General features: G+C 44.8%; 1 protein-coding gene across 5 annotated transcripts; it reads left to right on the forward strand.

Moving 5' to 3' along the window:
* Positions 1–5867: 5867 nt before the first annotated feature.
* On the forward strand, positions 5868–94111 carry ATF7IP (activating transcription factor 7 interacting protein). Of its 5 annotated transcripts, none has more exons than XM_075321905.1 (16): positions 5868–6165; positions 38799–40189; positions 41319–41414; positions 45730–45875; positions 53529–53663; positions 55835–55900; positions 56379–56461; positions 67203–67300; positions 67410–67550; positions 68408–69010; positions 69261–69358; positions 77516–77579; positions 81048–81206; positions 83336–83527; positions 91140–91243; positions 91944–94111. In XM_075321905.1, exons 2-16 carry the CDS (start codon positions 38806–38808, stop codon positions 92358–92360), a joined length of 3786 nt encoding a protein of 1261 aa, XP_075178020.1. In that variant the 5' UTR covers positions 5868–6165; positions 38799–38805; the 3' UTR covers positions 92361–94111. The 5 variants fall into 5 exon arrangements, with proteins under 5 accessions (XP_075178020.1, XP_075178024.1, XP_075178021.1 ...); XM_075321909.1 differs by having other exon boundaries at positions 56382–56461; XM_075321906.1 differs by lacking the exon at positions 5868–6165 and adding an exon at positions 22933–23230.
* The last annotated feature ends 50068 nt before the right edge of the window (positions 94112–144179 follow it).

Consider the following 144179-nt stretch of genomic DNA (forward strand, 5'->3'; position numbering starts at 1 on the left):
TTGTTTGTTTTTTTATTTTTGTGGCTCAACGTTATAAAATTCTGTGAATCACCTTTGGGTTTAAAGTGCTCACCACACATCTAAATAAATTCTTTGAAGAGTGTAGTTTCCAAAATGGGGTCAATTTAGGCACATCATTTTGTTTAGGCACACCAAGGGCTCTCCAAAAGCAACACAGTGTCCACTATCTATCTCAGCCCATTTTGCGCTCCGGAAGTCTAATGAACATTCTTCCCTTCTGAGGTATTGGTGTATGCAGGAGAAATTGCACAACAAAATTATATGGGCCATTTGCTCCTGCTACCCTTGAGAAAATTTAAAATTTGGGGTTAAAGGAACTTTGTGGAAATGATTAAAATTTTCATTTTTTCATTCCACATTGCTTTAATTCCATTGAAGCATGTAAAAGGTTAATAAACTTGTTGTATGTGGTTTTGAGCAGTTTGAGGGTTGCAGTTTTTAGAATGATGTCACTTAGGGGCATTTTCTGTCACCTTGGCCTCTCAAAGTCACTTCAAATGTGATATGTTCACTAGGAAAATAATTTTGTACATTTTTTTGGAAAAGTTAGAAATGACTGAAACCTTTAACTCCTCTTAAGGAAAAAAATACGTTTCGAAAATTATGCTGATGTAAAGTAGACATGTGGCAAATATGATTTATTAATGATTTTGCGTGATATAACTCTCTGGTATAGAGGTATATAAATTCAAAGTTTGAAAATTGCAAAATGTTTAATTTTTTTTTTCAAATTTTCAATATTTTCCTAAATAAATGCAAATCATATCAACCAAAATTTACAACATAAAGTACAATATGTCATAACCCCCCCCCCCCCCCCCACCACAATATTGGAACCACTGGGATCAGTTGAAGTGTATCAGTTATTACATCATAAAAGTGGCACTGGTCAAAATTGAAAAAGTGGCCTGGTCAGGAAGGTGAAAACAGGCTGGGGGTGAAGGGGCTAAATGAAGCTGTCAGCTTCTGATAGAGGCAGAAGTCAGCGATACAATATAGCCAGCGTCTGCCCCGTATGGAGCTTTGCCTCTCATCCTGCTCTAAAGTCCCAAATATGCTCCAAGATAGATACAGTGCCTTACGAAAGTATTTGACCCCCTTGAATTTTTCAACCTTTTCCCACATTTCAGGCTTCAAACATAAAGGTAAAAATGTTAATATTATGGTGAACAAACAACAACAAGTGGGACACAATTGTGAAGTTGAACGAAATTTATTGCTTATTTTAAACCTTTTTTAAAAAATAAATAACTGAAAGTTGGGGCATACAATATTATTCGGCCCCTGTAAGTTAATACTATGAGGCACCATTTTTTGCTGCGATTACAGCTGCAAGTCGCTTGGGGTATGTCTCTATCAGTTTTGCACATCGAGAGACTGAAATTCTTGCCCATTCTTCCTTTGCAACAGCTCGAGCTGAGTGAGGTTGGATGGAGAGCGTTTGTGAACAGCAACTTTCAGCTCTTTCCACAGATTCTCGATTGGATTCAGGTCTGGACTTTGACTTGGCCATTCTAACACCTGGATACGTTTATTTGTGAACCATTCCATTGTAGATTTTGCTTTATGTTTGGGATCATTGTCTTAATCGAAGACAAATCTACGTCCCAGTCTCGGGTCTTTTGCAGACTCCAACAGGTTTTCTTCAAGAATGGTCCTGTATTTTGCTCCATCCATCTTCCCATCAATTTTAACCATCTTCCCTGTCCCTGCTGAAGAAAAGCAGGCCCAAACCATGATGCTGCCACCACCATGTTTGACACTGGGGATGGTGTGTTCAGGGTGATGAGCTGTGTTGCTTTTATGCCAAACATATCGTTTGGCATTGTGCCCAAATAGTTCGATTTTGTTTTCATCTGACCAGAGCACCTTCCTCCACATGTTTGGTGTGTCTCCCAGGTGGCTTGTGGCAAACTTTGAACAACACTTTTTATTGTATGTTTGAGAAATGGCTTTCTTCTTGCCACTCTTCCATAAAGGCCAGATTTGTGCAGTGTGCGACTGATTGTTGTCCTATGGACAGACTCTCCCACCTCAGCTGTAGATCTCTGCAGTTCATCCACAGTGATCATGGGCCTCTTGGCTGCATCTCTAATCAGTCTTCTCCTTGTTTGAGATGAAAGTTTGGATGGACGGCCAGGTCTTGATAGATTTGCAGTGGTATGATACTCCTTCCATTTCAATATGATCGCTAGCACAGTGCTCCTTGGGATGTTTAAAGTTTTGGAAATCTTTTTGTAACCAAATTCAGCTTTAAACTTCTCCACAACAATATCACGAACCTGCCTGTTTTGTTCCTTGGTCTTCATGATGGTATCTGAGCTTTAAACAGAACACTAAGGCTCTGTGCCCACGTGGCGTATTTTCATGCAGTTACGCTGCAATCTGCACTGCAGCGTAACTGCATGCGTCCTGCGTCCCCAGAACAATCTATTAAGATTGTGCCTAATCCATGCCCACGTGGCATATTAGAACGCAGTGCTTCGGCTGCTGCCGAAGCGCTGCATTCTAAGAAGTGACATGTCACTTCTTTCGTGCGCTTTGCATGCAGCCCCCGCTCTGTCTATGGGAGGGGCTGCATCCAGAGTGCATGAAATCGGCTTTTCAGTATGGACTGTTTCTGCAGCGATTTGAAACGCACATGTGCTGTTCAAATTGCTGCAGAAATTTCTGCAGGGACAGAACGCAACGTGGGCACATAGCCTTAGACTATCACAGAGCAGGTGCATTATACAGAGACTTTATTACACACAGGTGGATTATATTTATCATCATCAGTCATTTAGGACAACATTGAATCATTCAGAGATCCTCAATGAACTTCTGGAGTGAGTTTGCTGCACTGAAAGTAAAGGGGATGAATAATATTGCACGCCCCACTTTTCAGTTATTTATTTTTTAAAAAAGTTTAAAATAAGCAATAAATGTCATTCAACTTCACAATTGTATCCCACTTGTTGATCTTCACCATAACATTAACATTTTTATCTTTATGTTTGAAGCCTGAAATGTGGGAAAAGGTTGAAAAATGCAAGGGGGCTGAATACTTTCGCTAGGCACTGTTTGTGCAAAATGGGCATTACGAGGGTAAAACATTTTTTTTACAATGTAATAAACATGGCTAAAATCTTATGGAAAAAAACTAGGTTTATTTTGTCCAAAATTCTATTTACATTTTACCATTATGAACCTTAATGAATGATAAGAATAACCCAGAAAGAGCAGACCTCAATTATCAAAAACATCCATAAGTGGAAAAAAAAAGGTTTTTGATGCGCATATCAACCAATCAGAGCTTGGTTTTCATTTCTGAAAGGGGTTCTCTGAGAATAAAAAAAAATAAAAGAAAATATTATAAGTGTCTAAATACATTTAATTAGCAAATGACAATTATTTCATCTGGAGAGGTATCAGTATATAATTAAAATGTCTATTGTCTGGTTATATTGAAAGAAACCTATTCTAAAATGGTAGGGGCCCATGAATATGTGCAGCATGAAGTGGTGCTGCTGTAACCTGGGGATAACCCCTACCATTTCCCGACATTCAGAGTCACAGGGTGGGCAGCAGTATGAGTAGCCTCTTCTTAAAGGAATTTTTCCATGAACAAAGTTCATTTAAATCAATAGATCTTGGATAAATAATAAGATCCACAATTGGATAAGATTATTATTTTTTTCCTGTGTGGAGATAATCTTATATATGTGCCCCTGCTGTGTACCGTGTAATGGCCGTGTCTGACCGTACAGGGACATGGTCTGATTATACCCCATCTCATGGGCCAGGGAGGGAGTAAAAGAGTATACAGACATTACAGCATGGGATCATAGCTGTTTCTTTTTGTGAGGTGAAACATTATCTTGCCTGTTTTAAAAAAATGTTTTACCTCAAGGAAAGAGTAATTTGTGATTCCATGCTGTAATGTCTGTAGACGTTACTTCCTCTACTGCCCAGGAGCTGTGGTATGATCAGACCATGCCCCAGTACAAAACAGTGACAAAAATCCAAGGGAAAGCCTCACCGTGAAATTATCCAGCAGACCAAGCGTATATCAATTAATGCTCCAGCCAAAAACCCGGACTGTGTTAGCAAAATACAATTAGTAGGCGAATCTCCATAAACGCATACCTTTATTTGTCAAATTAAAAATCCATAATGGTGGTAACAGATTTTCTACGCGTTTCTGGCGCCATACTCCATGACTAAGGGCGCATAGCGCCAGAAATGTGTAGAAAATCTATTACCACCATTATGGACTTTTAATGTGACAAAGGTATGAGTTTATGGAGATCCGCCTACTAATTCTATCATGTCCCTGTACGGTCAGACACGGCCATTACACAGCACATAGCAGGGACACATTTCTAAGATCTCAGCAAAGGAACACTTTTTTTTAAACACATCCAACTTATTATTTCACTCCTGGTATCTCCAGCACTAGATCAGACAGAATGGACAGCAGTATGAGCAGCCTCTTACCTAGGCATCCCTGCTATGTCCAGTATAGTGACTCAGTGGCTAGCAATGCAGTTTTGCAGCGCTGGGGTCCAGGGTCGAAATCCCACCAAGGACAACATTTGCAGGCAGTTTGTATGTTTGTGTGGGTTTTCTCTGTGTACACCGGTTTCCACTCAAACTCGAAAAACATAGGAAATTTAGATTTTGAGCCCCAATGGGGACAGTGAGGATGTAAAGCACTGCAGAATATATATATATATATATATATATGTATGTGTGTGCTATATAAGCAATGTATATTAATGAAAAAAAATCAGGTCAGAAAGACAGCAGTGTGAGCAGCCTCTTACCTCAGAACTCTTGGTATCTACATTGCTAGATCAGATTAACACATGAAGGCAGGTATGGATGCACGTGTGCACAAGTTTGTATCAGTGTAAAAAGAAGACAACCATTTCAAAAAGGGATTGTTCAGACTCAGAACAAAAGTCTGCAATCACTCTGACTGTAGACCTCTTCCTCATGACTCCATTTTATCCAGCTTGTTAGTACTCTTCTACTTAGAAGCAGGACGTGTCTAGTTGTCAAATCCCATATACCCATCTGCATGTGGATAGTATGCGTGTGTCTCGGGGGGCAGGGTACGATTTGGCAGGTTGGGGTCACATACAATGACTGCAGACTTCTCATTACAGCCCCAAAAGCCCTTCTAACACAGTGAGGAGGGATGAGGTGGCTATACTGACTAGTCATGGAGGCGGGCCCCAGCTTGCGTCGCCCCCACCACAGCTGGACAAGGTTTTTGAGTGGCTGGGGTGGGATTAAGGAGGATGGGTGGTAGTGCTAAGTAAATACCATTTTTTTTAAAAAACGTCTATTAGGGTGTATGTGTATTACAGGGGAGTACAGTATACAGCGCTACAGAATATGCTGGAGCTATATGTAAAATGTGCAGTCTTTTGACCGATTTCTGAGTTCACATATAAGCAATGGTCCATTAGAGAAACAAGCAACATGAGCATGCATTATTTACACACACTTATATGTATACAGTGTAATTATATATATATATATATATATATATATATATATATATATATATATATATATATAAAATACAGAAGCCTGAGGCGTGCAGCCTTCTATGCGTCCATGCACAGCAAAGAATTCATTACTATAGAAACAGGACAATATCTGGCAAGTTCCTAAGTGACCAGAATGTTGGTGACACCAATAACTGTAGGTTTCCCCAGCAGAGCTGCCTCCTGGCCCGTTACCACTAGTCTGTGGTGCCAGCAGCACAGCACCGTCTTCTCTGTGGCGCATCCTGCCATCTGCTGGTGGGCGGGGCCACCTACCTTGCTGCCCCTTCAGGTCCGCTGCGCCCGTCGGCACACACATACACTCGGCGCCCGATTGGCCGGACACAGAAGTCGGCGGCTTGTTTACTGCCAATTGGCAGCGAGTTTTTCAGCAGCTCATTTGCATAACGAAGGATCACGTGACGTTGAGTTTAGAAGTGGGCGGAGCGATCGGCGTTAGAGTTTGAATGTCGGAGCTAGAGGCACCGAGGGAGAAGGAAGCCTTGCGGGAAGGCGGCTCTGTGACCGTGCAGCGAGGAGACCGCGCCGTCCAATTACCGCCCGCTGCCCCACATAACTGCGCCCGGAACATCTTCTGACCAAGGTATTCCTTCTTTTCAGGTAGCCGTTTGTGTCACGATATGTCGCGATAGAAGAGCTCTGCTGTCGGGTTTTCTCGCAGGAACTCAAAATGGCGCTGTTGAGTTGAAGAAAATGGAGCGCAGCGCCCCCTCCCTTTCACAGGAGGTGGGCGGAGCTTCCCTGGGATAGCACATGCTCCGGCGCCGCTCCGTGTCCGCAGCAGCACAGTGCAGAGCGCCGAGCTCACAGCCGACTGCCGCCTCCCCTCAGCCCGAGCTCACAGCTCAGCCCGAGCTCACAGCCGACTGCCGCCTCCCCTCAGCCCGAGCAGCTACTTCTGTCCTCATGGAGTCACGGCTGAGCAGTCATACTCCTGGAAGTCCGTTATTTCTGACATTCTAGATACATTTGTATTTTTGCCAAAACATTAGAAATAATAATTTTATATTAGCAAATAGATTTTTTACAAGTTTCCTAATGGTCTGATCCTTACCTGGCGCGTGTACAGCGCTATGGCACATGTATGTTTCTCATGTAGCTTACCAACTTTTTTTTTTTTTTTTTATTTTTTTTTTTTTTAGCCCTTTTTTTTTTTTCCTTCCCCTCCACAAATAATAAAAGCATAATGTGCTCTACTGTGGTTTGTGCTCCATTGCTGGTGGTAATTTAATTAATGGTGCTACCATTACCTGCCAAATATTAAACTCTAAAATGTCAGCGCTTTCTAGACTGAACGGCCTCTGAGCGTTACTGGGACCTGTGTGGAGCGTACATGCTTCGTGTGTGTGTGTGTGTGGGCGGGCGCTTGTGTTGGGGGGAGTTTGTGGCGGGTGCATGCTTTGTGTATGTGTGTAGGGGGAGTACATGCTTCGTGTGTGTGTGTGTGGGCGGGCGCTTGTGTTGGGGGGAGTTTGTGGCGGGTGCATGCTTTGTGTATGTGTGTAGGGGGAGTACATGCTTCGTATGTGTGTGTGGGTGCTTGTGTTGGGGGGAGTTTGTGGCGGGTGCATGCTTTGTGTATGTGTGTAGGGGGAGTACATGCTTCATGTGTGTGTGGGCGGGCGCTTATGTTGGGGGGAGTTTGTGGCGGGTGCATGCTTTGTGTATGTGTGTAGGGGGAGTACATGCTTCGTATGTGTGTGTGTGGGTGGGTGCTTGTGTTGGGGGGAGTTTGTGGCGGGTGCATGCTTTGTGTATGTGTGTAGGGGGGTACATGCTTCGTGTGTGGGCAGGCGCTTGTGTTGGGGGTGCTTATGTGGAGGCTGCATGTTCGTGCGTGGGGGTGTGTGTATGCCTTGTGTGTGTGGGCAGGCACTTGTGTCGGGGGGCTTATGTGGCTGATGCTGTGTGTGTGTGAGGGGGAGGGTCATGCATGCTTTCTGTGTGTGGTGCATGCTTCGTGTACATGCACATGTGCATGGGACTACTTGACCGCTACTCCTTTGTTCTTATCCTCCACAAATTGTTTTCCAAGATGCAATTCTTCCGGTTAAATGAAATTTCATATATTTATTTTTTTAAGTCCTGTATGTATAAATGGGGAACATAATTTAAAAGTGCTGCTGAATATGAATTAAAGTAACAGCGCTGGGCGTTTCTGCCCGGATTGAGGGCCTTCCTCTGCTTCAGTGCTGAAACGCATTGCCTGATAAATTTTCTGAATAAAGTTTTTCCCTAGGTGTAAAAATGTATTGTTCAGATTTATCGCTTTCAAAGATTTTTCCCTCCTGTCCCCCTATTTTATTTGTACTTTGATTTATTTTTACCTATGGGGTTTGTGTATGTGACTTTTTTTTTCCTTTTTCCTCTGAAGTCGCCATTTTTGGGGCGGCTCCACCACTGCCGTCTTTTCCCCTAAAGACTAGGGATGAGTGAGTAGGGAAATACTTGGACTCGCTATACTCGTAACGAGTAGGTCCTAAAACGCGGGTACTCGTTACGAATAGCAAGTCCAATGTAAGTCCATGGAAAATGCGAGTAATTGTCTGCTGGACCCTACAAAGTGATCTGGGGCTGAATAAAAGGCTCAAATGGATGCATGATCGTTTAAAATTCGTGGTAAAGAGGCGGAAGGCACTCACCAAAAATGCTCAATACAAAAGTTGTTTATTCGCCCATCAGGTCAGGGGGTAAGGTGTGGGGGAGGGAGAACACACAATCTATCGGACGACGGCCGTTTCGCGTTTTTACAACTGACGCTTCCACGAGTCCATCGATGGCCCTCACGCCTTTCCCTCTGACCTGATGGTCGAATAAACAGCTTTTGTATTGAGCATTTTTGGTGAGTGCCTTCCTCCCTCTTTACCACGAATTTTAAACTTACATGCATCCATTTGAGCCTTTTATTCAGCCCCAGACCGCTTTGTATGGTCCAGCAGACAATTACTGACATTTCCCATTGACTTACATTGGACTTGCTACTCCCATCGAGTAATTACAAGGATACTCGCGGAGTAGCGAGTATCCCGAATACCGTACTACTCGACGAGTACCGAGTAGTAACGAGTATACTCTCTCATCCACATTAAAGACTAAAAGGGTAAAGCTGCTTCTAGGGGAATCCACCTGATGGATCCGCCTTCTGCTACTTCTAACTACAATGCGGTTTCCACACCCTGAAGTGGTTAAATGAGGGGACAGAAGACTGAGCATGTGCACAGCGGTGTTCTTACATTGCTGTGCACTATGCACTCAATTTTTAGCATTGGGTTTGCGTGTTTGAAAAAGGCGTTGTGTGCACATTGTCTTAGGGTGGTTTCAAACACCAGCTGTAAAGGGGAAATGGCAGCATCTGACTGAGCCTCAATGGATGAACCTGGAACTAACCATTCCCAGAACAAGGTGAGCTCATTACTTCTTACCTATTCCTGCTCTACACCAGTGTAGGCTCCGCACTATAAAGCGGGCCCCGTAATAGTTTTCTTCTAGTGTTATAACTTGCACTATGAGGTCTGATGTACTGGGAGACAACGCTCCTCACAGGAAAATACGAGTAGGGCGGTCCTACAATCTGCAGGCATGACTAGAACCTCTGTAGGCTACAATGGTGGAGATCAGCACCTTTTAGGGAGTTCAGTTTCTTACTTTGATGCTTGTGCACACATTGAGTATTTAGTGAGGGTTTTTTAAGCCTAAACCTGGAGTGGGTAAAATATACAGCAGTGGTGCCGTGATTCTATTTTACTTCTCTCCTCTGATTGTTCCACTCCTGGTTTTGGCTACAAATACTTAAGTACATTATTGAATGTGTGAACGTGGTTTCATATGTTTATTTACCTGTGTAGGTTTGGAAACGCCCAAGGAGTAGCATCGCCTCTACAAATCTGCTCTCTACCCCTGGAAATTGGAGCCATTCTCCTACATAGTCCTCCAAAAACAGAAATAAGGATGCATACATGACCACCAAAGATTATATAAGGATAACCATACAGGACTACCCAGTTGAACATATTGGCCACGAGCACACTTATGCAAGGCTGACCAGCTAGTCAGGTGCCCACATGACCACAGGTTGGGGCCACACGCTGACTTTCTGTAGCACATGCCTAGTACAGAAACATTTTTTTTTTGCTTAGTCTGCGGGGAGGCTGGAAAGCAGAGGTAATGCTTGGTAAATTTTGCCCTGTACACCTTTTAGACTATTCTCCACCAAGCGTTTTGTGATGGGCAGTTCGTAAATGAAGACGTACAGCATATCCTGGAACTGTGTATCACAAGTTATCTTTTAACATATTGAAAAACCCTATGGGTCTGCACGTTTCTCTACAATGGCATCCTGTACACACTGAAGGTGTATAAGGGAAGAAAGAAATGATGGGATCTGAAGAGACCAGATCTGTACCTGCATCATTAGTATTACTTTTGATTAGATTTATTTACCCTACATGGTATATTGAGGAGGTGCAGCCAGGGATAGGCTTCCCCTAAATGCTACACAACCGCGGCATGGTGAGGCCACAAGAAGTAATGAATAGGTGGTTGGGGGAGGGGTGCTGCGGCAGGATCAGGGCACTCCTCTTTCCTGGTTTGGTAAACGGATTATAATTTCCAATATAGAAAGAACCAGGTCACCTGTGCCTGGGCTTCACCTCCACGGAGACACCCTGTCCGGTGCAGTCAGCAAAAAAGGAAAAGATCCAGCTCCATATTCTCAGTAAAAATTCATTGGCTTTATTACAGGAGTAGTTATGAAAATCCAATAGGCAAATTGCAAAGGTATAAAAATCACCCCAAGAGGGCATTTGACCATAGAAAAACAGCAACGCGTTTCAGACACTCTCTAACAAAGGGTGTCGGAACGCGTTGTTTTTAATAACTATTTCAATAATAAAGCCATTGAATGTTTACGGAGAATATGGAGCTGGATCTTTTTCCTTTTTTGCTGTTTGTAATTTCACCAGCCGTTTCCATTGAACTGGGAAATACCAGCTGCATCCTATACTTGGTACAACTACGCTTTTAAATGCACTAATCTGGTTACCTGACAGAATTTTCTTACTTTAAAATGGAGAAACGCATGATATCAACACAGTTGTTCATGCCGTGAATGTACAACTTCAAGCTTTTGGGTCTGCAAGACCTGCAAATAGCCTGTGTATTTTCAAGGGAACCTGTCACTTGATTTTGGATTACTAATCCACCTGTATAGCGGGGGCTTAGAGTTCCAACTGTTCCCATGTCAGAACTTTGCATTCATTGTTACGGCATAAAACCACTCTTAGTGTACTTGCCCACGATCAGGACCCGCTGCCTCTCGCGTTTCCTCCGCAGGAGACCACAGCTGCTCATACTCACTATCAGGGTTTGGAGCGCTGCAGACTCTCTCGCTTGTGTTCTCCCTACGGAGGACGCTTGCAACTCTGCAGCAAAAAATTGACATGCTTGTGGCGCAGAAAGGCCACCCTGCAGGTCAGTTTTCGCTGCGGGCCATACACACAGTGGACATGGGATTTCTATAACTCCCATCCTCTGTGTTTGTACTGTACAACACAGCGTTTTGGAAGCAGCGAAAACATGCTGCATCCAAAACACTGCAAACACTGATTGTGGGCACACACCCTTAAAAGGATTCTGTCAGCATAGAAAGACTGTTCAAACCAAGTACAGGTGCTCTGTGCATCATGGTGGGGCTAATCCTTTAAATCCATCTGCTTGTTTTCCCTCTATCTCTGCCCTTCTCTATGAAGCCAGAACCGTCGGTCAAAGAGTGGGCTGGGCAAGTGGTGATGGAGGGACGCCTGTACTTGGTTTGAACAGTCATTCTCTGCTGACAGTACCTTGGTTTCCTGAGCTGAGTTTGGAACGTCCTTCCCGCAGCATTGTACATGGTCACTGCATGTTTGTGGCTTATGGCCCAAAACTTCATTACAGGGTCTACTTGATAAATGGTCGCAATTGATCTTCATAAATACGGTAGGTCACAAATAACAAACTGCTGTTGTGAAGTCCTGTGACCAGAACATGGGGAAGTAAATGGGAGAATCGTTAGGGGACTGATGGTCATTTAAGAGCAGATTCTAAAAATGGTGGGCCCAGCGTTCGGCACGTACACCTCTTTGGTACAGTTGGGTAGACTATAGTTTTAAGTATGGGTCGAATGGAAGTCTTGAAGACCGAAACCAGTACCAGTGACTACAGCTATTGCTGGGACATGGCTACAAGTGCAATGCTAGATTTTAACTAGAATAACCCAGTAGGCAGGCACCACTTTAATTAACGGGATTACCAATAGTACATACAGTATATGCTAGGCAAACAAACAAGAAAAGAGTACTATATTATGGGATAACCACACTGTAAATAGGTCATGTCAAAAATCTTTATTAAATACATATTGAAAATCTGCAAAAGTCAAGCACCCATTAAAAACACAAAACAGTGTATGTTGGCACCGGCGTTCCTCCCTATACTGGACACAACCTTTAGCAAGGAATAACAGTATGGGTGAAATTCCGGTCAGATGACAACCATGATTAACAAAAAGTATCACCATATACAAGGTTTCACACCAAAAAAATATATACAGGTTGAGGTCACTGCGGAGTCCACAAAAGATAGGAATTATCAATACTGTGAGGAAAATTGCAAGATGTAGTTTGCTGCAAGTCAGTGTTGTTAATCATGGTTCTCATCTGACCGGAATTTTTTCACCCATACTGTTATGGCAAGATTATAATTGTGCACATGTTGAGCATTTGCAAAAGATTTTTCTGCAACAAAATCCACACTTTTGGCTGGAAAACCGCTGCTTAAAATACGCAGATTTCTACTTGCAAATTTTTATTTTTTTTTTCATTTGAATGGGGGAAAAATTCTACAAAGTCACCAAAAGGTTTCACATGTTTCAGACTTTGGTTGCTCAAATCCCAAAGCCAAAATAAGCCGCATGTGGATGAAATTTCACAAATCGTTTTGCTGCTCCTGTAATATTCTGTGTTTTTTCCGCAGGAGTGGGTGCAGTGTGTGAACAAGCCCTTAATAATAATATTATTATACTAATAGCCTATTATTATTATTACGCCATTCCATGGTGCTTTTACATTTGAAAAGGGGTTTACATAATGGGGACAAGTACAATAATTATGAACAATGCAAGGCACAGAATGGTACAGGAGGAGAGAAGACCCTGCCCGCGAGGGCTCAGTCTACAAGGGAGTGAGTGAGGGTACAGTAGGTGAGGGTGGAGGTGGTCGTGCGGCGCTACAGCAGACTGCAGGTTGTAAGCTTGTTGGAAGAGGTGGGGCTTCGGGTACGTTTTGAAGGCTTTCCAAGGTAGGCAAGAGTATGTTGGGAAGAGAGTTCCAGAGTATGGGGGATGCACATGAGAAGTCTTGTATTTGTTTGAGGGAGGATCAGATGCGAGGAGAGTAAAGGAGGAGATCTTGTGAGGATCGGAGGTTACGTGCAGGTAAGTACCGGGAGACTTAGGTCACAGATGTAGGGAGGAGACAGGTTGTGGTTGGCTTTGAATGTCATGGTTAAGGTTTTGAATTAGTCGTTGGGCAATGGGAAGCCAGTAAAGGGATTGGGAGAGAGGAGAGGTCACGGAAAAGCGGGGGGACAGGTGGATTAGTTGAGCAGTATAGTTTAGAGTAGATTGTAGTATTGTGTGTTCGTTTGAAGGGAGTTCATAGAGCAGGGGGTTGTGGTAGGAGGTCTCCTCCTGTGGTCCAGGCAGGAGATAATGAGGGCATGCACTAGTGTTTTTGCTGTTTCTTGGTTAAGGAATGTACAAACCTGGGAAATATTTTTGACTTTTAGTTGGCAGGAGGTGAAGAGGACTTGGATATGTGGCTTGAAAGAGAGAACAGAGTTGAGAATTACTCTCGGGCAATGAACGTGCGGGACTAGGAAGCGTGAGCAGCAATCAACTTTGATGGATAGATCTGTTGGGGGGGGTTGAATGAGGAGGAGGAAAGATAATGAATTCTGGTTTTGTGCATGTTCAGTTTTAGAAATTCAGCAGAGAAAAAGGATAAGATGGCAAACCGACATTGTAGGATTCTAGTTAGTAATGAGGTGACATTAGGTCCAGAGAGGTAGATCTGTGTTTCGTCACCATAGATATGATACTGAAAACCGTGGGACTCAATGAGCTGTCCCAGGCCGAAGGTGTAGATGGAGAAGAGCCAGTGGTCCAAGAACTGAACTTTGGGGGACACCAACGGCTAGAGGGTGGGATAAGGAGGTGGTGTGAGAGTGGGAGATGCTGAAAGTTTTATCTGTTATGTATGAGGAGATCCAAGATGGGGCCTAGTCTGTGATGCCCAGAGATGAGGGAATCTATAGTCGAATGGAATGGTCCACTGTGCTGAAGGCAAGAGGACAGTCCAGGTGGAGGACAGAGTAGTGTCTCTTGCTATGGCAGTTAGTAGGTCATTGGTGACTTTTGTTAGGGAAGTTTGTGGAATGGTGCGGTCAGAAGCCAGATTGTAACCGGTCAAAGAGGGAGCAGGAGGAGAGGTGGGAGGATAGTTCAAGATGGACATGCTGCTCCAGTAGTTTAGAGGTATAGGGGAGAAGGGATATGGGGCGATAGAGCGACACAGAGGATAGGTCAAGGGATGACTTTGTGAGGATGGGTCTAATCGAGACATTAAAGCATGATGGGAATACACCAGTTGTTAGTGATAAGTTGAAGAGATGAGTTAGGGTGGAAACGAAGACTGGCGAGGTTGGGGAAGAGGTGGGATCAGAGCGGGCCAAGTGCACACGTATTGAGATGTGATCTGAAGACTAGAGAGGAAAGAAAGCTGATCTTCTGTCATGGTGGAGAAGCTGGTTATCAGTTTGCACTGGGACATTTAGCAGCCTGATATAAACATTGCAGGATTTGTGGAGAATCTGGGTAAGGTGAGGGTAATGGCTGCAGATTAACTGTGCTATAAATTGCTTGTAGTTTACTTTGGGTAAGACCTTAGGGAAAGCCTGCGGCCCTGCTGTGAGGACTTGATTTTGTGAGGAAACTACTGTTTCACCCGGATCGCTGTGGCCAATGTACTGGCTGCACAGGTCTGTGGTTGAAACAACTATTCTCCTGCAATAACAAATACATTGTTAATTAATCTGAAAAGTGCAGAAGCTTTTCCGCATTCCCCTTATGTAGGTTTGTGTTTTTCATTAGGCCAGATTAAAACTAGAGTATTACAGCTCCAAATCCAGGCCTGAATATCAGACAAACTGCGTGGACTAGAAGCACCATTCTCCCACATGGCTGGCAGACTTGCTGAACGTTGACTTATACATATTACAGAGCGGTGTGTGAAGAAATGTGTGAGTCCTTTGCAATTATTTCAAAACACAGCCTAATTTAGCGTCTTTTCTTTTTTTTTTTTTTTTTTTTTTGCCACTATCCTGTAGAGTTCTCTATGGAAGCGAAAAATGCATAGAAAAAATCCCATCAGATGGGAGGGGGACGCCTGTGAAAATTGTTTTTTGCCAATTAATGACACTATGTTTATGAATTTTATTTTTCCTGTCAATAGTCAAAGGGTGTCAAATATTGCCGTGCCTTTTTCTTGTTTTAATTTTTATCAGTTAATAGTCAAAGCTTCTATAGTTGTCGTTTGCAGTCCCTTTCTGCACCTAATTTTGTGGTTTACATTAGATTGCTGCTTCAGTTTCTACTCTCCAGAAGCACTTTACTCTCCACTCTTCTTTGTTCCTTTGCTGTGACCTTGAAATAATCCCTGGCCTTGCTGCAGCCATGCCTCTTTATGCATGCTGTCAGATCTGCTGCAAGAACAGCACTGCAAGGGTGTATGGGATCCTGGGAAGCCAAGCTCCTGCTAATGAAAAACATTGGGGGAAGGGTGGAAGGAATGCAGGAGGTGGAGCTGTAATTTTCCAGTGAGTCACCTCACAAGGCACAAAAGAGCTGCTGTTCGCAAGCACCAGATCCTCAGTCACAACCAGTAGAATTCCGCTGCAATAGATTCAGAGGCTTTTATTCATTTCCATAATCAGTCTTCTACTGCAAATAACTTGACATTTACATGTCTTCATACAAATCTTGCCCTAGATGTCACAATTTCTTTTCTTTGGGTTGCCCATGCAAGAAAATATTATAAATATAAAGTCATTGAGGTTTTTGCTTTGGTAAAATTCTGTAACTCGATTACTTGTCCATTTGTTTTTCTAAATCTATGGTTGTGAAGCTGGCCAGATGTGAAGATTTTGTACACTAAGTAATAAAACCACAGTTTTTTCAAGGAATCGTTTAGATCGGGTTTTCCAGATTGGGTTATTTAGGATATGCAGCTGTAGGTCCCCTGCAAATTGTCAATTTAAAAACAAACCGCAATAGCTTACAGCCGCTCCGTCTGGCCATAGAGGCTTTAGAAACCTGAGGGCCTTTTACACGGGATGATTATCTAGAAAGTTTGCACTCATCAGAGAAAATTTGCTCATCTGTGGTTAATGGAATCTTTAATAATAGTGTGAAATCCCCTTGTGTGAACAAGCATCTGCAAGTCATTAGCCGAGAAAGTGGGAAGGGAAACCGATCGCAAAAAGATCGAAATGATAAAACGTTTTATTGTTGCAATGTGCATCCTTCCAATGGTAACGGCTCACTGTGGAATGCTGATCAACTTTGGCGGAACAGGACTTTGAGCTTTTGTTTATTTTTACATAGGTGTGTTTAGATTTTGTTTCATAAATGGCAGATTTGTTGTAGATATTTCTTTAACTTCTAAATCCATACATTTGTTGTTGTTGTGTGTTTTTTTTTTTTTTTGTTTTTTTTTTTTCTTTTTTCTCCCCCTTACATTTTATTTGGAGGTTAACCACAGTTTAATGTGTAATTCCCAAACTTATCGATGCTATTTTTCTTCAAAGATTTTTTTTTCTTTTGTTAGTCTAATATTGTGAACATTAAGTAAGAAATTTAGTTAAATTAAATCGAATTAGAATTAAAAGAATACGTTTGTTTTGGTTTTTTTTTTTTTTTCCTCTCCAACTGCATTGTACGAACATTCCTGTTCACCACACCACTCACTGTTTCAGCCCCATCCATTTGCATTCTCCGTGCAGGCAATCACCATGTGCCCCTTACATCACTGGGGGGTGCCATTTAATCTGTGACCTATAGAAGCTTGCGTTTCTTCCTAGCTTACTCTTGGGTTCTGACTGTTACACGCTACCACACTTGGATTCTTCAGCAAAGCAATAGTTAAACTGCCAAAGAAAAACCTCCTCTGAACATCCTGTCCGCTACAGAAACACAGTACAGAAATAGTGCAGGATAAGATGGCGATAACATATCAAGATTGCCTTTATTACAAAAAACATTAAAAATTCACAGGGGTGGGAGTAAGAGACAATGGGAGGTGGCCTGATCAGAACAAGGAGTAAACTACATATATAATAAACAGTGCTTTGCAAAAGTATTCACCCTCTTTAAATATTTTGTAATCCAATTTCTGTGTGCGATTTCTGTGTGCTGTATCAGCACTAATAGTCTAAATTGTGGAAGGGAAAAAGTCAATTTATGGGATAAAATAAATTAAAAAAAAATTTGCCATGTGCCTATGTATTCACTCTTCTAAAACATAAATTCTGGTGCAATTAATTACCTTCACAAGTCACATGCTTTGTGAAATTAAGTCCTCCTGTGTGTAAGCTAAATGTCCTGTGGTATGTCAGTATATAGAACCCTTTTGTGAAAGGCCATAGAGACTGCAACACCATTAAGCAAGAGGCAACACTAACCAAACAATACCATTAAGAACAAAGTTGTTGAAGTACAAGTCAGCGTTGGGTGCTAAAAAGATATCACAATCTTTGATGATCTGCCGGAACAGTGTCCAATTCATTATCTATTAATGGGGAGTAGCTCATACCACAACAAACCTGCCAAGAGAGGGCTGTACACCAAAAGTCTTAGCAAGAAGTGCATTCATCAGAGAGGCAGCACAGAGACCAAAGGTAACCTTAAGGGTATGTGCGCACGTTGCTTTTTACCTGCTTTTTTGCTGCTTTTTCTTCTGCGCTGTTTAATGCCAAAATGGATGTGTTCTTCTATTCAAGCAAAGTCTATGGGAATTTGGGTTTCTTGTTCACACTATGTTGTTCAAAATGCTGCCTTTTTGTGGCAGAACTTTGGTCAAAAACTCAGCTTTGCAGTGCAAAACCCAAATGGCAAAAACAATTGACATGTTGCTTCTTTGAAAAGCTGAGTTTTTGACCAAAGTTCTGCCACAAAAAGGCAGCATTTTGAACAACATAGTGTGAACAAGAAACCCAAATTCCCATAGACTTTGCTTGAATAGAAGAACACATCCATTTTGGCATTAAACAGCGCAGAAGAAAAAGCAGCAAAACAGGTAAAAAGCAGGTAAAAAGCAACGTGCGCACATACCCTAAAGGAGCTGCAGCATTCCCAAGCAGATAGGGGAGTATCTGTCCATACGACCACAAAAGGCCATACACTTAATAGATCTGGCCTCCACCAAGGAAAACTGGTGCCAAACCAACACGGCTCATCATCCAAAGAGCACCATCCCCACAGTGAAACGTGGTGGCAGCATCGTGCTGTGGGGACATGTTTTGGCAGCAGGGACATTGATCTGAGTCTAGGGGAAGATGGATAGTGTGAAAAACAGGGATATTCTTTATCAAAACCTGTTTATCAGTGATTTGAGACTGGGACAGAGGTTCACTTTCCAACTAGACAATGACCCAAAACATACTGGTAAAGCAACAATTAGGTGTAAGGGGAAACATTGAAATGTATTGGAGTGTCCCTAGTCAAGGCCCAGACCTTAATCCAATTGCCAATTTGTGGTCCGACATGAAGATTGTGTTGAACAGAGGAAACCATTTAACTTGAAGGAGCTGAAAGAGTTTTGCCTTGAGCAATGGGTAAAAATCCCAGTGGCAAGATGTAGAAACCTCAGACTTTTCCAAAGTGACTTGCATCTGTAATTGCCGCAATAGGCTGTACTACTTTTAGGTACTACCTTTAGGGGTTGAATAGTTATGAACACTGAAGTTTTCAGTTGTTTGCTTCACAGTAAAAAGAAAACCAAATGGTCACAGTTGTAGGCATATTTACGTGAACTGATGGAAATCCTCAAAAAAACCCCCCAAAAAACCGTGAAATTCAGTTTTGGGGTGCAAAACACGAAAAATGCAAATATGTAAGCACTTTATGTACAAAGCATATAAGGGTTAGGGAATTTTTAGTAATGTTTTTTTTTTTTTTTGTTTTTAATTCATGAAAGGCTGCATACTATTTTTTTTTTATTTATTTTTTTTTTTAATACTGCTTTCATTGTATATGTATGTACACTGACCACTTTAGGTTTATATAGTGTTATAAGTCTCCAATGAATGAACTTGTATATGTCATTTGCTCCTTGCTCTGATCATTCCGTCACCTATTCTTTCTTGTTCCCACCCTTATGCCTTTCTATAATAGCAATTTAATGGTTAATTCTTCCTGGTTCTGTTGCTATATAGCTATTTTGGTACAGCAGACCTTGATGAGCTCATATCGGTCTGTACTCCAGAAAACAGTACCTAATGTTTCTGTCCACCCTCTGTTTTTGTGGACCCTGCCTCTAGCTGCATGGTTCTTGGTGGAGTTGTTCCCAGTGCCTGAGTGTCATCTACCACACAACTCTTCATAGTGTTCCATCCTCCCGCTGTTCTTTGGATGCTGCTGAAGATTTCTGTTACTTATGTAACTACAGCGGAACCTGCTTCCTCATTTGTTTTGGCTAGGTTTCATACTATGCCTGGTACTAGTCCTGGTTCTGATCAGACACGGACTACTCTTCTGTCCTTTAACCACGGTCCAGCTCGTCTTGTAGCTATGGCCCTGTTACATCATCCTGTTTTCTGTTCACAGTCCCATTTTATGCTCCACATCCAGTTTTTGGCCCAATCCTGTTATCTTTGCTGTGTTCATCTACCAGCTGCTGGTGGTTCTGTAGTCTGTGACCAGGGGAGCTCTCTTCAGCATAGCCCACAACCCCTTCTAAGGACTAAAGCGGGCTTTACACGCTATGATATATCTAACGAGATGTCGGCGGGGTCACGTCGTAAGTGACGCACATCCGGCATCCTTAGTGATATCGTAGCATGTGCAACTATCAACGAGCTGAAATACTCACCTTCTCGTTCATCGCTGACACGTCGCTCATTTTCCAAAAATCGAACATCCTGTTGTTCATTGTTCCCGAGGCAGCACACATCGCTCCGTGTGACACCCTGGGAACCGATTAACTGCAGCTTACCTTCGTCCCGCCGGCAATGCGGAAGGAAGGAGGTGGGCGGGATGTTTGTCCCGCTCATCTCCGCCCCTCTGCTTCTATTGGCTGGCCGCTGTGTGACGTCGCTGTAACGCCGAACGGCCCTCCCCCTTCAGGAAGTGTATGTTCGCCGCCCACAGCGAGGTTGTTTGGAAGGTAAGTACGTGTGACGGGGTTACAGCATTGTGCGACACGGGCAACAATTGCTGCACAAACTATGGGGGCAGGTGAGATCGCAAATGCGATCGCACAATTAATTGAAGCATGTAAAGCAGCCTTAAGAGTAGCAGGAGAGCTGTGATATTCCATTTTCAGACAAAACTGGTTGTAACCACAAGGGTCCATTATCTGGGTCACAAAGAATCTCCCCATCCTTTCTGTTGTCCCATGTGCATTAGACTGTTGGTCAAACCACCAACATTGACTGGTTCCCCCTGACACTCCACTCTGTATGGTGGCCCAGGACAATTGGTTGTTGGAGAAGTTAAGGATATTGCATGTCCAATTCTAGACTGGTGATCCTTTTGTTTTCCTAGATATAATCTGCTGCCTGACGTGTCTGGAGGCAGCTCTCACATAAAGAACACAGGACAGCTGCTATTGTGTATAGGAGAGCTGGCCAAAATGGCTACCAGTTAAGCCATGATTTGGCCAATAACTCATCTAATATGTATGGCGGCCTTACATCCTCTGAGGTGTGAAGTTCAAACAATCTCTAAGGAGGCCCAGAATTTATCTAAGAAGCTGCTGTGTTAAATTTTGTTTGAAGTATCGTGAAAAGACTAACTTTGTATTGTTTAAAACTTTCACTGAATCAGCTCCATTTTCTTTCAAGTCCAATAAATATCTCTCTAAAATCCATTAGAAATCACCAGTAAATCTAAAACCTAGAGATGTCTTCTGCAGTTTGATGAAGGGGGAATTCCATTTCTCAGGCCAGTTTATCACATTTGTTTTTTCTTTTCTGACACGCTAACACCTGTCCTGTTAGGCTATATGTGCACGCTGCAGTTTTTTTCTGCACACAAACTGCAAGCAAAACTGTACCTTGCCACAGAGAACCTGGAAATGTTAAAAAAAAAATAAATAAATAAAAGCTTTTTTTTTTTTTTTTTTTTGTGCATTTTTGTTAATGCGCATTTTAAAGGAGAAACAAAAGGTTAGGATAGGATAATTGATAGCTATAATAGATGGATAGAAAAAACCCAACATAGAATAGATAAAAAGAAATCACAGAATATCTTGATAGAAGAATAGCTACACCTGTAGCTGCGGCTAACATGAGTGACGTCAGCGCTGATAGCGCCACTCACTTCAGTTGCTGCGTGGAGCTCACAGCGGACAGTCTTGTGCTATGGCGTTTTCTGTAAGCATCAGATATAGCAGTGCTGGAAGCGTTGTGGGACCTAGTGTGGATTAAGTCAGACCTGGAGGGCAGTTTGGGGGGGTTAATAATGTGGTGAAAGAGGAGGCTTTTTTGTCTTTCATCTCAAATAAAGGACTTTTTGGGTGTTTGTGTTTTATTTACTTTCCCTTACAGATTAGTAATGAGGGGTGTCCCCTAGACGTCTGCCATGACTAATTTAGGACTTAGCTATGGGCTGCTGTTAAATCCTTATTACCCCGATTGCCACAGCACCACAGCAATCGGGATAAGCCTGGTGAAGTCCCGGGACTGTTGCATACAATGGATGTGGCAATTCCAGGTGGTGCTGGCTGATATTTTTAGGCTGGGGGCTCCCAATAACGTGGGTCTCCCAAGCCTGAGAACACCAGCCCTCAGCTGTGAGGCTGTATCTTGGCGGAGTATCAAAATTTGACAACCGCACAATTTTTTTTTTTTTTTTTTTTCTTATTGTACTGTGTGATAGACCCGTCTACCAGTGGCTGTGATTGGTTGCAGACAGACGCCCCCCCTGCTGAGTGACAGCTGACTGCAACCAATCCCAGACTGGAGAAGCGGTGAATATGTATGAGCCTAATGAGCGGGTGCAGTGAATATGTAATGAGGGTAATGAGTGGGTAGGGAAGAAGAATGAGAGGCTGCAGGAGCAGTGTGACAGCTGCGTTGGTGATTAGTGAGTATGAAGCGCTTGGAGAGAGAGACACTGACCACCCAAAATCACTCCAGCATTGATTTTGTCATTCTGGAACGAAGTTTGTGAGCTGAGTTTTTGTTGCCAAAACCACTGGTAAAACGTATGCAAAATGCAAACCATTTGCAACCATGCATTTTTCATCCCCTCATTGATTTCACTTTGTGACAAAAGTTGACAAAAACCCATGAAGAATGAACATGCTTCTTTATTTTTGTCACAAAATTGTAAAAGAAAAAACCCACAAAAAACCCCCAAACTGCTGATAAACTGCAACGTGCGCACAGCAAATCTGACTTCTCATAGACTTTGCTGGGAAGTCAAAAGTGAGAAAGTTCTGACAACAAAACTGCACCAAAAAACACAGCGTGTGCATCTAGCCTTACACTTCAGGACCACTGATACAGATCTCTGGGGAGGTGTTTGGGTAGTGGAATTGAATGTCATCCAGCAGAAATTGATATGGCTAAGTGTTTCTAAGTTGTTTTAGTTTAAGCTTTTTTTTAAAGGAAAAACCTCTTGGAATGTATATTTGTTTAAGCTTTTTTTGTTGTTACTCCTTTTTAGTGTACTGTCACATCAGGATTTGCTAATATAAATGCTTGCGTTTTCTTTCCAGGTGCAGCAGTACTATTCCATATTTACCTAATCTTCCACAGTCCTCAGAAAATCAGCATTTCCTAAAACCTAGGATTTGTAGAATTTGAGGAGTTGCTCTCTAATTTGCCTGAGGTTTGTCAGGTCTGTGATGGAGCTTTTATTGGCCAGTGTGAGGAGCAGTGCTTCCTCCTGCCTGGATCATGTCCTGTGTGTCTTTCTCTGTGAGAGATTAGTTGAGTCTGCTGGTGCTGCTGTGTGTGGTGTAGGAGGGGCCTCGCTGCACACATTTGCTGCAGTACTCTTAGTTGGCAAGCACAGAAAAGCAGTACAAAGAGTCCAGACCATAGTAACTACACGATCAGTGTCCCTCTTCTACAGCCTTTTCTCTGCTATGCTTTTTTTTTTATTTTTGCTTTTGCTTTTGCACTCTGTGTAGAGGATTCTTACATGGCAATGTGGATCAGTCTTTTTATTTATGTTAAATATAACATGACTGTATTTGTTTCTTGATATGTATTTGATACATATATATATTTTTTGCAAGTTAACGTGTAGTGTATGTAAAAGTACATGTGGCTTAGCAACTGGCGGTGTCCAAAAAGTGAAGATTGCTTCGCGGGCATTGTTTTTCCAGGTAAGTCACTTTATTTTGGTCTTTTATTGTGAAATTCTGGAAGTGCACATCTTAATGATGAAGCTGCTAAAACTAATGACACATTTTCTTAAAGCTGCAAGGTTGATGTCCAGACTGAGACTGAAGGTGATTAATGTATTTGTGGGAGTGGCAAACCTTTTTGCATGAGGAGTAATTCTGCTAAAGCGCCACCCACAGGGGACTGGTGTCACTGTGGATGAGTATATCTAAATATGTACACCGGCACACATTATATAGAACGTTACAGTATGTATGTACTTGTTATACGAAGATTAATTTTGGCATCTGGTGGTTTTATATCTTGTTTAATCATGCAAACAGTTTTCTATCTCTTCATATTAAAGATGTAAGACTCTTATGGTATAGAGCTATTGCTGCCTTTTACCCAAATAACCGGTTTAAGGCTACGTTTTTCTAATGTAGTGATTTACGTATAGTGTCTGTAATATTTTCAGCAATCGTGGCAATAACTTTCTATTTGTTTACTCTTAATGGTTCTGTACTTATTATCTGTTGCTGTTGTAGCACACTCTAGTGTTTATGTTATGTATTGTTCCTTTTTTTTTTTTTTTCTGGGTATAGAAATCTAGGTTTATCTTAAACTGATAACTATCTTTTTTTTCCTCATTGCTCTAATATATATATATATATATATATATATATATATATATATATATATATATATATATATATATATATATATATATATATATATATATATATATATATATATATTTTTTTTTTTTTTTTTTCGATTCTACATTTTGTTTTTTGTTTTATTCTCCTTTGCTTGCTCACTTTGATTTTTGGAGCATAATCTTATTTAGGTATGATAGATAGATATACTTTAATTTAAAGTGATGGCATGGCAGTAAAAGGGGTGGTGTTGATAGTAAATTTCATTTCTCTTAATCCCTAAGCCACTTTTTGTAACAGATGTCTGTATTAGTTACTATACCTCACTGTCCAATATTTTAGTTGCTGAGGGCATCATGGGGACACTGGCTACTCAGTGATTTTATTTACAACCTTCAAGGGTTGCATTTGATTAACCTTTCTGAGATTCCGACTTCATGGGGCAGGTGATCATTCCCTGTCTTAAAAAAAAAAAAAAAAAAAAAAACCCCAGAAGGATGGTATTGTACTAATGGTATTTACTATCTGTGCTTATTGATCCTGAAGGCTCATATAATGCCTGAACTTACCATAGACATTAGATTTTGGATTTCTGATCTCCTTTGGGAAAGTCCTAGATGAATTGGGCATAAAAATGAAGCCGATAAGGACGTTGGCAGCCAGTAGAACAGTCAGGTGTAGGTATTTGCTAGCCATAAAAATGTTTTTGTTTTTATAATGCCAATATGTTTTGCAGCACTTTACAATTTAGAGTGTGTATAAACAATATCCGACATCAGAGTAACCCAATTTACAATACAGTAACAAAAAAAGAGCATCTTTAGTGATATAGGGGTTACCCAAAAAGTAAAATGTGCCATCTTTATAATATTTGATTATACAAGTGGAGCCTCATAAGCCAGTATCTGTAGGATTACAGATGTAAAGTGCTATGGTGCAATCAATAAACCATCTACTCTGTCCTTCCCCTAAGGCTATGTGCCCACGCTGCGGAAAATGCGCGGATTTTGCCGCGGATTTCCCGAAAATCTGCAGCTCAGGCACTTCCCAGCCATTTCTATGGCAATTTGGAAATGCTGTGCCCACGCTGAGGATTTTTCTGCAGCGGATTTCGTGTGGATTTTGATCCGGAAAAATCTGCAACATGTCAATTATTGTTGCGGATTTTCATCCGGATTTTGGCTTTAAAATTGGGAAAAAAAAATATAAAAAATCCGCACCAAAATCCGCAGCAATTCCGGTGTAAATCCGCGGCAAATCCGCACCTTTGAAAAGGTGCGGATTTTGCGGGAAAGCTGCGGATTTTGATGCAGAAAAATCCGCAGCTATATTCTCCCGTGGACACATGGCCTAAAGTGTGCCTGTCGTTTAAGGTGAACTCACTGAATGTAATCTGTATCTTCATCTATGCCTCTAGCTCCTCCCCTCTCCATAGAATCTTATAATAAGCTCCTACCATATACTGTCTCAGAAATGAAAGTGTCTTGCCTTAAGGCAGATTTTTATTGATTGTGAAGTTCAATCCAGGAACATGAATAAGGATATATTTCTGATAAGACATATTTTAAAGTTTATTTTCATGTGTTCAATTGATTTCTGAGAACATTAAAATGGCAGTAAGGATATGTGCTCACAGTGGGTTTTTTCTTTTTTTGTTTTTGGGTGCAGTTTTTACATACCTATCCTTAGACTTTGCTGGCATATCCGAATTCTGAAGTGTTGTGCACACGTTGCTTTTTTTTACCTTTTGTAGGTTTGGTGCAGAAAATAATAAACTGCAGTATGTCAGTTCTTTCAGGGTTTTTCCACCCCCAAATGCATGAAAAGTGCATGCAAAAACCACTGCAAACAAATGTGTAAATACTCAGCATGCGCACCTTGCCTTACGTTTTAAATTGAATCTGTTTGCTGGCTTTTGCCATGTAATCTGAAGGCAGCAAGAGAGAGGGGCTAAAACATTGATTTCAGTGGTCACTGTCTAGCTCCATCATACAGCCTGTGTCCAGCCAGGCCCCCAGCACTGATAAGCAGCTCCCTGTCAATAGACCATGTACACTGAAAGCTGTGATGTGGGTGGGGTTAGCTTTCTGAGCTCAGCTACATGTGAAAACTGATTGCAGGAAAAACTGTAAGGAAACAAAAGCGCAAATACCCTTCTGGGTGTAAGGAAATTAAAAGTAAAATGCTCACCTGAACAGGTTGTTGGCAGGCACACCTATGCACGCCTGAATAGATCAGCTACTGCTGCCACATGACTGGGGGGTGATCTCCAGAATAGTTGATCAATTTGGACAATATCACAATTTTAGGCTGCACTGCTGTAATGAAAAAGAACCTTAGAACCAAAATTAAGTCAACCATTTTTATTTCCACAATACGTTTCCACACTGGACTAGGATTCTCAGGATTTGTTTTAAATCAGGTTTTTGTTGCATATATTAAAATAATAATTTTAAAAATAAAAAAATTAATTGTATCTAACAAGCCTATGCAAAGTTCAGTGTGAGTATTTTAATGTGGTGTGTGTGTGTGTGTGTGTGTGTGTGTGTGTGTGTGTGTGTGTGTGTGTGTGTGTGTGTGTGTGTGTGTGTGTGTGTGTGTATATAATATAATAAATATATAATAATATAATATAATGCACAGGCTTGTTAGATTCTTCAATTCAAAAGATGGTGTCTGATAATCGTGGCTATGTACATGTGTTGTTTCCTAATGTAGGAGGTTAGTCTAAAAAAATGGGCAGTGACTTCTATTTTACAGATTAATATGAAAATAAAACCTCTTGCCCCACCCACGCAAAACACAAAATACTTATTTAAATAACCATTTTTGGATGTTGGTCACCCCTTAACATGGCATGCCTGGCTCTGCTGAGCATGTAAATCTGTTACATTGGAGCAAAAGGTCCCTGACCGCATCAAATCTTTTGCTTTTTCAGCCATGTTTTTTATTTCTCATGTAGGCCGATTCTATTTTGCTGAGCTGTACCATTGATGTGGATACGTTCTGGGCAATTTACATAATGTGTGCCCTGGACATGAGATTGGTGGCATGTTTTCCGCAAGCTGCTAAGAAACTATTTACTCTTGCAGAAAGTTATGGCCGTTGATAAATTGCATTTTTTTTCTCCATTGCCACAGATTTGAGAACCATAATGTGTTTATTACTACATCAAAGTAACTATATGAAGGTTTTGCATATTTTTTTTTTTTTTTTCTTTCTCCCTGGATTATTTAGATTTTATTCATATTTAAGATGCAATTGCAGAACCGCTTGTATAACGCGCTGGAATCTATCAAGTTGCATTGTGTGATGTTCTGCTTGCATTCTGGCTGGACTTAATACACTTCAGATTGCTGTCTGCCGCACAGCTACTATATGGACAGAAGTATTGGGATGCTACCACATTACCCCTACTGGACCATTTTCTATAACTTTGCCATTTTAAATCCAGAGAGAGAGGGGAGCCAGCACGATCTGAAAATGGCATGCATCATATAAAAAGTGCAAATTCACAGATTTATTCCAACTGTACTGTAATGTAAATGAGATTTTTAGCAAATAATTGATCAATTCTTTGAGCCACCCCTGCCAACGTCACGGCAAATCTCAATAGGGGGGTCCTACTCTATATTCTATATTTCATGTGCCATGCAGCCTCCTAGATAAAGTTAAAAGCAGAACCATAATGGAGCACACATACCTGTAACCTGTATATATAACCGCTTCTATGTTGCAAAAGAGGCAATTGTGGATAGAGGCCAGCCCAGGTCCCAGCATGTGGAGCAAGCTCTATACATACCAGGACTATATCAGAACTGACCCTCCCAGTACCAGAGAGCAACCATTGATAAAGGCGGACCAGATCCAAGTATGGTGCTTAACTAGCAATGCCTGTGGAAAGGGTGAGGCAACTGAATGTGTACAGCTACCAACAGGAGGAATATATTGCAAACCAAGATCAGGCGTGCATAGCATGGTGGTGACCAGCCACCAGACATTTGTAGCATAACTACAACCAAACAGAGAGAGAGGGGAGCCAGCACGATCTGAAAATGGCATGCATCATATAAAAAGTGCAAATTCACAGATTTATTCCAACTGTACTGTAATGTAAATGAGATTTTTAGCAAATAATTGATCAATTCTTTGAGCCACCCCTGCCAACGTCACGGCAAATCTCAATAGGGGGGTCCTACTCTATATTCTATTCTATAATTTACATAATGTGTGCCCTGGACATGAGATTGGTGGCATGTTTTCCGCAAGCTGCTAAGAAACTATTTACTCTTGCAGAAAGTTATGGCCGTTGATAAATTGCATTTTTTTTTCTCCATTGCCACAGATTTGAGAACCATAATGTGTTTATTACTACATCAAAGTAACTATATGAAGGTTTTGCATATTTTTTTTTTCTCCCTGGATTATTTAGATTTTATTCATATTTAAGATGCAATTGCAGAACCGCTTGTATAACGCGCGCTGGAATCTATCAAGTTGCATTGTGTGATGTTCTGCTTGCATTCTGGCTGGACTTAATACACTTCAGATTGCTGTCTGCCGCACAGCTACTATATGGACAGAAGTATTGGGATGCTACCACATTACCCCTACTGGACCATTTTCTATAACTTTGCCATTTTAAATCCATAGGTATTAATAGTATTATATTTGGCACAATGCAAGCAGGCAATGTTACCCTTTTATTGTTTAAACCCAGACTCGTCCATTAGATGTCAGAAGAGGCGTGATCCATCACTCTCCAGAACACATTTTTACGCCTGCAGAGTCCAATGGCGGCGTCTGACACTTGGCATCTGTGCTTGGTGATGTAAGGCTTGTATGCAGCTGCTCGGCCATAAAGACCTGGTGCACAAGTTATTGTTCTAATATTGATCCCAGAGGAAGTTTATACCATGCTAAAATTCACTGAACTCTTTAGAAGAAATCCTTCATTCTCAAATATTTCTAAAGACAGACTGCATAGCTATAGGCTGGATTTAAGGTGTGGCAATGGGACTAAATGCAAATCATGAATTCAATGATTGAGGTGTGTGCCTATACTTTTCTCTAGATAGTGTTCATGCTACTTTATTATAGTTGGTGTCAGACATGTGAAACTGTCTTTTGGAAGAACAAGAGTTCTGGCGATTAAAATTGTTAACTTCAATAAACCAAGCGCAAAGCCCCATAGGCTTAGACTGTTGCCAAATCTCTTCATTAAGACCCCATTAGGTTTTGGGTAGGTATGCGTGGATCCCTGGATGTTCGGGTTCTGCCAAACTTCAGTTAAACGTTTGATTCGGTACCCGAACATGACCCCCGAATCCCACATAATTCAATGGAGACTCGAACTTTGGAGCTGTAAAATGGGCGTAGTAAGGGCTAGGGGGCGGCTTTAAGGAAGCAAAATGGGCGGAGGAGTAGGAAAATTGCCCTACAAACAAATCATTCACCAATTTATTAATTTTAAAAAAAAATAAATCCTCAAAGTTCCTGTGTAATGTCTCGTCGTCCATAGAATCGTATGTAGTCTTCTCAGAATGAGGCTCCATAGGTTCCCACGCGGTCAGCGGCAGACCCAGAATTTTCTCATGAGTGTAACCTTTTCAGGCGATAAGATCAGCTGTCTGCTTTACCTCCACTAGTTATAAATAGGGGGGAACCCATGTCAGTTTATTTGTTTCCAGCAGCATCCAGGCATTTATCCCATGCTGAAAGCTTCTTGATTGGCTGCGCTGTGGACTTTCAACAAACTTTATTCATTATTCGAACTCCGCCACGAACTTCTGTGAAAACTTTACCGTTCATGTTCGCTCATCCCTAGTCATGGGCTCCATTTATCTGAAGTTTAAACCAAAAAAAATGGTTACCACATTTAACCTCTGATTACTAAGATTAATCGAATCTTCCATACAATTGGCTTAAGGATTAAAAAAGTTCAGATAAATGTGCAGAATTCCTACACCCACTTACATTTGTGCTTTTATCCTCTAGTATTTCTAAAATCATCAGAACTGGAAAAATCTGTGCAACGTGGATGCTGGCGAACTGTCTGAGGCGCGTAGGGTGTTTAATTGTGGAATTGGGCAACTGTTCGTGGGGAGGAAACAGACCGGCAGCACCCCTGGACTATGACTGTTACTTCTTAAATGACTGAGAATCTTTTAAATAGCAGGTGATTGTCTGACAACACATTCCGTTTTAGCCGGAGTTTTGTGGGGTTTTCTGGAAATTTCTTTTCATATAACACTACAATCTTTGTAAAAAAAAGCAATTTTCGCAGTGACCACAGCGGCCATCATAGACAAACATTTGTCGTTTTTGTTAGATTTTACTAGTCCCCTTAGGGGACGTTATTCCTGCACTACCCAATCGCTTCTGATCAGAGAGAGGGTTCAGCATCGCTCTGATCAGCAGAAATTGTGTTCTCCCGTGATTGCTGGCACTCTGCCAACATTCACAAGAAGCGAGTCGTGACAGCGAGTGGTCGTCATCTGACCCTGCGCTGTAATATCAACCCACTGGTTGTGTAGTGGGGCCGCCGATGGTGGCAGGGAATCGTGCGGTCCTTACTGGAGCGGGTTAGATTGTGCTGTAAAACTCCATGGGGAGATCCACCTGTGCCTGTTGGCTACACATGTCTGCTGATCTGATCATCAGGCATGTGCGGGGAATAATGCGGGCTCACATTAAAGGGATGCAGGGGACCTAGGACGTATACATACGTCCTAGGTCGTAAAGGGGTTATATCCTGTGTAAGGACTATTGCTGTGTCCGATGAGCAGAGATCCGGAGACCAGTGGCATGCCTGCTGCTCAGTTTCCATCTGACCATGCCGGTCTCGGCCTTCTGCAGTTATTCAGCACAGTGCCATCACTTTCCAGCTTATTACAGTGGGATCTTTGCAGCAGATGCTCCCTTTTATCAGCACTATGATGCTGCAGTTTGTGAATGGGTATGCTGCAGGCTTGTCCTAGTGATCCGTGGGGGTCTGTGCACCTATAGCCCCCCAGTACTTGTTCTAATGTGTCGGTGCTATAAGCAGATTGAATCAAGTGCAACATTAACTTAAAGGCATTTTCCTCTGACTCTTTACTGACATAAGCAATAATTCTAATTTTGATTCGCTTTGCATCTGTGAATGGTTAAATGATGGTAAACCATGTAAAATGTGTGGCAAATGTTCTCTAATTTCCCCAAGTTCTGCCCTGTTCTGCTTCCATTTCCTCATCCTGCATCTCCCGGCTGTTACTAGGCAGACTCGTCCATCCCCTCCCTCTCTGTGCAGTCAGCTGTCTGCGTGTGTCCTGATTGGTTTGCATAATGTGAAGCAGAACACCCAATGGTGGCTCCTATGCAAATCGTGCTCTGATTCAGCTGACATCAGACAGGGCTGGTGCAGTTATTTGCCGGGAGAGCTGATCTTAGACGGCACCATGGCTGCAGGGGGCTCCCTTTCCGGTATGGGTATGCTGCTTTTTGTTTTTTGGTATTCTATACTTTTGAAACCTTTTTAATCCTTTTCTGCTGTTTTTATTTCTTTATTTTTTTTCTCCATTAGGGGACCGAAATGTTTATGGACTAGATCAGGCTCCTGTCGTAGCACATTAGAAGGCCTTATTGGAGAATTGCTTCAAGGTACACAAACGTGTACACAATCTGTAGCTGGTGGAAGCAGATAAATGTTTGTGTCTAAGGGGTGCTTCACACACAGCAAGATCGCTTCTGAGTCACGGTTTTGGTGACCTCATTAGCGATCTCGCTGTGTGTGTGACACTGAGCAGCGATCTGGCCCCTGCTGTGAGATCGCTGCTCGTTACACACAGCCCTGGTTCGTTTTTTTTATTGTTGCTCTCCCGCTGTGACGCACAGATCGCTGTGTGTGACAGCGAGAGAGCGACGAAATGAAGCGAGCAGGGAGCAGGAGCCGGCGTCTGGCAGCTGCGGTAAGCTGTAACCAGGGTAAACATCGGGTAACAAAGGTGGTTACCCGATATTTACCTTCATTACCAGCCTCCACCGCTCTCACGCTGCCAGTGCCGGCTCCGGCACATGTAGCTGCAGTACACATCCGGTAATTAACCCAATGTGTACTGTAGCTAGGAGAGCAGGGAGCCAGCGCTAAGCAGTGTGCGCGGCTCTCTGCACATGTAGCGTCGTTATGATCGCTGCTTAGCTGTCAAACACAGCGACGCAGCAGCGATCATAACAGCGACTTACAAGGTCGCTGCTACGTCACAGAAAATGGTGACGTAACAGCGACGTCGCTATGTGTGAACCCAGCCTTAGGAAGCAAATGCCATAACGCCATGAGCCAAATACATCGTGAGCATGTATGTAAAGGTTTTGGTGTAGGGTTACAATGTGACACACCTTCACACTAGTTTTCCAGGACAGGAGAAACCGCTTTCACATTTCCAATGATACCACAGACCTGAGCAATGTGGCTAGTAAGCGAAAATACAGGGAAATGCATAACATAAACTGACTTATTGCTGGACATTACACAACTGTGCTGTGAAGAACGATTCTGTAGGAATCCATTCTTTGACCCTTCTCCATTTTTGCGTGACGAAATCCTAAATGGATTTATGAAAACCTTTACAATAAAGCTGCAAGTGCAGGAATGTGTAGGTTTTCTTGGCTGATGAGCAGCAAGACCTGTTACTGGCCCAGGTATCATTTCAGATGCTTGTAAGCAGTCTAGAAGTACACCCCAAATTAGACAACCCCTCCTACGCATCCACGGTCCAAATCCAGTATTTTTACTTGTTACATTGGCGAACACCCAAGTTCATTGGTTACATGACAAATCTACAAATGAAACAGAAGTAGGTGTTGGTTAAGGCATTTTCAAGCTTTTTTTGGCCTTTTAAAATGTGTGTGTGTGTGGCCACATGCGTGACATACGGTTGCTTATGCCATGGGCCAAATATCTGTACTTCGGCAAAATCTGTACAAACTCCATAAAATTCAGTTTTTAATGGTATCATGTGGTGAAAGGTAGGCCTGTTCTGAGTAATCAGAACCACATGGGCCTCTTCCATGGCTGGGTATCCATTCTCTTTCCATCTTTAGAAAAAAAAAGGGGGGGATTAGAGCTTCGTGGATAGTGGGAATATTAGGCGATCCCTCGCTTAGGTGCCTCTCGCTGGTTTGACTAACCTTAATCTAATGTGAATGGGGATCTTTTAATCCTATAAGGATAAAGAACTTTTTGGTTTTGGATTTGATCCCCCCCCCTTCTTAAAAGCACAATAGCGCTTGTTTTCACATAGACATAGGAGAGCCTGTTTTTAGTTTAGAGTACCACTTATTTTACCATATGGTCTTTGGAGACCAGGTCAATATGATTGCTGTGGTACTTAATATGTATAGTTTTTGTTTGTTTGTTTTCCTCACTTCACATTTTAACAACTTGGGAAAAGGTGGGTGATTTATTTATTGTGTATATATATAATATTTTACTATTTTACTCTCCAGTATTCCTAGGAGACTTGATTTTGTGATCATTGGACTTCACAGGCTTAACTAACATGGCAACGATGGAGCCTTCAGCTGGCGCCATGGTAGCTCATCGGGACACTGACAGTTCTTATTGCAGGGGGCTGATGTTGATATGAAAAAATGCCAGGGCCAGGTTTAGGCGCTTAGATTCCACTGTTAATGATTAACAGCGGCATTTAAGGGGTTAACAGGTCATTTCTGCTGTTTAGAGGCAGATGTCGGCTATGGAACACAGCCCAACTGGCATCTGCCATGTGTTGTGCAGGCACAGCTCTGCTACAAACGCCCGGAATCTCTCCATGACTTATGTCGGTGATGAAGCGCGAAGGCATTAAAGAACCCACAAACAAATAATGTAACCAGTAACATAACTTTCTCCCACTGTTTGTATAAGGCCATGTGCGCACGTAGCGGAATTACATGTAGTTACGCTGCGCTTTGTAGCGCAGCGTAACTGCATGCGTCCTGCGTCCCCTACATAATCTATGGAGATTGTGCAGGAGCCGTGCGCACGTGGCCTATTAGAGCGCAGCGCTTCGGCTGCTGCCCGAAGCGCGCGTTCTAAGTAGTGACATGTCACTTCTTCCGTGCGCTTTCCCGGCAGCTCCTGCCCTGTCTACGGCAGGAGCTGCAGGCAGAGCGCATGGAATCGGCTTTTTTTTTTTTTTTTTTCTACGGACATTTTCTGCAGCGATTTGAAGCGCACGTGTGCTCTTCAGATCGCTGCAGAAATTTCTGCAGGACTAGTACGCAATGTGCGCACATAGCCTTAGGGTCGTAAATTGCCACTTGAGCCTAATACAGAGTTATTCAAATCTTACAAAGGACGTGTTTTTCTGATTTTTCTCTGACCTTGTAGAGATGATAGGACCATATGACAAAGTGGTAGTGAAGGGACCCAAACTGGGTATAGAGATGTGGGCCCAACCAGAAGTCATTGACACAGGATATTCCTGTCTGTGCCACATATACAGTAATCCTAATTATCTTTAATTTGGGGACTTGCACACTGCAAATAGCTTTATTGTAAGTGCTTCTGAACTTCAGTATAGTATATCTTGGTTGGGAATTTATATAAAAAAAAAAACAATCCACCTCCCTATGCAGTTGGAATAGCTTTCCTATTTTTTTTTACTCTTTGTGGAATATGTGCTCTCCTTTTTTTCTTTCTGTTGAAAGTTAAAGATCTAATCCACGCCATTATCTGTATGTAACACATGCTAACGTGCAATGAAATTAGCGATGGAATAAGTCTGTCACTTGTGGACTTAACTTTACAATGTAAATTATAAAGTTAGCTCACGAAAAGTCATTATGTAATACATTCTCACACTCCTTTTTATTTAAAGACTAACAATGTTGGCTTAGTTGAATGTAATGCTTGGCCAATTGGATGTGGTGTTGCTGTGTTTGTGTTTGTGTGGTGTTTGTTTTGTTTTTTTGTTTCCCATTCTGGTGGTTGGAATGAAACGACTGTGCTAGACCCCTGCAGTTTGTTGGGAGAAAGGGGATTGAGGCCAAGGAGCAGGCAGGTAAAATCCAACATGCTCCATCTCTCAGGAGGGATTCGGGAATAAATATGCTGTCCCCAAACTCATTTTATTGAAATCATGTGAACAGAAATCTTCATTGATTTGCAGTTTTAGCTATAGGACTCGGCTTTAACAATGAAATTGTTTTAAGCTGCTATTTATGCAGATTTTGCATTTGTGTGGCTGCAGCTGCCACATCGAAGATTTAGACTGGCCTAAATAGGGAAAAATTTACTTTTATGCTGACCGAATACTTTTCAGCAAGAATTGGATTTATGTCATTGCAGCCGTGTACATTTTTCACTTTAAGGCCAGGGTTAGACTGGCGTATATTCTCTCATCAAAGAGAATCGGGTCGGTTATGATAATCACACTTTGATTAAACTCTGATCTGAGTGATTTTGTACCGTGATGTGACTTTCTTGGATAAGATGAAGCTGGAGAAAATATCCTCATTCTTTCTGTTTAGGAAAATCTGACTGCACTCAGGTGTCATCCAAGTGCAGTTCATTGTTTTCTACAGACTCGTTGACTTGTATGGCCAAGAGAAATCGATAATCTGATTTAATTTATTTATTTTTGGACTATGTGCATGGGCTCCATAATAACATTGGTCTGAGTGTGATCCAATGGTTCATCTGTTCGCTCTTTGACTTTAAATACGGTGATGTGCACAAACCTGAACACTGAGGCTTTTCAGTGAAAACTTGCATAGTCTCCAGCCAGCTTTTCTATTTCTAATGACTAGTCCTGGACTGACAGGTCTTTTCCTATATACACAGGCATAAGGAGAAACCTGTCAGTCTAGGGAAGTGGAGTAGCAAAAATCTGCTGGGCAGCTTCCTTGGGATAGTCATCTGAGGCATAGCCCTTGGCTGGACTTTCACAGTACATTTACTCTAAAACTTCTCAGAGTTTAAGCAGCACATAGACTGCTAGAGTAACTGAGCCACTGTGTAATTCATGCTGCACAATCCACGGGCAGCATGAATTGGCTGACAGGTTCCCTTGTTAAGAGATGTTCTGTTAGTCTCCAATCAGTATTGTCCTTTGTTGCAATTTTTATTCCTGAAATGACATAATTGGACAAGTTCTATCGTAGCTACTGCATTTGTTTTTTTTTTTTTTTTTTTTGTTTTGGTTTTATAATCTTGCCAAATAATTCTAGACCATGGAAGACCTTTAAAAATATTCCTTTTTGGACTAACTTGTAAAATTTGTGTGTGTATACAGTCATGGCTAAACATGTTGGCACCCTTGAAATTGTTCCAGAAAAGGAATAATATATCTTTGTACCGTGTTAGCCAGTAGAGATAAAAAAATTGTTTAAAAGAACAGAGAGTCCTCAGTGGTTGATACCTTTTAATGGCTAACTGAAAAGATGGTAATAATTGCAAGCTTTCGAGACTACTCAGGTCTCTTCATCAGGCATGGTATAACACAAAATCTGAAGAGTCACGTATTTATACACAACAGGACTTAGAATAGTGCAGTAAAAAGAAAAAAAAAAAAAAAAAAAAAAAAAAAAAAAACAAGTTATATGAAACAGAACTAATGCTAATAGTTCTGTTTCATATAACTTGTTCTTTTTTTTTTTTTTTTTTTTTCTTTTTACTGCACTATTCTAAGTCCTGTTGTGTATAAATACGTGACTCTTCAGATTTTGTGTTATACCATGCCTGATGAAGAGACCTGAGTAGTCTCGAAAGCTTGCAATTATTACCATCTTTTCAGTTAGCCATTAAAAGGTATCAACCACTGAGGACTCTCTGTTCTTTTAAACAATTTTTTTATCCAGAAAAGGAAGTATTTTCTCGCAGAAAATTATTGCAATCACAAATGCTTTGTTTTGCACTTATTTATTTCCTTTATGTATTGAAACAGAAAAAAATAAATTCACCCACAACCTCACAAATGGGATGGACAAAATTGTTAGTACTTTATCAAAATTATTTGGTAAACAACTTTTGTTTTAAGCATGTGATGCTTGTTCAAACTCACCTGTGGCAAGATCACACCTGCAACCAGATATAAAGGGGAGAAGTTTACACAATCTTATGTCTGTGCCACTCTAAGCATGAAGACTAGAAAGAGAGAAGTGAGGACTTGGGAACCAAAATATCAACAGTTTCAGGGTTACAAGTCATCTCCAGAGATCTTGATGTTCCTTTATCCATGGTGCCCAATATAAGTTTACAACCCATGGCACTGTTGCGATTCTCCCAGAACGTGGACGACAGAGAAAAATTGATGAAAGGTTGCAACAGAGTCTGGAGGTGGATAAGTAGTCTCAATCAAATTCCAAGGTGTCCTGCAGGCTCAAGGTGCAGCAGTTTCTCATCCACATTTGAATGAAATGAAACGCTTGTTAGAGCCGGGCTCTCTTTCCTCTCAGGTAGCTGTGGTGGATCGGCCAATTCTGAGTGTGACGCTTCAACAAACTAAGACAGACGTCTGTAATTTGCTAAAAATCAATCTAACACACTGTTTATTAATTGTTCTTTCGGGCTTTTTATACCCTTTAAGTTGGTTACATAATATGAGACGTGATATAATTGCACAATTTTAGGTGGTTACCAAATATCATAGGTCAAAGTTAATCTTTGTTATACTTCTGGGAGATAAAGAACTATCCAAAACTAGGTTCCCAGAATATGTCAGAAATATATGTGAGGAAGTACAGGTTCCAACGATACAGAGGCAGGAGAACCCCACTGCTGACAGATATATAAAAAAGCTAGACGTCAGTTTGCCAAAATGTGCGTAAACCAAAATCCTTCTGGAAAAGCGTCTTGTGAACAGATGAGACCAAGATGGAGCTTTCTGGTAAAAAAAAAAAAAAAAAAAAATGGAATGAGGCCTACAAAGAAAAGAACACAGTACCTGTAGTCAAATATGGGGAGGTTCAAAGATCCTTGGGGTGTGTGTTTTTTTTTTTTTGTTTGTTTTTTTTTTCAGGGGTGGGCTTGTGCTTTAACTGTGTGCAAGTCATCATGAAATCTGAAGATTACCAAAGGAGTTTTGGTCGAAGTGTCAAAGCTGAGTTTGCGTTCTGGGGTCATAGGTCTTCCAGCAAGTCAATGACCCATTCTTTCAAAAGCCCCCAGAAATGGATGGAAACGCTGGAGAGTTCTGAAGGGACAGCAATGAAGGGGGAGCATCTAAATCCCATTTAACACAGGTGAAGAGATCTTAAAATTGCTGTCTGGAGATGACACCCTTCAAATGGAGAGATCTGGAGCAGTTCGCTAACGAGTCCAAAATTCCAGTTGAGATGTGTAAGAAGCTGTTCATGGTTATACAAAGCGATTGATTGCAGTTATTTATTCCAAAGGGTTTGAGCCAAATGAGGGTGCCAACAATTTTGTCCAGCCCAAATATGATTGATTTGATTTATTTATTTAATTTATTTATTTTTTGTAGTAGTTTTGAGGGAAATTTATGTCTAATTTTTTATACTTGTGTTATGGGCTGGCAATTTAATGCAAGGTAAGGTACATGTTAGGCTAGTTTCACACTTGCGCTATTTTGACGCAAACGGAATCCGTCAGTAATGTAGTACAGTTTGTTTATTTACAGTGGAAGCGCGTTAATATGCCGCGTGTGTGTGTCATGCAGTACCCGCTTGTGTCCACACGATGTCGCGCTTCCACTGTAAATAAATTAACTGTACTACATTACTGACGGATTCCGTTTGCGTCAAAATAGCGCAAGTGTGAGTGGGGCCTTAGAGGTTGGGTTTCTTTTTTAATTATATTTTTATTTTTTTTGTGTGGGGACATGCCTTGGCTTTTCTTCTTCGTTGCAACGTGCGCTAACATTTTACACCTTTTGTGCTAATTGTGGTCTGTCTAATTCTTGTTTTAAAGGTTTGAGATGGAAACTGCAGAAGAACCTCAGAAAAAAGTGTTTAAAGCCCGCAAAACAATGAAAGCAAGTGACCGCCATCAGTTAGAAGCTGTGCACAAGGCAAAAGGGGATCTGCTTAAATCTTCAGAGCTGAAGCTCGTCAATGGAATCCATGAAAATGGCAATTCAGATATGAATTATACCCGAATTGATAAGGAACCCATGGAGGACTCAAGGAATCTAAATGGCATTCTAGATATTAATTGTGATACTCTTGAGATTCCTGTTGTGAAACTGTCTGACCTTAGAGACAGTTTAAAGCACATTGACCAAACCAGTGACTTAAAGCGAACGCTTGATCTAGAACTCAATAAAAGTACTGTATGTCAGGGAGGAGATGGTAATACCATTGAGCCTACTGAGGCAGCTAGCCAAACTGGCTCCACCCAACAAGATGAACACGATGAAATTATTCCTCATGAAGTAGAACAAATTGATTCCAGTAAACTGTTGGAGGAAAATCTCCCCTGCGAGCCTGAAAGTTCAGAGGAACAGACCCAAACAGACATTCCCAATGAGGAAAACTGCATGGTTTCAGAAGAAACAAGTAAGTCTGAAGATGAAAATCCCATGGAAGACTCCCCGATCAGAGAATTCGAAAACGAAGATATGGACGTTATTTCAGAGACTCCTACTACAGTTGACAAAATATCTATAGAAGAGAGCATTATTAAAGAGCCCCTTGATCCAGAGACTGTAGATTCTGGTAATGATGAAAAAAAAGCTGATATATCAGCTGAGGAGCAGGAAAATGAAGCTAGCAATGAAGAACTACCCAGTGAAGTACAGAGCACTGAGGAACCTGAAAACCCCGAAGAGCAGGAAAGTACAGAGCTTGTTAATGTATCACAAGATAGTAATGTTTCACCAGATATGAATGTGGCAGAAAATGTGTCCCCTCCAGAGGACAAAAATGAAACTTCAGAGTCCGATGTAGAACAAAACAACAATGGGGATGAGGCCATCTCAAGTAGCATGGATGTGGACCATAATGAGCAAAATCTAGAGCAGAAATCGCCATTACCTGCAGAGGCTCCAATTGATGGGGCTCCATCAGATGTACAGAAAGGTTCTGAATTAGAAAATACAGAAGAAATGGAAACTGATGAAATAATTCCCATTCTAGAGAAGCTTGCACCGATAGAAGATGAACTTAAGTCTTTTTCAGAGGAGAAATCAGACTTTAAAACTGTTCCTGATACAGAATCAAAAGCGGAAAATATTTCAGCTTCACCAACAAAGAATGATACCAGTGAGACTCTGCCAAGTGAAGCCTTTTTAGTGCTTTCAGATGAAGAAGAGCCCTGTGAGGAAAGCACCCCGCTGAAAGAGAAGATGTTAACTGATCAAGGTAACTTTCTTAATCTTGATTTGCCACTTTTGTTATTGCTTTACAGGAGTTTTCTCGTTTCAGTAAAAAATAGCAATAAATGTTCTAAAATAAACTCTACTAACCACCACCAGTTTGTGGTTGATGCTTTGGTATGCCTTGATGGTCTGTTCCTTACAAACTATCAGCAATTGTCTGTTCTCTCGGTGGTCATGTGCTGAGCTACTGGTACCAACACTCAGCGCAGTGTCATGAAGCCCTTAGATGGTAGCCGCTTGTAAAAAGGGGAGTCATTGCTGGATTGGCATGGGGAATAGAAGCGGTTCTTTATAATTTGAAGCACTTTTTCAAACTTTCGTGTGTGTGTGTGTGTTAGACCTGAAAATGGCAACCCTGCTTATGGGTGAGGCCTCTACAATTTTTTTTATTTTTTTTGTTTCCTTTGGTTAATCTGTGTGTACAACCACTTATACCAAATTACTTTCTTCCAAAACTGCTTAGTAAGGCTATAAAAAGATTTTTGGCACAGAATTACCTTAATCTTTAGGGAGACAAAGACTTTTCCTGAAAAGGATTGCAGTCCATGTGTCTTCCAACATAACTGAATTTAAGGGTGCATTGAATGGGGCAGAGGTGTAGATGCTAAACGTCCGCTTTTTTAATTTCCTATGGCTGTGTTGGAGAAGGCAGAATACATAATACAACATAGCCCTGTTCTGGGAATCCCATCCTTCAGAGATCAGCAAGCTATCCATGTGATACAACCTTTAATTCAAGCAATACCCTTTTAAGCTAAAAATTGTACAATAAATTAGCTTGGAATGCTGCAGATTAGCCCTATTGTTTCATATTGGAATACCAGATTTATGCTTTTGCCCAGCTGGATCTGGAGATTTATTTTTTTTTTCCTCACTCTTCTTGGTTTGCTTGAAATTGTGCAACATTCTATACATTGTTCTGATTATTCAGAACAGATCCATATTGGGGTGCAGATGTGACTGCTCTGTATCAAGTGTGCAAGTAAAATGCTCAGCAATTATTGGCTTATATGGGGAAATACATTTTGGGGGTTTTGTTTTTTTTTTGTTTATTTAAATGTTAGATTAAGGTAACATTTTAATTTTTTTTTTTTTTTTTTTTATTGCTGCAGATGAAGTTAAAGAAGTTATTCCGGAGCCAGAAGAGGAAAAACCTGCTAATGAGCACACAGGGCCAGAGACTAAGGATGAGCCTCAAGCAGAGAAAAGTAAGGATATCCCTTATCACTACAAAGCTTTTTCTTGATTAATTTTATGGTACAGATCATCTCACAGTGAAGGTTTTTGGGTTTAATTGATTAGTGGTTTATTTTCCATGTTCTGAGGATGGATATTTCAAAGAATATTGGTTTGCAGAGCTTCAGCTCTTCCTTCCTTCCTTCCTTCCTTCCTTCCTTCCTTCCTTCCTTCCTTCCTTCCTTCCTTCCTTCCTTCCTTCCTTTCTTCCTTCCTCCGCCATAGGCCTCACACACTCTTAATTTCTGGAAATATCTGGCTTAAAATATTGATTTTAAGCCCTCGCCTTCTCTTAACAGTAGTGGCCAGTATAGTTTTTGATACTAACTGTCTGCCAGCCCCCTTTACCCACGTGTCCGGAGCAGCCTGAAATAGAAAATTTAGATAGGGCACTAATGAAGTAAACACTCCAGAAATTATTTTACACGTATAATGCTTATCCAGTTTTTCCACAATTTTTAATTTTGCATCCCAGCTCCATATCTTATACATCCCTCTCCCCTCTTCATTATATAAAGTTCCGTTGTGATCTCCAGTCTGACGTTCAGTGCTATTGTTTAGAAGGGAAGTCTGTATCTGATTTGATTGAGTTCCTCTGAAATGAAGGATGACAATCAGGATTTTAAATGTCGGGCAGTTGTGACTGCAAGCATATGACTTGCATACACACAGTCAGGTGCCTACTAGATATGTGTTCCCTCACTGAAAGCAAGTGAATTGAGCTAGGCTGAATGCAGCCGTCTAGAATATGTAAATTGCTTACTTAGTCAGATGACGGCCCAGCATCGGAGAATTCCTATCAGCATATGCGCTGGATGGATTCACAAATCTTCAGTCAGATATTTTGACTAGACTTGTACCCCAAGGTGGGGCAACTCATTTTAATGCTGCACTTTGGTTACTATGGACAGCAAAGATAGTTTTCTTTTTGACACTTTTCATACATAATTTCTATATCTTGTAAAAAAAAGCAGTGATATAATAGGTGAGACAGGCAGAAGCTGATACACTGCGACCACTGTATAAATCAGAGATAAACCGGTGGGGTGTCTGGAGACTCGGTCATCTACAAATACTGACCAGAGCTAGCAGTAGTGGACAACCCCTGTTAGTTTGTTTTCACCAGAGAAAAATCCTATGGCTATGTGCCCATGGACGCTCGTACCTGCGGATGTATCCGCAGGTACGAGCGCATGTTTCCCGCAGCTGCCCGCCGGTGTCCACAGCTATTTTTAGCTGCTAGATTACAGCAGAATAGCTGCGGGAAACATGCGGAGATTCATGCGGCTTACCTGCGGACGTCCCGGCCTCTTATCTCCATAGCGGAGGGCCGGGACATCCGCAGGTAATTCCGCATGAATAATTGACATGCAGTTATACATGCGGATGCCTACATCCGCAGCATGGTCTGCAGCTGCACTTTCCGCAGCGTGTACACAGCACTCCCCATGTCCCATAGGATAACATGGGGAGTGACTGTACATGCTAAAACCTGCGGATTTATCTGGAAAATCCAGAAAAATCCGCAGGTTTTCCGCGGCAAAATCCGCAGAAACCAGGTCCCGTGGGCACATAGCCTAATAACCAAAGAAAGGTGCCCTGTTCTGATCAGCAGAAAGGTGAAGTTTTATCCCTGTTAGAATGGAGCTGCACTACATATGCTAGACCGCTGCTCCATTAAGTCCCTATGGGGCTGCCGAGTATGAGGCTCTCCTTTTTTTTTTTTTTTTGTTTGTTTTCTGGCAGAGAATAAATGAAAGGATAGTCAAGCGATTGACCGGCCACTCCTATTCTGTAATGCTACAAGTTTCCCATTGTAGATAAAAACTCTACTCTGCTGATCAATGCAACGCAAGGTTTTACCGGACAAGCCCATTTAAGCAATGGTGTATCTTTAGAGATATGCCATCATTTTACTTAGGAAATAGGATTTCAAGATGGTAAATAACAAATTTTCTTCGGCGCTCCATTGGGAGACCCAGACGATTGGGTGTATAGCTACTGCCTCCGGAGGCCACACAAAGCATTACACTAAAAAGTGTAAGGCCCCTCCCCTTCTGGCTATACACCCCCAGTGGGATCACTGGCTCACCAGTTTTCTGCTTTGTGCGAAGGAGGTCAGACATCCACGCATAGCTCCACTGTTTAGTCAGCAGTAGCTGCTGACTATATCGGATGGAAGAAAAGAGGGCCCATATAGGGCTCCCTTCTCACCCCGCTTGTGGTTTGTAAGGTTGAGGTACCTATTGCTGGTACGGCGGCTGGAGCCCACATGCTGTTTTCCTTCCACATCCCCCAGAGGGGCTCTGAGGAAGTGGGATCTTACCGGCCCCAAAGCCCTGAGGCCGGGCTCCATCCACAGACCCATTGAACCTGCTGGATACGGAGCTGGGTACCGTTCAGGGACATGGCCCTGCACCATTCAGGTACTCTGTGTCCCCGTACACACAGGCACAGCACACTCCAGACTTGCTGGGTGTGCTAGTGCGCCGGGGACAGTAAAGGGTTACAGTCACTGCAGCCTAGCTGAGTGACTTTATGTATGGGGAACTACCGCGCCGGACGCTCCGGGAGCGGCGGCGCGGCTGGGACTTGTAGTGCGCCGGGGACTTAGCGCCGACCGCGCTTTTACAAATCTGTAGCCGCTGGGGAAGGCCGGACGTCGACCTAAAGGCGTCCAGGCACAACAACAAGGTCCCAACCTTCATAGCACGGTCTCGCGATCACAGAGCTCTGGCGGCAGACGCCTTAGTGCAAGATTGGTCGCAGTTCCGGCTCCCTTATGTGTTTCCACCTCTGGTACTCTTGCCCAGAGTGCTACGCAAGATCAGATCCGACTGCAGCCGCGTCACTCGTCGCCCCAGACTGGCCAAGGAGGGCGTGGTATCCGGATCTGTGGCATCTCACGGTCGGCCAACCGTCGGCACTACCAGACCGACCAGACTTACTGTCCCAAGGGCCGTTTTTCCATCGGAATTCTGCGGCCCTGAACCTGACTGTGTGGCCATTGAGTCCTGGATCCTAGGGTATTCAGGATTATCCCAAGGGGTCGTTGCCACCATGAGACAGGCTAGGAAGCCCACGTCCGCTAAGATCTACCACAGAACGTGGAGGATATTCTTATCCTGGTGCTCTGCTCAGGGAGTGTCTCCCTGGCCTTTTGCATTGCCTACCTTTCTTTCTTTCCTGCAATCTGGGTTAGCAAAAAGGTTTGTCGCTCGGCTCCCTTAAAGGGCAAGTCTCGGCGCTATCCGTCTTTTTTCAAAAGCGTCTAGCACGACTTCCTAAGGTGCGCACGTTCCTGCAGGGGGTTTGTCATATTGTACCCCCGTACAAGCGGCCGTTAGATCCATGGGATCTGAACAGGGTACTAGTTGCCCTCCAGAAGCCGCCCTTCGAGCCTCTGAGGGAGGTTTCACTTTCTAGACTATCACAGAAAGTGGCTTTTCTGGTAGCGATCACATCTCTTCGGAGAGTGTCTGAGCTCAGGCTACGGCTCAACAGGTGTGCCAGGCAGCTACCTGGTCGAGTCTGCACACTTTCACCAAACATTATCAGGTGCATACCTATGCTTCGGCGGACGCCAGCCTAGGTAGAAGAGTCCTGCAGGCGGCAGTTGCCTCCCCGTAGGGGAGGGCTGTCTTCGCAGCTCTAACATAAGGTATTTCTTTACCCACCCAGGGACAGCTTTTGGACGTCCCAATCGTCTGGGTCTCCCAATGGAGCGCCGAAGAAGAAGGGAATTTTGTTACTTACCGTAAATTCCTTTTCTTCTAGCTCCTATTGGGAGACCCAGCACCCGCCCTGTTGTCCTTCGGGATTTTTGGGTTTTTTCGGGTACACATGTTGTTCATGTTGAACGGTTTTTCAGTTCTCCGATGTTACTCGGAGTGAATTTGTTTAACCAAGTTATTGGCTTTCCTCCTTCTTGCTTTTGCACTAAAACTGGTGAGCCAGTGATCCCACTGGGGGTGTATAGCCAGAAGGGGAGGGGCCTTACACTTTTTAGTGTAATGCTTTGTGTGGCCTCCGGAGGCAGTAGCTATACACCCAATCGTCTGGGTCTCCCAATAGGAGCTAGAAGAAAAGGAATTTACGGTAAGTAACAAAATTCCCTTCATTGCTAAACAGGTTTACCTTTCCACATTTCTCACATCATTGTGAATACAAAAAGTTAAATGGCATGCATGTAGGGGCACACATATTGCCACTTGGCATGGAGCTGGGTAAGTTAACATTTTTCCTCCTAAATCACATTCATATTCATTTTACTTTTTGTCTGAACAGGTGAACTTTCCCACCGGAAACGTTCTAAATCTGAAGATTTGGACAGCCACAGCTCAAAGAGGAGGCGATTTGAAGGAGAAGAGTATGAGGCAGAACTTAAGGTTAAAATTACAGCAGGCAACGATCTGAATGAGAAGCTGCAGAAGGTACAGTATAAGATTTCATTCAGGCACATAAAAGAACAATCCATTAAAAATGAAAAATCAGCTGTATATGTGTAGATAGATTTATAATATAATGTATGAATGTTCACCATGTTACAACTTCACCAGCTTTTCTTTGTCGCTCCATTGGGAGACCCAGACAATTGGGTTGTATAGCTATGCCTCCGGAGGCCACACAAAGCATTACACTAAAAGTGTAACGCCCCTCCCCTTCTGCCTATACACCCCCCGTGCTCACGGGCTCCTCAGTTTTCTTGCTTTGTGCGAAGGAGGCAGACATCCACGCAATAGCTCCACTGCTTGGTCAGCAGCAGCTGCTGACTAGGTCGGATGGAAGAAAAGAGGGCCCATAACAGGGCCCCCAGCATGCTCCCTTCTCACCCCACTCTTGTCGGCGGTGTTGTTAAGGTTGAGGTGCCCATTGCGGGTACACAGGCAGGAGCCACATGCTGTTTTCCTTCCCTATCCCTTAATGGGCTCTGGGTGAAGTGGGACCCGGATCGGTCTCCAGGCACTGGGACCGTGCTCCCTCCGCAGCCCCTGGGAATCTGCAGGATAGGAGCTGGATATCGTCAGGGACAAAGCCCTGCTACTATGAGGTACTCTGTGTCTCCGTGGGGACCGCGCATGGAGCGCTGGTCCCATACACATTACAGCACTGCTGGGTGTGTTAGTGCGCCGGACATGGAGCGTTTGGGCCAGACACTTTCCAGCTCTGCTGGGTGTGTTAGTGCGCCGGACATGAAACGTTAGTGCCATACACTTTCCAGCACTGCTGGAGGTGTTAGTGCGCCGGGGGACTACGCGCGGCCGCGCTTATTGCCGGCCGCGCTTATAACTTTAGTCCCCAGCTTCTGCGGCCTAGTGTCGTTCTTTCCCGCCCACAGGCCTGCCAGTCAGGGGAGGGGCGGGACGCTGCACGGATCGTCAGCAGAGGGCTGGAGCATACATTAGTATCCTCCTCCCTCCTCACACAGTACAGTGGGGCGCTGGATTCCCGCACTTTTCCTGGGCACGCCCACGGCCTCCTCCTCCTCACTGAACGCCGGCAGCCATTCCTGTCAGCGATTCAGACGCTGAGGAGGAGAGGCAACACAGGGAGACCCAGGCAGGGAATCTGGCGACCACACAACCGCTCTGAGCGGTCGGTAAGCAGCACCTGTGGTGCTGGCCCCACTGAGTACCGAAGTGTGTATATATGTATATGTATATGTATGTATATGTATGTATATATGTGTGTGTATATATATATATATATATATATATATATATATATAATATTATACTTTTAGGCTATAAATTGCACTGTACGGTCGCTCTGTTGATTTTTGGCTATATACCCTCCAGGTTGTTCTCAGAGGAGACAACATGTCATCTGCAAAAAGCAAGGGTGCCACAGCACAGACGTATTTTGCAACCTGTACCTCATGTACAGCTGTACTACCGGCAGGGTCCACTGACCCTCATTGTGTGCAATGCTCGGCCCCGGTGGCGCTTACTCAGCCGGAGCCTCTGCTACAAGTGGCCCAGGTGGATCCACCTGCTACCACTGTCCAGGTGACAGGGATGGAGTTTGCAGCCTTTGCTGACAAGCTGTCAGACACTATGGATAAATGGTCTGCTAAAATACTGGAAGCTTTGCAGTCCAGACCGGTGATTCAGGCCCCGGGCTCTATCCAATCCTTGACCCCTGGTCCCCCTCAATTGGAACAGCAATGTGCCCCAGGGGTAACCCACAGGTCCCAGGGTGAGGTCTCTGACACGGACCGCAGTCCCAGGCCGCCCAAGCGGGGTCGCTGGGAAATTCCCTCCACTTCATCACACTGTTCAGGGTCCCAGCAGGGGGACTCTCTGGAGGATGAAGCGGAGGTCTCAGATCAAGATTCCGATACTGAAGCCGCTCTCAACCTAGATACACCTGAAGGTGACGCAGTAGTGAATGACCTTATAGCGACCATCAATCAGGTGTTGGATATTTCTCCCCCAGCTCCTCCAATTGAGGAGTCTGCTTCTCAGGAGAAATTCCGTTTCAGGTTTCCAAAGCGTACATTAAATATGTTTCTGGATCACTCTGACTTCAGAGAGGCAATCCAGAAAAACCGGGACTGTCCAGACAAGCGTTTTTCCAAGCGCCTTAAGGACACACGTTATCCCTTCCCCCCCGAGGTTGTCAAGGGCTGGACTCAGTGTCCTAAGGTGGATCCTCCAATCTCCAGACTGGCGGCTAGATCCATAGTTGCAGTGGAAGACGGGGCTTCACTCAAAGATGCCACTGACAGACAGATGGAGCTATGGTTGAAATCCATCTATGAAGCCATCGGCGCGTCTTTTGCACCAGCATTCGCAGCCGTATGGGCACTCCAAGCTATCTCAGCTTGTCAGGCGCAGATTCATGCGGTAACACGTACATCTGCCCCGCAAGTGGTGTCCTTAACCAATCAGGCGTCGGCGTTTGCGTCCTACGCCATTAATGCTATCCTCGACTCTGCGAGCCGTACGGCGGTGGCATCCGCCAACTCGGTGGTACTCCGCAGGGCCATGTGGCTATGTGAATGGAAGGCAGACTCTGCTTCCAAAAAGTTCTTAACCGGTTTGCCATTGGCTGGCGACCGCTTGTTTGGTGAGCGATTGGATGAAATCATTAAACAATCCAAGGGAAAGGATTCATCCTTACCCCAGTCCAAACCAAACAGACCTCAACCACGGAAGGTACAATCGAGGTTTCGGTCCTTTCGGACCGCGGGCAGATCTCAATTTTCCTCGTCCAAAAGGCCTCAGAAAGATCAGAGAAACTCAGATGCATGGCGGTCTAAGTCACGGCCTAAAAAGACCGCCGGAGGCACCGCTCCCAAAGCGGCCTCCTCATGACTTTCGGCCTCTTCAAACCGCATCCTCGGTCGGTGGCAGGCTCTCCCGCTTTTGCGACATCTGGCTGCCACAAGTAAAAGACCGATGGGTGAGAGACATTCTATCTCACGGTTACAGGATAGAGTTCAACTCTCGTCCTCCGACTCGTTTCTTCAGAACATCTCCACCCCCCGACAGAGCCGAGGCTCTTATGCAGGCGGTGGGCACCCTGAAGGCGGAAGGAGTGGTGATCCCGGTTCCTCTTCAGCAACGGGGTCACGGTTTTTACTCCAACTTGTTCGTGGTGCCAAAAAAGGACGGATCCTTCCGTCCCGTTCTGCACCTAAAGCTGCTCAACAAGCATGTGAAAACCAGGCGGTTCCGGATGGAATCGCTTCGCTCCGTCATCGCCTCCATGTCCCAAGGAGATTTCCTGGCATCAATAGACATCAAAGATGCTTATCTCCACGTACCGGTTGCGCCAGAGCATCAGCGCTTCCTGCGCTTCGCCATAGGGGACGAACACCTTCAGTTCGTGGCACTACCTTTTGGCTTGGCAACAGCCCCACGGGTCTTCACCAAGGTCATGGCAACAGTGGTGGCAATCCTACACTCTCAGGGACACTCGGTGATCCCTTACTTAGACGATCTACTTGTCAAGGCACCCTCTCAAGGGGCATGCCAACACAGCCTGAACATTGCTCTGGAAACTCTCCAGAGTTTCGGGTGGATCATCAATTTTCCAAAGTCAAATCTGACACCGGCCCAATCACTGACATATCTTGGCATGGAGTTTCATACTCTCTCAGCGATAGTGAAGCTTCCGCTGAACAAACAGCGTTCACTACAGACAGGGGTGCAATCTCTCCTTCATGGTCAGTCACACCCCCTGAGGCGCCTCATGCACTTCCTAGGGAAGATGGTGGCAGCAATGGAGGCAGTTCCTTTTGCGCAGTTTCATCTGCGTCCACTTCAATGGGACATTCTCCGCAAATGGGACAGGAAGTCGACGTCCCTCGACAGGAACGTCTCCCTTTCTCGGGCAGCCAAAGCTTCCCTTCAGTGGTGGCTTCTTCCCACTTCTCTGTCGAAGGGGAAATCCTTCCTGCCCCCATCCTGGGCTGTGGTCACGACGGACGCGAGCCTGTCAGGGTGGGGAGCGGTCTTTCTCCACCACAGGGCTCAGGGGACTTGGACTCAGACAGAGTCCTCCCTTCAGATCAATGTTCTGGAGATAAGGGCAGTGTATCTTGCCCTAAAAGCATTCCAGCCGTGGCTGGAAGGCAAACAGATCCGAATTCAGTCGGACAACTCCACAGCGGTGGCATACATCAACCACCAAGGCGGGACACGCAGTCGGCAAGCCTTCCAGGAGGTCCGGCGGATTCTGCTATGGGTGGAAGCCACAGCCTCCACCATATCCGCAGTTCACATCCCGGGCGTAGAAAACTGGGAAGCAGATTTTCTCAGTCGCCAGGGCATGGACGCAGGGGAATGGTCCCTTCACCCGGACGTGTTTCAGGAGATCTGTTGCCGCTGGGGCATGCTTTACGTCGACCTAATGGCGTCCCGGCACAACAACAAGGTCCCGACGTTCATGGCATGGTCTCAAGATCACAGAGCTCTGGCGGCAGACGCCTTAGTTCAGGATTGGTCGCAGTTTCAACTCCCTTATGTGTTTCCTCCTCTGGCACTGTTGCCCAGAGTGTTACGCAAGATCAGGGCCGACTGCCGTCGCGCCATCCTCGTCGCTCCAGACTGGCCGAGGAGGTCGTGGTACCCGGATCTGTGGCATCTCACGGTCGGCCAACCGTGGGCACTCCCAGACCGACCAGACTTGCTGTCTCAAGGGCCGTTTTTTCATCTGAATTCTGCGGCCCTGAACCTGACTGTGTGGCCATTGAGTCCTGGATCCTAGCGTCTTCAGGTTTATCTCAAGAGGTCATTGCCACCATGAGACAGGCTAGGAAACCAACGTCCGCCAAGATCTACCACAGGACTTGGAAAATTTTCCTGTCGTGGTGCTCTGCTCAGGGCGTTTCTCCCTGGCCGTTTACCTTGCCCACTTTTCTGTCCTTTCTTCAATCCGGATTAGAGAAGGGTTTGTCACTAGGCTCCCTTAAGGGACAAGTCTCTGCGCTCTCTGTCTTTTTTCAGAAGCGCCTAGCCAGACTTCCACAGGTACGCACGTTCCTGCAGGGGGTTTGTCACATCGTACCTCCTTACAGGCGTCCGTTAGAACCCTGGGATCTGAACAGGGTGCTGATGGTTCTTCAGAAACCACCGTTCGAGCCAATGAGGGATATCTCTCTCTCGCGCCTTTCACAGAAGGTGGTCTTCCTAGTGGCAGTCACATCACTTCGGAGAGTGTCTGAGCTAGCAGCGCTGTCATGCAAAGCCCCCTTCCTGGTGTTTTACCAGGACAAGGTGGTTCTGCGTCAGGTTCCGGAATTTCTCCCCAAGGTGGTATCCCCCTTTCATCTCAATCAGGATATCTCCTTACCCTCTTTTTGTCCTCCTCCAGTTCACCAATGTGAAAAGGATTTGCACTTGTTAGATCTGGTGAGAGCACTCAGATTCTACATTTCTCGTACGGCGCCCCTGCGCTGCTCGGATGCACTCTTTGTCCTTGTCGCTGGCCAGCGTAAAGGGACACAGGCTTCCAAATCAACCCTGGCTCGGTGGATCAAGGAACCAATTCTCGAGGCTTATCGTTCCTCCGGGCTTCCGGTTCCCTCAGGGCTGAAGGCCCATTCTACCAGGGCCGTGGGAGCGTCCTGGGCTTTGCGCCACCAGGCTACGGCTCAGCAGGTGTGTCAGGCGGCTACCTGGTCGAGCCTGCACACTTTCACGAAACACTATCAGGTGCATACCTATGCTTCGGCAGATGCCAGCCTAGGTAGGCGAGTCCTTCAGGCGGCGGTTGCCCACCTGTAGGACTGAGCCGGTTACGGCTCTATTATGAGGTATTATTTACCCACCCAGGGACTGCTTTTGGACGTCCCAATTGTCTGGGTCTCCCAATGGAGCGACAAAGAAGGGAATTTTGTTTACTTACCGTAAATTCCTTTTCTTCTAGCTCCAATTGGGAGACCCAGCACCCGCCCCTGTTTTTTGTGTACACATGTTGTTCATGTTGAATGGTTTCAGTTCTCCGATATTCCTTCGGATTGAATTTACTTTAAACCAATTATAATTTTTTCCTCCTTCTTGCTTTTGCACCAAAACTGAGGAGCCCGTGAGCACGGGGGTGTATAGGCAGAAGGGGAGGGGCGTTACACTTTTAGTGTAATGCTTTGTGTGGCCTCCGGAGGCATAGCTATACAACCCAATTGTCTGGGTCTCCCAATTGGAGCTAGAAGAAAAGGAATTTACGGTAAGTAAACAAAATTCCCTTCTTTGCTGTGAGGAACTGAAGAATTTCTGCATAAGCTAAACGCTGAGTGTGAATGGCATAGTGCCGCTTTCATACATCCCCCAAAGCAGAAAGCCGTCCTCAGTATCAACTGGTCACCGCTTTCCTAACTTCACCTCAACAGTCCCATACCTGTGAAACTGCTGAATTGGGACCAGGAGAACCCACAGCCATGAAACCATCATCTTCTATACTCAGGCCAGCTTCTCATATCCACAAAACTGTAAAAGGCTGAATCTTCGGTTTGTTTTTTTTGTCTATTGTGACTTTAATTTTTTTTCTTTATGGCATGAAATGGGACTGTTCTTTAATAACCTTTGTATAAATCAATAGTATAGGCAAATATAACAAACCTTGTAATATATGTTATGATAGAAATTTACACCACCTTTCTTTGCCTTTTGAAATGTCATCCACTTTGAAAATAATAGCTGAAATCCGTCTTTCTCAAACAGACCTGAACAGGGAGAGGAAATAAGCAGAGGGAGGCCTAGAAAGATAGTAGAGCACTCTCTAACAAGTCTTTAAGTCAGTCTGTTTTTTTACCGTCGCATCAGAGCTATAAGCACATGCAGACTGTTAAGCTCTCTTATGTAATTTCCTACATGCTGTTATTGCTTGTCTGAGTGCTAAAACAATGCTGTGTATGGGAGAGTTAATACCTAATTTCCTCCCATCAACTCCCAATAGTAAGCAATTTTAGAGAGCGGTTATACAGCGGGGAAAAAGTGGTAAAAATAAAGGCTACAGGTCATATAATGGCCAAACATTAAGGTTATGCCTTATGTACATGCAGAACAGCTTTTCATAGTCTAAAACGTTACTTGCAAGTATAGATGGCCTATAAAATTACAAGAGAGAAATCTTAGCAACTTTCCAAATTGTGTGTGGTTTGTTTGTTTTAAAGAGTTTGTCCACTACTTGGACAACCCTTTCTTAAATGCTATATTCACCTGTGTAAAATAATTTCTCGCCTCCTGCACAGTTTCATCTGTGTTGGCACTACAGGCCTCCCAGGGTTCACATGACATTATGCCGCAAAAATACTGCCATCAATTTGTGGTCATTCATGGGCTGAAGTTTTCACACTTCCCTTGGACGTCCGTACTTCATCCAAAGGAAATTTGAACAAAGCAGCCAGTCGTCTACCACAGATTGGCTCATTTGGCATAACAATGTTATGTGAACCTTGGGAAACCGGAGGTGAGTATTGGTTATATTTTACACTAGGGAATATAGTGTTTAAGAAGGTGTTTGCCTGAGTAGTGGACATTTAAATTTAAAGACACTCTTGAAATACAGACCAATAAATGCTTATGATATAGCGTTCTGCACCCACATACCATTTAAAGTCTATTGATGTTCATCTGCAGGTAATACAGAAAATGTTTGAAGAGAAGCTCGGTGCCTTGCAATGTTTAGATTTTGACAAGGCAATAGCTGAACTGAAATCAAGGGTGGAAAAAATTGAAAGCAAAAAACACGAGTCCGCTCTGCATTCTATGCAGGTAAGTGTCGGCACGTTCTGCTAACTATTTAGTATTATTGTTATTCCTGCACCAAATGTATTAAGTACAGGGTTTGCTCCTCTGCTTCCTGCCACTGCACTGTCTGGTCATGTTTTCTATTATGACAATAGGCCTACTATAACTTTCACCTGGGATAGCAGTATCTGGCTTCCCTTTATCATCACAGAATGTCATTACTGTCTGCCAGCCCTTGCCTTAACCAATCAAATCATCTATTTTATCAGGCTTGTGAGCACCATGAGCAATGAATCATGGTGATCACATTTTGCCTTCTGATGTCTGTGACTGCCTGCCATATCAGGTATAATATATGTTTGCAAACCATATTTACCTCTTCAATTCTGATTTTGTCCTGAGTATCGGGTATATGCGCCCACTAGCTCCAATCCCCTTCCCATGCTAACTGGTGTATGTATAATAAGTGTCACGATAATTCTGTGATACCCTCATCCACCCTGTTGTGATTATCCAGCCACTTGGCCATACCTAATGAAGGTGTTCTGCTGCCTGAGGACACAAATTTAATAAAAAAAAGTCCTTCCTAGCAAAGACTGGAAAAAGCATTCTCAGGTTACATGCCACAGTATCTCTCTCTATCTCTCTCTATCTCTCTCTATCTCTCTCTATCTCTCTCTATCTCTCTCTCTATCTCTCTCTCTATCTCTCTCTCTATCTCTCTCTCTATCTCTCTCTCTATCTCTCTATCTCTCTCTATCTCTCTCTATCTCTATCTCATCGGGTATTCTAGAATTTATTGTGTAGTTAATGTATGTTTTTTGTTAGATATAGATATAGATATATAGATGTTGTTGTGTGTAGGGCGCTGTAAATGTTCTGGGTGTTGTCTGGGTGGGGGGGGTGAGAGCGGTGTTTGTGTGTTGCGTTGTCTGGAGCGCTGTGTGTCTGCAGTGTTGTCTGGGTGTGGTGCTATGTGTTGCGCAGTTTGTGTGGGTGTGGAGTGCGTGTGTGTGTTTTGGGGAGGTATGTTTTGTGCAGTGTGTGTGTGTGTTGCGCGGTATGTGCGTATATTTGTGTATGCCGCGGTGTTTGTGTGTGTGTGTGTGTGTGGGTGTCTGTGTAGGGCGGTGTGTGTGTGTGTGTACCCCTATCGTGCTCCATCCCCCATGCTGCGCACACCCCATCGTGCTCCATCCCCCATGCTGCGCACACCCCATCGTGCTATATATAATATTTTTCCAGGCTCTCTGACAAGGTGCAGTTTGTGTGCAGAAAAAACTGCAGAGTGCGCATGTACTCTTCCTAAATGTGTTTTTTTGAGTATTTTAAGGGGTCTAAATATTACAAAGCCTCTAAAGTGACACCATTTTAAAAACTACTCTTAAATTCAATTTAGAAGTTAATTTGTGCCTAAACAAAAAACAAGTTTTGTAAATGTCCTTTATAATAAATTTTGCAGCAATTTTCATTTTTTTTTTTTTTTTTTTTTTTTTTATTTATTTATAATTTTTAACATCCTAACAAATTACTAGCATCTTTGAAAAATGATGGTGACGTAGTGTAGACATTCGGTACCTTAGATTTTAGCTATTTTGTGTGGCATGACTTTCTGCTTTAAGGACCTAAACGGTCAAAATTTTCTGCAAATTTTATGTTTCTCTTGACGCCTCATTGGGGGACACAGGACCATGGGTGTTATGCTGCCTATCCATAGGAGGACACTAAGTAGATGCAAAAGCATGGCTCCTCCTCTGCAGTATACACCCCCTGGCCGGGCCAGGCTACTTCAGTTTTACTACACAAGCAGTAGGAGACAAAAAACAGAAAAACTTCTCAACAGAGGTACATGAGAAAAGAACAGTCATAACCAAATAAGGTACTGAGAGAACCAAGGCCCAACAGGGCAACAGGGTGGGTGCTGTGTCCCCCAATGATGGCTAAGAGAAAACGATTTTACGGTGAGTACACAAAAATCCGTTTTTTCATATTTAGAAGCCAAACATTTAGACCTAAATTTACCACAAATAAAGCACAATGGCTTAAAAAGAAATGACTTAGAAAAGGCTTCCAGATATTCTAGTTAACACATAAAGTGATACTTGTCTGATTTGAAAAATGAGGGAATGTCTGAAAGATCAAATCAGGTGTGACTAAAAGGTTGTTTTGGGGATTTTTTGTCTTTTTATTTTTAGGCTAAAATTACTCGTTTAACAAGACGGTGCGGAGCAGCAAAAGAAGACCTAAAGAAGAGATCAGAGGTAACATTCCTTATATTACACTGACTTTTGCTGTTACGTGTACATATCTTTCAGTAAATGCTTACATGCTGTGAAGGTACATTTAGTTAATTCCACTGGTACTGTGCGTTATTTAATAAACCTGTTTAGGCTGATGCATTTACCTTCAAAATACATGTCAGAATGGCTGTAAAATCCTGATATTAGGATGAGAATCTGAGTCCGTTTACGAATGAGCGGCTCAGTCTCCACACTGCAATCCTGTCTTGACAGCTGCAGCTTGAACTGAGCAGTGTGAGATCTCAGCAGAAGGGATATGCCTTCATTCTGACATGAATTTTCAAAGTAAGCATACCAGCCTCTTTTTAGATCTATTTTGTAATCTCAAATAACAATTTGTCAAATTTTGACAAGTGATAAAGATGAACTCTGGTCTGATAGTAAACAAGTGTTAAATAACCTACCCCCCTTTTTTTTTTTTTTATTTTTTTTTAAAAAGCAGCCTCCAGTCAAACAGCCTTCATCACCAGTAAAATCTGTCGTAAATGATTCTGTTGTAAGCTCTAACATAGCGAATCTCAGGTAAGATTAAAAGCTTTTTTTTGCTGTGATACCTTTTGTAGTTAATTGTTGTAATTTACACACAGGCTGCATTCACATGTTCCTGCACAGACTTCAATTCACTGGCCAACCCTGGATCTCCTCAGCCGAACCAACAGCATCATAGGCTTGGGGGCTACAGTCAGGAGGGGGTCTTATACAGACTTTGTAACGGGGACTGAAAAGGCCAGAAAAGTACTTAAATGTATGGCTTCACATGTAAAAGTTAGGTGAATAATATGTCCTGATAGACCTATTCAAATGATTTTTATTAGGTTTTGTAGTTAACAAATCTTGAAATCATGCGTTACAAAATTTAAGGACATATAGATAGTAAAGCAAGGTTAAGAAAATGCACATATTTTGACCCTCCAGTTTTAGTGTTGATACATCAAGCAGTATATTTTGTTGGTCAAATCAATTGCTTATGACTTAACTTTTTGCAAAACATAACTAAACAACAAATAAAATTAACAACTTCCTGACATGGATTCCGTAGACAGTCCATCAAATTTGCAAGATCAGAAACATATACCGTATTTGTCGCTTTATAAGACACACTTTTGTTCCCCCAAATTTTGGGGGAAAGTAGGGGGTGCGTCTTAGCAGCTCTGGAGCGGTGCTGGGGGCAGGGGAAGCTGGGAGCGGCAGCGTTTGATCTCCTGCTCCCGCTCATATAATATGCACAGCCGCTGTCCATCAGAAGCGTGGTGGTGAAACTGCATCGCGCTGGGGGAGCTGCACATATTATATCTGCCTGTGCTTACCTTTGATCGCACAGGATCCCCCCTCCCCTTGTGTTAGCTATAGCCTCCCGTGCTGCTGCCCATAGTAAAATAATAAACTCTTTACTCACCTCCTCCAGCGTCTGCCCGGTCTTCCTCCTGCTGCTGTGATTAGGCACATTAGGCACGCAGAGATATCTCTCTCTCTGCTATCCCGATCACATGACCTGCACTAGAACCAGGAAGTAGGAAGTGCAGGAGACAGGAGGAGCTCAACCCCGAGGAGGGAGAGACAAGACAGTGCTGCAGAAGGTAAGGAAAGAGTTTATTTTACTAAAAGCAGCAACATGGGGGCGATATGTAACAGAGGGTGATGTCTGCCTGCCCCAGTGGGCCTGTCTGCCTGCCCCAGTGGGCCTGTCTGCCTGCCATAGGGGAAATGTGGCATCACTGGGGGACGTGTTCAATATAAGGTGGCCATATCCAGATTAAGGGGGCTAATTTTAGGATGAGTGGGCTATGAGGGACATATACCCTATATTATTTGTTAGACGGACACTGGCATTATAAGATGGACCCCATTTATTAAAAAATTCTCTATTCCTTCACCAAATTTGGGGGTGTGTCTTATAATCAGGTGCGTCTTATAAAGCGAAAAATACGGTAATTCTAGTGAGTTTTAGATCAGGGAGGTATCAAAGACTAGAGCTTCAGGCCTGGAATTATTAGTGAGCTTGTATTTCTTTGTCGCTCCATTGGGAGACCCAGACAATTGGGTGTATAGGCTATGCCTCCGGAGGCCGCACAAAGTATTACACTAAAAGTGTAAAGCCCCTCCCCTTCTGCCTATACACCCCCCGTGCTCCCACGGGCTCCTCAGTTTTTATGCTTTGTGCGAAGGAGGCAGACATGCACGCACAGCTCCACAGATTGGTCAGCAGCAGCTGCTGACTATGTCGGATGGAAGAAAAGTGGGCCCATATAGGGCCCCCAGCATGCTCCCTTCTCACCCCACTCTTGTCGGCGGTGTTGTTAAGGTTGAGGTATCCATTGCGGGTACGGAGGCTGGAGCCCACATGCTGTTTTCCTTCCCCATCCCCCTTAGGGCTCTGGGTGAAGTGGGATCCTATCGGTCTCCAGGCACTGAGACCGTGCTTCATCCACAACTCCTGAGGAGCCTGCTGGATAGGAGCCGGGTATCGTTCAGGGACATGGCCCTGCTACTTGGAGGTACTCTGTGTCCCCGTGGGGACCGCGCACAGCAACACTCCAGCATTGCTGGGTGTGCTAGTGCACCGGGGACCGCGGCGCTGACCGGGTTAAATGTGCCATTACACACTCAGCGTCGCTGAGTGTGTTTGTGTATGGGGACTACCGTGCTGACCGCCGCTGCCATGGTTAACACTGCGGCACGGCTGGGACTTGTAGTGCGCCGGGGACTTCCGCGCCGGCCGCGCTTATACGGCGGCCGCGCTTATTACTCGAGTCCCAGGCTTTTGCGGCCTAGTCTTTTTTCCTCCCACCCCCAGCCCTGACAGGCAGGGGAAGGGCGGGACACTGTACAGGACGAGCAGCAATGAGGGCTGGAGCATGCTTTGCATACTCCACCCCCCTCACTGTGCACAGTGGGGCACCAGTTCCCGCACTTTCTGGGTCACGCCCACGGCTCCTTCCTCTCCTCAGGACGCCGGCAGCCATTCCTGTCAGCTCCTCGGACGCTGCAGAGGGGGACAAATTCTGGGAGACCCAGGCAGGGACTCTGGTGGCCTCACAACCGCTTTAAGCGGGTGGTAAGCAGCACCTGTGGTGCTAGCCCCATTGTGCAGAAGTGTAATTATAAATTATATGTTTATGGTATATACTTTACACTGTATGGTGCACAGTTGATTTCTGGCTATATACCCTATTGTGTTGCTCAGGGAAGACAATAGCATGGCGCCCACAAAAGGCAGGGGTGCCAAAACACAGGCTTACTATGCTGCCTGCGCCGCATGTACGACGCCGCTACCGGCAGGTTCCACTGACCCTCATTGTGTGCACTGCTCGGCCCCTGCGGCACTTACTCAGCCGGAGCCTCTGCTAAGAGGGGCCCAGGGGGAGCCACCTGCTGACACTGTCCAGGTGACGGGGACGGAGTTTGCAGTCTTTACGGATAAACTCTCTGAGACTATGGCTAAGATACTAGAAGCCTTGCAGTCCAGACCGGTATCTCAGCACAGGGACTCTGTTGAATCATTGTTCCCTGGCCCCCCTCAGTTGGACCAACAATGTCCCCCCGGGGTGTCTCATAGATCCCAGGCTGAGGGCTCTGACACAGACCCCAGCCCCAGACCGACTAAGCGAGCTCGCTGGGAAATTCCCTCGACATCATCATATTGTTCAGGGTCTCAGCGGGGGGAATCTCGGGTTGATGACGCGGAGACAGCTGATCAGGATTCTGATCCTGAGGCCGCTCTCAATCTTGATACTCCGGACGGGGACGCCATAGTGAACGATCTTATTGCGTCCATCAATCAAATGTTGGATATTTCTCCCTCAGCTCCTCCGGTGGAGGAGTCAGCTTCTCAGCAGGAGAAATTCCGTTTCAGGTTTCCCAAGCGTACACAGAGTATGTTTCTGGACCACTCTGATTTCAGAGAGGCAGTCCAGAATTACCATGATTGTCCAGATAAGCGTTTTTCTAAGCGCCTTAAGGATACACGTTATCCCTTTCCCCCTGACGTGGTCAAAGGTTGGACTCAGTGTCCCAAGGTGGATCCTCCAATCTCCAGACTGGCGGCTAGATCCATACTTGCAGTGGAAGATGGGGCTTCACTCAAAGATGCCACTGACAGGCAGATGGAGCTCTGGTTGAAATCCATCTATGAAGCTATCGGCGCTTCTTTTGCCCCAGCATTCGCAGCCGTATGGGCGCTACAAGCTATCTCAGCAGGTCAAGCGCAAATTGACGCAGCCACACGCACGTCCGCGCCGCAGGTGGCGTCCATAACCTCTCAGACGTCGGCATTTGCGTCTTACGCTATTAATGCTGTCCTGGACTCTGCGAGCCGTACGGCGGTTGCATCCGCCAATTCGGTGGTACTCCGCAGGGCCTTGTGGCTACGGGAATGGAAGGCAGATTCTGCTTCCAAAAAGCGCTTAACCAGTTTGCCAATTTCTGGCGACCGATTGTTTGGCGAGCGTTTGGATGAAATCATCAAACAATCCAAGGGAAAGGATACATCCTTACCCCAGCCCAAACCGAACATACCCCAACAGAGGAGGGGGCAGTCGAGGTTTCGGTCCTTTCGGGGCGCGGGCAGGTCCCAATTCTCCTCGTCCAAAAGGCCTCAAAGATCAAAGGAACTCTGATTCATGGCGGTCTAAGTCACGTCCTAAAAAGACCACCGGAGGTGCCGCTACCAAAGCGGCTTCCTCATGACTTTCGGCCTCCTCAATCCGCATCCTCGGTCGGTGGCAGGCTCTCCCGCTTTTGCGACACCTGGCTGCCACGGGTAAAAGACCGTTGGGTGAGAGACATTCTGTCTCACGGTTACAAGATAGAGTTCACCTCTCGTCCCCCGACTCGATTCTTCAGGTCATCCCCGCCTCCCGAGCGAGCCGAGGCTCTTATGCAGGCGCTGGGCACTCTGACGGCAGAAGGAGTGGTGGTCCCTGTGCCCCTTCAGCAACAGGGTCACGGTTAAAGACCAGGCGGTTCCGGATGGAATCCCTCCGCTCCGTCATCGCCTCAATGTCCCAAGGAGATTTCCTTGCATCGATCGATATCAAAGATGCTTATCTCCACGTACCGATTGCTCCAGAGCACCAGCGCTTCTTGCGCTTCGCCATAGGAGACTAACACCTGCAGTTCGTGGCACTGCCGTTCGGCCTGGCAACAGCCCCACGGGTTTTCACCAAGGTTATGGCTACTGTAGTAGCGGTCCTCCACTCTCAGGGTCACTCGGTGATCCCTTACTTGGACGATCTGCTGATCAAGGCACCCTCTCAAGAGGCATGCCAACACAGCCTCGACGCTACTCTGGAGACTCTCCAGAGTTTCGGGTGGATCATCAATTTTCCAAAGTCAAATCTGACACCGGCCCAATCGCTGACATATCTTGGCATGGAGTTTCATACCCTCTCAGCGATAGTGAAGCTTCCGCTGGTCAAGCAGCGTTCACTACAGAAAGGGGTGCAATCTCTCCTTCAAGGTCAGGCACACCCCTTGAGGCGCCTCATGCACTTCCTGGGGAAGATGGTGGCAGCAATGGAGGCAGTCCCTTTCGCGCAGTTTCACCTGCGTCCTCTTCAATGGGACATCCTACGCAAATGGGACAGGAAACCGACGTCCCTCGACAGGAACGTCTCCCTCTCTCAGGCGACCAAAGCTTCCCTTCGGTGGTGGCTTCTTCCCACTTCATTATCGAAGGGGAAATCCTTCCTACCCCCATCCTGGGCGGTGGTCACGACGGACGCGAGTCTGTCAGGGTGGGGAGCGGTTTTTCTCCACCACAGGGCTCAGGGTACGTGGTCCCAGCAAGAGTCCTCACTTCAGATCAATGTTCTGGAAATACGGGCAGTGTATCTTGCCCTGAAAGCGTTCCAGCAGTGGCTGGAAGGCAAGCAGATCCGAATTCAGTCGGACAATTCCACAGCGGTGGCATACATCAACCACCAAGGCGGCACACGATGTGCCACGGCCTCCACCATCTCTGCAGTTCACATCCCAGGCGTGGAAAACTGGGAAGCAGATTATCTCAGTCGCCAGGGCATGGACGCAGGGGAATGGTCCCTTCACCCGGACGTGTTTCAGGAGATCTGTTGCCGCTGCGGGGTGCCGGACGTCGACCTCATGGCGTCCCGGCACAACAACAAGGTACCGACGTTCATGGCACGGTCTCAAGATCCCAGAGCTATGGCGGCAGACGCCTTAGTTCAGGCTTGGTCGCAGTTTCAGCTCCCTTATGTGTTCCCTCCGCTGGCACTGTTGCCCAGAGTGTTACGCAAGATCAGGGCCGACTGCCGCCGCGTCATCCTCGTCGCTCCAGACTGGCCGAGGAGGTCGTGGTACCCGGATCTGTGGCATCTCACGGTCGGCCAACCGTGGGCACTACCAGACCGACCAGACTTGCTGTCTCAAGGGCCGTTTTTCCATCTGAATTCTGCGGCCCTCAACCTGACTGTGTGGCCATTGAGTCCTGGATCCTAGCGTCTTCAGGATTGTCTCAAGAGGTCATTGCCACTATGAGACAGGCTAGGAAACCAACGTCCGCCAAGATCTACCACAGGACGTGGAAAATTTTCCTGTCGTGGTGCTCTGCTCAGGGTTTTTCTCCCTGGCCTTTTGCCTTGCCCACTTTTCTGTCCTTCCTTCAATCTGGACTGGAAAAGGGTTTGTCGCTCGGCTCCCTTAAGGCAGCGCTCTGTGTTTTTCCAGAAGCGCCTAGCCAGATTTCCACAGGTACGCACGTTCCTGCAGGGGGTTTGTCACATCGTTCCTCCTTACAAGCGGCCGTTAGAACCCTGGGATCTGAACAGGGTGCTGATGGTTCTTCAGAAACCACCATTCGAGCCAATGAGGGATATTTCTCTCTCACGCCTTTCGCAGAAAGTGGTTTTCCTAGTAGCAGTCACTTCTCTTCGGAGAGTGTCTGAGCTAGCAGCGTTGTCGTTCAAAGCCCCTTTCCTGGTGTTTCACCAGGACAAGGTGGTTCTGCGTCCGGTTCCGGAATTTCTCCCTAAGGTGGTATCCCCCTTTCATCTCAATCAGGATATCTCCTTACCCTCTTTTTGTCCTCATCCAGTTCACCAATGTGAAAAGGATTTGCACTTGTTAGATCTGGTGAGAGCACTCAGACTCTACATTTCTCGTACGGCGCCCCTGCGCCGCTCGGATGCACTCTTTGTCCTTGTCGCTGGCCAGCGTAAAGGGTCACAGGCTTCCAAATCAACCCTGGCTCGGTGGATCAAGGAGCCAATTCTCGAAGCTTACCGTTCTGCTGGGCTTCCGGTTCCCTCAGGGCTGAAGGGCCATTCTACCAGAGCCGTGGGCGCGTCCTGGGCTTTGAGGCACCAGGCTACGGCTCAGCAGGTGTGTCAGGCGGCTACCTGGTCGAGCCTGCACACTTTCACGAAACACTATCAGGTGCATACCTATGCTTCGGCGGATGCCAGCCTAGGTAGACGAGTCCTTCAGGCGGCGGTTGCCCACCTGTAGGAAGGGGCCGTTTTACGGCTCTATTACGAGGTATTATTTTACCCACCCAGGGACTGCTTTTGGACGTCCCAATTGTCTGGGTCTCCCAATGGAGCGACAAAGAAGGGAATTTTGTTTACTTACCGTAAATTCCTTTTCTTCTAGCTCCAATTGGGAGACCCAGCACCCGCCCCTGTTTTTTTGTGTACACATGTTGTTCATGTTGAATGGTTTCAGTTCTCCGATATTCCTTCGGATTGAATTTACTTTAAACCAGTTTATAATTTTTATCTCCTTCTTGTTTTTGCACCAAAACTGAGGAGCCCGTGGGAGCACGGGGGGTGTATAGGCAGAAGGGGAGGGGCTTTACACTTTTAGTGTAATACTTTGTGCGGCCTCCGGAGGCATAGCCTATACACCCAATTGTCTGGGTCTCCCAATTGGAGCTAGAAGAAAAGGAATTTACGGTAAGTAAACAAAATTCCCTTCTTCTCGAATATTTTTAGTGTTTGGATGCATTGAGATTAGTGGACACTAGTAGAATATGTATTACTATGGGCCTAAAATATTTAGGTATCGCTTCAATGTTTAAGAGAAGAAGAACTAATTCTGGAGTTAGAGCTACATCTAGCTGTGTAATGGACCTTATAAGTGATTGAATGTCTCTCCAGAATTTCTTAATTTTTGGACACGACCAAAATATGTGAGTTATGTTGCCTGAATTTCCACAGTTTCTCCAGCATTTGTTTGAGGTATCTGGGTTAATTAATTGCAATTTATGGGGTGTGTAATACCAGCGGGTTATTATCTTATAATTGGTTTCTATAAGAGCAACGCAAGGTATATTTTTTTAGACTGTGGCCAATGACTTTTGAAATCTTTCTTCAAATTGATTTTCTGGTATTTTTAACTCGATTTTCCACTTTTCCAAGTGTTTTAAGTTACGGAGATTTGTGTCTTCGTTATAAATTTGGTAGATATATTTGGTTTTCCAAGTGTTTTGATTTATTTGGATTCTTTAAGAGAGCTGTGATGTTACTTGGAAGGTGGAGGGTGGTGCTAGGTTTCATGAATATTTTTTCTATTCCAAGTTTTCTTATTTGACTTTGTTAGTTTGAATTCTTTTGTTAAGTCTTGGTAGGGTTTCAGCTTATCGTTATCGAGTGTGTCTCAGATTAAGCATATTCCCTTGGATTTCCAGTCGTTGAGCTTTGATCTTGGTGAGAATGCGGAAAGCGTTTCGATCTTCATCCAACCTATTGATTCGGTGCCGTGTATTTTTCTAGATTGGGCTCCAAATTTCCTTCATGTTATTGAGTTCCTGGTGATGACCTCCTTAGGTAGTCGCTTTTTAGAGTCGCATAGGTAGGCCACCACCAGGTCTCCGTCTATATTTGGACAGTATGAATCTTCAAGTCCCACCCATGCAGGTTTATCACCTCTGTTCCAATACTTTTGGCTGCTTTTAATAGTCGTTGCTTGATAGTAGGCAATTAAGTTTGGCATCCCCAACCCCCCATTGATTCTGTTTTTTGTTTAGGGTAGATTGTGCTACTCGAGGTTTAGTTTTACCCCATGCAAAAGATGTTAGTTGAGTTTGGAGTTTTTGTATAAGCTTCTTCTTGATTGGTAATGGGATAGTTCTGAATATATAAAGTAGCTTGGGAAGTTCCAGCATTTTGTATGTGTTTGTTTTTCCTAACCAGGAAAGCTCTACTTTGGACAGATGTTGTAGATCTTTTTGGATGGTATTATAAATGTCAATAATATTCTGGTTAGCGCAGTCCTTTGTGTTTTTTGTTAGTTTGATTCCTAAATAAGACATGCTGTCCACATTCCACTGAAATTTGATTTCCGATTGTAGGACTTTTAATAGACCCTGATCCAGATTGAGGTGCATAGCCTGGGTTTTATCCATATTGACCCTATATAATGAGACCCTTGAGAACTCTTAAAAACCTTCCAAGGTCTGTTTGACCGAGTTCAGTGGATCCGTTAGAGAGAGTAGGATGTTATCTGCGATAAGTGACACTTTGAATTGTCTGTTATTAGCAGGGACGCCCCTAATCCGGCTGTCCATCCTGATCTTTTCCGCCAAGGGCTCAATGAAAAGATCGAACAATGATGGGGAAAGAGGACACCCCTGCCTTGTTCCATTCGAGAGGTTGATTTTACCCGAGAGGAGACCAGTCCTGATAGACCTGACAGTGATCAGTTATGTATAGGGTATTTTTAGCAGTTACATTTCTGGCATATTCATAAGTGCAACAACAGTTGTCATGTTGTGTGGTGCAGCAGGATGAATTCTCTGCTATCCCATCACAAGAGGGACCAGGAAACATAACAAAATAATAGCTAGGTGATGGGACTCCTTGGCGGTCACTAGTGATGGGCGAGTACTAAAACGCCTGTTACTCAATTCGAGCTGGTCAGACGCTTATGAGTACAAGCATTATGGAAAGTCTGTGATTGGCCTGTTCGGGGCTCCGCCCACATACAGCCAGCCACAAACTGAGCATGTTCGGAGGGAGGGTGGTTTTTTTTTATTGCAACACTGTCCGAGAATGTTGTTATATTCCCAGGAGAGCCATCTGGAGACTGTAAATGGCTCTCCCTGTGGTGCCTGCACACATCATGCAGTGACACAAGCCTATGTGTTGTGTTGTCATTTTTTCACAGATGAAATATCTCGGCCCCCGTAATACTTGTCTGAGCTCTGTGAGTACCCGAGCACTTCAATGCTTGATCGAGTAATGAGTGGTGTTGAACAGGGTTGCTGATTACTACCGCTTAGGCTAGTTTCACACTTGTGTTGAACGGCATCCGTTGCATTGCGTTGTGTGACGGATGCAACGGATGCGTTGCATATAATGGCACAACGGATGCAACTGATCGTACAAAACAATGGAAAGCTTTTTTTTTTTTTTTTACAGTTTTCCCAGCAGCAGACTATTGTGAACGATCAGCTGATCACCCGGCTGCCGGGCGCTCAGCTGAACGTTCGGCCACCTAGAGACAAAATAAAGTTTGTGATTTAAAAAAACAAACAAAAAAAAAATATGAGCATGCGCAGTGAAAAGTAAAGGATTCCGCCGCTCAAAAAACGTTACATGCTGCGTTCAGCAAGCAACGCAGCGTCAGCCAGCGGAAGCAACGCAGGTACTTTTGGCACAATCAGTCATCCATACAAGTCTATGGGAAACAGCTGAATCCGTTAACAGATTCTGCTGTTTTCCAAAACCGCGGATTGCGCTAGAAGGTAATTAACGCAAGTGTGAAAGTACCCTTACCCCTCCTAGGCTTACTAATTTTTTTGTGCCCACACGGTGATGAAATCTTGTTGTCCATGTATGTCTTATTGTAGACATTACTGTAAGCATTAGAGTAAGCAAAACTGCCACTGCTTCAAGTGATCAGTGTAATGAGCGACCGCTGAGGAGTTCGGCTAAAGAGATACAGGTTACCTGATTCCTGTCTAGTTAAACTCAAGGGTCTTTTATAATGGTGGACAGCCGCACATCTCCGCTGTCCTGTCTCATCGTCCGTGACCTAAGCCGCCCATCCTCTCATTTCTGTGTAGCACGTTTCCCGCGCCATACCCTTTCTGTGGAGCTCATTGCCCCAGAATTACAGGATTAGGAAACCAATCAGCTTTCTAAATGTTTTTTATATCTTTCAACACCAAAGGGAAGACTGAAATGCGCACCTCTTAACCACTGTTAAAGTTTTGACATTCTGAATGTCTCAACACTAAGAAATATTTTCTGCATTTTTATTTAAGGATATTTATTTCTATAATCTAAAATGTAATATTTTATAGAAATACCGGCACAGTGAGGCAGATGTTGGAAACCAAGCGAAATGTGGGCGATACGGGTCCCGTTAATATCCAAACCTCATCTGCACCATCATCTGCAGGTACAGCACCTTGCATGATTGTATATGGATACTGAATGCTGTGTCAAGAAAACACTATTTTATGTATGGAAGGAAGCCTCATGCATGTTTTATTTTATTAAATCTAAAGCTGCATCTTCTACGCCAAGCGCCTCTGGTTTAACACTTCGCACATCAAACACCACACAGATTCCTGTAAATCAGTCTCCTGCCAACAATATGCTCCAAAACCGGCAGTACACACCTGACTGGAAATTGATTCAGTCAAAAAGTAAGTGACTATTGATTTATGAAACAACATTATTATTTTTTTTTTTTTTCTTTCAGAATTAAGCTGGATACATTCTGTTTTTTACTTTACCTTTTTGTAAATGAGTTTTTGCGATTTCTGATACTCATTTTTCTGCATTAAATGTGTCCACTACTTCAGCACAGCTTCTTCTAAATGAATTGGAGTTGAGCTGCAAGTACCTGGGAGCGGCCACTAATCTGTATACGGCGCCCTGCTGTCCACCTATGGAGTTATGTACATCTGGACACTACCAGAGCTGGTGACAGCTTATCCTGAGGGGCGCCGCGTGTTAGACAGCCACCAGTTTGATAAGTTCTCCTAATCATAGATCATCAATATCAAAGTAGTGGACAGCCCATTCAATGTTCCCAAGGTAAAACCAATGACTATTGGAGTCAATCTGTGCTGCTGATCAATGAAGGCCTCCAGAATCTGGATTACAGAACGTGGTTTATCGTCTACGCATTTTAGAGTTAATGCAACTCCTTCCTCAGGATAACCACATGTAGTTGTACTGTGGAAGGATTTGGATTAACTCTGAAATGCGTAGCCCATAAACCACGTTCTGTAATCCTGATTCTATATCCTTTATTTATCTGCAGCCCAGATTTCCTCCACTATTCCTTGGTATTCACTCTTCACGTTTGTAGAGGCTGCAACAGCTGATCTTCTCTTATGCTGGTTGTGCTACTCTCCACGCAGACAGGTGAGCATACCGCCATTGTTTTACATTAATATATTGGGATAAGAACCTATTGTGCTTAACTTTTTATCATTTAATGTTCACAAGTTGTGATCCATAGTAATGTAATTCTGTTTTTTTGGTTTTTTTCCAGTTAATACATCCAGTATTGGAGCTTCTCAAAATACTCTGAGCAGTCAATCTAAATCTATACCACCGGTTACTTCTGCCCCAGTTATGACGCCGGTCCTTTCTTCTTCTACTACTGTGGTTGGAAACAGCCAGGTGTCAACTAGCAACACCCAGCCGGTGTCTGTGTCTCTTCAGTCTCTGCCTGTCATCCTCCAAGTTGCGGTACCTTCTCAGTCACAGATCCTACAAGGTGCAACAGGGACATTGGTGACTAATCAGCAATCTGGCAACGTTGAGTTTATCCAGGTGCAAAACCAGTCCACAGTCAATAGTCTTGCAAAAACGCCAGTGTCTTTACCTGTAACTAAATCACTGACCGGTCCTGCAATGCCAAGCTCGGGCATGCAGAGAAATTCTTCAACCAGTACAGTTAATTCCCCAATGGCGGTGCAGGCTATGCCAATGTCTCATTCGGTTGCTCTATCCTCAAGGCAATCTCTTCCAATTGTTGGAACTTCTGGGATGTACAATCAAGCAAGTAATCGAAATACGGCACAATTAAAATCAACAGTGTCTTCATTCAACAGCTCCTCCACAACTGAGGCTCCTTCTGGAAGCCGATCAGGTCAGCAACTTAGTGTAATTCTGTTACTTTGGAAGCTCTATGGGCAAGTTTACACAGATAGTGGACATGGTGTTGTGTTTTGTGGGGAGGGTTTTTGTCACCGAAAAACTATTTTTTTCCCCCAGATGCAGAGGTGACTAATGCATCTTTTTTTTTTTTTTTTAATTTTTTTTTTTTAGATTGTGAATTGCTAATAGCAGGATAACAAAATACGTTGTACCTAACGTTTAATTTTGCATTAAATTTACAGACTTGCAGATTAACCGGACGGCGACTACTTCTACTTCTATGACAGCAGCAGCAGAGACTGCTTCCAACAAGCGCCTCTCATCTGATGGTGGTGCAGTGGTAAGTTTGTTCTTACTGCCTTCATGGAGTCCTTCTTGTGGCACTTACTATTATGTGTATTTCACAATCTCCTGGGCTTGTTAGTTCAGCCTTACTCATAACTGGGCACTGCTGCTAAATAGTGGATGAAGTAAAGTGTGAACAGACCTATGCATATCTTTCTCCAATGGAAAACCTCCTCCCGTGTTGTTTAGTTGGAGCAGGCTGATGCACAGATCTGGCCATGTGCAGACTGTGAGCTAACAAGTACTGGAGGCGATCGTATGATACCTATATATTAGCCAGTAGACACACGCTTTACGTTTACACAAAGCCACCACAGTTTTTTGTACCTTTTTTCAATTGTCAGCTGCAATAGATAAAAACTCATCTCTGCACCCCATTCAAAATATACAAGAAATAAAAAGGCATTCACTGTAATAATCAAAGATAGCACAGGGTAATGAAAATGCCAGCAATATAACTTCCAACAAAAAATGTCCACACAAAGCCACCATTTACCATAGTAACCCAGTGAAGTCACTGACTATAGAAAACTAGAGTACATATTTATCTCAATAGCAGCAACTGATGCCAAAACTGCCATATAAATGTGATCTGATGGATTACGTGCAGCATCAATCTGCTCACAAAGCACATCTTGGTCATTGGTTTTGTGTATGATGGTAACATCAAACAAGTGAAATCTGTTTCTCGTCAGTGACGCTGGTGTAGTATGAAGAGTCCTGTGTGCACGGCCTGGCCTCAGTCCGAGAGCACCTAAAAGGCAACATGAGTTCTAAGGGTGACTGCGCAGCTCACGCCAAAACCACTTTTGTTTATGGCAGTTATGCTATAGGTTTGCTGCAATTCACACTATTATTTATTTCTATGTTGAGGTAATTTGTGGCAATTTTTAGACTGAAGGGTGTAGTTTTATATATTTTTAGATTGGTGGTGTTTACTCTTATTTTTCCAAAGGAGATTTTAAAACCTAGTTTTACATAAAAGTTGCACTAGTTTATTGCATAAACGCCCTCTCCTCTCTGCAATTTTCCCAATTCTGCCACTTTAAACCCACACCACTGCTTTCAGTCTTCTACAAAAAGGTGAAAAAGGGGAACTTTTTTTGCAAAACAAAATTGTATGGAGAGAACCTAGAAGAAATTGTGAGATATCTTGAAGACTAATATAGTAATTTAATTATCAAAATAACATCCGTGAACTCCAGTGATGGGTATAAATTTGTATCTTTTTGTCTTAAACAGAACCCCATTTTATTTCCCAACCTGCCTATATTACTTAAAGTATTGAATATATTCTCATCTGATATATGTTCAGGCATATCCAATTTTTTGCACTTAAAAAAAGGAAAAAAGTGCTTAAGGTTTATAAACATTTTTTTTCCCTGTATTTATTTCTTTACATATTCTCACATCCCCACAGCGTTTGTGGTCTAGCCAGTCAAAGTTTTATTCGAATTAGAACTTGAACCTCGAATTATCTTTGCACCCCAAATGAATTGGTTGATTTAAAGGGGGATCTGTCAGCAGGGTTTCACTATGTAATGTGAGGGCCGCATGAGGCGGGGGTTAAAAAAACTAAATGAATGCCACTCATCATTCTGTGTGCTGTTTACTAACAGTGCCCGTTTTATCACTGCCTGGACTACAGTGCATCTGAGCAGTTGTCTGACTAACCCAGCTCACTGTCAACAAACAATGTACATGGAGAGCCTGGCGTGGGCGTGATTCGCTTTCTGATTCTAAGAGCTCTTATCACAACTGCTGCACCCAGTAAACTGCGTGGAGTCCGGGTCTCTTTTCTTACATTATGCTGCTCTCAGATGAGGTAGCAATAACCTGCTTGCAGATTCCTTTTGAAAGTTATATGCTATATGTAATTTATAATCCTGTGTGACAGAACGATAAATTAAATATTTGGCAATGTTGGGTTTCAAAATTGTAATCCTTTGGTCCTTTAGCCTCGTTTCAGGGTCTAAGGGAAACAAATATGATTTTAGATCTGTTTTAATATAAATTCCTGAATAATACCCAAACTGCTCAATAACCTGCTTTATATGATTCTACGGTTTTTCCAAAAATTTTAACAGCTTTTAGATGAATTTCCCTTAAATAAAACCAGATTGATTCCACTGAATTAGTGGAGTTTGCATTACCCTATGCTAACTTATATTTTGTGATTTATATCTAATTTATTTATTACATTTAGCAATAACGTACCGTACATAGAAATTGTTACACTTCATTACTTTTAATTCGATGTCTTTCCTGGTACTCCATTATATTCCATTTAACTTATTCAATGTGGCCCCTAATGTGGACGTTCAATTTCATTCTTGTGCCCAGACATACTCATTAAATAGCATTGAGGTAACTAGTACACAGTTTACCAAAGATCAGACTATATAGTAATTAAAGGGAATCTGTCAGTAGGATCAACCCTTCGAAGCCGTCTGGAAGCTGAATAAATTTATATTTATTTTTTTTAAATCTGTATATCTGCTGTTAAGATCTACGGGCTAGACATAAATCTGCCTGCAAGAGCTTATTTTATATGAAAGAGGGCCTTACCAGTGTGAGACATGTAATGCCTGACAGTCTGCTCTCCTGGTCTACATGTCTCACACGGGTAACAGATTTTCATTTTAAAATAATTCTCCATCTCAGGTTATCAAAACTGTACTTTAGTATTAAACAAAAATAACTTTCTCTGACGCCTCATTGGGGGACACAGGACCATGGGTGTTATTGCTGCCTATCCATAGGAGGACACTAAGTAGATGCAAAAGCATAGCTCCTCCTCTGCAGTATACACCCCCTGGCCGGGCCAGGCAACCTCAGTTTTAGCTTAGTGTCTGTAGGAGACACTTCCTTTCAAGGTTTGTTATTTTTTGAGGGAGACTGTTTCCTTTTGGGACCAATCTCCCACTACCATCAACGGGCGGGAACGTGGAGTGTTGCCTCCACGTACCCCCTCCTGCGACGCTGGATCCTGGGCTGGACGACTGGTTCCACAGACACCGATTTTCCAAAGCCCAGGGTAGAGGCCTGTGCCCCTATAGCCCAATTCCTCAGCCCCTCTTTGCAGGCTCTGAGTTGAATATGGCACCGGTGTGACCGGACACAACAAGCTGACTCTGCTATTTTCACTGCCTGGACAGAAGCAGTGTTTAAGGTGAGGTCAGGGGGGACTGCTTTCCCAGACAAAGAGAGAAGACGGTGCAGGGAAGGCTCCCAGGACTGAAAACTGTCAGAAGCTTGAATTTACAGTATTTATTATGAGAAAGTCCTTGGCTGATTTCAAGAAGGAGAGCCCCAAGGATCCTGAACACAGTGTTAACTTTTCTCTAGCTTGCTGGCTGGAGGAGGGGGAAAGTCACTCTTGTTTGCAGAAAGTCCTGCACAGATAATTTCTCGGTGGCAGGGGGAGGGCACAGAGCTCAGGGACTCACGCTGTTTATTTGCTCTGTTTTATTTGCTCGAACAGAAAAGCCGGTTGATAACCACCAGTGACAAGCTGTGTGCTGACTGGAGGGAGAGGGAGGGAAACCTATCAGAAGCTCCCTTCCCGACGTTTTTTTACTACCCACAGCAGGGGGGGGCACACTGACTACTTCTTCGCGCTCTTTTAGCGCTAAGCCGCCCCGCCCCCCGGAAAGCGTGCGAAGATCTCCATAGAGCTTACTCCTTCCTGAGGACAGGGCTTGCTTCACTAGTAGCTCTGCTGACCATTGCCCCCCTCCTGGCATACTCCTATTAGGAACATGCAGAATTCTAAGGGCACTAAGAGTGCTAAGGCCCACATAGTCTATTATTCAGCCTGCACTGCCTGCCACGCTGAGTTACCACGTAAACACACCTCTCTGTGAGTCCTGTGCCCCTATAGCCCCCCAAGAACCCCCCCCTGCCACCACCGCCGCAACCGTCAGCCCAGAGCCTAGGGCTCCCAGGGCTCCCAGCCCACCGGAATGGGCACAGTTTCTGTCCCAATCCATGGAAAAACTGTCACAGAACCTGGTGCTGGCTATACAATGTCATCCTCCACACCCTTCTGGGTCCCTGGACGGAACGCAGCCTGAGGATACCCCTATGGAGGATCCTTCTGAGGTAATCCAGGCACATGCTTCACCGGTTGCAGGGATCAGGAAAAGAGCACACGGCCGGGTGTCTCCAGCGGGCTCTCCCTCGGGAGCACACAGGGCAGGCTCTCCCACACGCTCCACGCCTTCTGAAGAGCTGGAGGAGGGAGAATGCTGTTTATACCAAGAGGATTCATTTGTTTCAGTCTCCCCAGATGATCAAACTGCAATAGTCTCCCTTATAGCAGCAATCAACCAAACTCTGCATGTGGAGGATCCCCCATCCACTACCACTGACCATGTGGTCTCCTTTAAGAGGGCAAGGAAACCCCAAAAGGTTTCGCTGATCACCCAGAGTTTCAAGATATCCTCACAAAGCAAAGGGAGAAGCCTGACAGGTGCTTCGGTAACCGAAAACTCATGGAGTCCCGGTACCCTTTTGCCTCACCTGCCCCTAAGGGCTGGGCCGATCCGCCCTCGGTCGACCATCCCCCCCCCCCCCCCGGTCTCCTGCCTTACCACAAAGATGCTCCTGTCTTTACCTGATGGTTCCTCCATCAAGGACCCGACAGACAGGTGGAGCAGCTTGCCCGCTCTGCTTTTGAGGCTGCGGGTTCCTCCCTCTTGCCCTCCTTTGCCTCTGTGTGGATCGCAAAGTCTCGGTCTGGGCAGAATCCCTTAACACTTCGCTTGAGGAATCCCAGTTCACTCATACCTTCACAGAGGTAACGGCTCAAATTGCCGCTGCGGCGGAGTACCTCATCCAGCGTCCGAAAGCATCTGGGCTGCCGCCTCAGACGACAAATGGGTGCGAGACCTTGTGTCTTCCGGTTACCACATAGAATTTCGGACCCGACCCCCGAGTCGGTTCTTCCTCTCAAATCCCCCAAAGACTCAAACGACGCAAAGTTTTTTTCTCAGCAATCCACTCGCTCCAAACAGCGGTCCATTATTGCATTCATGGTCGAAGGGGAATTCCTCACCATCAAGGACGCGTACCTGCACATATCCATCGCCCCAGATCACCAAAAGTTCCTCCGCTTCGCAATTCAGGACTCCCACTTTCAATTCGTAGCTCTACCCTTCGGCCTTGCCACCGCACCAAGGGTCTTCACCAAAGTCATGGCGGCCGCCATGAGCGTCCTTCACGCCAGGGGAGTAGTCGTTCTCCCTTACTTGGACGACCTCCTCCAGGGCCCCCTCCTTCCGCGACTGCTCAACCAGCGTACAAATCACTGTGGACACCCTATCCCGCTTAGGGTGGCTAGTGAATCAGGACAAATCATCCCCGATCCCATCACGATCCATCACCTTCCTGGGTATGTCCCTGGACACCCGTCGGGGCTTGATCCTTCTCCCTCAGGACAAGGCGATCGCTCTTCAACTAGCGGTACGCTGCCTTCTACGTCCTCCCGTCTCGCTCCATTCGATTCAGCATGAAAGTGCTCGGCAGGATGGTGGCGGCTATGGAAACAGTACCCTTTGCTCAACTGCACCTCCGCCCATTCCAGCTAGCCCTTCTAGCGGCCTGGGACAAGAGCCCCTTCTCCCTGGACAGACCTCTTCACCTGACTCCTTCAGTCAGCTACGCACTCCGCTGGTGGCTTCGGTCCTCATCCCTATCGAAGGGGAGATCTTTTTTCCCAGTGAACTGGCTGGTCCTGACCATGGACGCCAGCCTCCTAGGCTGGGGAGCAGTGTACCAGCACCACACTGCTCAAGGACGTTGGACGCCCCAGGAGTCTTTCCTACCCATAAACATCCTGGAACTCCGCGCAATCTTTCTCGCGCTCAGAGCGTTCTGCCCTCTGCTAGCGGGTCGTCAGATTCGAGTCCAATCGGACAATACGACAGCTGTAGCCTATATCAATCGGCAGGGGGGCACCCGCAGCAAAGCGGCTTATCTCGAGGCCCACAAGATCCTCAGCTGGGCCGAATCGACTGGGTCAGTGATATCAGCGGTACACATACCGGGGGTAGAGAACTGGGCAGCAGACTTTCTAAGTCGCCAAGGCCTGGCAGCCGGAGAATGGTCTCTCCACCCAGATGTGTTTCTACACATCTGCACTCGCTGGGGCACACCAAACGTGGACCTAATGGCCTCAAGGTTGAATGCAAAGGTACCCGCTTTCATAGCCAGGTCACGCGATCCGCAGTCCATCGGCGTGGATGCTCTAGTCTGCTCCTGGCACCACTTCCGACTGCCTTGCATATTTCCACCTCTACCCCTTCTGCCGCGGGTAATCAGGAAGATCAAGGCAGAGGGAGTCCCGGTGATACTGATAGCACCGGACTGGCCCAGGCGCACCTGGTACAGCGAATTAGTACAAATGCTCACAGACGCACCGTGGCGCCTTCCAGACATCCCAGACTTGCTGACCCAAGGGCCCATTTCCCATCAGAACTCCAGAGCCCTGAAGCTGACGGCATGGCCATTGAGACCTGGGTATTAACAAGAGCGGGATTCTCCCCCGCGGTTATTTCCACCATGATCAGCGCCCGAAAGCCTGCTTCATCCCGCATTTACCACCGTACGTGGAAAATCTTCCTTTCATGGTGCAGGGGAACGAACGTCCAGCCTATGCCTCTGGCCATTCCCAGAATTCTCGACTTTCTACAGTCTGGCTTGCAAGCGGGGTTGGCTCTCAGTTCCCTTTTTAAAGGGCAGGTCTCAGCGTTCTCATTCTTCTACCAATGCCGCCTAGCTCAAAAACCGCAAGTCAAGACCTTCCTCCAGGGCGTTTCCCATCTAGTTCCCCCGTACAAACGGCCGCTGGAACCATGGGACCTCAACCTCGTTCTGGATGGTCTCCAGAGGTCTCCCTTTGAACCCCTCAAGGAATCCTCCCTTGCTCTTCTGTCCTGGAAGGTAACATTCCTGGTGGCAATTACGTCCATCAGACGGGTTTCGGAGCTAGCAGCACTCTTGCCGCGAGCCTTTTCTGATCTTTCACCTGGACAAGGTGGTTCTGCACCCCCTTCCGGATTTCCTTCCAAAGGTTCTTACCCCATTTCATTTGAACGAGGACATTGTTCTGCCTTCCTTTTGTCCACACCCGGTTCATAGGGTGGAAAGGTCTCTGCATTCGTTAGACCTCGTCAGAGCTCTCAGATATTACATATCCAGGACAGCCCCCTTTAGGAAAACGGACTCTTTGGTCGTCATTCCTGAGGGGCCTAAGAAGGGACAGGCAGCTTCAAAGGCGACTCTGGCCTGCTGGATTCGCTCTGCGATCCAGGAAGTCTACCACTTGCAACTCAAGCCCATTCCTAGTGGGCTGCGGGCTCATTCCATGCGAGCAGTTGGCGCTTCGTGGGCCATTCGGCATCAGGCTTCAGTGGAACAGGTGTGTAAGGCTGCGACCTGGTCTATCCTACATACGTTTTCAAACCATTACAGAGTCCATACCCAGGTTTCAACTGAGGCAAATCTGGGTAGGAAAATTCTGCAAACTGCAGTAGAGCACCTCTCTCAGTAGGCGCTCCAGGCTGTCTGGGACTGGCTCCTAGTCCTTGGGTTGTGTTGTCTTCTTTTATGTTTCCCACCCATGGACTGCTTTAGGACGTCTCATGGTCCTGTGTCCCCCAATGAGGCGTCCGAGAAAAACAGATTTTTGTGTACTCACCGTAAACTCGTTTTCTCTTAGCCATCATTGGGGGACACAGCGCCCACCCTATTGCCATGTTGGGCCTTGGTTCTCTCAGTACCTTATTTGGTTATGACTCTTCTTTTCTCATGTTCCTCTGAGAAGTTTTTACGGTTTGTTTTTTTTCTCCTACTGCTTGTGTACTAAAACTGAGGTTGCCTGGCCCGGCCAGGGGGGTGTATACTGCAGAGGAGGAGCTATGCTTTTGCATCTACTTAGTGTCCTCCTATGGATAGGCAGCATAACACCCATGGTCCTGTGTCCCCCAATGATGGCTAAGAGAAAACCATTTTACGGTGAGTACACACAAATCCGTTTTTTACATTCATTGTCCTCGAATTACAAAATTTGAAAATATTTTGTTTCTTTATGGAGCACAATTGTATTTTAACATTTTCTTTTTTTCTTTTCACTGCCCTCTTCCTCCAGAGTGGTAAAGCTGGTGTTATTGATCTTACACTGGATGATGAAGATGCTGAAATGTCAACTCATGGTAAGTATTTGCCCATTTTTGTCCATGCCTTCATTTACTGCTGAAAATTTGAGAATTCTGCCTTAATTTGCTGAGACATCTGTAAATGCTTTGCACCAGGTTCATTGGATCTTACATACTTTTCCGACTCAAGGAAAGGTTGAGTGATTTGGCAGATCTGCATCATTGCTTTATGAAAATGTAAAGTCACAAAATAAATAAACATGCACTACTCACAAAAAGCTAGTGATATTTGGCTTTGGGTAAATTTTGTGGAAAATGTAAAGTTCACTCTCCTGTGATATTATTATTATTTTTTTTTTTTTTGTCATGTAAGTAAGGCATTTAAGTAGATGCATGTAATGGTGGTTTCCTCATCTCAAATAATTTATTGAAATAAATGCCAACAATAGTGGTTGGTATACCCCCTCCCCAAAAATATAAATGTCTCAATAACTTGTCATGGGGACTTGAGCATTAATTACAGCTTGACAATGACATCTCATGCTGTTCACGAGACAGGTTACTGTCTTCTGATGCTGATATCCCATTCTTCTTGAATGGCGGCCCTCAGGTCATTGAAGTTCTGGGGTACAGAGTTATTATCCTCTACATGGCCACTCGGCTCATTCCATAGGTTTTTTATGGGATTCAGGTCTGGAGAAAGTGCATTTGAGGTACCCCAGTCTCCAGCAACCATTACCTTACGGTGCAACCTCAATAGGCTGGACTATTGTCATCCAAGAAGATGAAATTAGGCCTGTTATTCATGCAGAGGCACAATGCCCAGATTAATGATGTTGTTCAAGTAGTAGAGGTTTGTCACTGTACCATTCAGAAAATGTAGGGCAGTTCTGTATTGACTAGACACACCTGGCCACATTGTAACCACTACTGCCAAAGGCTTCGTCAAGGAGAGCTCTATACATCAGCCACTTTGGTCACCAGACATCTCCAACATTGTTGGCAGCCATCATCTTGATAAATTTTCATCTATGAACAGCACTGAGGTCCACTAGTCCCTTGTCGTCCAGCGTACATGATGCCTGTGCCTGATGGTGTGGTCAGGTACACTTGCAAGTCGTCTAACATGCAGACCACACTGATATAAACTATTTTGAATCGCCTAACGTGACACGTGGTGCCTCTCAACTCCGTTAAGTATGCTTTGAGTTGTGTGGCATTCATCATCCAGTTGTGAAGTGCATTTTTTACAATGAAGCGGGTATAACTGTGGGATGTTGCAAAAAAGTAGTCTACTTTGCCTTTGTGACTCTTCCAGTCTCTGTATCTGTGTTGCAACTTGTTGATGGCACTCTGTGACACTCTAAGATCCGTGTCCACTTCTGTTTGAGAACATCCTGCTTGAAGGCTCGCAAAGGTGAGATACTGTTGATCAATTGTTAGGTGCCGTCTTGGTCTCATGATCTCAAAATGTGAACAGTATGATGAGGAGGACTGTTTAAAAATACCAATTGTAATTGAGCCCTGAAATTTATTGGGCAATTTATGAATGAACCATCTGTTGTGAATTTTGCCATTAAGTTCCTTGTTAGGCTATGTCCGCACTTTGCGTCGTCCTAGTTGCAGTTCTAAACGCATCCTCTGGCAGAAATTGCTATTGCTAAAGTTGCTTTTGACCACAAACTCGCGGGAAATACGCGTGCGTTTTTTACCGCGTTTTTAGCGCTTTTTACCTGCGTTTCCATTGCTTAGTCAGATGCGTTTTGAACATAAAGACACTACTAAATAAAGTTTAATATTGACAGATTCCTATATTTTCTCCACCATGGTTTTTATGATACTTTAACTCAAAAGAATATATATTATCAACAAACAAACAGAAATGAGAGTATATTGTATCAAATAGTTTTTATTTTACAAAAATATTTTTTAAAAAACATTTATTCCAAATGACTAAAAAAATCAAGAAAAACATCACTTGAAAAACACATAGACACAGAGGGGATTTCTGACCAAAGAATTATTGGTGAAAGAAGCAAAAGGATATTATACTCAATTCATAAAAAAGTACTAAGAGTTTATACAATTAGAGCAACACCTGCCATTTCACCAATATTTAAAAATTTAGCACTAATGAATAGATTGCATTAATAAATATAATAGGTACATGCAAGAGCCCCTGTACACAAATATTCAGTCCCCAAAAAATTCCACTCTCATATAAATCCAATGAAACCTTATAAATATTCAAAAGGATCTCATCCATATAAATATAAATATATTTTTCCTTTTAATAATAGTATTCAAGTAAATCGATCCCTTTATAACAGAGGCCTCCTGATGAAAAGGTTTTTTTGAAACGTGTGTCGAGGTTCTGGTGGGTTTTCTGACCTTATACTAGGCAAGTATGGCACAGTAATTTATGCTGGATTTAATTAAGAGCCTCTGTTAGGGCAAGCACGCACTTTGCGTTTCCACCTGCGTTTCCACTGCTTTTTTTGGTCCTTTTGAGAAGCACCTTTTTTCTGCCTAAATCCATCCGTTTTGATTTTCCAGCAAAGTCAATGGAAACTGTTGGTTTTCAGACCGCACTATGCGTTTTAAAACGCTGCGTTTAATTTGCATATTTTGTGGCAAAAAACATGCGTTCAAAGAAGCAGCATGTCACTTGTTTTTGCCATTTTAGGTGCGTTTTGCTAACATTGAAGTCAATGAGCAATAGCAAAAACCAAGATCCCTTCAAATTCCTGCGTTTTTTTTACCTGCTTTTTCAGTGCAGAAAACATGCATTTTGGACTTCCAAAACGCATGCTTTTTGAACATCAAAATAATGATTTGATATGTCCCTTTACACACACACATAGTCCGACAATTTAATTTAAGAAAAATATGCATTTATTGCTATTTTAGTGATAAAAATGTATATTACCGCTATAATTTTATGAAATATATCTATTTTCATTATCTTTTCCATTAATATAGATTTGTCCCGTTTTTTCTTTTTTTTTCATTGTGTTTTGACTGCTTAAACTTTATTTAGCAGTGTCTTAATGTTCAAAACGCATCTGTCAAAACGCAGATGAAAAAGCATGCAAAAGCGCTGAAAACGCATCTAAAACGCGGTAAATACGCATGCGTTTTAAGCGCTAAATTTCTGAAAAAGGCAACTCAATTAAGCCCAAAACGTGCGTTTAGAACTGCAAGTAGGAGAACGCAAAGTGCGTGCTTGCCCTTTATAAAGGGATCGATTTACTTGAATTGGGTGTTGTAGGAATTTACATCCAGCCCGATTAGGTAAGCCATTGTATGGGCTGAGTCTTTTCTGAGTCCTGAAACATTGAACAGTTGGACATTGTGCATCCAAGAGTTTAGAGAAGGTCACATTAAGCTCACCTGAAAAGGTTAGAGGGCATTTTAAGATTATCCTGAAATTTTACCCAAAAGACAAATATCCCTAACGTTTTGAGATTATTTTATAATATATATTTCCCCATATGAAACATTTTTTTTTTTTTTTTTTTTTAGATTCAAAAAGGAGCAACCCCCCCTCATCTATATCTGCTACTGTTCAGTCATCACAACCAGTGGGTCGCCAACCTCAACCTCTGCAGACAAACACTGTGCAGACCTCCTCCGCATCTACTGGTCTTCCTTCCCAAGCCACTATACATGTTTTACCCACAGGTAACTGGGAATGTCTTTCATTACACTACTGTACTCCTTTCTACATGAAAGGAAAATGCCAGGTTTCTGCTACTCCAGCTCTAGATTTTGCCATTTGTTTACATTGCCTATACATGTTAAGCTTGGGTTTTGGAGAATCGCGTATATGCAGAATGCATAAGGAAAGTGCAAAAACAGATGGTTTTCAGAGGATGGGCAGAAGGAGGAATATCTATAAAATACATCCGCTTTTTGACGCTTTTTTTGTAATTTGTATGTTAATTTGCCAATTAATTAGTTTTTCCTCTTTTTTTTTTCTTTAAAACTTTGACACATCTCATCTTGTGCAAGATATTTCTTTAACTGCTTGATATATTGGGCTATCCAGTGAAACAATGTTGTGGCCTGTCCCAGGGGCTAGTGTCCTCTGATCGCTAATTGGCAAACCTGGCCATTTTATCCCCATTAGAATTGTCATTTCATTGATTCTCTATTGGGCTGCTGGAAAAGCAGAGCTCTGCACCTGGAAGTGCCTTTAACCCCTTCACGACCTTGGACGGATCCATCCGTCAAGGATAGTGTCCAGTTAAGCCCCGCCCCCTGCAGGCGGCAGCAGTCGGCACACATATCGGCTGTTTTCAACAGCTGACGTGTGCCTGCATGTTGCGAGTGGAATCGCTTCCACTCGCAACATTTAACCCCTTAAATCTTGCTGCCAAAGTCTGGCAGCGAGAGCTATATGCGCGCGGCCATGTTTTTTACTTACCGCCGCCCCCACCGGAAGTCACATGAGTGATCACGTGATGTTCGGTAGTTGCCATCATAGCACAGGGTCATGTGATGACGCCTGCAGCTACGAAGTTTCACTTTCGTTTTTTCTCGTCACGGAGCAGAGGGAAACCGGAAGTGACTGAATCTGCTGTTTACAGCTGTATAGCTGTGATCAGCAGATGGATAATAGCGATCGGATTCCTGATCGCTATAGCCCCCTAGGGGGACTAGTAAAATAAAAAAATAATGAAAAGTTTTAAAAGATATAAAAAAACAAAAAACCTAAAAGTTCAAATCACCCCCCCTTTCACCCCATTGAAAATGAAAGGGTTAAAAAATAAATAAATATACACATATTTGGTATCGCCGCGTTCAGAAATGCCCGATCTATCAAAATATAAAATCAATTAATCTGATTGGTAAACGGCGTAGTGGCAAAAAATTCCAAACGCCAAAATTACGTTTAATGGGCACCGCATGTTTTACGCAAAATGCAATAACAGGCGATCAAAACGTAGCATCTGCACAAAAATGGTACCATTAAAAATGTTAGCTCGAGACGCAAAAAATAAGCAGTCACTTGAGCCTTAGATCCCGAAAAATGAGAATGCTACGTGTTTCGGAAAATGGCGCAAAACGTGCGCCACTTTTATTGGAGAAACTTGTGAATTTTTTTTAACCCCTTAGATACAAGTAAACCTATACATATTTGGTGTCTACAAACTCGCACCGACCTGAGGCATCACATACATACATCAGTTTTACCATATAGTGAACACCGTGAATAAAACATCCAAAAACTATTGTGCCATCACACTTTTTTTTTTTTTAGTTTTTCCACACTTGGAATTTTTTTGCTGTTTTCCAGTACAATATATGGTAAAACCTATGGTTTCATTTAAAAGTACAACTCGTCCCGCAAAAAAGAAGCCCTCATATGGCAAGATTGACGGAATAATAAAAAAGTTACGGCTCTCGGAAGAAAAGGAGCAAAAACGCAAAAACTGAAAGTGCCCGGGGGCTGAAGGGGTTAAAGAATATATGGAATGGCGGTCAGGGATGCACATTGCCGCTCCATTATCATATGCATGAAAGCCAGGTATGCCGATCCATGGGGGTCCCAGCAATTGAACCTTCACCAATCTGCGTTCTCACTGGACATCCCATTTAAGGCACCCTATAATCCTGCACTTGTATCCTCTTAATCTTCAACAGAACAGCTTGTGTCACTGTAGATAAAAGTTATTACAAAAATAAAATTTAATCTTGACCTGAACATACATGATTTCCGTGTTCTAATATAAATGTGAGGTGTGTACATACCAAACTGACCAGAGCTATAACAAAAATAATGACCTGTTTTATTGTTTCCTCTTCAGCTCAGACCACAGTTAATATAACACAGCGTCCAGGACCTTTGGCTGCACCAAGAGCCCCAGCTCCCCGAGCCTCTAACAATCCCCATATGGTTTACACTACAACTGCCCTCCCCACTGTACCTGTACAGACTCCTGTACGCAACACAGTCATGCAAAGTCAGAGCGTACGACAGATCAGTCCTCAAACTGGAGGTAAGGATATACCACACATGCACTGTAAATATGTCCGCATCTTCGCCTTGTTTTATATCTGCTATGCATTTTGTAAACTATTAACCTTTTTGTGACTGAAGATTTTCTAAAATTGCAGAGCAAAATTTCAAGTTTGGAATATTGCACCTGCAAAAATGTTACTCTGTTATTTACTACAGGTGTCCACACCGAAAAACACAATTGCAATCTGTTTTGACTACTGTTATTTTTTTGTTTTTTGTGGGGTTTCCCCCCCCCCCCCCTTTGGAATCCTGCACTTCTAAAAAAAAAAAAAAAAAAAAAAAATGTTTTTTTTATGCAATTGTATTTCCAGACACCCTGTTAGAAGCCAATAGGGGGTAAAAATACGCAGTTCCTCAGTGGCGTTAAACACTTAGGGGGCACAAAATTTCATTAAATCACTTCCACATTGCTTGCACTGTTAAATTCAGCTTTTCTGCTGAAATAAGGGCTATAGCCATGCTACATGAGAACATGGCTTAAAGGTGATTTTTAATTTTTAATAATGTATCAATTCAATCAGTCTAATTTAGGGGAATATGGTCAAACAAATAACTTCTAACCATGATGTATTCTCTTACTCTCCAAGAACTTTCTGCCGTAAAAGCTGTTATACATACCGGAAATACATTTTCTGTCCCTATAATAAACTCTTGGAACACAACCACATTAGAGCCTATTTCCAAAAAATTCTGTATCTCTTCCAGAGCATGTGCGGCTATGATATAACTGGCGGATTTTGTTTGATACAGTTTACATATGTGTTGGTTTAAGTTTACACCATATACTAGTTGGTTTACTTTGTGCCAGAAACTTGGTGCTTTTTTTTTTTTGTGCACAATGTTACATATTAGATGATGCTCCTTTTCCAGTATGGTTTCATATTTGTAGGGGTGAAAAGATTACACATTCATTGAGTATAGCCTGACATGCTATACCACTAACCTGGCAGGAAGCAGAAAGTGTCTAAAACACATTGGTCCCGATTCATCAAAGCAAGTTTGCAACGATTTTAACATCACTTGCTTTTAAAAAGTCACAACATCTCCAGAATTTTTGCAACTTTTGCCATTTTCACACCAGCTTCTCACAGCTACAGAGTGAGGCGGGGCGGATGCACCGCTCTAGTAAAAGGACAATGGTTTCCATCTTCTGAAATGGAAAGGGGGTATGGTTTCTTTTCCTGTCTAGTAGATCTATAACCTTGCCTATATACACAATCAATCATTCGCTTTAAACCGTATTTAGGTGTGAGATTATAAGATTTTGGAAACTGGTTTAGTTGCCTCCTTTCCCCCTTACATTTTGTAACTCCGTTATTTCTGCCATTTGTGACTGTGACTCCACAGTGGAAATGTTTTGTATGAAACATTAAGGATTTGCTATAGAAGTAATCTGTTTATTTCTTTGTCGCTCCATTGGGAGACCCAGACAATTGGGTGTATGGCTTCTGACTCTGGAGGCCACACAAAGTATTACACTTTTAAAAAAGTGTAACCCCTCCCCTCTGCCTATACACCCTCCCGTGGATCACGGGCTCCTTAGTTTTATGCTTTGTGTGGAAGGAGGCACACATCCACTCATGCATTCTCATACATGGTTATGACGGATGGAAGAAAAGAGGACCCCGATGGGGTCCCCGGCATGTTCCCTTCTCACCCCACTATGTCGGCGGTTTTGTTAAGGTTGAGGTACCCATTGCGGGTACAGAGGCTGGAGCCACATGCCGTCTCCTTCACCATCCCTTATGCGGCTCTGGGAGAAGTGGGATCCTAAGCGGTCATCCACGTGCTGGGACCGTGCTCCATCCGCAGCCCCTGGTGGAACCTGCCGGTCAGGAGCTTCTTCACCCCCAGGGACCAGGCCCTGCAACTTGGAGGTACTCTGTGTCCCCATGTGTGGACTGTACAGGGAGGGAGGTCGCTCCTTCTCCCCGGAAGCCGCGGTAGTTCCGTCCGCAGTTTTTTTCGGCGGACTTCCGCGCCGACCGTGCCTGCTTGTCGGGCACGGCCTTAAATTTAGTCCCCGGCTTCGCCGCGGCCTAGTCGAGCAAAATCCCGCCCCCGGGCCTGCCTGTCAGGGGTTAGGGCGGGATTACCGACGTGACGTCGGCTCTGAGGGCTGGAGCATCTTTGCATGTCTCCCCCCACCCTCATTGACCACTTGGGGGACTCCAGATTCCCGCTCTTTGCTGGCACCGCCCTCGGCTCCACACCCCCCCTGAGAGCTCCGGCAGCCATTTTTAGCATTCTGCCGGTGGATGCTACTCAGCGGCAAAGCTCTGCAGCTCTGGGGGATCCACGACAGGGAATCTGGAGGACACACTCCGCTCGTTAGCGGTTGGTAAGCCACACCGGTCACCCGGTGTTGGTCCCCCTAGGGTGCCGGAATATATATATAGATATATATATATCTGTTCGGAAAGGCTGTATACCCTTTTCCCATATACCCTCAGTGGTCACTCTCCTAAGAGACAACAGCATGTCGTCCACAAGGAGCAAAGCTACTAAGGCACAGACTTTTTTCGCGGCCTGTACCTCTTGTGGGGCTATGTTGCCTGCGGGATCCACCTACCCCCACTGTGATCAATGCTCGACTCCTGCCACGCTTGCTCAGCCGGAGCCTCGGGCACTTGTGGGCCCCTCGGCTCATGTAGATCCCCCGGCTCCCCCTGAGCAGTCTGCAGGGACAGTCACCGTCGTTGGCCTCTTTTGCTGCGACACTCTCCCAGTCACTTTCTCAATCCATTGCACAGTCTATGGACAAATGGTCATCTAAGCTCCTTGAGGCTTTGCAGTCCAGACCGGGCCCCTCTCGGTCTGCGCCGCAGCGCGCTCCCAGGATAGCCTCTAGGTCCCAGGCGGAGGACTCCTGCCCGGATCGCAGCCACAGGCCGGCTAAGCGGCCTCGCTGGGACTCTTCCCCGGCCTCCTCACGCTGCTCTGGATCCCAGCTTGATGACTCTCGGGAAGACGAGGCGGACGTGGGAACTCAGGCCTCTGACCCTGACTTCACCCTTAACCTTGATGCCCCTGAGGGGGACGCCTTGGTAAATGATCTTATCTCGTCCATCAACCAGGTGCTGGATCTCTCACCCCCACCTCCTCCTGCAGAGGAGCCGGCTTCTCAGCAGGAGAAACACCAATTTCGACTCCCCAAACGTACGCGCAATACGTTTTTTCATCACTCTAACTTCAGGGACGCTGTCCAGAAGCCCAGAGCGGTCCCGGACAAGCGCTTTGCTAAACGGCACACTGACACGCGTTACCCCTTTTCACCTGAAGTCGTTAAGGGCTGGGCACACTCCCCCAAGGTGGACCCTCCAGTCTCTAGATTGGCTGCTAGGTCCGTTGTGTCTGTTGCCGATGGCGCATCCCTGAAGGATGCCACTGACAGACAGATAGAGCTCTTGGTGAAGTCTATTTGAGGCCACGGGCGCGTCTTTCGCCCCGGCCTTTGCGGCCATGTGGGCTCTCCAAGCAATCTCGGCATGTCTGACTGAGATTAATGCCGTCACGCGGAATTCTGCTCCGCAGGTTTCTTCCTTGACCTCTCAGGCATCAGCATTTTCGTCCTACGCCATGAACGCCGTCCTGGACTCCGCTAGCCGTACGGCTGTGGCATCCGCTAACTCCGTGGCAGTCCGCAGGGCCATGTGGCTGCGCGAATGGAAAGCAGACTCTGCTTCCAAAAGGTTCTTAACTGGTTTGCCTTTTTCTGGCGACCGTTTGTTTGGCGAACGGTTGGATGAGATTATTAAGGAATCCTCGGGAAAGGACTCCTCCTTACCCCAGTCCAAACCTCAGAGACCTCAGCAGAGAAAAATCCAATCGAGGTTTCGGTCCTTTCGTCCCTCCGCCAAGACCCAATCCTCGTCGTCCAACCGGCCGGAGAAAGGCCAGAGGAACTCCTATGCGTGGCGGTCCAAGTCACGCCCCCAAAAGTCCGCGGGAGGCACTGCCTCCAAGACGGCCTCCACATGACTCTCGGCCTCATCTAACCACATCCTTGGTCGGTGGCAGGCTCTCCCGCTTTGGCGACGCCTGGTGGCCACATGTTCAAGACCGATGGGTGAGAGACCTTCTGTCTCATGGTTACAGGATAGAGTTCAGCTCTCGTCCTGCGGCTCGTTTCTTCCGAACCTCCCCACCCCCGCACAGGCCGACGCACTTTTTCAGGCAGTGGACGCTCTAAAGATCGAAGGAGTTGGGATTCCCGTTCCCCTTCAGGAACGTGGTCGCGGATTTTACTCCAACTTGTTCGTGGTGCCAAAAAAGGACGGGTCATTCAGTCCCATTCTGGACCTCAAGCTGCTCAAGACATGTGAGAACCAGACGTTTTCGGATGGAATCTCTCCACTCGGTCATCGCCTCGATGTCACAAGGAGACTTCCTAGCATCGATCGACATCAAAGATGCTTATCTCCATGTGCCGATCGCACCCGAACATCAACGTTTCCTGCGTTTCGCCATCGGGGACGAACACCTCCAGTTCGTGGCATTGCCTTTCGGCCTGGCGACAGCCCCACGGGTTTTCACCAAAGTCATGGCATCCGTCGTGGCGGTCCTGCACTCTCAGGGCCACTCGGTGATCCCTTACTTGGACGATCTCCTAGTCAGGGCCCCTTCTCTGGTGGCGTGTCAACAAAGTCTTACCGTCACTCTGGCAACTCTCCAGCAGTTCGGGTGGATCATCAATTTCCCGAAATCCAAGTTGACGCCGACCCAATCACTGACTTACCTCGGGATGGAATTTCATACCCAGCCAGCGTTAGTCATGCTACCGCGGGACAAACAGCTTTCTCTGCAGGCGGGGGTGCAGTCACTTCTTCGGAGTCAGTCACACCCCTTAAGGCGCCTCATGCACTTCCTGGGGAAGATGGTTGCAGCCATGGAGGCAGTGCCGTTAGCGCAATTCCATCTACGGCCACTCCAATGAGACATTCTTCGCAAATGGGACAAGAGTGCTGCTTCCCTCGACAAGAACATCTCTTTCCCTCGCAACCAAAACATCACTTCAGTGGTGGCTCCTACCCACATCTCTGGCCCGGGGAAAATCCTTCCTACCCCCAACCTGGGCCGTGGTCACCACGGACGTGAGCCTGTCAGGTTGGGGAGCGGTTTTTCTCCACCACAGGGCTCAAGGAACCTGGACTCCAATAGAATCGTCCCTTCAGATCAATATCCTGGAGATAAGGGCAGTATATCTAGCCCTATTGGCTTTCCATCGGTGGCTGGAGGGCAGGCAGATCCGAATCCAGTCGGACAACGCCACTGCCGTCGCCTACATCAACCACCAAGGCGGCACTCGCAGTCGTCAAGCCTTCCAGGAAGTCCGGCGGATTCTGCAGTGGGTGGAAGACACAGACTCCACCATCTCCGCAGTTCACATCCCGGGCATAGAAAACTGGGAAGCAGATTTTCTCAGTCGTCAGGGCATGGACGCGGGGGAATGGTCTCTTCACCCAGACGTGTTTCGAGAGATCTGTCGCCGCTGGGGAACGCCGGACGTCGATCTCATGGCGTCACGACACAACAACAAGGTCCCGGCCTTCATGGCACGGTCTCAGGATCACAGAGCTCTGGCAGCGGACGCTTTGGTCCAGGATTGGTCGCAGTTTCGACTGCCATACGTGTTTCCCCCTCTGGCGATGCTGCCCAGGGTACTACGCAAGATCCGGTCCGAATGCCGTCGCGCCATTCTCGTCGCTCCAGACTGGCCGAGGCGGTTGTGGTATCCGGATCTGTGGCATCTCACGGTGGGTCAACCGTGGGCACTTCCAGACCGCCCAGACTTGCTGTCACAAGGCCCGTTTTTCCATCTGAATTCTGTGGCCCTCAACCTGACTGCGTGGCCATTGAGTCCTGGCTCCTAGCGTCTTCAGGGTTATCTCAGGATGTCATTGCCACCATGAGACAAGCCAGGAAACAAACGTCCGCCAAGATCTATCACAGGACTTGGCAAATCTTCTTATCCTGGTGCTCTGATAACGGTTTTCCTCCATGGCCGTTTGCATTACCCACATTTCTTTCATTCCTACAATCTGGAATGGACAAGGGTTTGTCCCTCGGCTCTCTCAAGGGCCAAGTGTCGGCGCTCTCCGTGTTTTTTCAAACGCGTCTAGCCAGGCTTCCGCAGGTCCGCACGTTCCTGCAGGGGGTTTGCCACATGGTTCCACCTTACAAACGTCCGTTGGAACCTTGATCTTAACAGGGTCCTGACTGCTCTTCAAAAGCCGCCTTTTGAGCCGCTGCGGGATGTCTCTCTCTCCCGTCTTTCTCAGAAGGTGGCCTTCCTGGTGGCAGTCACATCACTTCGCAGAGTGTCTGAGCTTGCAGCGCTGTCATGCAAAGCTCCCTTCCTGGTTTTTCACCAGGATAAGGTGGTTCTGCGTCCTGTCCCGGAATTTCTCCCTAAGGTGGTATCCCCTTTTCATCTAAATCAGGATATCTCCTTGCCTTCCTTTTGCCCTAATCCAATTCACCAGTGTGAAAAGGATTTGCACTCTTTGGATCTAGTGAGAGCACTCCGGGTCTACGTGTCTCGCACGGCGCCCCTGCGCCATTCAGACGCGCTCTTTGTCCTTGTCGCTGGCCAGCGTAAGGGATCTCAGGCCTCCAAGTCAACCTTGGCTCGGTGGATCAAGGAACCGATTCTCGCGGCCTACCGTACTTCTGGGCTTCCGCTCCCTTCAGGGTTGAAAGCCCATTCTACCAGAGCCGTAGGTGCGTCCTGGGCTTTGCGGCACCGGGCGACGGCTCAGCAGGTGTCAGGCAGCTACGTGGTCTAGTCTGCACACTTTCACGAAGCACTATCAAGTGTATACCTATGCTTCGGCAGACGCCAGTCTAGGTAGGCGAGTCCTCCAGGCGGCGGTTGCCCACCTGTAAGAGGGGGCCGCTTTTCGGCTCTTTTTATTGAGGTATTGCTTTACCCACCCAGGGACTGCTTTTGGACGTCCCAATTGTCTGGGTCTCCCAATGGAGTGACAAAGAAAAAAAGGGAATTTTGTTTACTTACCGTAAATTCCTTTTCTTCTAGCTCCTATTGGGAGACCCAGACAATTGGGTGTATAGCTTCTGCCTCTGGAGGCCACACAAAGTATTACACTTTTAAAAAAGTGTAACCCCTCCCCTCTGCCTATACACCCTCCCATGGATCACGGGCTCCTCAGTTTGGTGCAAAAGCAGGAAGGAGAAAACTTATAAATTGGTCTAGGGTAAATTCAATCCGAAGGATGATGTTCGGAGAACTGAAGACCATGAACCCAAAGAACAAATCAACATCAACAACATGTGTACACAAAAGAACAACCAGCCCGAAGGGCACAGGGGCGGGTGCTGGGTCTCCCAATAGGAGCTAGAAGAAAAGGAATTTACGGTAAGTAAACAAAATTCCCTATTTACTACTAATCGTGCCCTTTTATTTGTCATTCTTTTCCCCATATTTTCAAAATATCGCTCTTTTGCCATATTGATCTAGCTGTGTACCCTGTTGTAGGATTAAAGCATAATGCTTGTTAGACAAGGAGTAAAAATCAGAGGGTTCAAAGGAGAATAGCTAATTCAATTTTTCTTTTTGTACTGTTTAGGAGCATCGGTACGAATGCCACAAACTGCTGCATATGTAGTAAATAATGGGATTCCTATAGGTTCTGCTGGACCACAACTCACAGTTCATCATCGGCCCCCACAAGTAAGTATCAGTTCATGCTTGATTATCATTAAAGGGAACTTATTGCCTCCAAATCACACATTTACCATCATGTACAGTGGTAATCTGCAGGTAAATGGTGCTTAAATTGTGTTCAGCTAGTTTTTTGGAAGCAAGGCTACAAGCAGATAATGGTTATTTTCTCAGCAGCCCCAGTCATCGAGGCGGTGCAGGGGGAGAGGTTGCAGCCACTGCTTACTACAAAGTGAGCATGGCTATAATAACATTTGGACAGCCTGCTCTGCACACACATGCTATGCGCACACACACACTGCTTTGCAGGCGGTCAGTTGAGGTGCAGGGGAGCGATTATAACTGCGATTACTCTTACCGCTCACTCCACTGTCATAATTATTGGAATCGAGCAGCTCTGCCAGCTTTTTGTGCTATACTGACCGGCAGCGTATTAAATTCTGCCTATAGGGGTAAACTGCTGGGACTTGTGATCTTACCAATCCTAACATACTTCACAGAGATGGGGGGAGTCTATTCCTTGATGGATCTGATGTGTTGGGGTGGTATTAAGGCTCTAAACAATGAGGCAGGTGGTTCTAATGTTGTAGCTGTTGTATGTTATTAATAACTATAGTTTTTAAATATTTTTTTTATTATTGTCCAGTGTTTAAAAATTCTTTGTAAAAAACCATTGTAAAGTCTCTAAACTTCATTTCTATTTCCTTAGGAGCCTGCAAGGCCAATCCATCCAGCACCACTTCCTGAAGCTCCGCAACCCCAGCGCCTTCCTCCTGAAGCTGCCTCAACATCTGCTCCTCAGAAACCTCACCTGAAATTAGCCAGAGTACAAAGCCAAAATGGGATTGTCCTATCCTGGAGTGTATTGGAGGTAGATCGTACCTGTGCCATGGTCGATAGCTACCATTTGTATGCTTATCATGAAGACCCAAGTGCAACATCTTCATCACAGTGGAAAAAAATTGGGGAAGTGAAAGCATTACCTCTTCCAATGGCATGTACTCTTACACAGTTTGTTTCTGGCAGCAAATACTATTTTGCTGTCCGGGCAAAGGACGTTTATGGCCGCTTTGGGCCATTTTGTGACCCACAGTCAACAGATGTTATCTCCACTCAGAGCAGTTAAACTTGAGGAAGCCTCCCACTACTTCATAGTAGAAAAGATCTCCTGAATGAGATCTTAGATGACCTACTGGAATTTCATAATGGAGACCATGTACAGCACTTGACTCTTGTCACAAGTTAACTTGCATTTCTGCGAAGAACTTCTGAAATGTCTTTGCAAAGACCAATCTTGTGCAGAATATGAATTGATTTGCATTTTTCTGACTACACTAATCTTGAAAGTTTTCATATCAGTAGGCCAAAAACCAAGTCACATGAATGAAATAAAGCTAGACTAGCAGCTAATGTACAAGCTGTGCAAGAGGAACTACTGACACAGGAGATAACTGGTTAGAACATTTTTCATAAGAATTGGAATGTCTTGCTTTGATACTTGGCAATTCGTAGCTCTTGAAAGTGACAAGTATTACATAGGAAATCCAGTGTTTTGTGGTTTATTCATACACAGACAAAACGTATTTAATCCCCACTGGCTGGGGACGTGACACCAATCAATTTGTTTGTGACACATAATATGGATGAACAAGCTAATGTGGTTTTTCTTTGGGTTTTTTTTCTCCACTTTTTTTAAATAGATTTTACTTATCTTTTTCTTTTTGTGCCTTAACTTGAAAAGGAACTGTGTTTCAGTATTTGGTCTCTACTTTCCCCTTTTTTTTTTGGCCATTACATTCTCCCATTCCCCAATGCCAAAGAGCAGTTTTAAATATTTTTATTTTTTTTATTTTTATTTTTTTTCCTTTTGTGTGTCGGCTGCTTTTTTCCTAATATTCCATTCTTCTAAATAAAAAGAGAAAAAAAACATTTTTAGAACTGTGCAGGATGTTCTGTCTTGCATAGGAGCTCTAGATCTACCGTTTACATTGTCACTGTTTTGAATATGTTTTTAAAAGTAAATGGAACATTCAGTTGTATTGGTTGTCGCACATCTACCGATTCTACAACTTGATTGTGCCTCCTTAAATTTAAATTTTATTATATTTGGATAACTTGCATGAATTGCTCATATATACAGTATATCCTCACGGTTTTTTTGAGGATTGGTATTTTTGTATTCGTATAGATTTTTCCAGCTACAAAATCTTTTCTCAGAATTTGAATATAAGAATCAGTTTGGTTCTGAAAACTCATGGTGTGGTGAATGGGCGGTGGAAATCCTATTACAAACGTCTTTTATTGTGCTTTTATCAGATTAAGGGAATCTGTCACAAAGGTTATCACTAGAGGACTACTTTACCTGCTGCCATGTAGTCCAACGACGCCCCTATTACTGATTGGCAGCTTTCTGCTTATTCACAGTACACAGCTGCCAATCAGTGATGTTGGCGGGGTTGTATAGTGCTCAGCATTCAAAGAGCTGGTAGATCTGCAACAGATAAAACTGCTGTATCAAAACTGCAGCAAGCAGCCCAGTAAATTAAGTGATACTCGCTAGAATCCGGTTGTCTGCTGCTACATGATGCTCCTCTCAGATGAAACAGCAAAAACCTGGTGCCGATTCCCTTTAAGTACAATGGTTATTGCAGCTATACACTGTGACCAGGACTGAGCTTGTTCACGATTAGCAAGAAACTTGAAACTCAAAATTCTGTGGCTGGTAAATTCTTCCCATGAATTGTAAACTTCACACTCCCAGTTTCCGCTGTACAAATCCTTAATTCTAAGCAGGTAAGCATTGGTTATCAGGTTGAAATTCTCTGCTTGAAAGAGATTGTTACATTGTATGTAAATAAATATTTTTACAAATGTCAAGGTCTTTGGTATGCTGGTTTGTTACATAGTTTGAGTCATATTAGATCTTATAAAAAGCCCATATTAATTTAGAATATCTGTAAAGCTCATGGAAATTGCCGCTGGAACAAACAATTTATAAGTGTCTGTGACATGCCTGCCAGTTTTATGGCTGCATGTTCCGTTCAGATTAATGCCCTCTATGCATGGTTTCACCACTCCAGATGAATGAAAAACCAGTTCAGCAATACCATTTAACATCTCCAGTCCATTCCTCCATTACTGAGAACTCCGCTGTTGAATTGATACACAAATGAGGTTGAACTGTTTGTAGATCTATTGCCTAACCAGCACGGGCTCCTCCTGCTTGACTTATAGCCTCTTTGCTGTGTGACTTCAGGCAGAGGAACTGTCAATCAAGCAGGAGGAGGTGGCACAGGGCGATCAATAAAGCTGGAGTGACAGAGGCTTCAGGTCTGTAAATGGTTCTTCAGCTTCATTTGCATATAAATTCAAAAACTGAGTTCTCTGTATTAGAGGAACAGACTAGTCCTGTAAAGGTATTCCTGGACTTGTGGTGTATTCATTCCAAATAGTGTGTGGAATGCATGTCAATGGGGAAAAACTTGCTATGTAACGAGTAACCTGAATGTCGTACTATTCATACAAGTAGAAAATAGTGCGGCATTCGGGTTACTTGTTGTTGTGAGTATTGACTTGCATTGCACATGCTATTCGGAATGAATACAGGAATATTAGACCGTACTCATGAGAATAGCAAGTACGACTAGTTAGGTACTTGCTCAATTCTACTCTCCAACAATCCAATACATTTATTAAAAATACAAAATGTATGTATGTGTGTATATGTATAGGCAAATGAGATTGATACCATAAGTGATAATATAAATAGTTTCAGCTTGTCCAAATTCCCACAAGTATGTGTATATTACCCAGTATTAAAAACAAATAATGGAGGACCTGTAGAGGGTGGTAGAAGATGGGGAATGTATGCGTGTATGTAGTCATGCACAAAAGTGTCGGCACCCTTGAAATTGTTCCAGAAAATAATTTATTTCTCTCAGGAAATTATTGCACTTACACATTTTATTTCCTGTGTTTTGGAACAACAAGGAAAAAAAAAAGAAACAGAAAAATGCAAACTAGACATAATTTTACACACAACCTCACACGGCCAGCCAAAATTTTGGGCACTCTGAGCTTAATATTTGGTTGCACACCCTTGAAATAAATAACTGCAATCAATCGCTTCCTATAACCATGAACAAACTTCTTACATCTCTTAGCTTGAATTTTGGACCACTCTTCTTTTGCAAACTGCTCCCAACAGCAATTTTAAGATCTCTCCACAGGTCAATAGTGTTTATATCCATGCTCATCGTTTCCATCCATTTCTGGGGGCTTCTTGAATTATATTTGGGATAATTGTCCTGCTGGGAAGCAGGGCTGTGGAGTGGGTAAGCCAAACCTCCGACTCCTCAGTTTCCCTGATTACGACTCCACGACTCCGACTCTTTCATACGACTCATTTCTTTGTCGCTCCATTGGGAGACCCAGACAATTGGGGTGTATAGCTTCTGCCTCCGGAGGCCACACAAAGTATTACACTTAAAAGTGTAAACCCCTCCCCTCTGCCTATACACCCCCCCGTGCATCACGGGCTCCTCAGTTTTTATGCTTTGTGTTGAAGGACGCAGACACATGCACGCAAGCTCCACAATTTAGTCAGCAGCAGCTGCTGACTATATCGGATGGAAGAAAAGAGGGCCCATAACAGGGCCCCCGGCATGCTCCCTTCTCACCCCACTCTGGTCGGCGGTGCTGTTAAGGTTGAGGTACCCATTGCGGGTACAAAGGCTGGAGCCACATGCTGTTTTCCTTCCCCATCCCTTAGGGGCTCTGGGTGAAGTGGGATCCTAACCGGTCACCATGCTCTGGGACCGGGCTCCCTCCGCAGCCCCTGGGGGAATCTGCTGGACAGGAGCCGGGTATCATCAGGGACAGGGCCCTGCTACTCTGAGGTACTCTGTGTCCCCTTGGGGACGGCGCATAGAGCGCCTGTGTAATGGACACTGCAGCAGCAGCTGGGTGTGTTTGTGCGCCGGGACTACCGCGCGGACCGTGCTTGTTTGCCGGCCGCGCTTATAACTTTAGTCCCCGGCTTTTGCGGCCTAGTACCGCATACTCCCACCCCCGGGCCTGCCAGTCAGGGGTAAGGGCGGGACGCTGCACTAGACGTCAGCGCTGAGGGCTGGAGCATACTTAGTATCCTCCTCCCCCCTCACTGAGCACCGTGGGGCACCAGGTTCCCGCACTTTCTGAGGCACGCCCACGGCTCCCTCCTCCTCTCAGAACGCTGGCAGCCATTCCTTTCAGCACTTCTGATGCTGGAGAACTTCAGAGGGGACACAACACCGAGCTCCACAGCTCTGGGAGGCCCAGGCAGGGAATCTGGTGGTCACACAACCGCTGAGGGCGGTCGGTAAGCCGCACCTGTTACTAGGTGCTGGCCCCCCTGGGTGCCGAAGTGTATATTTATATGCTTATATTGTATACATTTACTCTGTACGGCCGCACTATTTGCTTTTGGCTATATACCCTCACTGATTGCTCTAGAGGAGACAACAGCATGTCGTCCGCAAAAAGCAAGGGTGCCAAGGCACAGGCCTATTTTGCAACCTGTACCTCATGTGCGGCTATGCTACCTGCAGGTTCCACCTACCCTCATTGTGTGCAATGCTCGGCCCCTGTGACACTCACTCAGCCGGAGCCTCAGCCACCGGTGGGACCCTCGGCCCAGGTGGAACCACCTGTTGCCACTGTCCAGGTGACAGGGACAGAGTTTGCAGCATTCGCTGACAAACTTTCTGAGTCTATGGATAGATGGTCTGCTAAGATACTAGAAGCTTTGCAGTCCAGACCAGTAACACAGGCCCCGGGCACTGTTGAATCATTGCTCTCAGACCCCCCTCGGTCGGCGCAGCAAAGTGCTCCTGGGGTGACTCATAGGTCCCACGGTGAGGACTCCGACACGGACCGCAGTCCCAGACCGGCTAAGCGGGCTCGCTGGGAACTTCCCTCGACTTCATCACACTGCTCAGGGTCTCAGCATGAGGACTCTCTGGAGGATGAAGCGGAGGTGGCAGATCAGGGCTCTGATCCTGACGCCGCTCTCAACCTTGATACACCTGAAGGGGACGCCATAGTAAACGACCTTATAGCGTCCATCCATCAGGTGTTAGAACTTTCTCCTCCAGCTCCTCCGATTGAGGAGTCAGCTTCTCAGCAGGAGAAATTCCAATTTAGGTTTCCCAAACGTACACGGAGTGCGTTTCTTGATCACTCCAACTTCAGAGATACGGTCCAGAAACACCGAGCTTTTCCGGATAAGCGCTTTACTAAGCGCCTTAATGACACACGTTATCCCTTCCCCCCCTGACGTAGTCAAGGGTTGGGCTCAGTGTCCCAAGGTGGATCCTCCAGTTTCTAGACTGGCGGCTAGATCCATAGTTGCGGTGGCAGATGGCTCATCACTCAAGGATGCCACTGACAGGCAGATAGAGCTCCTGATGAAATCCATCTATGAAGCTATAGGCGCGTCCTTTGCTCCGGCATTCGCAGCCGTATGGGCACTCCAAGCTATCTCAGCTTGTCAGTCTGAGATTAATGCAGTCACACGTGCCTCTACTCCGCAGGTTGTGTCCTTAACCTCTCAGGCGTCGGCGTTTGCGTCCTACGCCATGAATGCTGTCCTGGACTCGGCGAGCCGTACGGCGGTAGCATCCGCCAATTCAGTGGCAGTCCGCAGGGCCATGTGGCTACGTGAATGGAAGGCAGACTCTGCTTCCAAAAAGTTCTTAACCGGTTTGCCATTTTCTGGCGACCGCCTGTTTGGCGAGCAATTGGATGAAATCATTAAACAATCCAAGGGTAAGGACTCGTCCTTACCCCAGTCCAAACCAAACCGACCTCAACAACGGAAGGTACAATCGAGGTTTCGGTCCTTTCGGCCCTCAGCCAGGTCTCAATTCTCCTCGTCCAACAGGCCACAGAAGGGTCAGAGGAACTCTGATTCATGGCGGTCTAAGTCAAGCCTAAAAAGACCGCCAGAGGAACCGCTACCAAGGCGGCCTCCTCATGACTTTCGGTCTCCCCAAACCGCATCCTCGGTCGGTGGCAGGCTCTCCCGCTTTTGCGACGCCTGGCTGCCACAGGTACAAGACCGATGGGTGAGAGACATTCTGTCTCACGGTTACAGGATAGAGTTCAGCTCTCGTCCTCCGACTCGTTTCTTCAGAACATCTCCGCCCCCCGAGCGAGCCGATGCTCTTCTTCAGGCGGTGAGCACTCTGAAGGCAGAAGGAGTGGTGATCCCTGTCCCCCTTCAGCAATGGGGCCACGGTTTTTACTCCAACTTGTTTGTGGTGCCAAAAAAGGACGGATCTTTCCGTCCCGTTCTGGACCTCAAACTGCTCAACAAACACGTGAAAACCAGGCGGTTCCGGATGGAATCTCTCCGCTCCGTCATCGCCTCGATGTCCCAAGGAGACTTCCTAGCATCCATCGACATCAGGGATGCTTATCTCCACGTGCCGATTGCACCAGAGCATCAGCGCTTCCTGCGTTTCGCCATCGGGGACGAACACCTTCAGTTCGTGGCACTGCCTTTCGGCCTGGCGACAGCCCCACGGGTCTTCACCAAGGTCATGGCAACAGTGGTAGCAGTCCTACACTCTCAGGGACACTCGGTGATCCCTTACTTAGACGATCTTCTTGTCAAAGCCCCCTCTCGGGTGGCATGCCAACACAGCCTGAACATTGCTCTGGAGACTCTCCAGAGATTCGGGTGGATCATCAATTTTCCAAAGTCAAAATTGACACCGACCCAATCGCTGACATATCTTGGGATGGAGTTTCATACTCTCTCAGCGATAGTGAAACTTCCGCTGGACAAACAGCGTTCACTACGGACAGGGGTGCAATCTCTCCTTCGAGCCCAGTCGCACCCCTTGAGGCGCCTCATGCACTTCCTAGGGAAGATGGTGGCAGCAATGGAGGCAGTTCCATTTGCGCAGTTTCATCTGCGTCCACTTCAATGGGACATTCTCCGCAAATGGGACAGGAAGTCGACGTCCCTCGACAGGAACGTCTCCCTTTCTCGGGCAGCCAAGGCTTCCCTTCAGTGGTGGCTTCTCCCTACTTCTTTGTCGACGGGGAAATCATTCCTGCCCCCATCTTGGGCTGTGGTCACGACGGACGTGAGTCTGTCAGGGTGGGGAGCGGTTTTCCTCCCCCACAGGGCTCAGGGTACCTGGACTCAGCCAGAGTCCTCCCTTCAGATCAATGTTCTGGAGATAAGGGCTGTGTATCTAGCCCTAAAAGCGTTCCAGCCGTGGCTGGAAGGCAGGCAGATCCGAATTCAGTCGGACAACGCCACGGCGGTGGCATACATCAACCACCAAGGCGGCACTCGCAGTCGGCAAGCCTTCCAGGAAGTTCGGCGGATTCTGCTGTGGGTGGAAGCCACAGCCTCCACCATCTCCGCAGTTCACATCCCAGGCGTAGAAAACTGGGAAGCAGATTTTCTCAGTCGCCAGGGCATGGACGCAGGGGAATGGTCTCTTCACCCGGACGTGTTTCAAGAGATGTGTTGCCGCTGGGGGAAGCCGGACGTCGACCTAATGGCGTCTCGGCACAACAACAAGGTCCCGGCATTCATGGCACGGTCTCAAGATCACAGAGCTCTGGCGGCAGACGCCTTAGTTCAGGATTGGTCGCAGTTTCGACTGCCTTATGTCTTTCCTCCTCTGGCACTGCTGCCCAGAGTGTTACGCAAGATCAGGTCCGACTGCCGCCGCGCCATCCTCGTCGCCCCAAACTGGCCGAGGAGGTCATGGTACCCGGATCTGTGGCATCTCACGGTGGGTCAACCGTGGGCACTACCAGACCGACCAGACTTGCGGTCTCAAGGGCCATTTTTCCATCTGAATTCTGCGGCCCTCAACCTGACTGTGTGGCCATTGAGTCCTGGATCCTAGCGTCTTCAGGGTTATCTCAAGAGGTCATTGCCACTATGAGACAGGCCAGGAAACCAACGTCCGCCAAGATCTACCACAGGACGTGGAGGATCTTCTTATCCTGGTTCTCTGATCAGGGTTTTACTCCCTGGCCATTTGCCTTGCCCACTTTTCTATCCTTCCTTCAATCCGGAATGGAAAAGGGTTTGTCTCTCGGCTCTCTCTTAAGGGACAAGTCTCGGCGCTCTTTGTTTTTTCAAAAGCGTCTAGCCAGGCTTCCGCAGGTACGCACGTTCCTGCAGGGGGTTTGCCACATAGTCCCCTCCTTACAAGCGTCCGCTAGAACCCTGGGATCTGAACAGGGTGCTAACGACCCTTCAGAAACCACCTTTCGAGCCAATGAGGGATATTTCTCTTTCACGCCTTTCGCAGAAGGTGGTCTTCCTAGTGGCAGTCACATCACTTCGGAGAGTGTCTGAGCTAGCTGCACTGTCATGCAAAGCCCCCTTCCTGGTGTTTCACCAGGACAAGGTGGTTCTGCGTCCGGTTCCGGAATTTCTCCCTAAGGTGGTATCCCCTTTTCATCTCAATCAGGATATCTCCTTACCTTCTTTTTGCCCTCATCCAGTTCATCAATGTGAAAAGGATTTGCACTTGTTAGATCTTGTGAGAGCACTCAGACTCTACATTTCTCATACGGCGCCCCTGCGCCGCTCGGACGCGCTCTTTGTCGCTGGCCAGCGTAAGGGTTCGCAGGCTTCCAAGTCAACCTTGGCTCGGTGGATCAAGGAACCAATTCTTGAAGCCTACCGTTCTTCTGGGCTTCCGGTTCCTTCAGGGCTGAAAGCCCATTCTACCAGAGCCGTGGGTGCGTCCTGGGCATTGCGGCACCAGGCTACGGCTCAGCAGGTGTGTCAGGCGGCTACCTGGTCGAGTCTGCACACTTTCACGAAACACTATCAGGTGCATACCTACGCTTCGGCAGATGCCAGGCTAGGTAGGCGAGTCCTTCAGGCGGCGGTTGCCCACCTGTAGGAAGGGGCCGTTTTACGGCTCTTTTACCGAGGTATTCTTTTACCCACCCAGGGACTGCTTTTGGACGTCCCAATTGTCTGGGTCTCCCAATGGAGCGACAAAGAAGAAGGGAATTTTGTTTACTTACCGTAAATTTCTTTTCTTCTAGCTCCAATTGGGAGACCCAGCACCCGCCCCTGTTCCCTTCGGGCTGTTGTTATTTTGTGTACACATGTTGTTCATGTTGAATTGTTCTTGGTTCATGGTTTTCAGTTCTCCGAACATCCTTCGGATTGAATTTACCTTAGACCAATTTATAAGTTTCCTCCTTCCTGCTTTTGCACCAAAACTGAGGAGCCCGTGATGCACGGGGGGGTGTATAGGCAGAGGGGAGGGGTTTACACTTTTAAGTGTAATACTTTGTGTGGCCTCCGGAGGCAGAAGCTATACACCCCAATTGTCTGGGTCTCCCAATTGGAGCTAGAAGAAAAGGAATTTTACGGTAAGTAAACAAAATTCCCTTCTTTTGTGATATATTTACCGTAGTAAAATGGTAGCATCAGACTTTGAATCATTATTATGATGCAATAATCAAACTGTTTAGATAGAACATAAAATATATTTATTGGAATACAAGTTTAGGACACAAAACTTTAATAAATTATAAATATGCAATACACTGTGCAGTAAATGGGGAGGGGGGGGGGCGTTTTCAACAAATATACGGAATAACATTTGTGCAGGCTATGAATTTGTTCTGATAAATAGAATTGCCTCCATCAGATCCTCCTTCATAGATGACCTTAAATCTGACCTAAATATTTTAAGGCTGGAGAACAACCTCTCTACACTAACTTGGGTTGATGGCAAAGCTGTGACCACATAGGCAACATCTCTAACAATCTCTGGGTATAAAGGAATTTTCTCATATACAGTCAGTTGTGATGAACAGATGAACTCATCTACTTTTGAGAGCAAGTGAAAAATTTTGCTGAAATATGGTCAATCTGTTAGCTACGGGAGTGGGATCTTTTTCCCTGCGGCAACACTTTGCCTGCTCCATGTCCAAATACTTTTTAAAATTAAATATAGAAAAAAACAAAATTTATGTCAGCTCACCGAACCATAGCACAGGTAGCGTCTGGAGGAATTCAACAAATCCTGGGCGGTGCAGGCAACTTGGATTCCGGATAATCTTGTAGACCCAAATCTTTAGGGGTATTCCAGCAACTTTGACCAGAGGATTAGAAAATCAAAGATTTTTATTCCAAAGAATTAAGAACAGGTATCATGTATAAAATATATATGGTTCACCAATGTGAAGAACGCTTGCGCGTTTCGGACTAGAGTCCTTACTCATAGCCTAACATCATACAAATAAATATGTACCTATATACACTTGGAGGCTCAGGTAAAGCAGGAAGGAAATAAATAAACTGGGTGGCGGTCCACAGTAAAGGGAAGAAGAAAAAAACAAACAAAACTCCACTATAATTATAATAACGATGCAAAACATCTAATCTGCACATGGAGGAGAAAACCGCATCGTTTCAATCATCGATATAGAAAAGATCAGACTTTAAATTCATGCCTGCAGGATATCGTGTTTTAACCTGAATATCCACATAGCTTCTTTTCGCTGTAGTTCTTTTTTTCTATCACCTCCCCTCTTGGGGTTTGGGATAGTTTTTATTACATTAACCCTACATGTGCTGACATCTCCATGTGCAGAAATAAAATGTTGAGAGGCTCCCAAGGGACTCCTTGTACTTTTATTACATGCATCATAGAGATGTTCAGAAATTCTTCTACGTAGCGGACGAGTGGTATTGCCTACATACGGAGTACAGCATGTCTCACATGTTATTAAATAGGTAGCATATGTAGAACCCAGGGCTGTGGAGTTGGAGTCGGAGTTAGTTTTGGTTGGAGTCTGAGTCGGTAGAAATGTACCGACTCCGACTCCAGCTTTAAAAAAAAAAGTTAATATTTCATAATTGAACTTTCATATGAATTTTATAAATGTTACTCAAATATATATGTTCTATCAAACTATGAACAACAGTGATAAGCAGTTCTGCTGGAGATAGACATTTCTTACTTCTTGTGTGTCACTGTTCTCCACTGCCCTTATCTAATCTTATACTTGGTTAACCTCATGCTGCCCCAACCCCCCTACTTACAATGTATGAAACTGAAAGTGAAAATGTGTTGCAAATTCTTAGTAGTAAAGCTCCTCCTCTAGACTAGATCATTCTAGATGTGCGTCTTCCAAGCATCTCACAGCTGCCTGCTACTCAGAAGAGGAAGTCTGTAAGAAGTATTATCTTTTCAACAAACGTTGCATCAGTTAACTGTGAGTACATGAGGAATAATAACAGTATTACTGACCACTATATCAGTTGTACGACCTGGCAATAATTTTGTACAATTGTTTTTAGGAAAAACAATTGTCATTTGGATTGTGAATGCAGAATTAAAAACCTGAGACTGTCAAAGAAGCATCACATTAAATCAGCTGTATTTGAACATTTCACCATCACTCAAGATAGAAACATTATGTCTGTCAGTGTATGACAAATGATCCAGACGAAAACAAATGCTGTGAAGCCAAGATAAGTGCATATTCAGGCAAAGATAAAAATGCTCCTACTAGAGCTTCTAATCTAAAGAGACATTTACAGCGCTTTCATCCAGGAGTACTGAAAGCAGTGGATGAGAGACTGCATCCAAACCAATGAACCAGTGCCCAGCTCTTCCAGCCAAACAAAGGAGCAGAGAACTTTGCAGCCATCAGTTGCAAGATATTTTGTCAGTGACAAAGTTACTGTGACAATGACAGTAGATACATTTAAAAAACATCATAGAGCTTGTTGTAAAGGATAGTGTGCCTATTTCATTATTTTCACGACCAGCTTTTATGTGTCTGAATGGGGAAATGGCCCGCAAGCTTGGTGTTTCTCTGGAGAGAGCGAGTATTAGAAAATTAGTAATCGAAGAAGCTTTTAAACAAAAGGAAGAACTTAAAAAAACTCTCAAGGGACGCTTTCTGTTTCTTAAAATGGATGCCTGCACACGTCACAGAGTGAACTATTTTGCCATCAATGTCCGATTTGTTTGTGACAAAAATGAAATAGTTACCAAGACATTGGCAGTAAAAGACACCAAAGCTCATCACACCAGTGAGTTTCTCCAGGTCTTGGTGGAAAAGGTTCTGCAAGACTATGAACTTAAAAAAGAGCAAGTTCTTTCTGTCGTAACTGACAATGCTTCAAATATGATAAGTACTATTAAGCTAATGAATGAGAGTAATGATGGTGACCAGCAGCTAGAAGAACATTCTGGGTCCACAGACACAGAAATGTTTGAAATAGAGGAACACAGTATTGTAACTGAGGAGCAAACTGAAGTTGCTTCAGATGAACAGCAACATAATTTAGATGATCTTGTTGAAACTGTGTCAATATGTTCTTTCATTCATCACATGCGCTGTGTTGTGCATACGCTACAGCTGGCTATAAGAGACAGTCTGCAAGAAGGACATGCTGCTGCACTGATTGGCAAGGTGAGAAAATTGGCTACTGTTGCCAGAACCCCTAAAGTTGACTCAGTTTTGAAGAGACGTGCTGGAAAAGGGGCAATTATTGAACAAGCCACACGATGGGGCAGTACTTAATGATTCAGCACTTTGTTGAACTGAAAACCTTTCTTGTAGACATGGCTAACCCTAAACTGATGCTAAATGAAAGTCAGTGGAATCAGGTGACTGAGCTGGAAAAATTGCTAGAGCACCCATTTACAGTGACTAAAAAATTACAAGCAGAGGACTTAACTCCAGGTATTTTCTTAAAGGAGTGGAAGAACCTGATGTCTCGCCTGTCCCAAAGAGGAGGGTTAATTGCAAGTGGCATTGCTACATCAATGAAATGGAGAGAGGAGCTACTATTACAAAATAACATTCTTTTGTCAGCTGTTTATGTAGACCCAATGCATCGGATTCTTCTAGATGATCAACAGCTAAGTAAAGGAAAAGAAGCTCTGTTTGAAATAGCAGTAAGGATGAAAGGGTTGCAGAACAGTCAGGAGGAACAAGAAGAATTTGGTCGTCCTGCCACATCTTCACTCTCATCATCAACTGATGAATTGAATTTCGAAAAATATTTGGATCACAAGGACCGTGCAAAGCGTTCCCGTATAGAAGAAGAGTCATCCCCATCAAAGAACACAGCCAGTACATTTCAGCAGAATTTTTCATGTGCACTAAAAGAAATTGAGAAATTTGACCATTCATCAAAAATAACAGTGCAACAAGCGATTCCTCTGTATCCTGACATTGTCAGAGATGTTGCCCGAGTGGTTACTGCTTTGCCACCAACACAAGTTAGTGTAGAGAGGTTGTTCTCTGATCTCAAAATAATTAGATCAGATTTGAGGGCATCCATGAAGGAGGATCTGACAGAGGCAATACTTTTTCTGAGGACAAATTTCTAGATTTCTTATTATTAACTGCATAAAAGTGTTTATTGCATATTTACTTACAGTTTAGAAAAGTTTATAAAAGTTATTTGCTATATTCTAATTGTATTCTAATAAATGTAGTTTTTGCTCTAAGTGGTCTGATTACTTATATGATGGTGAGAAACTGAATAAGCACGATGTTAATATTTTACAACAGTAAATTTGTTGTTATGAATTGGCCATTTATGCCGGAGTCGGAACCTGATTAAAATCCAGGAGTCGGAGTCTGAGTCGCAACTGTGGCTTACCGATCCACAGCCCTGGTAGAACCACAATTGGCAAACATGTTTATAGAATATTCTTTTTGTGTAACTGGATTTAAATGTGGTCGTATTGCGCATATGTTTACATAAACCGTATAGTTTCATACCACAACGATAACTGCCAGAAACTGACAACCAGTTTGAATTTTTTTTCATGTGAAAAACGCAAAGTGTGACAAAATGTTTGCAATTGTGGTTCCTTTTTTAGGAATAAAATTGCAGCTTTTATCCAATATAATTCTCAAAGTTGGATCTACCCGCAAAATAGATAAATTTGATTTAATAATTTCAGTTATTTGCTTGAATTGATCACTATATTTTGTGATAAAACATGTTTTTTTTTCCTGATAATTACTAAATTTAGGTTTTATTTCCAAATAATCATCTCGGGTTTTTCTATCCGCTGCAATTTTACCCCTATCAATCTGGTACCTGCGATAATCTCTAGATTTTAATCGTTCATTAATTGTTTCACATTCCTGTCTATATAGAATGAATCAGTTGTACAGCACCTCTTAGCGCGCACAAATTCTCCTACTGGAAGATTATTTATAACATGCTTAGGATGAGTACTACTGGCATGTAATAATGAGTTCCCTGTTTGCAGTTTTCTATATAAATGCACTTCAACCCTGGAATCAACTTTATTTCCAATCAACATGTCTAGAAAAGCAATTTTTTCCTTATTTGTATAGTATATAACTCTCAAATTATGGTTATTGGTATTAAAGAAGTTGTCCAGTTACCAAAACTGATTATTTTTTTTTCTGATAAATCTTGCTAATATGTGCCCCTCAACACATCTATTTTTATGTTTTTTCAGCAAAATTACCTTTTATTGTGCACTAGCAGCACATGCTCATTGCTGGCTCCAGCTCTGATGGGGTTAATCTCTCCTCTGACTTCCTGTGTTCAGTTCCTACAAGTCCCAGAATTCTTTGTGGCTCTAGGGCGGTGTCTAGCTTATCTAACACACCCACTGTGTGTAACACCCCCCTCAGCTCTCCACCCAAAGCCTCCTCCCTGCCTCTTCCCTGTGTGGATGCACTGAGAGAAATCACACAGACAGCAGCAGCTCCCAGCTCTGCACACAATCAGGGGAAGAAAGTGTGTGTGTGTGTGTGTGTGTGTACAGAAATTATGATTATTAGCCGGCGCAACATGTGAAAAAAATAATTGGGGAAAAAAAGTGAGGGGGTGATGAGATTGCTTTTTTCCCTCTTGCCTAGTCTGTGTGTCGTCCGTATCATCCGCAAACCGCATATGACCGGATCCTGTGGATTAAATGTGCAGCGCATGAAACCGTTATTTTACCGGATCCTTCTGCAGCGGGACACAGAATTTGCCGGCGCTGGAGTCAGCTGACTCCTGATCTCACAGCCCGCACACGCTGCAATGGCTGCAGGTGGGCTCATTCACATGACCGTTCCGTTTGTCCTGGTCAGTTCCTGTTTTTTGCGGCCCCACAGACAGGACCATCTTTTCAATGTCTTTTGTGTAGGATCGGATGGTACACTGTAGCACTTCCATGTGCATCCGATCCTACAAAAAAAAAAAACACATCGGATGCCGTATGTCCACTCCGTTATTATGGAACATGTCCTATTCTGTTCCGTAATAACGAACCGTGACTCAATACAAGTCAATGGGTCCGCAAAATTCTCGGAAGCAACATGGAAGCACTTCCATGTGACTTCCGTTGGGTGCCTGTGCAGTCAGTGTCCCACTCCAGCCCCAGCCCCGCGGCTGCCCGCTCAGCAGTGTCGGCAGCGGCCCGCACTGCAGTGTCAGCAGCCACGGGGATGACAACCGCTACCGTCAGGAGGTTAATAAGTTCATTACATACGGTGATGAAGTCCTGATGTCAGCGGTCGTCACTGCCTTCTATGCCCACCGCTTGTCACATCACCTCTCGCTGTTGACCTGAGACTGTGACTAGTGGTGACGTCACGGGCCGCTCACGATACTTTGTGAAGGCGGCAGTCATTGAACTCGGTGACAGCGCTGCTGTCAGGAGTTGAGCGATCATCGCAGGTAATATACCTCGCTAACCTCCTGATAGCAGCACTCGTCATGCCCTGCAGTGACCTGGGCTGACCTATTGATGTTCGCTCAGGTCACTGCACGGCTCTCCCAGCAAATAGGGAACATTCTGTTCTTCATTGACTGGGACATTGACTATGGTATGGATCATCGTGGGACCCCCTTGTATTACACCAGACCTGGATTTTTTTCTTTCTAATAAATTGGTGAAAGAGGGGATGTGTTGGGGAGTGTTTTTTCAAATAAAAATGTGTTTGTTGTCTTTTTTTTTTTTTTATTACTGCCTGGGTTGGTGATGTCGGGTATCTGATACACGCCTGACATCATCAACTCCAGGGCTTGATGCCAGGTGACATTACACATCTGGTATTAACCCCATATATTACCCCGTTTGCCACCGCACCAGGGCAACGGGATGAGCTGGCGCGAAGCACCAGGACTGGCATATCTAATGGATGCGCTACTTCTGGGGCGGGTGCAGCCTGCTATTTTTAGGCTGGGGGAGTGTCCAATAACGGTGAACCTCCCTAGTCTGAGAATACCAGACCACAGCTGTCCGCTTTACCTTGGCTGGTGATCCAATTTTGGGGGACCCTGTGTTTTTTGTTTTAAATTTTTTAGTTAATTTAAAATAACAGTGTGGGGGGGCCTCTGTTTTGGATTACCAGCCAAGGTGAAGCTGCCAGCTGTGGTTTGCAGGCTGCAGCCGTTTGCTTTACCCTAGCTGGCTACAAAAGACAGGGGGACCGCATGTCATTTTTTTTTATTTATTTTTTGGCTAAATACAAGACTAAGCACCTTAGTGCCACCTGATTGTCACAAAAGGGTGCCAGGTTAGAATATGCAGGGGGGTAGGACATTATATATGTCTGTCTTATCTATCTATCCAGCCCTCCATTCATTCATCCCTCTATCCCTCTGTCTCTATATCTATCCATCTCTATATCTACTCATCTATTTCTTTCTTGCTGTTTCCGTTTTTTGCGGTCCGCAAAAAAAAAGGCACGCAGATGTCACACGGATGCCACTAGGATGCATCCGTGAAAAAAAGGACCGTTTTTTGTGGCCCGCAAAAACGGAACGGTCATGTGAATGTAGCCTTAACAGCAGTCGCTGCCTGCTGCCGATAACATGTGACCATGTGCGGGCTGTGTGTACAGGAGTTCGGCTGAGTTCAGATCAGCTGACTCAAGTGTCGGCCGATCAGGCTGGGGCCACACGGGGATTACTGCGATCCCCTCGCATTACCCTCTGCTCACGCTCAGTACAGCAGAGCTGAGTGTCATGCGTGTGTCCCTGCGACTGAGGTCCGACTGTGCGAGCAGACCTCAGCTGCGGGGGGGCGGTCCGCCACTCGAGGGGTGGGCCAGCACTGAGGAGTGGTGGGAGGGATTTCTCTCCCTCTCTCCTCCGTAGTCCACCGATGTACCGCAAGTGCAGTGCGATTTTTTTTTTTTTTTTTTCTTTTTTTTTTTTCTTTCACCACATACCCTTGAATGGGTAAAAGAAAGAGTCTTGCATTACAGTTGTAGCATGCTGCGATTGTTTTCTCGGTCCAATTAGGGCGGAGAAAATAATCGCTCATGTGTGCTGACACACAGGCTAATATTGGTCCGAGTGGAGTGCGATAAAACATCCACTCGCACTGTGTTTCTCGCCGTGTGGCTTAGACCTTACTTGTTCTATGTCCCCCTGCATCCATCGCAGCGTGTGCAGGCTGGAGTTCAGCTGAGTTCAGATCAGCTGACTCCAGTGCTGGACTGAATTCCGCTGACCCCACAGCCCGTACACGCTGCAATGGATGCAGGGGGACACAGAACAAGTAATCGGCCGACACTGGAGTCATCTGATTACTTGGGATGAATTGAGCAGTAAAATGCTCTGGTGCTCGATGGGCGAAGCCCATGTCGTTTTTTTTTTTTTAAAAATTCATTAAAAATAAAAACAAAAAATCACATTGTTTGTGGGCTCCCGCTGCATTTTCTATTGCTAAGGGTAACCCAAGCAGCTACTGGCTGCTAACCTCCGCTGCTTGGTGTTACTTTCACTAGCAATAGAAATCCAGGGAAGCATTTTTTTTTTTTTTTTTTTATTATAAAGGTTTTTGGCTGAAAACTTTTTTAAAAAAATGACGTGGGATTCGCCATATTTTTGTATGCTAGCCAGGTAGCCAGGTACAGCAGGCAGCTATGGGCTGCCCCCAGCTGCCTAATTGTACCCAGCTGGGAACCAAAAATATAGAGAAGCCCTTTTTTTTTATTTCATGAAATAATTCAAAAAAAAAAAAAAAGACGTGGCCTTCGCTGAATTTTTGAGTCCAGCCAGGTACAACTAGGCAGCTGGGCATTGAAATCCGCAGTGCAGGGTGCCCAAGCTTTCTGGGCACCCCCTCTGCGAATTGCAGTCCGCAGCCACCCCAGAAAATGGCACTTTCATAGAAGCACCATCTTCTGGCGCTGTATTCAACTCTTCCAGCTGCCCTGGTGACTGGTTGCTCGCTGGGTAATAATGGGGTTAGGGCTAGCTGTAAATTATAAGCTGGCCCTGAGCCCAAAATTCATTGGGTCACGCCAATATTAGACATGGCCACCATGAATTTCTAGTAAAGATTAAAAAAAACACAACACACAGAAAAATATTTTTATTAGAAATAAAACACAACACAATTAGTGACTCCATCTTTATTGAAATAAAGAACCCCCCTCCGCAGTAATCCTGGGTCAAGGGTCCCGCGCCGTCCAATCCGGATCCAATATCATCTGATCGGTTTGCTGGAAGGCAAAGCGATCAGATGATGTCAGGTTAAAGGACATGAATCACACGACACAGCAGCTGATTGTATAAAAGCCGGTTATACAACCAGCTGATGCATCAGTGAATAAAAAAAAAAAATACTCACTTATGTGCTGATTACCGACCGCTCCTGGAGCGATCGGACGGGAGTCTGATCCCGTCAGATCGCTGCCGGTAATCAGCTGATGAAGTCTCCTGACGGCATCAGCTGATAGCCAGCCGGGCGCTAAAAAGATGGCGTCACCGCGAGACTACGATCAGCTGATGCGTCAGGTGACCGCATCAGGTGATCAGCGCCAGGTCCTGCAGGCATCGGACATGCCCGGAGAGTCTGCACACAGCCGGAGCGGCGGTCCTGGGAGCGGACATGGTACCGGGAGTCTGCAGACAGGTGAGTATGACATTTTTTTTTCTATTGTTCACTTTTGATTTAGCAGCTGCCTCCATCTCCCGCCCGTACATTGCGCCGCACGGGAGCTGACATGGCACCGGACGGGAGATGGAAGCGGTGGTGACGGTACCGGGAGGATTCACGCTTCTGTGTTTAATGACAGAAGGAATCCTCTTCCTGTACACGTCACTTTACTACCCACCCCTTGCGTTTTATAGCTGCGTTTTTAGTCATAGAAACGCACTAAAACGCAGCTAGATTTGCAAATTGTGTTTTTCATTGCATTTTTGAACATCTCATTCAACTCAATGGGTGTAAAACGCAGTGAAAAAACACAAAAATAATTGACATGCTGCGTTTTTGTGGGCACCACAAAAACGCAGCTGAAAAAAATGCTGTGTGCAGACAGCAAAAAATGAAAACTCATAGACTTTGCTGGGGAAGCAAAGTCATGCAGTTTTCTGTGCAAAAACGCACTGTGTGAACTTACCCTTAGTTGGTGACATGCAGCACCGCAGGTGACAGAGCAGAGCAAGTTGGTGACACTCAACCTAACTTCTACCTCTGTCAGAGCTTCTTTTCCTTTTAGTAAAGTGGTGATCATCCAGCAGTATACGATGGCTTGGGTCCACATACACAGCTGCTAGAAGAATTTTATTTTCTAATAGCAGTATCTCTTGCCATTTCATTCACACAGCAATACCATTTGCAATTAAACCTCTTTGGGACAGGCAAAACAGCAAGTTCTTCCACTCCTTTATGAAAATGCCAGGAGTTAAATCCTCAGCTTGTAATTTTTTAGTCACTGTAAATCGGTGATGAATCAATTCCTTCATTTCAGCCTCTTGTGTCCATTGACCTTCATTTAGTGTTACTTGGTTGGTCATGTCTACAAGAAAGGGTTTCAGCTCAAGCAATCACTCAATCATTAAATAAGTGCTGCCCCACCGAGTGGCTTGATCGACAATTGCCCCTTTTCCAGCAGGTCTCTTCAAGGTGGAATCAATTTTAGGGGTTCTGGCAGCAATAACCAATTTTCTCACTTTGTCAATCAAAGTTCCAGCGTGTCCTTCGTGCATATTCTCTTATTGCCAGCTGCAGCGTGTGCACAACACAGCGCATGTCATAAATAGGAGAGCGATATGAAGCAACTTCAACAAGATGATCTAGTTCTAAATTATCTGTCTGCTGTTCTTCTGTAGTAATGTCTGTCTGTTACTCAGTTACAGGAGCAGGACTGTGGCCTTCCATCTCACACATACTGCATCTGATGTTCTGTTTGAGCTGCTGTTCACCTTCATTATTCTCATTCATCAGTTTGATTGTACTTATCATGTGTGAAGCATTGTCAGTTACAATAGCAAGAACCTGTTCTTTTTTGAGTTCATAATCTTGCAGATGTTTTTCCACTAAGGCCTGGAGAAGCTGGCTGGTGTGATGAGCTTTAGTATCTTTACTGCCAGTGTAGCTTCTAAGACATTTTTGTAATCTTAAAAATGTATCAAAATTTTGGCCTATAAAATAAAATAAGTTATATTATAATTCCTGCAAGAATAGTGAATCATGTGTATATATAATGTTGGATAGAAATAAAACAAACTTTGCATGAATCAATAGTCCAGATGATGACAAATAAAAGGTTTGGAAAATGTTATTAGCTTTACTGTGAACTTCCAAACTCAGGCTTCTATCTGGGTACAGCTCACTAAATGCTTCACAATCTATGAAGAGGGGAGGAGGGAGCAATGAAAACAAACTACTGATAGAGCTAAGAACAGGAAATTTTGGCTTCTTTAACTATAGTACTTTTTTGTGGGTGTATGGTCCTCATCAATCTTGTTACTGTATTTCTGAATTTGAGATGTTGGAAAACAGTTTTTCCCCTGATATTCTATGTATAGGGTATAGAAGCCATCAGAGCGGCTAAACTCTCCAAATATGAGCTTAGAGGAAAAACAAACTAATGCATCAACCATACAGAGAGAATGTGTAGATATACTGGACTATTGATTTATGCACAGTTTATTGAAAGTTTAGACTTGCTTTGAGAAGTGCTTTCCTGTTTCCTCTAGACTACTCTCCAGCATTTCTGAGATCTTTCTTTATTCTTTGTTTTTATCCATTATCTGTAGAGGAGGAGCTTCACTATTTATATCATGTAGCTGAAGAGCAGCAAAAATTCATCTCACCTAAAAGCCTAGATTCTTTGATCAGGAACAGAACAGACATTTATAAGACATTTCATAACTTTCCCAAAATTCTTATGAAAAATAGTTTATCACATATTGCTTTGACCCGCTGTACCCAATTTATTATATATTTTAGGAGTTGGTCCATTTTATACCGACTCCACCAAAGTGAACTCCAACTCCACAGCCCTGGCTGGAAGACACATGAACAAGGATGCCAACGCAGCTTTGACACTGGGCAATAGGCTGTACTCACATGAACGTATGGCATCCGATGCGAGCGCATCGAATGCGATATGCTAATGACCCCCGGCTCAGACTCTTCTGCGAGCATGAGCAGAGTGTCATGCCACTGTGACCCGATCCTGCAACCAGGTCACAGCTGCGTAGCTGAGGGCGGGTGCTGCAGAGGAGAGGGAGGGGTTAATCCCCCCCCCACCCCCCCCCATCTCCTCCACTGTCAGCCTGTGCGTAGATCGCACTGCACTGGGATAACATCCGAGTGCAGTCCGATGTATCTCTCGCACCCATTCACTAGAATGGGTGCAAGAGATACAGCTCTCGCAGAAAATTGCAGCATGCTGCAACTTTTCTCGCATCCAGAATCTGGATGCGAGAAAAGCTGACCAACTGCTGTCCCTCATTGACTAACATTGGTGAGAGTGCAATGCGAGATTTTCTCGCATTGCGTCCGATTTCAACGCTCGTGTGAACGTACCCATACAGTCAGACTCAAAATCCTTCAGATTTCATGATGCCTTGCACACAGTGAAGCCAGTCAGAACCAGAGGCCGCAAAACAACCCCCAAAATATCTTTGAATATCCACCATGTCTTACTGTAGGTACTGTGTTCTTTTCTTGTAGACCTCATTCCATTTTTTTTGTTAACAGTAGAATGATATGCTTTACCAAAAAGCTCTTATCTTGGTCTTGATCATCTGTCCACAAGATGCATTGTAAAAATATTTTAGCTTCCTCCTAACGTACATTTTGGAGAACTGCAGTCTAGGTTTTTTATGTGTTTGTCAGCAGTAGGGTCATCCTAGGTCTCCTGCCATGTCATTTCATTCAAATGTCGATGGATAGATCGCGCTGACACTGATGCACCCTGAGCCTGCAGGACAGCTTGGAAATTGATTGAGGCTGCTTATCTACCATCTAGACTATCCTGCGTTGCAAACTTTCATCAATTTTTCTCAGCTGTCCATGTTTAGGGAGATTAGCAATAGTGTACTCACAGCAGGGTAAAACAGTGGTGAAATGCTCAGGGCAAGAAAAACTAATGCACTAACAGGGTGCAGCGAAAGCCCCAATAGATGGAAGTATCTTTTTGCTGTTTTGCTGTTTTGCTATTTTCTATTTATATAGATTAGTGTAGGGACCTAAAAGTATAAGGAACCGTGACATGGTTTGTAGGCTACCGTTATTTTGGCTATAATATCGACTAATACCTCAGATATTGTGTATTTATTTTTCTGCACATAACATTTTAGACAGGGTGCAGCCAGGTTCGTTCATGTTTGGACCTGCATATTGGAGACTCCGTCCCTATATGGTGCACACTAGTACCGGGCAGGCCGCCTGATCGAATAGTATGGGCGTGTAATAGGCTGCTGACTGGGTTACTATGTGCCTTTTAAAGGGAACCGGTCACTAGAATTTTCGCTATGAAACTAAAAGAATCCCCTTCTGCAGCTCCTGGGCTGCATTCTACAAAGGTTCATCTTGCTACTGGCCCCCCTTTCAGACCTAAATAAACATTTATAAAATCTTACCTTTTAGTATGCTAATGAGCTTTGCTGGCCACAGGGGTGGGCTGTATTGCCTCCGTTATTCCCCCTCCTGCCGCTGTTCACCATCCCCCAGTGTTGATTGACATAGATGAGGCCGCCGCCCTCATGTTACTCAGTGCTCCTGAAGTCTCGCACATGCCCAGTGGCACGATCACGGGACTGAGCACTGTTCAAATCGCGAGCGCCTGTGATGTTATTGCGCAGGCGCGACATTATGGGCGGGTACTTGGATGACGCTGGTGATGACCATTTCATAACCAGCGTCATCCAAGTAGCTGCCCATAATATCGTGCCTGCGCAATAAGATCACCGGTGCTCGAGATTTGAACAGTGCTCAGTCCTGCGATAGTGCCACTAGGCATGCGCGAGACTTCAGGAGCACTGAGTAACATGAGGGCGGCGGCCTCATCTATGTCAATCAACACTTGGGGACGGCGAACAGCGGCAGGAGGGGGAATAACGGACGCAATACAGCCCGCCCCCATGGCCAGCAAAACTCATTAGCATACCAAAAGGTAACATTTTATGAAGTGTTTATTTAGGTCTGAAAGGGGGGCCAGTAGGAAGATGAACCTTTTCTAGAATGCAGCCCAGGAGCTGCAGAAGGGGGTTATTTTAGTTTCATAGCGAAAATTCTAGTGACAGGTTCCCTTTAAGTGTGAACGGAGCCCTATGCAAGCCACTAGTGTGCAATTTTACCATCCAGCCATCACCCCCTCCATATTCTGGAATTGCGTGAGTGATTTGCTCCTCTTGCACCTGTGATACTTTCATCTATTGGGAGTTTCGCTGCACCCTGTTAGTGCATTAGTTTTTCTTGGCCTGAGCAGTTCACCACTGCTTTATCATGCTGTAAGTATTCTAAATAGTGGAGGATATTTAGTCCTCTTTTTGCTTTTTTGCTATTTTTCTATTCAGATTAGCAACAGTGCCATAGGTTGTAAAGTTATATTGCACACCGTGAACAAGGGAGCATTAGGATCTCTGGTGATGGACTGTAACCTTGAGATTTATATTTTTTGTGCTTCTCTTTGTCCTCCATGCTTAGTGTGGTGCACACACAGACACTCAATCCAAAGAATGAGTCAACGTCTTCCTTTTTTATCTGGTTACCCATGGATTTTCATATTGCCCAAATCTGTTGCTTGCCACATGCTTGAAACAAATTTGTTCACTCACAATTTTGGAAAGGTGACAACAATTTTCACCAGCCTATTTTTAGAGTTTTGTGTGAAATGGTGTCCAATTTGCCCCCCCCTTTTTTTTTTTTTTCTTTTTTTTGTGTTGTGTATGTTGTTGCAGTACACACAATGGAAATAAACGTGTATAACAAAACATATAATTGCTAGTAGAATGGTGTGCTTTACCAAAAAGCTCTATCTTGGCCTCATCTGTCCACAAGATGCTTTCCCAGAAGGATTTTGGCTTACTACTAATGTACATTTTGGGAAGCTGCAGTCTTCCTTTGTCTGTGTCATCAGTGGGGTCCTCCTAGTTGACATGCTATAGCGATTAATTTAATTCAAATGTCAAAGGACAGTTTGCGCTTACACTGATGCACCCTGAGCCTGCAGGACAGCTTGAATTTCTTTAGAGTGTGATTGGGACTGCTTATCCATCATCTGGACTATCCTGTGTTAGGCTATGTGCGCACTAGAAAAGTGATTTTTCTCAAGAAAATTTATTGAGAAACTTCTGGGAGTTGAAGATTACTGCACCTGTGGTAAAAAATGGCACCAAAACCACGGGAAAAACGCATGCGTTTTTGCCGCGGTTTTCCCGCAGGTTGGTCACTGCGTGTTTTTTTTTATGCTGTAACTGCAATAAATAATATAGATAATAGATAATCGATAGTCAGATAACGGATAGAGGGAAAGATGGATAGATGAATAGATAGATAAATAGATAATAGATGAGAAAGACCTATATAATGTCCCACCCCCCTGCATATTCTAAGCTGGCACCCTTTAGTGACTTTCATGTGGCACTAAAGGGTGCCGAGCCTTGTATTTAGCCAAAAAATAAAATAATTTAAAAAAAAAAACGACTTGAGGTCCCCCCATCGTTTGTAGCCAGCTAGGGTAAAGCAGACGTCTGCATCCTGCAGACCACAGCTGGCAGCTTCACCTTGGCTTATAATCCAAAACAGAGGGCACCCCACGCTGTTATTTTACATTAAATAAATAATTTAAAACAAAAAACGTGGGGTCCCCCCCAAATTGGATTACCAGCCAAGGTAAAGCGGACAGCTGGAGTCTGATATTCTCAGACTAGGGAGGTCCACTGTTATTGGACACTCCCCAGCCTAAAAATAGCAGGCTGCAGCTGCCCCAGAAGTGGCGTATCTATTAGACGTGCCAATCCTGGTGCTTCATCCAAACTCATCCCGTTGCCCTGGTGCGGTGGCAAACGGGGCAATATATGGGGTTGATGCCAGATGTGTAATGTCACCTGGCATCAGGCCCTAGGGTTAGTGATGTCACGCGTCTATCAGATACCCGACATCACCAACCCAGTCAGTAAGAAATAAAAAAATAAACAACAAAAAAAGTTTTATTTGAAAAAATACTCCCCAAAACATTCCCTCTTTCACCAATTTATTGACAAGAACAATCAAATCCTGGTCCGGCGTAATCCAATAAGGGGGTCCCACGGCGACCATACCATAGTCACTGTCCCAGTCAATGAAGAACAGAATGTTCCGCATTGGCTGGGAGAGTAATGCAGTGACCTGAGCTAACCTCAATAGGTCAGCCCAGGTCACTGCAGGGCATAATGAGCATTGACTTCAGGAGGTTAGATGAGATCATTACCTGCTGTGATGATCTCCTGCACTGCTGACGTCAGCGCTGTCACTGCCTTCTATGCCCGCCGCGTTCTCAGCAGTATCACGAGAGCCCGTGGCGTCACCGCTAGTGACAGTCTCGGGCTGCCCACAAGACGTGACATGAGAACGCGCGCGCATAGAAGGCTGTGACAGTGGTGACATCAGCAGAGCAGGAGATCGTCACAGCAGGTAATGATCTCATCTCACCCGACAGCAGCTCCCGTCATCCCCGCGGCTGCATGCACTGCAGGGTGACAAGCTGCTGATACTGCGGGCAGACACTGACACTGCAGTGCAGGCAGCCGCGAGGCTGAAGCGGGACCCAGACTGCACGGGCATCTGGAGGTCACACGGAAGTGCTTCTGTGCGGCGTCCAGGGAGTGTGACGTGTGTGTGTTTGCTCTGCTTCTTCTTCCTGGCATAATGACATCACTCCCCTGCAAAACCGCAGGCAGTGAAGAGCATTACCGCAGGTAAATCGCGGCTATACCGAGGGTATACCGCACATCATTTGCTACCTGCGGTATACCCCTGGTATTTCGCGATTACATTACAGTGAATGGAGTGAAATACCGCAGCTACCTGCGGAAAAGAAGTGACATGCACATTTTCTCAAGAAATTTTCTCAAGAAATTCTTCAGAAAGAATTTTCTTGAGGAAAAAAATGCAGTGTGCGCACAGCTATTTTTTTTCCATAGGTTTTTCTGGGAAATGTCTGCAGAAAGATCACAAGTATTTCTCAAGAAATTTCCGCAGCAAAACAGAGGTTAAAACCGCAGGTAAAAACGCAGTGTGCACACAGGGCCTTAGAACATTTCATGATTTTTTCCTTTCTCTCCTGTCCACATCCAGAGAGATTAGCTTCAGTGCCATGGGTTGTACACTTGTTGATTTATGTTGCCCATCCGTTGACAAAGGAGCATCAAGATGTCTTGAGATGGACTTGAAAACACATATCAACAATCTCAAGGTTACAAAGTCCTCTCTTCTGTTCTCCATGCTTAGTGTGGCACACACAGACACACAATGATTGAGTCAACGTCTCCCCTTTTTATCTGGTTTCAGGTGTGATTTTCATATTGCCCACACCTGTCACTTGCCACAGGTGAGTTTCATTGCGAAGTAAAGTTGTTTAGCCACAATTTTATCCTGCCCATTTTTGTTTTTCGTTTGTGAAATTATGTCCAGTTTGCCGTTTGTATGTGTGTGTTGTTCCAATACATACAAAGGAAATAAATGTGCTTAACGAAATGTGTGAATGCAATAATTTTTTGGGCGAAATACTCCATTTTCTGTAACCGTTTCAATATACACACATAGATGGATATATAAATAGATGGAGATAGATGGGTATATATATAATATATATACCCATCTATCAGCTACACACTGTAGTATTGCCCATGCATTACCCATCCCTGTACACTTACACATAATAGTACCATCTATTGAGATGACTTTACTTTGTTCACTGGGAACATACAGATTGCTAATGTCGTCTTTCTGAAGATGGCATTCGTGTCCAAAATTTGAGGGAGTCAGGGATCGTTTATGAATAAGGCTATTATATTGATTATCTTCCCAAGTATGACAAAAGTATATTAGGAGTTATACTTTCATAGGCTAACCAGAAAAATTATATTAGCAAGCTTTCAGAGCACAAAGGCTCCTTGTTCAGGCAAATTACAAATGAATTACTGAGACCAAATCACAACATTTAAATGAATATACAAGAAAGAAAAAGATATACCAAAAAATGGGATCACCACCACAATATTGGAATCATAGAAAAATATTTATTTATTACTGAAAAAATTGTGTGGACAGATCATGGCCCCAGGGAACAAGGGCACACATACAAATAGTTAAAAACATTTAAAAGCCAGAATTGGCATGGTTCCCCAGCACGCCAGCCTCCAATATATAGATGCAAAATTATAAAGTACCTCTAGTATTCGATAACTAACCCTCTATACAATAAAGTTGGTACAGATAGACCCACTGGTGTATACACAGACTCAGAAGGGGGGGTTAATGCAATAGATGTAGATTACAGATAACACCACGCATGTCATGTAGTTATTAATGAAAAATGTGCATAAATAAATCTGCCCAAAGGACAAAGACTCACGCCAGGTACCCGCAATGTTAAGTCAAGATAAGATAAAGATGTGGATGTCCACAAATATAGCTTTTTGGTATCATAAAGCCAAAGATATTACATATATCCAGCCTGGGGTATCTCAAGTGTACATACAGACATCTGAGTCGTCCAATTCATAGCAGATACTTTTCAGTAGCTATGCCATGAATGATAGCAAGTTAGAGCAATAACCCCAGATATCAGTACAGAATCAGCAATACACGCTAGGGAGATGCAAATCCCAATAAGGGAAAAGTGACCTGCAATGAGTCATACTCACACCTAGCACGGCGCAACAATACCAAGGGAAGGGAAAGAAGAGGTACAGAGAGAGGAGGCAGGAGGCGTGCGACCCCACGCGTATCGCCACTGGCATGTGGCTTCCTCAGGGGAAAAAGAGTATGCCTCTGAGGAAGTCACATGCCAGTGGCGATACGCGTGGGGTCGCACGCCTCCTGCCTCCTCTCTCTGTACCTCCTCTTTCCCTCCCCTTGGTATTGTTGCGCCGTGCTAGGTGTGAGTATGACTCATTGCAGGTCACTTTTCCCTTATTGGGATTTGCATCTCCCTAGCATGTATTGCTGATTCTGCACTGATATCTGGGGTTATTGCTCTAACTTGCTATCATTCATGGCATAGCTACTGAAAAGTATCTGCTATGAATTGGACGACTCAGATTTATACTTTATTGTATAGAGAACTTTATTGTATAGAGGGTTAGTTATCTAATACTAGAGGTACTTTATAATTTTGCATCTATATACTGGAGGCTGGCGTGCTGGGGAACCATGCCAATTCCGGCTTTTAAATGTTAACTATTTGTATGTGTGCCCTTGTTCCCTGGGGCCATGATCTGTCCACACAATTTTTTCAGTAATAAATAAATATTTTTCTATGATTCCAATATTGTGGTGGTGATCCCATTTTTTGGTATATCTTTTTCTTTCTTGTATATGCTTGCTATTATATATCAGGAGATCCCAACGGGTGGTGCCCTTTCATTTTCCATGTTAACATTTAAATGAATGTTACAACAGGACATGGGAAAGATGATGCCTCCTAATGATAAGCCAAGAAAATCAAATTAAGTTTTTTCTTAGAAATGCAGATGAGCTGGAAAGTGGTCTGCTCAGATCACTTCTGAGGTTCTTCTGGTGGAGATGTGAAGTGTGTCCATGTAGTGGGTCATAAAACCAGGTATTAAATTGAGTCCTTTTGTTAAAGATCCAAACATCCTCATCATTACTCACTACATGGACAGACTTCACACCTCCACCAGAAGAACCTCAGAAGTGATCTGAACAGACCACTTCCAATTCATCTGCATTTCTAAAAAAAAAAATAATTTGATTTTCTTGGCTTATCTTTAGGAGGCATCATCTTTCCCATGTCCTGTTGTAACATTCACTTAAATGTTGTGATTTGGTCTCAGTAATTCATTTGTAATTTGCCTGAAGAAGGAGCCTTTGTGCTCTGAAAGCTTGCTAATATAATTTTTCTGATTAGCCTATAAAGATATCACTCCTAATTAGAGATGAGCGAACCGGAGGTCTCGTTCGAGTTCGGTTCGGCGAACCAGTCGAACCGCATAGGAAACAATGGGAGGCAATCACAAACACATAAAAACACCTAGAAAACACCCTCAAAGGTGTCCAAAAGGTGACAAACAACTCACAACACAACACAAACACATGGGAAAGTGACAAGGACATATACTCATGCGAAAACAAAAGAGCTGGACAAGGAAAAAGAGGAGGAGACACAGATATAGGCATGGCACGCCCTTCTAAAATCATGTAAAACACCGCAAGGTGACTCCCAGCGGAGTCTCCCTTTTTTCCAAAAATTGGGCCCCACACATACACCCACCCCTTCAGTGGCAGCAGTTGTGCCCCAGTTGTACACTTCACAGCTAGATTTGCATCAAGCACATTCAAAAATACGCCATACTTAACCGTCACCAGAATGACACCGGGGTAGGTAGCAAAGTCTTTCCTGATCCCAGCGCTGTGCATCTTGGATCATTTTTAAAAACACAGCAAGGGTTACTCCAAGAAGAGTCTCCCTTTTTTCCAAAAATTGGGCCACACAGACACCCCATCAGTGGCAGCACTTGTGCCCTAGTTGTACACTTCACAGCTAGATTTGCATCAAGCACATTCAAAATACACAAGCATTTACTCTCCCCAGGATGACACAGGGGTAGTAAATTCCTTGTGGATCCATGACTTGTTCATTTTGATGAACGTTAGTCTTTCCACATTGTCACTGGACAGACGCGTGCGCTTATCTGTCAGCACACACCCAGCAGCACTGAAGACACGTTCAGAGACAACGCTGGCAGCTGGACACGACAAAATCTCCAAGGCGTAAGTGGAGAGCTCTGGCCATTTTTCAAGATTTGAAGTCCAAAATGAGCAAGGCTCCATTTGCAAAGTAATGGCATCGATGTTCATTTGGAGATACTCCAGTATCATCCTCTCCAGCCGTTGACTATGTGTCAGACTTGTTGTCTCTGGTGGCCTTGCAAAGGAGGGTCTAAAAAAATTATGAAAAGATTCAATAAAATTGCTGTTACCAGCACCAGATACGGTGCTACTGGTATGGGTAGACTGTTGAAGATGACGAGACCGTCCCATGTTTGTCAAGTTACAACTGGGAGATTCACTCTCTGCACCTGCACGGTTGTTTGGTGGAAAAGCTGAGCTAAGATCGAATAACAGCTTCTGCTGATACTCCTGCATACGTGCGTCCCTTTCTATGGCTGGAATTATGTCACAAAATTTGGACTTGTACCGGGGATCTAATAGTGTGGCAAGCCAGAAGTCATCATCACTTCTAATTTTGACAATACGAGCGTCATGTTGGAGGTAGTGCAGCAAGAAGGCACTCATGTGTCTTGTGTAGCCATGCGGACCAAGTCCATGCTGTGTTTGTGGCATAGAGGTGCTAACCGTTCATTCTTCCTCTGACATCTCCCCCCAACCTCTTTCAACTGAAATTTGACCAAGGTCTCCCTCATCCGCTGAGTCTTCCATGTCCATGGACAGTTCGTCCTCCATTTCTTCATGTTCTCCTGCACCTTCTTCAACATTTCGCCTGCTACCATGCGCCCTTGTTGATCCTTGTCCCCCATGGTCCCATGCCTGCCGCGTTGGTGATGATGAACGTCTGGACCTTAGTGATGTTGTTGTCTCTTGCGCATATCAATCCTCATGACGTATTGCACCAGGGCTCAGCGGTGCTGCAACAGTCGCTGTAACATGTGGAGAGTTGAATTCCAGCGTGTCGCCACATCGCATTTCAGGCGATGAACCGGCAGGCCGAAAGACTTCTGGAGCGATGCAAGTGGTTGAACGGCGGAAGTGAGCAGACAGTTTTCGTGCCCTGTTCAGAAGGCCATCTAGGCCGGGATAGTGTGTTAAAAATTGCTGGACAACAAGGTTCAACACGTGAGCCATACAAGGCACGTGTGTCACCTTGCCCAGGCGAAGGGCCGCACCCAGGTTTGCAGCATTGTCGCACACGGCCTTACCAGGCTGCAGGTTGAGTGGAGACAACCATTTATTAAACTCAGTCTCCAGAGCTGCCCACAACTCAGCCGCTGTGTGACTCCTATTTCCAAGACATTTCAAGCTAAAGACCGCCTGATGCCGTTGCGCTCTGCTGCCAGCATAGTAATGAGGGGTGCGTGATTCCTTCTGCGCAGTGAGAACGCTGGTGGCCTGACCAGGCAGGCTTGGGGCGGAGGTGGAGGACCCAGATGAGGTGGAGGAGGCAGAAGCAGTGGCGGAACTTGGACAGACAGAGGATTGACACACAAGTCGTGGGGACGGCAAGACTTGTGCAGCAGACCCTTCACCATCTATCACCATAGTTACCCAGTGCCCAGTCAGCGACATGTAACGTCCCTGTCCATGCTTACTGGTCCAAGTATCGGTGGTGAAATGCACCCGTTCATACACAGAGTTTCTCAAGGAAGCGGTGATGTGGGCGACATGCTGGTGTAGCGCGGGCACACCTTTCTTAGAGAAGTAGTGGCGACTGGGCATCTGGTACTGGGGCACAGCGACAGACATAAGGTCTCTAAAATCTTGTGTGTCCACCAGGCGGAAAGGCAGCATTTCGGTAGCCAAGAGCTTACAGAGGGATAAAGTCAACCTCTTAGCTTTGTCATGGGTCGCAGGAAATGGCCTTTTATTTGTCCACATCTGAGGGACAGAGATCTGGCTGCTGTGTGTAGACGGTGTTGAGTAGGGTGTCCCTGGAAAAATGCAGCTTTGTGAGGAAAGTGCAGGCGTAGACATAATATTGCCTTCATCCAACGTTTGTGCTATCGATGTCTGAGAGAGCTGTACACATGCACTTGTTTCCCCTTCCAAACCAACTGACGACCTACCAAGCAAACTGCCTGTTGCGGTTACAGTGGTGGAAGTTGTGCGTGGAAAACCAGGTGTGACAGCTGTCCCCACAGTCCTAGAAGATGAAGAGCGCGCGGATGCACTGGAAGGGGCAGGCGGTGGATGGTTCGCTCCGCTAGGCCGCATTGCAGCACGGTGAGCTTCCCACTGGGACATATGATATTTATTCATGTGACGATTCATGGAAGAAGTTGTCAAACTGCTGAGGTTTTGCCCTCTACTAACAGAAACACGACAAATTTTACAGATCACATAATTTGGGCGATCTTTTGTTATGTCAAAAAAGGACCAGGCTAGGCAAGGCTTAGAGGGCATGCGACCTGCTGATCCACCCCGACTAGTGCTCAGAGGCACAGTGGTGGCTGAGGATGCAGTTGTAGACGTGCTACCAGTACTCCGACTCTGTCCAGGAAGGCGCAAGGTAACTTCGTCGTCAGTTGCATCCTCCTCCACCATCTCTGTTGACCTCCTCGAGTGCCTGATTGTGGGTTGACAGTAGGTGGGATCTAGAACTTCCTCATCAATTGTTGTGTTTGCACTCCCCTCACCCTCAGACCGAGCCTCTTCTTGCCCTGACCGAATATTTAAGTTGTCATCCCAATCTGGTATCTGCGTCTCATCGTCATCAGTATGTTCCTCATTGTCTATTACAACAGGTGTTTCAGTTTGTGAATAAGGGTCAATATTATGCTCAGAAACTTGGTCATCACGGCCTGAATCTGAGTCACAAAGGTTCTGGGCATCACTGCAGACCATTTCCTGGTCTGTACTCACTGTAGCTTGGGAGCAGACCTCTGATTCCCAGGCTATAGTGTGACTGAACAGCTCTGCAGACTCCGCCATCTCAGTTCCACCATACTGTGCAGGGCGGGTGGAGACTTGAGAGCTGGGAGAAAGCAAGTGTGATTGGGATGACAACTCAGAGGACTGGTGTTTTTTGGATTCGGTAGTTGATTTGGAGGAGAGGGCACTTGTTGGACCACTTGAGATCCATTCAAGCATTTTCTTTTTTTGCCCATCATCTACCTTTGTTCCAGTTGTTCTTGTCCGTAAAAAAGGGAGCACATCGGATTGTCCACGGTAAGTAGTAGACATTTTACTTTTGCTGGAAGATGGTCTATCTTCAGCAGATGTTAACGTAGCTTTGCCACCTTCCCCACGGACAAACCCTTTTTTCCTTTTCCAACACGCCTGTTCCCCTTTCCACCAGCATCTGTCATTTTGCCACTCATTTTGATTGCGACAAGATTGTGCACTTAAAATGTGGTAGTAAAAATTGAGAGGTGGTGTAGATTGCAGCGGTGGTCTTTCTTTATTAACAGCAGAATAAACAACAATAATTATCCCTGACAATGCAACTACGCCCCTTAAACTGGCAGCATAGTTTGCTAGTATAATGGCTTAGTAACAATGAGTTTGAGTGTGCAATGCAGAGGTGCTGCACATAGATTTGCACCAGTGGGACATTAATGGAAGTCCAACAGCCACTTTTAGGATGCCACTAAGTTTACTCAGTGTTTGCTAGTATAATGGCTTAGTAACAATGAGTTTGAGTGTGCAATGCAGAGGTGCTGCACATAGATTTGCACCAGTGGGACAGTAATGGAAGTCCAACAGCCACTTTTAGGATGCCACTAAGTTTACTCAGTGTTTACTAGTATAATGGCTTAGTAACAATGAGTTTGAGTGTGCAATGCAGTGGTGCTGCACATAGGTTTGCACCAGTGGGACACTAATGGAAGTCCAACAGCCACTTTTAGGATGTCACTAAGTTTACTCAGTGTTTGCTAGTATAATGGCTTAGTAACAATGAGTTTGAGTGTGCAATGCAGAGGTGCTGCACATAGGTTTGCACCAGTGGGACACTAATGGAAGTCCAACAGCCACTTTTAGGATGCCACTAAGTTTACTCAGTGTTTGCTAGTATAATGGCTTAGTAGCAATGAGTTTGAGTGTGCAATGCAGAGGTGCTGCACATAGGTTTGCACCAGTGGGACACTAATAGAAGTCCAACAGCCACTTTTAGGATGCCACTAAGTTTACTCAGTGTTTGCTAGTATAATGGCTTAGTAACAATGAGTTTGAGTGTGCAATGCAGTGGTGCTGCAAATAGCTTTGCACCAGTGGGACACTAATGGAAGTCCAACAGCCACTTTTAGGATGCCACTAAGTTTACTCAGTGTTTGCTAGTATAATGGCTTAGTAACAATGAGTTTGAGTGTGCAATGCAGTGGTGCTGCAAATAGCTTTGCACCAGTGGGACACTAATGAAAGTCCAACAGCCACTTTTAGGATGCCACTAAGTTTACTCAGTGTTTGCTAGTATAATGGCTTAGTAACAATGAGTTTGAGTGTGCAATGCAGTGGTGCTGCAAATAGCTTTGCACCAGTGGGACACTAATGAAAGTCCAACAGCCACTTTTAGGATGCCACTAAGTTTCCTCAGTGTTTGCTAGTATAATGGCTTAGTAACAATGAGTTTGAGTGTGCAAAGGGCAGGAGGGTACAGTGGCAGGGTTGTGGGTCTGGGTAGAGGAAAGGAAGCCTCCCTTTCTATCCCTCCTAATGGGGAAATCCAGCGAGGAAATCCCTGACCTTAGCTACACAGACGCTGTCATCTTGTGTGGCTGTTAAAATCTGTTTTCACGAACCTGACTGTCACCTATGGCTCTGAACCTGCCGGTATTAGCTCTTACAAGTGTGGAGGTCACCTGAGCTGTAGTATGTTTGTTTAAACGTAATAAGAATATCTGTGTATATAACTAAATCAAAATCTAGATGTAGATGCAAAATTATCTGTCTGTCTATGTAGCAATTGCACAGATCTATAGTATAATTCAAAGTTGTATAATCATGAAGGAGTTAACTAAAGATGATGAAGCCAGGATGTGAAGCTACAAAGTCTTATCAGTAATGTTCACATAGAAAGAATGTTTTAATGAACATCTGTTGGGAGAAATAGGGGAGTGACACTCCCATAAACTCTGTGTATCATTTTCAAGGCCGAAGGTGCCTTCTGTAAAATTAAGTTTCTTTCAATATAATAATGAGCTCAGTGGGTATTGCTGACTCAAGGAGAGAGCATGTTGTCTGTGTGTTCTTTGTCTTATATACATTGATATATATCGGCACTGGTATACAGCATTAATGGGGCACCGTCTCTGGATGCTAAACGAAGACTCCATTAGCAGTCTTGACCCAAAATTCCTCCCTTGACAGTTTGGCGCACCCAACGTGGAGCTCCTTCAAGGACGCAATACCGACCTGCAAATACCGATCGTTTGGATGTCACGGACTGAGACCTCCCTCCGCTCCAACCAGGCTGATCACCTCCGACCCCACGGGTAAGTGTTACATACTGTGTATTCACTACCGTTGTGGTTGGTTTTGGAGAGGAGGGAGTGACGGGCTGTGTGTCCATATCGGTGTTAAAAGGTACCTGATTGTGACTCAGGGGTGTTGCCCGCTGGAGCTTAGAGCACGATCCCAGCCCTGAGGTGTGGATCGAGTGTCACACGGGATCCAGAGGACGGTTGTTAGGGCAGGAAAGACGGTGGTGGCTGGATATAGCTAGTTAGACTGACCCGGTCTGTAATTAAAGACGCGGGGGGGTTCCCGTGGCTGAAGATAGGGATTAGGATATTAATTTTGATACAGTTGACCAAGTCCGGAGGGAATACCTTTTGTACCCCTCCTCCATATCACGAGATACCCTTATTAAGGGGTTTCCGTGGCTGAAGATAGGGATTAGGACATTAATTTTGGTGCAGCTGATCAAGTCCGGAGGGAATACATTTTGTACCCCTCCTCCATATCACGGGATACCCTTATTACTATATAGCTGAGGAGTTGCCAGTTAGTATAGAGGTGTAACCTTAGGTGCCGGCCGGACTCTAACGTTCACCGCATAGTTATATTAGTGTAATTCAGACACCACCAACATAGCAAAAATGTTCAGATAGAGGAGACAGAAAGTTGAGAGGCCGGAAGGTTCACAGAACGTGTTAGAGCTAGTTGCAGAGAGAGAAGGGAAGAAAGCTGTACGCCATGCCTTGGAGATTTTTAAAATGTTAGAATTACCAAAAGGAGGTCGGTTACAACTGTCACTATGGGCAACAGCATTGAAAGCAAAAAAGGGCAAGTTAAAAGACAGGAGATTGTTGAATGATGCAGAATTGTTTGGCAGAATATCGCAGGCATTGCTATCAGAAAGATATATTGAAGTCAAAGAAGAGGATGAGCGAGGAGATGTTGTGTTTTTCTATATGTTACCCGAGTCTGAGGACAGATCTGAGGTTCCTCCGGCAGGTTGTTTTGTTGCTGCCCCACAACCTGATCCCCATTCTATTCAGGGGATATTCACAGATGCTGCAGTCACTAGACAGCATCCCTTAACCCTTTCCACACCCATACCCATTTTCCCTCCCATACCTGCAATGCCATCTCTCCCCTCACCGGCCAGTCTGCCGTCACACTCCCCAATTACCAATCCCCTCCCCTTGGATCCCCCTTTTTCCCTTAGGACACATAGTGAGCCTTACCCCGAACCTGACGAGGAACAGCCCTCATTTAAATATGTCCCTTTCAACCCCACCCAGTCAGCGGCATTAATCCCCTGCCTGCCAGATCCCAGCATTAACCCTATGCGATTTTATAGGAAGATGCTACAGGTCCATCAGTTATACTCAGCTGCCCGGAAGGACCTTGTTAATCTCACCAAAGTAAAAGCAGGAGACAGTTTTTGGCCCTTAATGGAGCCCCATCTCACAATGCCCCCAGGCACTGATGACACCATTTTCCAAAGTGGACAACAGAATTGTGCCGCTTTAAAAAGATGGGCTCAAGATCAATTGGTATATACAAATGTGCCGGTGCAGCCCCCGCCACAGCCCATGCCCCAACAAAGTCCAAACCCCGTATACGTAGCTCCCAATCAACAAAGCCAGCAACAGAATTGTTGGCGTTGTGGTCAGCCCGGTCACTATCAAAGAAAGTGTCACACCCCCAAATCTCAGTGTTTGGCCAGGTACCCTCAAAACCGTAACCAAAACTTGCAACACATAAATTTACAATAAAGGTGTTCCCTGTAGATTCAGTAATGATCTACCTGAAGCCAGGTGTGCCTTTTCCCAGAGTATCATAGTATCCCTTTAAATCAGTCCCAGGAGATTTTCCAAGATACTGCCCACAGTCCGGCTGCACCCAGGAGTCTGCCCCAACCTTCCCTAATGACACAGGGGGGAGCCCCGGACTGCTTATTTTTGTTGCAGTGATTTCCAGTCCCAAGCTATCAATTTTAATGATGCTCTCGCACTCCTGCAGGGATGTGTGGGAGGGTATACAGTACGCTGCTAGTTATTATAAGTTGTAAAAAAAAAAAATAGTTTCAGCAGATTTACAAAGCTGTTTCCGTCTTATGTACTAACTAGTGCTTTTTCCGGCTGGTGGAGTGGATTTTGTTTAATCCTTAGAGTTCAAAATTTCATAGGAGATTGTCAATAGTATTCTGCTGCTATTTAAATAATGAAATTAATTTTGCAGGGAAAAGTATATTTTTTAAAATATACAAATTAGGTTTTTTTGTTTTTATGGTTATGTTTTTGTTTTCTATTATTTTTGCATACAAACTGCCAATATTGATTATTTTCCTTTTTCTTTTGTAGATACAGAATATCGATGAACCCTGTTGTAAGGTTCCAAAATTTCCCAGTAGAGTATAAGTTATATTTATTTGTTGGTTAATCATATTGTTTACTGTTATAGATCTATATATTTTGTCAAAGTAGTATATATAAAAAGGGGGGAAGTAGATATCTATTATATTTTTCTAGCAGCAGACATATTGGATAGGCTTTAAAGCAGGCTTTAAAGCTGGCCTTTCTTTTGCAACAGTTATGTCATGTTTATTGGATTATTATGAATGTAGGAATATATGTCTGTTATAGGAATGATCTAATCTATATTTCTTTTAGTTTTTGTTTTTATAGATGAAACCAGATGATGGTCGATTCTGCACTGGATATGCTTCAATTTGCACAACATGAGGTAGTCTAAATTTAGGCCACTTCCTCCCCTTCTATCGGTACGAAAGGAAGTGACATAAGTGCCTCTCTAGATGGGTGGAGCAGAGGTAGGTAAGATAGTCAAAATGTGTATGTAGGATGTAGATCTTTCCTGTTGTCAAATAAGCTAGGTACGCCAAAAAGAAAGTCTAGATCTGAGCTGATGGAATCGGATGGAGATCCCCGCACAGGTGCAGCGGACCAAGAAGCAGTGAACGGGCCTAGAGTTGAGGAGTCCTTTACCATGCATAAAGACCATGTCTCGGTGACACCGGTCACGTCAGTGACTTCTGTCACTCCTTGTGTTCTTAAATCCCTACAGGATCAAGTGAACCAATAAGGAGTGGAGTGCGAGACGCAGGGAGCCGGCTGACTGAGGAAGGTCTGTGGATGAAGGGCGGTAAGCTTTCTCTGCCATGAGATCTCTTCTTAATGATGGCCCAAGTAACATGGACTAACATCTGTGAAAGTTAGATATCAGTGTGTGCTTTGGTGACGCCAGGGTTCAGTACCCAGGTAGATAAACTCACCCGGTCTTGTAAAACACGATTTTGAAACAATGAAGAAAACTGTAAAGAGTCCGTAGAAACACCCTGCACCTGCTCTACCCATTCTTAGAGACTGCAAACTGATTATAGATGTTTATCATGAGCACGTTGTATGCAAGTCTGTGCGTGTTGTGTAGATTTCTTTCCAGGTCTGGTCAGAGGCTTTCCAGTGCAGAAAACGACGTCATTGCTGAAAATCCACATAATGCAAGTGGTATGTAAACAAACAAACAAACTGATAAGTTGTAAATCAATGCGTGTTGTATTTCTCTTTAGTGCGTGTTGTGTTTTTCTTTAGTAATAAACAGGTTCCAATGTAAAATGTTTTTCTTTGGTCTAGCGCAAACCATGTATAATTTTCATTTGATTGACTAATTAGAGAAATAAACAAGTCTATTTTCTAATTCCAGATCTTAAATCAGAGTTAGTAGTACCGTATTTTTCGGACCATAAGACGCACTTTTTTTCCCCCAAATGTTGGGGGAAAGTTGGGGGTGCGTCTTATGGTCTGACTATAGGGCTGCGGCTGGGAATGAGGGTGCTGCGGGTCATCGGGGGCACGAGCAGGCAGCAGCAGCGCCTGCTCGTGACCACGTGGGCCCGCTCATTACATATGCACGCCCATCCTCCCGCCCATCTCTCAGCGCTGAAGCCGGCACTGACAGGTGGGCGGAAGGATGAGCGGGGACGCGCGCATAGTAAAGAGCCGGCATGATCACCCCTGGCAATTACAGCCTGGAGTGATCATGTGCGGCTGTATTCACTGCCCCCCGCGCGTCATTACCAGTGCGGGGTGCAGTGAATCAGTACACTCACCCGTCCCCGTGTGTGGAGCCGCCCCCCTGCTGCATGCGATGACTTCCTGTCTGTGCCGGTCAGCTGATCTGTGCCGGTCAGCTGATCTGTGCTGAGCTGGTCAGCTGATCGGCACAGACAGGAAGACATCGCGATGCAGCAGGGGAACGGCTCCACACACACAGATCAGCGTGCCAAACAGGAAGATATGATCGGTGCTGCAGGGAGTGAGGAAAAGGTGAGTATAAACGATTATTTTTTTCTCTGTGCTATAGGATACAGGCCATATACCAGGATGGTATATGAGCACGATGGAGGCATATAGCAGGATGGGAGTATATGAGCAGGCAGGATGGGGGGGTATGTGAACAGGCTGGATGGGGGGGTATGTGAACAGGCTCGATGGGGGGGTATGTGAACAGGCTGGATGGGGGAGTATGTGAACAGGCTCGATGGGGGGGTATGTGAACAGGCTGGATGGGGGGGCATGTGAACAGGCTGGATGGGGGGGCATGTGAACAGGCTGGATGGGGGGGCATGTGAACAGGCTGGATGGGGGGGCATGTGAACAGGCTGGATGGGGGGGCATGTGAACAGGCTGGATGGGGGGCATGTGAACAGGCTGGATGGGGGGGCATGTGAACAGGCTGGATGGGGGGGCATGTGAACAGGCTGGATGGGGGGGCATGTGAACAGGCTGGATGGGGGGGCATGTGAACAGGCTGGATGGGGGGGCATGTGAACAGGCTGGATGGGGGGGGCATGTGAACAGGCTGGATGGGGGGGGCATGTGAACAGGCTGGATGGGGGGGCATGTGAACAGGCTGGATGGGGGGGGCATGTGAACAGGCTGGATGGGGGGGGCATGTGAACAGGCTGGATGGGGGGGCATGTGAACAGGCTGGATGGGGGGGCATGTGAACAGGCTGGATGGGGGGGGTATGTGAACAGGATGGATGGGGGTTTATAGCAGGATCATATACAAGGCAGGAGGATCATTACCAGGATGGGGTACCTTAGTAGAGAATTTGGGGACATTACCCCCATAACAGTGTCAGCAGCAGATCCTCGCCCTATAACAGTGTGTCATGACCACATTTTTTGCTTAAAGTTTTATTTTCCCATTTTCCTCCTCTAAAACCAGGGTGCGTCTTATAGTCCGGTGCGTCTTATAGTCCGAAAAATACGGTATATGGTTTTCGGTCAGGAGACTGATTAAGAAATTTCGATAAAGCTCAACGGCAGGACAACATAGATTCACGCCCCGCATTGCAGAATGGTCGATCCACCGAAGCTGCACTGAGCGTCCTGCTTATATTTATCCTTTACAAAAAACCTGTACAGTCCCAAACCATCATTGCCGAAACAGTTAGAAGAGAGGACTTAGAGAACCTTGAGACATGGGAAAGTCCAACTACAAAGGGTGAGGACTCGCCTAGGGGTCCTTGGTCTCAAACCGGTGAAGAAATCCCATTTCCCTCTCCACCCATGCCTCAACGTTCAGTCAGGCAGGATTTCCCAACAGATCTTTCTTCCTCTTTTCCTAAGGGAACACAGAACCCTTAGTATTTGGAAATGGCAGAAGTAAGTCAAGGGGGACTGTTGAGGGTACGAATTGAGTAGTCGAAAATACTTAATTCAGCCATTTCATAGACCCAAAAAATGTGGTTTGGTTAATGTAATCTAACCATTTACAAATGTTTTTGTTTCCTACTAATTTCAGTGATTTTCCTTATTACAAAATGCTAGATATGGATTCTCTCATCTCAGGAAAAGTTTTAGAAGAGCCTATCTTATCAGGCTGATGTCTCCCCGGCCTAGTCTGCTGAGCACTGGCAGTGACACGCGAGTTGACGTCACATCTCAAAAACCAATGGACGCGACACAACCGAAGCAGAAAGCGGCTGCTATTCTACCCATTATCCCAGAAGGTTTTTCCAAGTCTGCACCACAAACTGTTCACATGAAGCCTCATCATGTTTTGTTGTTTTTTTATCAAGAGCAGATTATCCAGGTTCACAAAGTGGCCCTAAGTGGACTAGCACTGACTAAGCATCCTCCTTTTTGTTTCATATCCGGAAAGAAGAACCATGGACAATTTCCAAATGTCCTTTTGTTTTTTTTGTTTTTTTTTAATTATGTGCTAATTTTTAAATAAGGTTTAGATTCAATTTTTCCTAATCAGGATAATGTGCCCTAATAAGAGTAATAACGCCAATTCTAATAGCCCCTACAAATCATAGAGTTATATTTAATAAATAAAAATAAGTACTTAAGGGGGGAGCTAAAAAAAGTCTATAGTGTTAAATTAAACAACCGATTTCATGAAAAGCCCGCATATATAGATATAGATATAATTAAAGTCCCAAGGGCAGTAGGTCACAAATAAGTCCCAAATAATAAAATATATCTAAATGGGGAAAATTTTTAAATTTAAGGTTAATAATATTCACAGATATTTTATTAAAGGGGGGACTGTGGAGGTCACCTGAGCTGTAGTATGTTTGTTTAAACGTAATAAGAATATCTGTGTATATAACTAAATCAAAATCTAGATGTAGATGCAAAATTATCTGTCTGTCTATGTAGCAATTGCACAGATCTATAGTATAATTCAAAGTTGTATAATCATGAAGGAGTTAACTAAAGATGATGAAGCCAGGATGTGAAGCTACAAAGTCTTATCAGTAATGTTCACATAGAAAGAATGTTTTAATGAACATCTGTTGGGAGAAATAGGGGAGTGACACTCCCATAAACTCTGTGTATCATTTTCAAGGCCGAAGGTGCCTTCTGTAATAATTAAGTTTCTTTCAATATAATAATGAGCTCAGTGGGTATTGCTGACTCAAGGAGAGAGCATGTTGTCTGTGTGTTCTTTGTCTTATATACATTGATATATATCGGCACTGGTATACAGCATTAATGGGGCACCGTCTCTGGATCCTAAACGAAGACTCCATTAGCAGTCTTGACCCAAAATTCCTCCCTTGACACAAGGACTAATAGAAACTTCTATCCCTATTCTGTATAGCGCTGTGTATAGAGCGTACACAGCAGTATCGGAGACAGGAGCTACGCCAGCGGTGACTGACACCAAGACGCAGAAGGCAGATAATGGCGTGCTGGAGGAAAATGTCCGTTTTTATAATGCATGGACATGTGACATGGACAACCTATCACACATGCCGTTGCTTCTCTGGCTAAAAGTCCACTTAGCTGTGTGTGTATCTGGGATTGGCTGACATGCTGGCCCGCCCCACTACACGCGCGCGCTTAGGGAAGGAAGACAAGGAAAAAAAAAAAATGGCGATCGCCATTATCCAAACAGCAGTGATCTGAATGCGCTGTTCCCGCACACTATACGCTGAAATTTCATAATAGTGTGAGTCACAGAGTGACTTACACTATTACAGCGGAAAGCCAGCTAGTAATTAGCTTGTCTTTTTGCTGCTAGAACCGTTCTCGAACGTATCTAGAACTATTGAGCTTTAGCAAAAAGCTCGAGTTCTAGTTCGATCTAGAACAGCCCCCAAAATCACTCGAGCCGCGAACTGGAGAACCTCGAACCGCGAACCGCGCTCAACTCTACTCCTAATATACTTTTGTCATTCTTGGGACATAGTATTTCAATTGATTTTTCTGGCTAACACGGTACCACAATATTACCCTGTATTGCAGATTGTATTTTGGGAAAAAGCCTTTGACAGACATGAGACTTCTCCATTCCAAGTATAGGTGTGCCCAGTAATAAAATAATTTTAATACCTAAAAGAAATCCTTCATGACAAAGTCCTGAGATAATGAGTCTATACCACATACGGTGTATGAATCTCGATGATTTGCATACCTGTATCATAAGAACAATCGATACATAAGCAAAACATCATAGGGTTTATGAACATGGCTTCATGTTGCCTTCAGATGTGAAGTCTTCTGTTGATCTTTATTTACACCAGAATGCTGCCCCTTTCTTTGTTGTTCTACACTGTGTGCAGAATTATTAGGCAAATGAGTATTTTGATCACATGATACTTTTTATACATGTCCTACTCCAAGCTGTATAGACTTGTTTGATACTGCGCCAAAGGATCACAGGAACAGATGTTTAGATTAATGCATCTTTATTTCATCCAGGTCTACGCGTTTCCGGAGCCACTGCCCCCTTCCTCAGGACCGTCAGGAAAGACAAAACATCAAGAGAGAGATTTGATGTTTTGTCTTTCCTGACGGTCCTGAGGAAGGGGGCAGTGGCTCCGGAAACGCGTAGACCTGGATGAAATAAAGATGCATTAATCTAAACATCTGTTCCTGTGATCCTTTGGCGCAGTATCAAACACCCTTCTCTTTTGCTCTCTGTTATCTGCCAATTGGGTGGCTGCAGCCTTGGATCAGATTCTACATGCGAATACAGTTGTTGTGACTCTCACAACGACATCTGGTGAGTAGTTTCATCCTCCTCCCACCCCTTATATACTGGGGTAAGACCCTATATGCGCTTTTCTCTCCACAGATTTCTTATCTGAAGCTGTATAGACTTGAGAGCCAACTATCTATTAAGTAAATCAGGTGATGTGCATCTCTGTAATGAGGAGGGGTGTGGTGTAATGACATCAACATTCTATGTAAGGTGTGCTTAGTTATTAGACAACTTCCTTTCCTTTGGCAAAATGGGTCAGAAGAGAGATTTGATGGGCTCTGAAAAGTCCAAAATTGTGAGATGTCTTGCAGAGGGATGCAGCAGTCTTGAAATTGCCAAACTTTTGAAGCGTGATCACCGAACAATCAAGCGTTTCATGGCAAATAGCCAACAGGGTTGCAAGAAGCGTGTTGGGAAAAAAAGACACAAAATAACTGCACATGAATTGAGGAAAATCAATCATGAAGCTGCCAAGATACCATTTGCCACCAGTTTGGCCATATTTCAGAGCTGCAACGTTACTGGAGTATCAAAAAACACAATGTGTGCCATACTCAGGGACATGGCCAAGGTAAGGAAGGCTGAAAAACAACCACGTTTGAAAAAGAAACATAGGATAAAACATCAAGACTGGGCCAAGAAATATCTTAAGACTGATTTTTCAAAGGTTTTATGGACTGAAGAAATGAGAGTTCCAGATGGATGGGCCAGAGGCTGGATCAGTAAAGGGCAGAGAGCTCCACTCCGACTCAGATGCCAGCAAGGTGGAGGTGGGGTACTAGTATTGGCTGGTATCATCAAAGATGAACTTGTGGGACCTTTTCGGGTTGAGGATGGAGTGAAGTTCAACTCCCAGACCTACTGCCAGTTTCTGGAAGACAACTTCTTCAAGCAGTGGTACAGGAAGAAGTCGGTATCATTCAAGAAAAACATGATTTTCATGCAGGACAATGCTCCATCACATGCATCCAACTACTCCACAGCATGGCTGGCCAGTAAAGGTCTAAAAGATGAAAAACTAATGACATGGCCCCCTTGTTCACCAGATCTGAACCCCATAGAGAACCTGTGGTCCCTCATAAAATGTAAGATCTACAGGGAGGGAAAACAGTACACCTCTCGGAACAGTATCTTGGAGGCTGTGGTGGCTTCTGAAACAAATCAAGCAACTGACAGAATCTATGGATGGTAGGCTGTTGAGTGTCATCATAAAGAAAGGTGGCTATATTGGTCACTAATTTTTTGGGGTTTTGTTTTTGCATGTCAGAAATGTTTATTTCTAAATTTTGTGCAGTTATATTGGTTTACCTGGTGGAAATAAACAAGTGAGATGGGAATATATTTGGTTTTTATTAAGTTACCTAATAATTCTGCACAGTAATAGTTACCTGCAAAAACAAATATCCTCCTAAGATAGCCAAATCTAAAAAAATAACCACCCCAACTTCCAAAAATATTAAGCTTTGATATTTATGAGTCTTTTTGGGTTGATTGAGAACATAGTTGTTGATCAATAATGAAAAAAATCCTCTAAAATACAACTTGCCTAATAATTCTGCACACGGTGTAGTCCATTTTGACAACCTTTCATGGAGTCCAATACAGATCAATAACCAAATTGTAAGTCCAGTGTTCGATCGTACAGATGTCGCCTTTGTTTATTTCCAACATATACCTGAATAGCATACAAACTTGCAACAGGCATGACAAAATGGTGTTTTGTTTCATTTATGCAGCTGCCTCAGGGCACCATCAATGCAGCAGTAACAAAGAGGGAGAAGGCATAAATGTTGCTAGACTCTTATCATTCTTACCTATCTATCCAAATTACTCAAGAAATGTGTGAATAACAGATATACAGGAATTCAACTTTACATTAGGTATTAAAAAAAAAATGCAATATATCACTATTTCTTCAGGTGAAATGTGCATCCAACAAACTCAAACACTAATTTCAAAATTATGCATTTAAAAAATTGCCCTCTGTTATAATTAGCGATGGGCGAACCCGGACTGTAAAAGTCGGGATCAGCACTTGATAGCAAGTATCCATGCACTGATCCTGGGCCTGGAGTTCTCAGAGAACTCAGGGTAACTATCTGAATCCATTTATCCATATAATTTTTTAAAAAAAAGAAAGGAGAAAAAAGGAAAATAGGAAGAAAGCAGGCGTATTATACTTACCTGTCTCCCTTGCGGCTGTAACACTACTTCCAGAGCCACTCATTACCCTCATGCATATGCACTGCTTTCCCTGCCCACCGGCAGTCCTTGTATCTGTGATTGGTTGAAGTCAGACCACACCCCCCACCCTGTGTGTCAGCCTGTCTGACTGCTTGGAATCACACACACTGTATGAGTCTATTGTGATGTAAAAATAAATAAATAAAAAAATTGCATAGGGTCCACCCATATTATTGTACCCAGCACAGACAAAGCATACATCTGCAGCCCCCAGCAGTGTGCTTTTCTTGGCTGTGTATCAAAATAAGAGGGACCCCGTGCGGCTTTTTAAAACTATTTAAATAATTTTAAAAAGCGCTCTGCGGTTTGCATTTAATTTTGATACCCAGCCATGATAAAGCCGAAATCTAGGGGCTGTTATTCTCAGGCCCACCCAGCCTAAAAATAGTCTCCAGAAGCCCAGAATTGTCGCATCCATTAGATATGGCAATTCCGGCACTTTACCCGCCTCATCCCGGTTGCCCTACTGTGCTGTCAATCGGGATAATATCAGGGATTAATGACAGCCCACAGCTGCCCCTAAGTCCTAGATTAGCAATGGAAGGCATCTATGAACTCCCCCCACTTTTAATCTGGAAGGAAAAAGAAATAAATGCAAACACCCAAAAAATCCTTTACTTGAAATAAAATAAGAAAAAACCCACCCTCTTTCAACCCTTTATTAGCCCCAAGCACCCAGTTCCAACATAATTCACACGAGGTCCAACAACGATTTTGGCTATGCTACTGTCATGATCCAGGACCGGTATTCCCCGCTCCAGGGTTTCCCAGATCTTGCCTGATCTTGTCAGGGGTTTACCCACCTCGGCTTCATTCCAGTTGCTGGAAACACTATATCTGGCGGAACTTTAACCTTCATCAGGCTGCATAATTTTACAACGTTAACAGCGACCCCTTATCTCCGAAGGAGGTGGAGATATTTTATTGAAATTTGGCCAATATATTCTGGACCAAAACTGCAGAGATGTCACGAAATTTCAGCCCTCTACGGCTTTAGGAAAAAAAAATGTATTGCAATTTTAAAACAGAATAGTTACAATTGTACCTATTCAGCCGGACAAAGGTTAAGGGTCTTTTGGGGGTCGCCGGGGACAGCACCAGGGACAGGTGAGTATCCAGCAAGCAGTGTGTGTGCAGTGATGTCCAAGAGGTCATCGGAGTTCCCAATGAACTCCAATGACCTCCTGATGACACCCGCGCTACAGCAGATGTCACGATGGTGACTTCACGGGTTTATCAGAGTTCATTGGGAACTCTGATGACTAGAGTTGAGCGCGGTTCGTGGTTCTCCAGTTCACGGTTCGAGTGATTTTGGGAAGTGTTGTAGATAGAACTAGAACTCGAGCTTTTTGCTAAAAGCTTGATAGCTCGAGTTATGTTCGAGAACGGTTCTAGCAGCAAAAAGCCAAGCTAATTAGTAGCTGGCTCTTTGCTGTAATAGTGTAAGTCACTCTGTGACTCACACTGTTATGAAATTTCAGCGTATAGTGTGCGGGAACTGCGCGTTCAGATAACTGCTGCTGGGATAATGGCGATCGCCATTTTTTTTTTATCCTTCCTTTTCCTTTTTCTTCCTTTCTTTTTTTTCTTCCTTCCCTAAGCGCGCGTGTAGTAAAATTGCCAGCATGTCAGCCAATCCCAGACACACACACAGCTAAGTGGACTTTTTGCCAGACAAGCAAGGGCATGTGTCATAGGCTGTCCATGTCACATGTCAATGCATTATAAAAACGTGTATCTGCCGTCTTGGCACCATTATCTGCCTTCTGCGTCTGGGTGTCAGTCACCGCTGGCGCAGCTCCTGTCGCCGATCCTGTTGTATACGCTCTAGACACAGCGCTATACAGAATAGGGATAGAAGTTTCTTTCAGCCCTTGTAAGGGCTAATTACAGCAGGCTCAGAGCCATAGGTGACAGTCAGGTCCGTTGAAACAGTTTTTAACAGCTACAGATAACAGCGTCTGTGTAGCTAAGCTCAGGGACTTCCTTGCTGCATTTCACCATTAAGAGGGATAGAAAGTGAGGCTTCCTTTCCTCTACACTGACCCACAACCTGGCCACTGTACCCTCCTGCCCTTTTTAGCAAAGCCATTTTAATTGCAGAGTGCTGCTAGTTAGTGGCATCCTAAAAGTGGCTGTTGGACTTCATTAGTGTCCCACTGGTGCAAAGATATTTGCAGCACCTCTGCATTGCACACTCAAGCTCATTGTTACTAAGCCATTATAATAGAAAACACTGGGGAAACTTAGTGGCATCCTAAAAGTGGCTGTTGGACTTCAGTAGTGTCCCACTGGTGCAAAGCTATTTGCAGCACCTCTGCATTGCACCCTCAAGCTCATTGTTACTAAGCCATTATAATAGCAAACACTGAGGAAACTTAGTGGCATCCTAAAAGTGGCTGTTGGACTTCATTAGTGTCCCACTGGTGCAAAGCTATTTGCAGCACCTCTGCATTGCACCCTCAAGCTCATTGTTACTAAGCCATTATAATAGCAAACACTGAGGAAACTTAGTGGAATCCTAAAAGTGGCTGTTGGACTTCATTGGTGTCCCACTGGGGCAAAGCTATTTGCAGCACCTCTGCATTGCACCCTCAAGCTCATTGTTACTAAGCCATTATAATAGCAAACACTGAGGAAACTTAGTGGCATCCTAAAAGTGGCTGTTGGACTTCATTAGTGTCCCACTGGTGCAAAGCTATTTGCAGCACCTCTGCATTGCACCCTCAAGCTCATTGTTACTAAGCCATTATAATAGCAAACACTGAGGAGACTTAGTGGCATCCTAAAAGTGTCTGTTGGACTTCATTAGTGTCCCACTGGTGCAAAGCTATTTGCAGCAGCTCTGCATTGCACACTCAAGCTCATTGTTACTAACCCATTATAATAGCAAACACTGATGAAACTTAGTGGCATCCTAAAAGTGGCTGTTGGACTTCATTAGTGTCCCACTGGTGCAAAGCTATTTGCAGCACCTCTGCATTGCACACTCAAGCTCATTGTTACTAAGCCATTATAATAGCAAACACTGAGGAAACTTAGTGGCATCCTAAAAGTGGCTGTTGGACTTCATTAGTGTCCCACTGGTGCAAACCTATTTGCAGAACCTCTGCATTGCACCGTCAAACTCATTTTTACTAAGCTATTAGAATAGCAAACTGAACTGCCAGTTTAAGGGCCATAGTTGCATTGTCAGGGATAGTTATTGTTTATTCTGCTGTCAATAAAGGTGGACCACCGCTGCAATCTACACCACCTCTCAATTTTTACTACCACATTTTAAGTGCACAATCTTGTCGCAATCAAAATGAGTGGCAAAATGACAGATGCTGGTGGAAAGGGGAACAGGCGTGTTGGAAAAGGAAAAAAGGGTTTGTCCGTGAGGAAGGTGGCAAAGCTCCATTAACATCTGCTGAAGATAGGCCATCTTCCAGCAAAAGTAAGATGTCTACTACTTTCTATGGACAATCCGATGTGCTCCCTTTTTTACAGACACGAACAACTGGAACAAAGGTAGATGATGGCCAAAAAAAGAAAATGCTTGAATGGATCTCAAGTGGTCCAACAAGTGCCCTCTCCCCCACCTCAATTACCACATCCAAAAAACACCAGTCCTCTGAGTTGTCATACCAATCACACTTGCTTTCTTCCAGCTCTCAAGTCTCCACCCGCCCTGCACAGTATGGTGGAACAGAGATGCCTGAGTCTGCACAGCTGTTCAGTCACACTATAGCCTGGGAATCAGAGGTCTGCTCCCAAGCTACAGTGAGTACAGACCAGGAAATGGTCTGCAGTGATGCCCAGAACCTTTGTGACTCAGATTCAGGCCGTGATGACCAAGTTTCTGAGCATAATATTGACCCTTATTCACAAACTGTAACACCTGTTGTAATAAACAATGAGGAACATACTGATGACGATGAGACGCAGATACCAGATTGGGATGACAACTTAAATATTCGTTCAGGGCAGAAAGAGGCTCGGTCTGAGGGTGAGGGGAGTGCAAACACAACGCTTGATGAGGAAGTTCTAGATCCCACCTACTGTCAACCCACAGTCAGGCACTCGAGGAGGTCAACAGAGGCGGTGGAGGAGGATGCAACTGACGACGAAGTTACCTTGCGCCTTCCTGGACAGAGGAGGAGTACTGGTAGCACGTCTACAACTGCATCCTCAGCCACCACTCTGCCTCTGAGCACTAGTCGGGGTTGCTCAGCAGGTCGCATGTCCTCTAAGCCTTGCCTAGCCTGGTCCTTTTTTGACCTTGCAAAGGATCGCCCAAATCTTGTGATCTGTATAATTTGTCGGGAATCTGTTAATAGAGGCAAAAACCTCAGCAGTTTGACAACTTCTTCCATGAATCGTCACATGAATAAATATCATATGTCCCAGTGGGAAGCTCACCGTGCTGCAATGCGGCCTAGCGGAGCGAACCATCCACTGCCTGCCTCTTCCAGTGCATCCGCGCGCTCTTCATCTTCTAGGACTGTGGGGACAGCTGTCACACCTGGTTTTCCACGCACAACTTCCACCAGTGTAACCGCAACGGGCAGTTTGTTTGGTAGGTCGTCAGTTGGTTTGGAAGGGGAAACAAGTGCGTGTGTAAATGTGGCGCCCTGGACAAGCCAGGATGTCACAGGTACAACAACAACACACCCCACACCCCGGCTAAGCACACCGAAGGCAAACACAAATCCTTGTTGCCTCCCTCCAGGGGATGATGTCCACACCAGGGGGTGGAGCCAGGCGGTTGGCCCCACCCACCGAGGAGTTCACAGTCCTGGAGGCGGGAAAAGGAGTCAGATGAGATGAGTTTTGAGTTTTGGAGTTTGAGGAGTGAAGTGGTTGTAGAGGAGACAACAGCAAGATTGGCAGACGGTGGTGACCGTCTGCAGGAGAGGCTGATTGACGTGAACCGTAAGGACCGGGGACGGGCGGTGGCCTGCCGGTACCGGATCGGGGAGCAAAGAGAAGCCAGCACCATCCGGCAGGGTTTACGGACCCCGACCAGGCTAGGAGTCGCCGTAAAACCGGTCAAATCCGTTAGCGAAGGGAACCTCCGGGGTTTCCCAGCAGTCAAGACCCGATTGAAGGCAACAGCTCAAACCGTGAAGGGAAATACAGTCACCGCCAAGGCTACAGTTCCCAGGGCCAGAGCCTGCGGGCAAAAGGGGCTCCCTCAGCATCCATCCAAGTTGGGGAGCGGATTACCGGTGGGAAGCCACCAGAACCAAGCACATAACACAGGTGCAGGGAAAGGCAGTCACCACCAACCTACCGGGAGGAGAACAACCGCAGCCGTCTGTGGGACCCGTCCATCCAGCCGTTTGTTTTACCGGAGACTTTGCATTCATCATTGGCTGAGTGAGTACCACTGTGCCGTGCGGCACCGCGCTGCCCCCGCGACCCTGCACCTCACCAGGCCCCGTAACCCGCCTGCCATCCCTCCCTCACCGGGCCCCGGGACAACCGACCCCCCTACCCACGGAGGGGAGAAAACAACATCCAAGCTGCTCCCTGTCACCGCTCCCGGGATCCCCGTCCAGAGCAGCGGTGGTGTCACAACCTCACCACAACCGTGGTGGC

This window comes from Anomaloglossus baeobatrachus, chromosome 8 (assembly GCF_048569485.1).
Source record: "Anomaloglossus baeobatrachus isolate aAnoBae1 chromosome 8, aAnoBae1.hap1, whole genome shotgun sequence".
NCBI classification, from domain to species: Eukaryota; Metazoa; Chordata; class Amphibia; order Anura; family Aromobatidae; genus Anomaloglossus; species Anomaloglossus baeobatrachus.

Coding starts and splice junctions, on each gene's coding strand:
- ATF7IP (XM_075321905.1), top strand. CDS start 38,806: ATGGAAACTGCAGAAGAACCTCAGAAAAAAGTGTTTAAAGCCCGCAAA. Junction 53,664..55,834: donor CCGCTCTGCATTCTATGCAG/GTAAGTGTCGGC, acceptor TTTTATTTTTAG/GCTAAAATTACTCGTTTAAC. Junction 83,528..91,139: donor GATCAGTCCTCAAACTGGAG/GTAAGGATATAC, acceptor TGTACTGTTTAG/GAGCATCGGTACGAATGCCA.